This window comes from Liolophura sinensis, chromosome 10 (genome assembly GCF_032854445.1).
Source record: "Liolophura sinensis isolate JHLJ2023 chromosome 10, CUHK_Ljap_v2, whole genome shotgun sequence".
Taxonomy (NCBI): Eukaryota; Metazoa; Mollusca; class Polyplacophora; order Chitonida; family Chitonidae; genus Liolophura; species Liolophura sinensis.
In genome coordinates this window covers 10,820,983-10,952,472 of record NC_088304.1, presented here as the reverse complement: position 1 = coordinate 10,952,472, position 131,490 = coordinate 10,820,983, and the positions used below count along the sequence as shown (strand labels likewise).

Sequence of the window (131,490 nt, the reverse complement as noted above, 5' to 3'; positions counted from 1 at the left end):
TACTGCAGATGTTATACTATCTGTCAGACGTGATCTCCATGTACTTAAACATCACACTTGGTTTGATAGAGGCCCCCTGTGGCTTGGGATATTATTAGAGCACAGATGGTGTTTCGTGTGAAAAGATAATCCTTGAACTGCACACACTGTTATTGTTGTAGTTCAGTCTAATGTCATTCTAGTTCTTACTGAGAAATGACTAACCGGTTTCTCTAGTTTGCACCAGTGCCTGGGCCGCTTCAACAAATCTATTCCATTTTGCTACTTTAGTATGTATGTGTGTATGTATGCATGTATGCATGTGTGTATGTATGTATGTATGTATGTATGTATGTATGTATGTATGTATGTATGTATGTATGTATGTATGTATGTATGTATGTATGTATGTATGTATGTATGTATGTATGTATGTATGTATGGATGGATGGATGGATGGATGGATGGATGCATGTATGTATGTATGCATGTATGTATGTATGCATGTATGGATGGGAGTTTAACGTCGTCCTTAACAATTTTTCAGTCATATGACGACGAGGGTTCATTAGGGGGTGTGTACATATAAAGAGTCTTCTTGTGACAAAGCTTATGGCGCCAAAGTGCTACCGCCACTAAAGTATCATGCCGAAGACAACAAACATGACATTCCACCCAGTCCCATTATACTGAATGTAAGCGTCATGTCCGACATTCGTATACCATTCGTAGTCCGTAAAGGGCGTTCGATAATCGCAAGATCCATTTCCACAACAACGTTTAACACTAACTCCAGAAGACAAAAAGGTATGTAAGAAATTATACAAATAGGAAATAAAGCCGGTAACACACAAGACAGAAGCGGTCATCAGTTTTCCTTGATGCCGGGCAGACAGTTGATATTACCATCTATGTTGTTAAATACCATATACGAGATGGATAAATACATAAGGATAACAGCGCCGTCGATGTGGTTGATCACAATGCAGATCGCCAGAGATTCTGAACGCTCTGTCCATACCTGCCAACGAGAGTGTTATACTCATTGTAAAATTTGAGAAACTTAGAACGAAGGCGTTTGATGGAGTATCCTTGACAAACTAGTTTTGAACTTGCAACCTGTGACGCAGATTAAAGTCATCACAACTAACGCAAGATCTAACAAGTGCTATTGCTGTCCAAATAAGGATAATTCATAATATCAAAATTGAAATTATCCCTTTTGTCGTAAAGGCGGCGTGAAAGGAGACCTTGTCCGTCTTTGTACAGATATAGATCCAAATAAGATGCACCATCAGGACTATCTGTTGTCTCCTTTAAATCCAATGAAGGCAGATAGATTCCCTTCACCGCTTCAGCAATTTGGGGTTTATTTAACGGTAGTAGATCATCAGTATACCGCTTGGTAAATGAAAAGGATCGAGCTTTAAAGACATTACTTTTAAGTAATTTCTGCATATAGTCGTATTCATATGAAAACAGGTATAGGTTTGCCAAAAGAGACGCATTTGTAATTGTAGTGTAGAGAGTAGAGAAATCCCACGTGGATACGTCTTTGTACGGTATATACATATGAGCATCAAGTTCTTCTGTGATACGTCTGGAGCTGTTAAGGATCCACATGCAGTTGACACCTGAGTTTTTTGTTTTTTCACAACAGTACTTATTCCAAAATGACTTTACTTCTTGTAATGCTCTAGTAAGTAGGGTTCACTAGAGTCTGGTGGTTCAACTTCTTGAACCCGCAATAAATCGAGCCTTGTATGGGGATTTATGCATTTTAGGAAGGTATATTTAGGCGCCTTTCTTTAAGAAAGGTTTTGTGTTCAATAAATAGTTCCTCCAGGGTACATGTAGTAGCAGAATACGACGATGTTGTTGTAGATCTACATAGCTCTTGAACAAGAATTTGATAATAATTCTTGCATATAAAGATGACATTATTAGGAGTATTGTCTGCTACAGTGATGACAAATTTACTATGACGGTCAGCGAGTGTTTCTTGCATAGTGGGATACTTCAGAACCTGTTTAACTAGGTAGAGCATCAATGTTTATACGGTGTATAGCTAAACTAACCTTCTTTTTGACAATCTTAAGCCAATCGTTAAGTACCGAAGAATCCACTTTCTCTCCTATGGGACACCTGCACTGACACCTAGCCAATCAGCCCTTGCTCTATCCGCGGAATACCAAGCGAGGCAGCAGCAAGTACCATTTTTAGCATCTTTGGGATCACCCGACCCTGGGTTTGATCCCAGATCTCCCGAGTTAAAGGCGAACGCTCTAACCATGAGGCCACTGTAGCAGTGTGGAAAGATGGAGTAATAATGATTGTGGTAGTCTGAACTGCTTTCTATAATACGTAAAAAAATTGCGGCGTCTAAAATTCGATATGAACGCAAATATTTTCTGTCCTTTCCATTTTTGTGACCTTACTCACGAGCAGATGGCATAAATGGCGTGTGTATTTCTTTCCTTGTAGCATTTGCTAGATACTGTGTGGTATGTGACGATTTTACAAGTTATTACTGCAAGAACATGTGTGTTAAGATTATTCCATCAAACGCCTTCATTTTAAGTTTCTCAAATTTTATAATGAATATAATTCTCTTCTAGTAAATATGGACCCTCTTGCACTCTCTTTCATGACTGTGTTTAATTTCGCTTAACCTGAAGCTTGGGATAGTCTGTTCATCGTGTGGAAATAGATCTCCACATCGGATATATAAACATGAGCAATCAAAGGGATACTGAGATACATATTAATATTTATTATCGACATCTTATACTCTAGCATGGTACACGGGTTGAATACTGATTGCATTCAGTCCTCTAGAACATACCTTATGTCTTTCTTACTTCATTGAAATTTGTTGACTGCTTCTCTTTGTATGATTCCGTCCTATTTTCGTTTTTAATTTACTTTCTTAGTTCTTTGGTAGTTTTTGGTAAACGTCTATTTGGTAATTGGCCTGGGGATCTTTGACCTGGAACTTCCTTATTTGTTAACAGCTGTTATACGAATATCTCTTTCGACGCATAGATTCACTCATCAATGGCGTATACCAACAAAGGACGCTGTACTTTGAAACGCTCTTGGCCTCATTCTAGCATACATGAACTCCTCGACGTCATGTCGAGCCCATTCAACGCCACATAACGAATATTGCCACATAACACCAAGAAAATCTTAACGCAAACTACGTTTCTCAGGAGTCTTCGGTTTTAGGGTTTAAATGATGTTATTCATCGGAAATACTTTTGAGTCACGGTGTTTCTTAGGATTTTCTTTCTATCATTTTAATATTTCTTCCCAGTTTCCGTTTGAACAGAAATTTTCAATCCTCATAGTTCTCAAGTTCAAAAATTTAAACTTTTTAACGAGTTTATCTTCAGGTAACATTTTAGAGGTGGTCAAAATTTTTTTTAATGACTCAAATATATGCTCTGAAATCGTTCTTTAAGATTTGAATTAAGTGAGAAATGTCTTTGAAGAATCGTACCCTGGTCTCGGTGGTCTTTTACTAACCTGTGACGTGTACATCTTCCCCAGTTGAACCATCCGCACTTCGTATAGTATCTCTCCTGGACCGTGTACGACTCGATTCGGGTGTGTCTACAAACATTCTGGCTGGAAATGTAAAAGAAAAAGGACAAATAACTTAAGTTCGTAACAAAAATAAAATTATCTTTTGGTATTCTTTTCCTTTTGTCCAGTATACAAATAGACAAGACAAACAAGCAAATTTTGAAGGAAGTTGTCAGCATGAAGTACAGTACTATTATTTACCAGGTGGTCTGCTGGCGATAGGAAAAAATACACGCTCGGTCTGCCAGCAAAGCGATGGAAACATTAGAAGAACACACGTTATAGACAGTACCTCGTACAACGACAAACTAGAAAAATGACGTTCTCATGCTTTCCACACTGTCTTTAAGAATTCCACAACCCTTAGAGGTATGAAATGTACAGAGGTGATGTAGGTGAGTGTACGCCTCGTACACACCTCAACTTGAAGCATTGATAATGTGTCTATATCATCGATAATATTTGAGTGGTACCGCAGCTTAAGTACCTGTATACATCAGCTGTGTTTATACACACCTCAGCAACTTTTTGAATAAGTGATGATGTCAACCAACGAGAAAGTTATAAAATATGACATTACACATGACATTTTGCTTCAATCTAAACGGTGAAAAACAAAACAAAACAAAAACTTTAACATATCTTTGAGCGGGAAGGTAGAATATAATTAAAGACGTACACCATAGAGAGTAAGACCAGAGCAGCGACGACAATGTCATAGCTAGCAAATGGTCACATGTAACCGGTGAAATATGGTCTCTTGGAAATTTACCTCACTCAGGGTTTTATTCTAATTGCTATTCACTAGACCGTCGTTACGAAAACAAAACTGTTTTTTGAAATGCCCTAAATTTAAAATAAAACAAAACCTTTTTCTCACCATAGTGAGTTGTCTTTCATTTGGCACACACAGACGTATCACAGAAAAAAATGTACTTTTCTGCAGTAAATGTTCGTTTATAAATGCCTTTTCCCTTACAGTTTTGCATAAAAAATCTATGTTTAGTAACTAAGGAGGTGCAGATATTATAGGTAAACACGTAAATGTTCAAAATATTCATGTGGTTGATATTTTCAATAAACACAAATAGCCTGGCAAGCATGAGTTGTGTATATATTTAGTGTAAAACCCGATAAACATACAAGTGTTCACTGTTGTAAATATGTGACGCGTTTTCAAATCATGACGCGTTTCCAAATCTATAACAGATAATGTGTTAAGAAATGGAAGACTTACACTTAGTGTCTCTGATCACTCCAACATAGCTGCCCCTCCCTTCTCCCAACAACAGTGTGCATGTTACTATTTGAAAATAACCCTGTCCACTCATTTATTTAACGCTGTTTCTAGGGACATATCTATCGATGTATGTATAGGCACCTGGAGAGATCTAGATGTCTTAGAATATAATGTGTAAAGCCAGGCAGCAGGATCTGTTAAAAGTTCTATACATACGGTTTGTTTATTACCTGAAGAAATTTGCAAACACACAAAGAATAACACATCTTCAAACGACATGAATGTAGCCTACAGAAAAAAGTGTTCACTTCTGATGTATATGTAGCCAACCAGTATTAAATGTTGTGAAACTGATTTCTACGAAAATAAAACTGAAAGTAAATAACACGGAGGTATACACCTTGCCTTTGAATATGACTCAGGCATCCACTTTATGACATAGTCTCGCCAAGGTATACATCAACTGATGCGTAATTAAATTGTAACTTCAGATGACCACTTAATACTGACAGTGCCTAAAATAAACCTCAGATACATGACACAATAACATATTGTACACCTTGGACAGATTTTAAACATATCTCAACGAACACTTTATTCATAAAGGGAACTTCAACAGGTAAATAATTGTCTTTACTTGACTTGTTATCCATTCAAAAGGGATAATTCAGTCATCCAATGCATTTAAAAACAAGCAAAACAATGTATCATTTCGATTTTTTTAGCCTTTTAACACGATACATGCGTAATCCCTGCTTACTTACCCCAACCCTTAATATTATTTTCTGAACACAGTCTAGCAAGGTATTAATTTGCCTAAATGAGGGAATAACGCCTAAAGTGAAAAGAAATGGGTTGTTTTGCAACTTTAGTTTGCCTTAAGAGTAGGTAAAAAGTCGCCTCCGTGCGGTATTTCTTTGACACTTACCCGCTGGGTGACAAAGCCTTCACAGAGAGACAAGCCAAAAGACAAAATGTCAACACAAACAGTTGCATGTCTAGAGACACTGTCCACACCTGATGAAATGACTGTGCCGATTAGAAACAAGGATTGCTGCACAGAATGACATTAAAATGTTATTTCTGTTGAAAACATTTCCCAAAATTCCCCAGAACGCGTCATATGATCAGAATCCAGTCAGAAAGTTTAGTGCACAAAAGGTTGCACAGTTACCACAATGAAGAAGTGGATTGGGTACGTGAGATATAAAATTGTGAATGCTGTAAGTATATGCTGGTTTAAGCTTGGCACGCCCAGTCTGTTGACACCAAAACAAAAAAGGCTCAAAGGTCATTATGCACCAGACAGAAATGTCTGTAGGTCTATTGAATAAGTGTAAAATACAGAAAATTATGATAACAGAAAGTCTTTCTATTCATTTACACAAGAAACAGTGACCTCATTACAAACAGAAGCAGTGACCTCATTTCAACAGAAGCAGTGACCTCATTTCTAACAGAAGAAGCGATCTTGTTTCTATAGTCACATCGTAGTCGTTTAAAGTCATTCTCTTAAGTACATGGCACCTATTTCTGAACAAAACTCCCCAAGAGACCTATCCGACCTCGACAACAGGCAATTGAAAACTGGATCCGAGTGCACTGGGTGAAAAAAAGAAGAAAGAGAGAATCACAAAAGGTTTGATCTAAGGAATAGCAAGAAAACTTGTTACAGTATACTTATAATATTCCTCACGACCTTGTACAAAGGTCAAGGATCCAAGGAAACAAGTTTGAGAATGACCATGCTAGTTGGTTAAAATGTACACCGTGCAAGCATTTACAATTTTTTCTGCTCTCAAAATGGATTTGGTTAAGCCTTTATAACGCGCATCCTCGATTGAATTTTGCAAATTCAGCCAATAAGGACGTTCCCGGTCAATAATCGCAAGACCAATACCAAAAACGACATTTAACACAAAATGTCAAAGAACTAAGTACGAAAATAGGACGATTTTCAGTGATGTAGGAAAGACGCAATTTATGTTCCAGGTGACTAAGTGAAATCAGTATTCAAACCGTGAACCATGCTAGAATATAACGCGTCGATAATAAGGTGTGTATCTCAGCTTTGATTGTAGCTGTTTATATATCCAAACCGACGATCTCATCCAGCACATGTTTGAAAAAAAAATGGCTACCCCTCGTTCGGTGGTGAGGTAACTGGGTTATCAGCATGTGGAGAGACAGGTCATGCAAAGAGTTTTTCACCACAGTTTTATAGGAGGCTCGTCAAGGCTGAGAGTCAGAGTCGCGCAGTAATCATGATCATAGTCGGACCACATAGTGGCTATTGTACGGCCGATTTCAGTCGGACTAGCCCAAAAAAGCATTCCTCCGTAGAATCCTCTGTTACAATTTATTTCCTAATTAGCATTTCAAATCTTCTTTAAATAGCTACAAACTATCGTAATCAAAATACTACATATATATTTTCTAAGAATTTCAAAGTATTGTCTAATCAGATGCTAGCTAGCAGAGCCAGGGTAAGTAATCCGTACAACACAATATATTTGCTAATTAGCACTATACAGCCCTTAGCCCCGGGCTAAGCACAATTAGACACAATCACGAAGCAGAGTACCACGAATTCTGGACGCTGTGTACATATTTATTTAGAAGGGAATAGTACTCACTCTCAATCTTAAGATACTTAGAGTGTATGTGTTTGATGGAATAAACTGGGCGCTCTAGTTTTTGCATTAATAACTTGCGAGGTTATTGCAAAAACTATGACTATGAAATAAAGCTCAGCTAAGTCCATGAACATTTGCTTTCCAAAGAAAGAAACACGTTACGCATAATAGCTAGACGAACAGCATAGGGTGTCAAACCAGAGCACTGACGACAGTGTGATAGCTGATGAATGGTAACACGAAACCCATGAAGTAGGCCACTGACTGTTCATGTTTTCTTATTCTAAGGCTTCATGTCAATGCTTAAATAGTACCAAATTACGTGTCTCCGAGCAATATGGCTTAAGCATTAAGCATTAAGCAAGGCTTAAGCATAATTCGGTACAAAATACAGTGCTGTTAATTGCAATTTATTAGATTTCACTGGTCATGAATTATTCAAAAGGCTGTGTTGTTTTGACATTGATCATGTATACAGTAAACATTTAAACACATAACGTTGACGCCCGATGTGATAGCTAAGTAGCTTCAGGTGCTTGTTTTATGATGTATGACCTCCTCCCTATGGAACTCATAGCGCATGTAATAAAACATCATTGCATTTTTCTGCTTAAACCATGGTACTAGGGCGGGTGTAAATTGCTACTACTTATGCATTTACCTGAATAGTCAGAATAAAACCCGGACTGAGATCAATTGACAAGAGGCCGTTTTTCACCAGTTACCTGTGACCATTTGCCAGTTATCACTTTGTCGTCGCTGCTCTGGTTTTTCTATCCGTGCTGTACGTCTTAATTATGTTTACTATCCTGCATTGAACTAAAGCACTTTAACTCTGTGAATATTCATAAATGTGTGTGGCACACTAATAGTATCTCATTTTGTTATGTGATTGGTGTTTTACGCCATTTCACTTATACGACAGCGGTCAGCATTATGGTGGGAGGAAACCTAATGTACATCTCAGTCTTTAGTACAGAGAAAAACCAACAGAGTGTAAATTACAATCCGCCTTACACGTGTCACAACTAGCTTGCCATAGCTGACATAAAACGTACATAAAGAAAAAACATAAAAATTACGTAAAGTTCAGATGAAAGAGACTGAAAAGTTATTTGTAAATGTGGTAAAGAGACAAAGGTAAAGAACGACGTAAACCTCCAAGAATACATTAAAGAGAAAAATACATTTGAAAATAACTTTGGTGTGATGGGTTTTTGAGGTATATATTGCCTTTCTGTAATAATGTTGTAAATGAAGATGTAAGGCATGCTTAATAAATACATTTGGCCTACAATTTTGGATTTTGGATCATATTTATACCTTTAATGTATTCTTAAATATTATGATATCATATGATAAATCAGATTAAATGCATGTATTTGAATATAAACAACAAATTTACAAATAACTATGCATGCATCACATCCTTACTTAAAACCTTATGTTTAAGACAATATATACTAAGAGGTGGTTCAAAATACCCACAACACACACAAATATTTTCATACTCCTTTCTTCAGAAAGAAAAAGGCGAAAGAAAGTTCAAGAGTAATAATTCGTGGCGAAAAGCCCATAATCTATCCGCGAGCGCTGAATCGGAACACGTGACCTTATACTGACCAGGAGCTTTACGGGCGCGTAATTACCACGACAACCAGCACAGTGGGTATCACGTCGGTATGGCAGCTACATCTCATAACCGTAACATAAACTATACGTCATATGAAAGACCATTAATACTTTATACACATACATACATCAAGACAGAAACTGAATATGCGTGTTAGCATATCAAATTCTTCCAGTACGACTTCCACAGTTCGCATTGTAACGCTCTACAAAACTGAAATGTTACAGATAGCTTTAATAACGGTAAATCTAACACTTTGCCAGATGGGGAAACCTTCAGAACGTTAGGATCTATGCGTCGAAACAGAAATTTGTACACCACCTGTCAAGCAATAAGGGCGTTCCGGGTAAATAATCCCACGGCCAGTTCTCAAAACGACGTTAACACAACCTACTAAAGAACTAAGAAAGTATAGAAAGTAGAAAAATAGGACGGAATCACACAAAGAGAAGCAGTCAACAGTTGTCAATGATGTAGGAAAGACGCAAGGTATGTACTAGGGGGCCGAATGAAATCAGTATTCAAGCGATATACCATGGAAGAATATAGGTTATAGCTTTTACTAAAGTGATAGGAATTGAAGACTTAAAAAAATTGTCATATAAAAATGTTGTGATGTAACAAACTGACACTCTTAGCGCTGTGTTCCGCATTATGAAGGTCACAAATCTAGTAATGTCATTTTATGTTACAACAGTCGTCAGGCGGCATAACATTTTAAACTGTAGGAACTCGCATTTATATAATACTTCCTGACAAATCATATGCTAGTATGATCCTGTTGTTAGTCGTGGTTATATATGACATTCTTTGTAACAACACAGCTCCAAAAGGAGCGCCTCTGGACTATCTGTGAGCCAGATCTGAAGCTCCCGGTGAAGCCCTACTGTTTTCACAACGTTTCAGTGGAAAGCAATTTAGTGGAAAGCCAATGCAAGTCCGCAACCCTGACTGCACCTATATAAAGGGCAGCACCCCTGAAGCACAAGAAGCCCATCTGGAGCGCTCAGGCAACTCCTCTGAACTCACAGTGAACGCATTGGTGAGCGCATTGGTGAGAGGCTCACCGTATGTGGGAAGGTCTGATTGTTGTGGTGTACCACCAGGCTCTGTTTGGTTTCCTCCCACCATAATGCTGGCCGACGTCGCAGAAGTGAAATATTCTTGAGTACGACGTAAATTCTTCGTTTTAAAATCGGGGCCTCCATAGCTCATTCGGTTAGCGCGCTAGCGCAGCGTAATGACCAAGGAGCCTCGCACCAATGCGGTCGCTGTGAGTTCAAGTCCAGCTCATGCTGGCTTCCTCTCCGGCCGTAAGTGGGAAGGTTTGCCAGCAACCTGCGGATGGTGGTGGGTTTCCCCCGGGCTCTGCCCGTTTTCCACCCACCATAATGCTGGCCGCCATCGTATAAGGGAAATATTCTTGAGTATGGCGTAAAACACCAATCAAATAAATAAATAAATAAATAAATCGTTTTAAAATTATCAGATTTGATCTCATTTTCATGGACATCTTCCTTGTAAGCCTTGCATATCCAACAGTAATAATTACAACTACAAAAGAACTCGACCTAATTTCACCGTATTAAATGGACAAAACGACCTCTTTTGTGATTTTCAACAGCCGCAACGAAATCCGTTGTCCAAATTCTTCAGATGTTACATGGTATTATTAGTTGAATATCCACTGCCATTAAATTAAAACTCTAACAGAGCACAATAATTTGACATCTATATCTCATAGAAGATGATATTTCCATCAGGGTTTTGGGGTTTTTTAGTTCAGACTCGCAAATCCACTTACATGTATTCTTTAATGGCTATATAGTAGTCTTGTCGGTTACTCGTGAAGGTTAGCAGCTCTTGGATTACAGGACATTTTAAGTATCACTATATATGGACTGTTCCAAAGCAGTTTACACTCAAGCCTTCTGTAATGTCTCAAATATCGTTTTATTTCATGGTAATACCCCTATGCCGTGCGTTTGTGAAATAAACCAATACTTTAGAATCTAATTTCTAAAATTTAATCAACGTTTCTCTGAAATCAAGATCTTTTGTTTTGTAGCCTACATTTGAGCGCGTCATCGTACCTTGGTGACACTGTGATCGTTTGGTATTTTCTTCAGGAAACGCGATAAACTTCGCTATCAAACTCGCAGGATAACTCATAATCTCACAGTAGGCCAATGCATCTACGTACTGTACAAATGGCATAAATCATAATACTGACAAAAATTGTGTCACGGTGTAGTTAATGGTTTCCATTAAAGGAGAAGAAAACTTTAAAACATGACACTCTAGGCTGAAAAGAACACATTTTTTCTATCTGGTTGTGCCTGCTACATAATTTTGCGATTTTTCCTGGCCATACACGTAAAGTCTGAAAACGGCAAAGCTGGCATAAATCGCTGAGTCCATTGCGTCCTCCATCTAACACCCTGTAGTTTATGCTGGGGGGTGTGTTGCGTCTCAGCCAGTGAGAGTCGTTAAAAATGCCGACTTGTTCGTGTAAACTCGGAACCTACGTCCAACATTCCGGTTTCCCAATCTTCAAGCGGAAAACGAACTGTACTGTTCGCTACCTTCTGGGAAGAAGAGTTCTACCGGAAATGTACGAACTGCACTTCGACGGTTTCCGACGGTAACTCTCCTCCTAACACAGAAGACTTCAGGACTAGTTCTTGGGCAAAATGGAGTCGCCCACCGCGGATTTTGGCGCTGACTTTATTTATAATTTATCAACTTGACGTACATATTAGATTTTTTATGGCATGCGCCTGCGAGGAAATTTATACTCTTTTCAATGGTATTTGTTTGATATTTAAATTTTCTTCTCCTTTAAGGCAGGTTGTACAATTAAGCAGGGTATGGGGAACAAGACGGGTGCAAAATAAAGTTCGAGATCGTATTTACACAGCAGAATGCAAGCCATTTTTACGAGGGAAATCAGAAGTGAGATCATAAATTAACAAACCCGAGCGGACAAATTTATTACTTAATAGTTCTGTTACAGTTTTACCACACAGTGTTTAAATTGAACTTAAATGGTGCTCTTTTGAGGTAAGAATTATGTGCATAAATGGTGAGTAGAATCTTAGTTCTATCGGGTCTCCTTTTCTTAATAAAGCATGTTAGAGTTTACTGTGTTGTACTTTACTGTATTAGACTTTACTGTGTTATACTTTTCTGTGATACATTTATTCATTAGTTCAAAGATAAATATAAAAAGGTAAATACATTTCACATAATACATGTTCATAAAGATTCCTATAACATCTTTTATGATCCCTGTTTGTGTTCGCTTATCCTGTTACCACGTGTGTCTATATGTGACACACTGTAATATTAAATAAATCCATGTATACATTACCTGCTTATGCTGGCTCCCTCTCCGGCCATAAGTGGGAAGGTCTTCCAGCGACCTGCGGATGATCGTTGGTTTCCCCCGGGCTTTGCCCGGTTTCCTTCCATCATAAGGCTGGCCGCCGTCGTGTAAGTCAAATATTCTTGAGTACAGCGTAAAACCCCAATAAAAAAAAATAAATGTATACTCTATTCCATAACAGTCTACATTCAATGGGATAGATCAAGCTCTTGTGAGCTTTCTGCTCGCCAAATGTATTCCACATGCATTCTTTATGTGTTTAGTTGAAGATTTATGGTGAATTAAATTTTAAATGAAATGAAAATATTAAATTATTTTTTCGATTGGATTTTTTACGCCATACTCAAAAATATATCAGTTTTATGACGGCGGCCAGCATTGTGGTGAGAGCTCAGGAGAAACCCACAGCTATCAGCGGGTTGCTTGCAAACGTTCCCACGTACGACTGGTAAGGAATACTATGTGACGGTTTATAACGAATGAGCAGTACGATAGCGGTGCAACGTCGTCAAGGTGCAACGATCTATTAAAGTTATAAGACACGGAGAGAACTCGGGGTGTAAACGTCAGATGGAGAGTGAGTATTGGAGAGTTTTCCGAATAAAATATCCGTGTCACAATAGGCGAGTTTGGAGTCCAAACTCGTTCATCCCTCGTGGTCACAAAATCTTATTTCTCAAGGGAAATAGGTGTCATTTGTGCTTCTGAACTACGGAGTGACAAGTGATCAGTAAATGGATTCTTCATGTTGGCTAAAATTTGTGACAAGTCACATGATACAGCTGAACTGTTTATACCCAGGGCAAAAAGTGAGATCGAATGTCTGGGTGGTGAAAATCCTCGTCTTTCATTCGATAAGACTTATGCACTGGGTGTGGGTTCAAACCCAGACTGTGGTAGGGGCTCTGTGGATGTGTCAGGCTTCTTTTTACGTCAGATACCCTGAGTCCAGTTCCACAAATTAATTGCCGGCTTACTTTATTGTAGCTATACCATGTCACATGTTAAAGATGTATGTTATGCCTACCTTGGTAGGTACCGCCAACTCAACCTACGATTTCATTGTCAAAGGTCCCTGATGAGTTGTGACGGTTTTCGCTGTGTTCATTCAGGTCCACTGTTGTTTAAGTGAAAACTGTCTTAAATACGGCAAAACATCAATTAAAAACTAAATAAGCTTATATGATTCTCATTTACTTTACCTGTTTATTTTACGATAAACCATCAAAAGTATATCTGTTAATTTCTGAGTTATGGTAGAATGTGTTCTGTTATACTAGAATGTATTCTGTTATTATAGCATAATAATCCGGCCATAGTTAACATAATACCCTGTAAGTCTAATACGATCTTCATGTTTAATAGTAGAATATGTCTGTTGCAATAACACAATACATTCTGGCATCCCCCAGACGACAGACTTTCTGTTATATCTTACCAATTCTAATAGTGTACAATAGTGTTTTACTTTTGTACCTTTGTGATGACGTTGATCTTTAAATAAAAAGATAATATATTTTCAGTGGTGATTCTGAGATATATGAATCTAATTATATGATTTACCTAAATGACGTTTTACGCCGTATTGCACTTATACACGACGGCCGCCATGGTTATGGTGGAAGGAAATCAGGCAGAGACCAGGGGAAAATCACATATCTGAAGTTTTTCTCCCAACACTTGGGCGTTATCTTATCAGTGAAACTTTTTTAAGTACGGCATTGGACACCGATAAAATAAATAAAGAAAAATATTACGGGTGATTAAATCTTCAATTCAACTGAGATCGTTTATCATCTATTGTTGGTCTTTGAAGTTCTTTCAGAATCTGGGTTAAGTGTTTCTCTAAACTGGACATTTATCTACGCAGAAGGTCTTAAAAGTTGTTTATAGCCCTCTTATACAACGAGATGATGCCGGAACTTTCTTTATAGCTCGCGCGTGATAGGTTGCAAGGGTCCACCAACACACCTCCCATGAACAAATTTCGGATTAGTATGCTATCAAGTAGAAAACCGGTGCACTTGTCGCGTCCCAACAACTTAGCATTCGGAATGGTTGAAGCATTATCTGTGTGTCAAGATGACCATTCTCTGTTTAATCTGTGTTGTCTAGCTCAGGTTTATGTACAGCCAATGAACTAAACACTAACTTCTGAACTTTTTACACCGTGGTGAAATTGGGTTGATTTGTTAGGTTGGAGGTCAAAGTCATTTGCAACATAATGGCGTAGGCTTACCCGCGCAGTGGCGACAAACCTAAATCGGACTGACCATTGTTCTGTTGCAATATGAGAATATTGCGAAGTCAATTTGTCATTCGCATAGCCATATGCATCAATTATATTTTTCACATGTCACATGATATAGTTGGACAGTTTTCTCCATTTTCGACAAAAGAGTTTAAACTAGAAACTCCCCTTTTGAAAATTCTCATATTTTCTCTCATCCATAACGTACTGATATACGGCATACATGTACTTGTTTCATATTCTATTACGAAGGGCCCGGATTCACAAAAATTTTTAACTTCTTTTCCTTAAAAGTGGAGAAAACATAAAAAATACATGAAAGAGTTTGAAAATTTAGTTATAAACATGGTCTTAAATATTTGTTTTGGTTTTTCTTTCATAAGAAAAAAACATTTGCAAGTTCTTTTTGTATGGTGGGTATTGTGACCTCTTCTTGGTATATATTGTCTGCATAATAATGTTCTACATGAGGATGTAAGGCATGTTTAATAAATATGTGTGTGCTATAGAATTGGATCTTTTCAGCAAACAAGTGTTTTAACCTACATTTTAATCGTATTTGTATTTTTATATATTTAGTCTGGACTGAGTCTCCATTAAAACTGCACCCACAGACACTATATTTGGCACATTAATGACACTTAATGCGCGCTATCTCGTGATGCCAATAATTCCCGATTCTGACATCAGGGAACGCTTCTGTAAATACCAGGCTAAATAGCAGTCTGGTCAATATCCATAAATACTGCACCTGCAGACATCATGCTTGGTACATTAATGACACTTAATGCGGGCTATCATGTCATGCCTATAATTCCAGATTCTGACACCAGGGGGCGCTTATGTCGATAGCAGACTGAACTTTAATCTGATCCACATTTCCATAAACAGGACACCAATAGACATTGGTGCATTATTAACACTTATTGCCAGCTATCACATGACACCAATAATTCCCGATTCTGAAAGCAAGGGGCGCTTCTGTCAATAGCAGTTTGAATAGCAGTCTGGCCCATGTCTCCAATAATACTACACCAACAGACTTTATACTTGGTACATTAATGACACTTAATGCGGGCTATCACATCATGCCAAAAATTCCCATGTCATTAATGTACCAAGTATGATGTCTGTAAGTTCACTATTTATGGAGATGGGGACCAGTGCTATTTAGGCTGCTATTCAGAGAAGCGCCCCCTGATGTCAATATGGTTATTTATTGGCATAACGTGATAGTCGGAATCAAGCGTTAATTATGTATCAAGTATGATGTCTGTAGGTGCAGTAGTCCACAGAACCCATTAGTTTTACACAGTTAAGAAATACAATGTTAACGTTTAGCTCAGTCTTAAACATTCCGTGGCCAATAACCTTTGGTGCATACCTGGCCCAGACTGTGAGAAAGAAGTCACAAAAATCTTGACATAGGTTGACCGTCAAAATCTGGACCTTCCTATGCCCGCAGCTGGAAAGGGGTGCCTAGCAACGTCAAGGGGACGTCACTCGCAGCATCATCACCACCTGTCTTCTTGTGTTCTCTCGCCCAGAATTTCAAACTTTCATCAGTAAAACTCATACCTGCCCAAAGCTTAGACAATTTCCATCATTTTGATACCAAGCATGCACCTGTACACCAATAACGGTAGGCTGACAACAAAACAAGACTTTACACCCTGTTATTCTGCTATTCACAGAACCGCTCAAGTGTCATTAATGTACAAAGTATGATGTCTGTAGGTGCAGTAATAATGGAGAAATAGCCGAATATATAGTTGATAAAAAATAAGGACTTGTCCCCATTGAATAGCGAATCGCTAACTGCGAACCGTTAACTTCACTTACGCACATGAAACATCATTCCTGTCACACAAAACGAATGGTCTCGGTTGTCGAACTCTGGAGACTTAACTGTTTCTTTTGTATCTGTGTAAATATTTGCTGTCTGTTTCGTTGGGTTCTTGAGCTTTGTACAAGGGCGCGAGGAATATTATAAGTATATTCTTACAAGTTTTCTTTGTATTCCTTAGATCAACACTTTTGTGATTCTCTCTTTCTTTCTTTTTTCACCCAGCGCACCCGGATCCATTTTTTAATTGTCCATTGTCGAGGTCGGATAGGTCTCTGGAGAAGTTTTGTTCAAAAACTAGGGGCCATTTATTTACGAGAAGACGGATGTCGCTTTTAAGCCTACAACCTACAACGTGGAAATACATACCTATTTGCAACATAACAAACTGCTTTCATTAAAACTTAGCTCACCAGTGGTTCTGTTAGAAATGAAGTAACTGATTTTGTTTGCAATGAGGTCGCTGTTTCTGGAGTAAATGAATAGAAAGAGTTCTGTTATCATGATTTTATGTATTTTACACTTATTCAACAGGCCTGCAGACATTCCAGTCTGGTGCATAATGACTTTGGAGCTTTTTTCTTTTAGTGTCAATAAACTGAGTGTGTCAAACTTGAACTAGTATATACTTACAGCATTCACAATTTTATATCTCATGTACCCAATCCACTTCTTCCTTTTTGGTAAGTGTGGAACCTTTCATGCATTACACTTTCTGATTGGATTCTGATCATATGACGCGTTTTGGGGGAAATGTTTTCAATAGAAATTCGACATTTTAATGTCATTCTGTGCAGTAATCGTTGTTTCTAATCGGTACAGTCATTTCATCAGGTGTGTACAGTGTCTCTAGACATGCGACTGTTTGTGGTGATATTTTGTCTTTTGGCTTGCCTCTCTGTGAAGGCTTTGTCACCCAGCGGGTAAGTGTCAAAGAAATACCGTACGGAGGCGACTTTTTTACCTACTCTTAAAGCAAACGAGAGTTGCAAAACAACCCATTTCTTACAAAACAAGTTTTTTGCCCCAAAATCGTTTTCACTTAAGGCGTTATTCCTTCATTTAATTTCATTCCTTCAAATCAATGTCTTGCAAGACACTGTTCAGGATAATATGAAGGGTTGGGGTAAGTAAGCAGAGATTACATATGTATGATGTTTAAAGGCTCAAAAACTCGAAATGATACATTGTTTTGTTTGTTCTTAAACGCATTGAATGACTGAATTATTCCCTTTCAATGAATAACAAGTAAAAACAATTATTTACGATGTTTATATTCCCTTTATGAATGAAGTGCTCTTTGAGGTATGCTTAATATCCGTCTAAGGTATACAATATATTATTGTGTCGTGCATCTGAGGTTTATTTGAGGCACTGTGAGTATTAATTTTTCATCTGAAGTTAACAATTTAAGTACACATCAGTTTATGTGTACAATGGCGAGACTGTATGTCATAAAGTGGATGCCTGCGGTGTAGCGGTAGGCATAGCTGAGTCATATTCACAGACTGAGAGCAAATATGCCTTCGTGTTATTTGCTCTCAGTTTTATTTTCATGGAAATCAATTTCACATATACATGGCTACATATACATCAGAAGTGAACACTTTTTCTGTAGCCTGTATTCCTGTCGTTTGTAGATGTGTTAATCTTTGTTTGTCTAAATTTCCGCACGTAATAAACAACCCGATATGCATAAAACTTTGTGACAGTTCCTGCTGCCTGGCTTTACACATTCTGTTCTACGACATCTAGATCTTTCCAGGTGCCTATACAAACATCGATAGATATGCCCCCAGAAAGAGCGTTAAATAAATGACTGGACAGGGTTATTTTCAAATAATAATAATTCAAGAAGTATAAATCTTGAATTTTTCTAAACACGTTATCTGTTACAATTTGGAACCGCGACCTGATTTGGAAGCGCGTCACATATTTACAATAGTAAACACTCTAGTATGTTTATCCGGTTTTACACTAAATATATACATAAAGTCATGCTTGCCAGACTATTTGTGCTTATTGAAAATATCAACCACGTTAATATTTTAGAAATTTACGTCTTTATTTATAATAACTGCACCTCCTTAGTTACTAAACATAGATTTTTTGCGCAAAACTGTAACAGAAAAGGTGTTTAAAACGGAACACTTTTTTGTACACAAAAATGCATTATTTTCTGTGATATGCCAGTGTGTGCCAAATGAAAGACAATTCAATATGGTGAGAAAAAGACTTTGCTTTATTTAAAATTTAGCGCATTTCGCAAAACAGTTTTGATTTCGTAACGACAGTCTAATAAATAATAATTTGCATCGCTGGATATTCCCCCTATTTCTGCTTAAGCCAATGTGCTAGGGGGCTTTATACTTTTACAGTTAGAATAAAACACTGACTGAGGTAAATTTCCAAGAGGCCATATTTCAGCGGTTACGTGTGACCATTTGCTAGCGACCACATTGTCGTCGCTGCTCTGCTCTTACTTTCTATGGTGTACGTCTTTAATCATATTTTACCTTCGCTTTCAAAGACACGCGAAAGTGTTTGTAACCTTTCATCGTTTAGACTGAGGCAAAATGTCATATGTAATATCATATTTTGTAACTTTCTCAGTCGTTGACATCATCACTTACTCAAAAACTCTTTTTTTCAAGAAGTTTTTTTCTTATCGGTGTTTTACGCCGTACTCGAGAATATTTCACTTATACGACGGCGGTCAGCATCATGGTGGGTGGAAATCAGGCAGAGCCCGGGGGAAACCCACCACCATCCGCAGGTTGCTGTCAGACCTTCCCACGTACGGCCGGAAAGGAAGAAAGTATGAGCTGGTCTTGAACTCACAGCGACAGCATTGGTGAGAGGTTTCTGGATCACTTCGTTGCGCTAGCGCGCTAACCGACTGAGCCTTTTCAAGAAGCTGCTGAGGTGTATGTAAACATAGCTAATATATACACGTACGTAAGCTACGGTACCCTTCAAATAATATGAATAATGTGGACACATCAGTGCTTCAAGCTGAGGTGTGCACGAGGTGTATAGACCACGTATACCTCATTTACATCACCTCTGTACACCTTATACCTCTAAGAGTAGCACAGTCGGTAGAGCGTCCGCTTCGGGAGCGGTAGATCCAGGATAAATCCTGGGTCGAGTCACACCTAAGACTTTAAAAGAGGAAGTTGTAACTTCCTCGCTTGGCGTTCAGCATGAAGGGGATAGTGCAACGACTGGTTGACCCATATCAGTATAATGGCTCGGGCAGGGTGGCTTACTTGCTTTCGATAAGTCGTCTCAGTGAAGCAGCACCAGATAAAAGAGCGGTGTAAATCCGTCCTGCAACAAGGAGGTACATTACATACACCCTAAGGATTTGTTCGTCGCCATATCACTGAAAAATTGTGGAGCACGACGTTAAACCTCTACCATTCACTCATTCACTCACTCTAAGTGTTGTGAATCTCTTAAAGACAGTGTGGAAGGCATGAAAATGTCATTTTTCTTCTTTGTGGTTGTACGAAGTAAAGTCTGTAACGTGTGTTCTTCCATGAAAGGATGCAAACAATTTTTCCACCGCTTTACCATACGTGTTTTTTTCTTGTCCCCAGGACACCATCTGGTAAATAAATAGTACTGTACTTCATGCTGACAACTTCCTTCAAAATTCCATGCTTGTTTGTCTTGTGTTTTTGTATACTGGATAAAAGGAAAAGAATACCAAAAGATAATTTTATTTTTGTTACAAACTTAAGTTATTTGTGCTTTTTCTTTTACACTTCCAGCCAGAATGTTTGTAGACACACCCGAATCGAGTCGTACACGGCCCAGGAGAGATACTATACAAAGTGCGGATGGTTCAACTGGCGAAGATGTACACGTCACAGGTTAGTAAAAGACCACCGAGACCAGGGTACGATTCTTCAAAGACATTTCTCACTTAATTCAAAACTTAAAGTACGATTTCCGAGCATATATTTGAGTCATTAAAAAAAATTTGACCACCTCTAGAAATGTTACCTGAAGATATACTCGTTAAAAAGTTTAAATTTCAAAACTTGAGAACTTTGAGGATTGAAAATTTCTGTTCAAACGGAAACTGGGAAGAAATATTAAAATGATAGAAAGAAAATCCTAACAAACACCGTGAGTCAAAAGTATTTCCGATGAATAACATCATTTAAACCCTAAAACCGAAGACTCCTGAGAAACGTAGTTTGCGTTAAGATTTTCTTGGTGTTATATGGCAATATTCTTTATGTGGCGTTGAATGAGCTCGACATGACGTCGAGGAGTGCATTTATGCTAGAATGACGCTAAGAACGTTTCAAAGTACAGCGTCCTTTGTTGGTACACGCCATCGATGAGTGAATCTATGTGTCGAAACAAATTCGTATACCAGCTGTTAACAAATAAGGACGTTCCAGGTCAATGATCGCAAGGCCAAGTACCAAAATGACGTTTACCACAAACTACCCAGAAACTAAGAAAATATATTGAATAAGATGGAATCATACAACAGCATCGCGTTGATTGCAACTGTTCATATATCCAATGCGGCGACTTATTTCAACATGATTATATACTACCCCAAGCTGCAGTTTAAGAGCAATTAGACGCATTTATGAAGCAGAGTGCCACAGATTCTGGACACCTGTGTCCATATTTACTTGGAGTGAGTGAGTGAGTGAGTGCTTCGGGTTTAACGTCGTACTTTTAACGGGACAGGAAGTTCAAACCAACGACCTGAAAAGTCATTGACGAAATTTTCTACGTGTGAGTGAGTGAGTGCTTACACTGTATGTAATGTGCCTCCTTGTTGCAGAACGGATTTCCACCGCTCTTTTATCTAGTGCTGCTTCACTGAGACGACTTACCGAAGGCCAGTAAACCGGCCCGAAAGAGTCATTATACTGATAAGGGTCAACCAGTCGTCGCAATATCCCATTACACTTAACGCCAAGCGAGGAAGTTAGAACTTCCCCTTTGAAAGTCATACGTGTGACCCGAGCCAGGATTGATCGTGGATCTATCGCTCCCGAAGCGAACACTCTACCAACTTATTTACTGAGAAGAGAATTATATTCATTGTAAAACTTAAGAAACTTAAAATGAAGGCGTTTGATGGAATAACCTTGACACAATTTCTTGCAGTCATAACTAGTGCCGTTGATTGAAATCGTCATATACCACACAGTATCTAACAATAGCTACAAGGCAAGATTTGCACACGCCATTGATTCCATCTGTTCAACAGTGACGTCACAAAAATGGAACCGACAGAAAATTTTTCTGTTCATAACTTCCTCTGAAACGCTCAATATCGAATTTTCCCGCAATGTTTTACTTATTAAGGAAAGCAGATCAGACTATTTCCATCATTATTACTCCATCGTTCGATACCCCTACAGTGGCATTATGGTTAGAGCGTTCGCCTGAACTCGGGAGATCTGGGATCAAAACCAGGGTCGGGTCACACCAAAGATGTTAAAAATGATACTTGCTGCTGCCTCGCTTGGCGTTTCGCGGATAGAGCAAGGGCTGATTGGCTAGGTGTCAGTATAATGTGACTGGTTGGAATGTCATGTTTGCTGTCTTGGGCATGATACTTCAGTGACGGTAGTACTTTGGCGCCATGGGATCTGCCACAAGAAGACTCTTTATATGTACACACCCTTAATGACTCCTCGCCCTCATATGACTGAAAAATGTTATAGACGAAGTTAAACTCCCACGCACACACACATACATACATACATACATACATACAAACATACATACATACATACATACATACATACATACATACATACATACATACATAAATACATACATACAAAAGGAGCCGTTTAAGTACGGAATAGCTTTGTGGAATCGTCTCAGGCACTTGTGAAAACTAGACAGACCGGTCAGTAAGAACTAGAATGACATTAGGCTGAAGTGCAACAATGACAGTGTGTGCTGTTCAAGGCTTATCTTTTCACGCGAATCACCATCTGTGCTCTAATAATACCCCAAGCCACAGGAGGCCCCCATCAAACCAGGCGTGATGTTTAAGTACATGGACATCACCCCTGACAGATAGGCTACCATCTACAGTAATGACACAGTAAACACTTCAACGGCTGGGCGTTGAACTAGGAACAGTGTGCCGTCAACCCTTTATGACATTCTGCTAGCATAATTTTTTTTTTATTCTGGGCGAACATTATAAAACCAGGATTACTGTGTTCATAAAGTATTAATGTCGTGACTGTATTTCGTGCCAACGATACTAACATTGGTCGTTGTGGAATATTTCAGTGAATTAGGGTAGTCCGTTTATTAAAATAAAGCGTCAGCCTTAAAGGAGCGTTCACCTAATTGTTGAATATTATTGTAAGCTAAAACTCACGCGACACTTCCTAGTTTTTCTTTTTATGTTTAACATGAATTTCTTAAAGCTCCCCTCTCTCTGTTCGACGAGGAGTTTCTAAGCCCCGCTTTTCCTCTGCCAAGACGATTCTAAGTTTCTTTTTTCTGCCAACAAGATTTTTACAATTTCGTCGTTTTCTGTTTGTCAAGAAGTTTACAAAACATTTTTAACTTGCTGTTCTTCTATTTGACAAGACGTTTCCAATCTCATGTTTTTCCTGTTTGACAAGCATTTTCTAAGCTGCTTGTTTTCTGATTTGACAACAAATTCTCAGCCCCTCGTTAAGCCATAATCATTCATTCATTCATTCTTTTCCATTTGTACAGATTTTTAAGATCCTCTTTTTCTTTGTGAAGATAAGTTTGCAAACTTCTCTGTTTCCGTGTAACAACGAGTTTATGAGTGTCTCTTTTTGTTTGTTTGAGGAGAAGATTTTAAGTTACTGTGCTCCCGATTGACGAGAAGTTTTTAACCTACTACCTTCCCGTGTGTCCACAAGTTCCTAAGCTACTGTTCTTCTCTTTGACAAGACATTTCTCATCTCTTCGTTTTCTGTTTCGGAAGACGTTTCTGGGATGCTCGTTTTCTATTTGACAAGAAATTTCTGGGCTCCTATAATGTTATATGACAAGAATTTCTAAACCTAATTCTATTTTAAATTGACAATCAGGTTTTATAAGTATATCTTCTTCTGTTTGACCAGAGGACTCTACGCCCCCTTTTTCCTGTCTGACGAAACGTTTCTGAGCTTTTCTGTTTGAGTTTGCCAGGCGTTTATAAGCTCTGTTTCTTTTTTATCTGAAATTCAAATCTAGTAGCGCAGGCCAAATTAGATTTCAGTGAACACCTGTTCCTAGTTCAATTAGAAACAACTAATCTTATTTGTACTAACCTTTTCTAGCTCTACTTGAAAAGTAGTCAGGGTGGGATGGAGGCAGATTAACATTAAATCTAGTTTTCTGCAAGTCAATACAGACAGTGCCTGAGTGATTAACATAGGAGTGAATTTTGGTCACATTTCTATATCATGTATTTTCACTTGTGTCACAACACGTCTACACGTATCAAACGTGGAGCCTAGGGTCCTATTCTCGTATCTGGTGCGAAGTGTGATGTGATTTCTAAGATCATCTAGTCTTTCTTACGTTTACCTCTAATGGAACTGGATGTTACAGTTAATAAATCTGTCTTCTTTCTTGACATGCAAGTTAGAAGCTCCTGTATAATCTTATTTGACATAATGTACTGGACTTTTTATTTCGCCTCTTCAAATATAATCTCAACGTTCCTACATGCTGTTTGACGTAAACTTCCTAGGCTCCTCATTTTCCTGTTTTACATAAATCTATACGTGGAAACACACCTTTGTAAACAAGCTGTCAACCAATAAGGACGTTCCAAAATCAATAATCACAAGGTCAATTCCCCAAAACGACGTATAACACCAAAGAACTAAGAAAGTGTGTAATGTACGAAACTAGGACGGAATCATGCAAGGAGAAGGAGTAAACAGTTTTCATTGATGCTGGAAAGACGCAAGGTATGTTCTAGAGGACAGGGTGAAATCAGTATTCAAATCGTGTGTCATGCTAGAATATTAGTTTGTCGATAACAAAATATGTATCTCAGTAGCGCATTGATAGCAAATGTTCATATATCCAACGTGCGAATCTAATTCAAAACGACGAATATATTGCTCCTAGAGTCGGGTTAAGCAGAATTAGACACAAACATGAAAAGCATCATAAAGTCCTCATATATTGCCATATATTATCATATATGATTGTTAAATTCGTAGGAGAGTAGTTCGTACCAGAACAGCCGTGGACTATAGGTGCTGCTCCGGATGGAACAGTGCTGACAACATTCACTGTAAAAGAGGTAAGAGTTTATTTTTATACGCCCCCCGTCATTAGGCAGAGCGTATTATGTTGTAGTGATTTTATCCGTATTCTTGTCCGGGTTAGGACTCCAACAGTTTCCATACAGACTTGTAATTTTGAATAGATACACAAATACACAGATGACGATGTGTCGGGACTCGTATTTGTCCATTTTTGCGGTTGTCATGGAAACCAGATAACTAGTATACCGTATAAATAGATATAGTTTCGTGCTCGGAAAGCAATTTTCCTCACAGAGTTGTACTTTTTATGGATAAAACGATGACGATGTGTCACGACTCACATTTGCCCATATTCGCGGCAGTCATGGTAACCAGGTAGCCATTTTCCAAATATATACTATGAACATAGACATGATTTTGTTTGGGCTACAACCCCAGCTGTTTTCCGCATAAAATTTTCACTTTTTGTGAACGCAATTGTCCTCTTGTGCGGTTGTCAAGGTAATCACATACCTATCATCAACACCATTCAAGATTCCCCTCAGAGTTTATACTTACCACAATCCTGCTGGTATTCTATTATACGTTTTAAACAAATGGATTTATTGGGGCGCATGTTGTGTTCATCTGAACTCCTGTTTATAATGTAATTTAATTTTATTTGTAATGTAAATTTAATTAAGACCGCTGGTGGGTCGGTTATTTGATTTGTCATAGCGGAAATATTTCTTTCACTCGGGAAATCATCGTTTTTAACGAGTTTTTTCAATTGTTTTCAAATCATACACCATGGATAATTTGCGAACATCAATATCTTTAGAAAGATCATCGTGTGCTATGTTCCTTGAAGGCCTCTTGTCTTCTACGCCACATGTTTTAAAAAACGACACCGATGGCTCAGTTGGTGGAGAGTCCGCTTCGGGTTCGGTAGATCTAGGGTCAATACTGGGTCAGGTCACACCTAGCACCTTAATAGAGAAAGTCATACCTTCCTCGCTTGCTGTTCAGCGTTAACGGGAACCTGCAACGACTGGTTGACCCGTATCAGTATAATGACACGGGTGGGACGGTTCAACTGCCTTCGGTAAGTCGTCTCAGTGAAGCAGCACTAATTGAAAGAGCTTTGGAAATTCGTGCTGCAACAAGGAGGCACATTTCGTGCACTGATAAGGACTCCTTCGTCGTCACACGACTGAAAAATTGATAAATATGACGTGAAACGCTAAGCACTGACTCAATCACACACACGTAAAAAAGTTCGTCAGTGACTTGTCAGGTAGATAGTTCGAACTTCGTGTCCCATTAAAACTGACTGCCATCTTGTGTGTAAAAATTCTGGATTGTGGTGTTCAACAGCAGATATATAAATGCTGGATTATGGTGTTAAACGGCAGATATATAAATGCTGGATTATGGTGTTAAACAGCAGATATATAAAGAAGTGGTTTTGTGATATAACTGTGTACCTTAACCTTATTACGCAAAGCCATATGCAATTTTCTTTTCTCTGTTACCGTTACCAGCGATATGTACTGGATCCGCCCCAGGAACTTGTCCAAACGGTGGTGTTTGCGTCCGGCCCACAGTTTGTTCATGCAGGAGGGGATTTGGCCAACCTAACTGTGCAGGTGAAGTAACTGTAAAACATGAAAGTATAATTACAGACTTAAACAAGAAGTAAACAAACAATGTACTAGTGTATGACAGACTGTGTGCTCGGTGTCAGTAAATGGTCGATGCAATATCGAAACACCTGGAAACATCTTTGGTAGAAGATCGATATAAAATTGAAGACGACCGTATGCCCTCACCAAAAATATAAAATCAAGCACAGTCGTTTGAAACCATTCTGTTACGTCTGGAAATACCACTCGTGGGAGACTCTACTTGGAGGGGAAAACTGTTTTCATGAAAAAAGGAGCCTTTTTGTCTGAACAGATGATAATTAACCAATAGTAAATTGTCAGACCCTTTTTCCCCATTACATGTGATGAAAACATAGCATTTTGAGTATTTCTAAATAAACTGTAATTACTGCTTAGTGCTAAGATGCATTAAGCCATGTTGCTAGGGAGCGAACCCGTTGCTACTTTCTAAGGATTTGTCTGAAGATTTAGCATGATACCCTAACTGAGGTAAAATGACAACAGGCAAGATTTCACGGGTTACTCCTGACCATTCGCAAAATATCACACCATTACTGTTGTTAGTACTCTAGTTTCATCCTTCATACTGCAGTATTTTACATTATATTACGTAACCAAGGGTTTTGCGGTTTACCTAAGTATCCAGAGGGCTGGTCCCGTTTTCATGTGTTTATAACATGTAAAAACTACACGGAAATTTGAGTATTTTTAGACAGTGACATCTCACAAACTGCAATTGTCTCCACTAAACACTGTTTACCAAATTCGGCTTTGCCCATTGTTAGAGATTGTATAACTTGCTAGTTTTCAACCGGTTACCTGAACAGTTGGAATGAAATCCTACTCACAAGAGGCCATATTTCACCTGTTACGTATCACCATTTGCCAATTATCACCCTGTTCTCGCTGCTCTGGTTTCCCCATCCTGTAGTCCTTTATATTGACTGTAGATTATGTTACATCAGTTACAACTATTTTCAGAGCAGCAAAATGTGGAGAAACATCCTTTGCCTAGCAAATGTCGAGAGATCTTTAATGAGGGTGATGTTATTTAAGTGAATGGGTTAAATTAAATTTATTCTGCAGTTTCCACATTAGTTCAAAAAATTACAATCTTATCTTAAAGGTAGGTATTCAACTATCTTGTGCGATTTTCTGAGGTCACACCTATCAAGAGCTTCTTCCTAAAACGCGCGATTTAAATGGTACAGTGACCTCAACGGAGTTAATCCAGTCCGGCATTGTTCCATTAATCACTACAGATGAAAGGGACAATATTTCCCACCTGTTTCCTAACTTTTAGTATGTGCTTGACAAGGGATCGTGTTAAAAAATCATGATTCCGTGCCCCATCCGATCCACCTCAGAAATTTAATTGATTGCTCCCATAGTGCTGGACCGTTTCGTGGTCTAGTGGCTAGAGCTACCGCCGCAAAGTCGGCAGACCTTTGATAAAACCCGGGCCAGGTCATATCCTAGACTTTAAAATGATACCTGTTGTAGCCTCACTTGGTGCTCAGCACCGAGAGGTTGGAGTAATGAAATGTGACTGCTTGACCCGGTGCCGGTATAACGTATGTGTAAATAATGGGTGGGATGTCATGTCTGGAGTCTGCGGCATGATACATGTATGCTGAACAAAGAAACTTCACCTGGGTTACCGTATGTTCCAAACATACACATACAGGGCAAAGTGTGTTGCTAGTGAAAAGACGTCAAGGTGCGCTTGATGCACCCCTACAGCCAACAACAGTGTGACTGTAACAGTTTTAGGTGCGACTCCTCTGACAGCGCGTGCCTACGTACTTACACATGTAAATAAGCTTGGGTGTCAGTCGGCTCTTGATGGGAAGACTGTGTTTGTAGGGCATCAAGTACCTAAGAAAATGTGTATATCAGTTGTGCTTTAATTGCAACTGTTCATATATCCAACGTGAGGATTTAGTTCAATACAATGAATATACAGCCCCACCAACCTGAGCGGGGTTAGACATACAGCAGAGCCCCATGCGATCGTGTAAGGTGACTGCTAACTATTTATTTCAAAGCTAGAAAGTCAGGTTTATATATAAAAATTATCAAGCCAAAAGCTTGTCGACATACCTTGTCCCCTCTATTCAGCCAGAACCTTAAATGCATAGGTTATAACACCACAAGTTATACAGTTCACAAGGAGAGAAAATTTTGAAACCCAGGCGTTCAACCATGACCTTTTAGCATCAGCGTTTGCTATGTCGTCGTTTTAACATCATGGAGTTGAACTCTGGCCAGTCGAGGCCCTTCCTAGGCATTTCCTCATATACCTTCTTTTTCATGAAACTTTTGTTGGAAATCACGAGTGAATTGTAATTCGTTACTTTTGACACGAACACAAAAGCATTCATTTTCAGAGACCGGCTCTCTTGCATCTTTGCACGTATACCCAAAAGTGTACACCTGCAAGTCCTCAGTTTGGGCTAGGACAAATAAAAACAGGCAAAACCAGGTATTCGGTATCCTCAAAATAGGATACGCCCAAGAAACCCGTATTCTTTTCAGGTAATGAGGCGAAGTGTTCCGGGTCTGGTTGACCTCATTCTACTCTACCGACAGTCTTCCTGTGTATAAGTCGTACGATATTGCCTATGCAAATAATAGCCAAGAAGTTTATATATAACCAATCTTGAGACCTACTTCCCCATGCAGTCTTGTGCAACTTGATGCAAGCTCGCTGTTAGGAATTCAGCCAGCAGATAAAGAATGTAACTTAAAACGACGAGCAATCAATTTTTTTCCCAATTGTACACACTGTTAAAATTTTGTGTAAAGATTTACACATTTATGCATAACCCTTTTTGTGTAGTTGTGTATTTAGCACATTAAACGTTTCATTAATATGGTCAAATGGTGCCCACATTGACTTACCTGTAGGCCACCATTCACGCCAGTTCTTTAAAATCCGTAATAATCTTGTTTTCGAAGCTATACGTTGGAGAGTGTTCAGAACTTCATAAGCCTAGAAGTTTCTTACAGAGACAGTGCGTTTTTAACGATTTTTTGGTCCTTCTGATCCCTTTGCTATTTATGGATTTACATGGACAGTTAGAATAAAGCACTGACTAAGGTAAATAGACGAAAGGGCGTATTTCACCGGTCACGTGTGACCATTTGGCAGCTGTCGTCGCTGGTCTGGTTTTTCTCTGTGCTATACGTTTTAGTAATATTTTCAAGTTCACATATCCCGGAAATATAGGATTTAATCCTACACAGCGCCATATAGGTCAACATGTACTTCAGACTCCGATGCATGTGTCTTAAAACTTGAACTGTACATCCGGTTTGAAATGTTCTGAGTGACAAATGGTTGTAAAAGTACGTCTGTCCGTACGTGGAGCGGTCTGCCAACAACCTGCGGATGTTCGTGGGTTTCCTCCCACCATAATGCTGACCGCCGTCGTATAAGTGAAATATTCTTGAGTACGGCGTAAAACACCAATCAAATAAATAAATAAAAGTACGTCTAAATTTACCGATACATCGATCCAAAACAACACCATACCTATACCATGGAGGTTGAATTATGTAATCTACCTCCATGCGTATTCAATCAAGGTCATCTTGATAAGTTCAGGTTTAGCTAATATTGAGTATTATTTAGTATTAAGTTCACTTGAAATTGTTTAATTATTAACTAAACCAGTACCTGGTGAACTAATGGCTGATGGTGTCTACATAATGTAATTGCAGAACCTATCAAGGTACTTTTATAATCTATCTGGTGAACTCATGGCTGACGGTGTCTACATAATGTACCTGCACAAACTATGAAGGTGTTTGTACAATCTACCGGGTGAACTCCTGGCTAACGGTGTCTACATAATGTACCCGCAGGACCTATCATGGTGTCTGTATAATCTGAACTCGTGATTTACGGTACAGAATTGCTCAGACTTTGATGCCTGACCTGCCACCCTAAAATTCAAAATATTGGGCATGGAATATCTTGAATACTGTATATGAATCGAAAGCAAATGTTATAATATTGTCAAGCTCTCGCCAGCCTAGATATAAGCATTATCAATGCAAAGGCCTTCGTAAATTGGAAAGGTATACGTAGGCCTACATGTATATTGTTACGTTTCGGACAAATGACTACGGTTGTAAGAACGGAATCACTCGGTCAGCCTGAATCCTGTATTTCTGTTAAGTCGCGTAGGCGTATAAGTGAACGCACCTGTGGGTGTGGACAAACACGATTCCTGCATTTAATGTACATATACAGAAAGCAACTTACCGAAAGGTAGTGGCAGTTAATCTGGTAACTTATCATTATTAATTATCATTTCAGCAATCTGCCAGGGACTTCCAGCAGGCACATGTCGTAATGGTGGTACCTGTGTTCAGCCAGATGTGTGTGAATGTCCGGGTGGATTCTCTGCGCCTGCTTGCAACGGTAAGAAACAAGTTACAATTCTGTTTTTAAAAAGTGACTAAAGTTGCAGATTTTCGTTGAACACTCAGCTCTCATATGATAGCTAGCACAGGGAACATATTTCATTTCATTATAATGGTCTGTTTTTCACAAAATGTGGACAAAATTATTAGTGACGATCTGGCGGACGGACAGACGAAGTGTAAACATGTGTCTATAAGCCAGAACAGACATTCATATACCAGCCGTCAACCAATGAGGACGTTTGTGGTCATTAATCATAGACCACAAAGGAACTAAAGAAGTATATAAAGTACAAAAATCGTCCAGAATCATGCAAAGAGAAGCAGTCTACAGTTTTTTATGATGTTAGAAAGACACAAAGTATGTTCTTGGCAATTGAGTGAAATCAGTATTTAAATCATGCACAATGATAGAATATAAGTTGTCGATAACAAATGATTGAAAATGTTCATACACCCGCGGGGATCTAATTCGACACGATGAATATACAGCCTGTAGCCCTAGTTTAGGCGGAATTAGATATACAGCAGAGACCTATGTGATCGTGTAAGGTGACTGTTAACTAATTGTTTCAAAGCCGCAAAATTCAGTTTATATATAAGAACTGACAAGCCAAAAGCTTATCGACATACTTTGTCCCCTCTATTCAGCCAGAAGCTTAAATGCATAGTTCATAGCAGTACGAGTTATACAGTTCACAAAGAGATAAAGTTTTGAAACCTGGGCGTCCCACCATGACTTTTTACCATCGGCTTTTGTTACGTCGTCGTTTTAACATCATTGCGTTGAAATTCGGCCAGTCGAGACGCGCTCTAGGAATTTCCTCATATACCTTCTTTATCATGAAACTTTTGTTGGAAATCAGGAGTGAATTCGTTACTTTTGGCACGCACACAAAAGCATTCATCTTCAGAGCCCGGGTTTATTGCATCTTTGCACGTACCCAAAAGTGTACACCTTGAAGTTCTCAGTACAATATAAATCCGTTCTCAATTTGGGATAGAACAAATTTAAACAGGTCAAACCAGGCATTGAATACCCATACATAAGATACGCCCAAGAAACCCGTATTCTTTTCAGGTAATGAGGCGAAGTGTTCTGGGTCAGGTTGACCTCATTCTACTCTGCCGATAGTCTTCTTATGTATACGTCGCACGATGTTGTCTGTGCAAATAATGGCCAGACAGTTTATATACAACCAATCGAAAATGTTGAGACGCACTTCCCTGTGCAGTCTTGTGCAACTTGATACGGGCTCGCTTTGTTAGGAGTCCAGCCAGCAGAGAAAGAATGTAACTCAAAACGACGAGCAGTAAATTCCGGTTGTACACACTGTTGAAATTTTGTGTAAAAATTTACACATTTATGCACAACCTTTATAGATTTTTTGTAATTGTGTATTTAATATATTAAACGTTTCATTAATATGGTCAAATGAAGGTTGACTTACGTATAGGGAAACATTCACGCCATTCCTTTAAAATCTGTAATACTCTTGTTTTCGATGTTTTTAACGTTGGAGAGCGTTCAGAACTTTATAAACCTAGCAATTTCTAACAGAGATAATACGTTCTTAACGGTTTTTCGGTCCTTCTGATCCCTTTTCTATTTATGTATTTACATGAAGAGTTACAATAATACGCTGACTGAGGTAAATAGACAAAAGGGCATATTTCACTGGTCACATGTGACCATTTGGCAGCTGTCGTCGCTGCTCTGGTTTTTCTCTGTGCTCTACGTCTTAATTATTATTTCAAGTCCCGGAAATATAGGATTAAGTCCTACACAGGGCCAAATAGGTCAACATGTACTTCAGACTTAAAACTTGCACTGTATATATAAACCTGTTTGAAATGTTCGGAATGACAAATGTCTGTAAAAGTACGTCCTATTGTACATGAGAAGGTCTGCCAACAACCTTCGGATGGTCGTGGGTTTTATCCGGCCTGTGCCCCCTTTCCTCCCACCATACGACTGGCCACCGTCGTATAAGTGAAATATTCTTTAGTATGGCGTAAAACACCAATCAACTAGATAAATAAAGTACTTCCGAGTTTACTGATACATCAATTCAAAACAACACCTTACCTATACCTTGGAGGTTGAATTATGTAATCATGCCTATTCCGTTAAGATCGTTTCGATAAGCCCAAGTTGAGTTAATACTGAGTATTTTTTAGTATTAAGTTTACTTGAAATGGTTTAATTATTAACTAAACCAGTACGCATGTACTTAACCAAAAAGTAAACCTTTACTGAAGCCGGTGAAGCTACCTTTCAGTGACGGTTTACAACAAAATATTTACAGGGCACAGAAGAAAAGAGCCGTAAATTGAGGCGTCAAAACAGACATTCGTATACCAGCCGTCAACCAAAATGGCTGTTCCGAATCAATAATCGCAAGACCAGTCTCCAAAACAATGTTTAACACAGCAAAAACTAACACCGTACACAAAGTAAGAAATTATGAATTCATGCAGACAGAAGCAGTAAACAAGACGGATTTCCACCGCTCTTTTGTCTAGTTTTGCTTCACTGAGACGAAGTACCGAAGAAAAGTAAGAGCCGCACCCGAGACATTATACCGATACAGGTCAACCAGTCGTTGCACTATCCCCCTATTACTGAACACAAAGCGAGGAAGCTATAACTGCCTCTTTTAAGGTCTTAGGTGTGACCTGACGCAGGATTGATCCGGAATCGTCCGCCCTACCAACTGAGCTATTGAGGCCAGTACGGGTATATAGAACATACAAGCGAGTGAGATGTCAACAATGAAAATGTGTATCTCAGTTGCGCTTTGGTTGCAACTGTTTATATATCCAACGTGGCAGTCTAATTCAACAGGATGAATATCCCGCCCCGAGCCCTGAGTTACGCGGGATTAGATAGAGTTATGAGGCAGACTGAGAGAGAGATCATGGGCCCTCTTTGCCGTATTTGCTAACAAGAGATGTGTATTTGCTGTATAAAATTTAAGGAACTTAAAGTGAAAACGGTAGAATATCCTTGACAAACTAGCTTCTGCAGTAAAACCATCAACCACCGACGTCAAATTGTTTCAAAACCGTACTCATTTTTCACATACTTGCCTGGTCAGACGTTCCGCAAAATACATGAGGAAGAGATACAGTTTGCATGTGTAGCAAAGCCAAGGATATAGTTACTTGTGCATTATTGACTTGGAAAAAAAAACTCCGGTCTCAAAATTTACATGAGATAATCCCAACGCCCACTTTGTAAGTAACCATTACAGGGAAGGACACATTGCAAAAAAAATAATAATATAAAAATCATATATTATAATATTAGTATTATTTGTAATATTAAAAGTACATCAGAATAACTTAATTTAAGCTTTCTTAAGATTTTATTTTCACTGAATTAAATGAAATCAAGTCCTTGGATTGTAAGGTGGTCTTTATGGGCCATGTGGATATTACATGACGTCAATGCCTTCTGACCGTCTTTTCTTTATGCCTGAAATGTTTCACTTTTCGGTGCATGACCACAGATTACACGAGTAAGGTTCAGAAAACAATGACCCATGAACATAAATGTGTAGAAAATGTGGTGTGTCGATATGGTCCATTAAGCCCATCGTCCAACCCAAACATTTTACTGAATTTGTTTTCAGATACACGTTTTATGGCCTTTTTATCGATGTTTACTTCATTGTTCAGATTTCTTTCCCATCTTGACAGTTAAATTCACAAGAGTAATAGTTCTGTAATAGCGTAATACCTGGAAAAAGTAGTCCCTAGCCCTCACACGGAATTGAAAACCTCTGTGTCCTAAATGTATAGCTTAAATGTAAACTCTATGTATCTTAGTCGCGTTTCTGGGCAACGGATCTTATAACTGCTCTAAGTGAAAAATGCGATGTTAACCCAGCGACCCCCCCCCCCCCCCTCCCTCCACCACCACCTTATCTCTTTGGTTAAAGTATTCTACCCTAATAAAACAAAATCGTGCCGCAAGTACAGGACGGCTTGTTTTCAATGCAAAACGTTTTATAATCGTATGCGTGTCCATATATGAATGTACCATTTTTAAAAGCGTTCTTAGCAAATCACTCTCTCCTTCAAATTCACCATTTTTATTTCAGATACCAATGAATGTCTCTCCGGTAATGGCGGATGTGAGCACCAGTGTGAGAATACAAAGGGATCCTTTCGGTGTAGATGTTCCTCTGGATATCGGTTAGCTGAGGATGGAAAGGCGTGCGCCGGTAAATCCGCAATCGGGAAAAAAAGGGAAAAAATATTTGATCACACGATATGTCCTCATTTTTATTACATTTCGTTATGCCTCTATCAGACTGCAGTATACCGGCCGACCAGCGGGGAAGCCCTAGTTCAATCGGTATTTGGCTAATCCAGCGGAACTGGGACTTGAACAGCCGTGGTATTCCCTGGATTGGTATTTAGCATAAGAGAATGGAAAAAATTCTATAAGATATAACACTGGTGACACGATGGTCTTAATTTTGTCTCTGTCTTGCAGATATTGATGAATGCGCAGAGGGTACTTCCGGCTGCAGCAATTTTTGTGTCAACGATCCCGGAAGTTTCCACTGCAGCTGCCCTCTGGGATACCAGCTTGGAGTAGATGGGCGTCAGTGTCAAGGTATATATCAGGATGTATTGATATGATTTAATGGCAGAGGTGATCCTCAGTTATACTGGTTTTCCTTTTTGGATTTATCTCCTTTCAATCCAGAAATCTGATAATATTTTATTCTTGTGACATACTTTCTGTGCAGTTGGGATGTGTTCCAAATATCCAGGTATAAATCTCCATTTGCTGATGCATTTTTCACCCGTCACTCGCCATATTAAACTCTTGCTAACTCTCATGACAAATGTATTTTTGAGTATTCTATGGTTTGAATGACTTGTAGACTTGGACGAATGCCAGGCTAATAACGGTGGCTGTAGTCAGACGTGTTCCAACACTGAGGGTTCTTTCATGTGTTCATGTCGAGATGGTTTTGTCCTTGATGAGGACAAGAAAACATGCAGAGGTAAGAACTCGAGTGACACCAACTTAGACACCGGAAAACATGCAGAGGTAAGATTACTTGACATCCATACAGACACAGGAAAATGTGTAGTAGTAAGAACACGTGTCACATCAACTGAGTCACAGGAAAACCTGCGGCAGTAAGAACACGTTGGACACCAACCGAGATACAGGAAAACGTGCAGAGGAAAGACCACGCGTGACACCAACTCAGACACAGGAAAACGTGCATAGATAATTGACATGACTGACACCAGTAGAGAACTTGTAAAATGCTTCCATAAAACACCTTTTAAGTCTTTCCTTTTTTGCGAGAGCTGTATGATGCTGGCGAAGGAACACAAAACTCAGACACAATCCTTTATATGCCCACTAGATTAAACAGTGGGGCCTAATCTATTGCTGGCGAAATGGGTCCAAAAACATTCCGAATTCGCGGTTTCTTCTCAGTAATTGTTTTGGGTAAGGGTTTCGGTAGTGAGATTCGTTAAATCCAACGCTCATTTACGCCGCTGTGTGGATTTAGTGGAAATCTACGATCACATGAATGGAGAAGCAGCATGGCGAGCCTTCGGAGTCATTGATGGATGAAAGATTGGTCTTGCCAGTGGTAAAGCATCCAGTGGAGGGAAAAGAACGAGTAAACTTTGGAGTCTCCTTTCTGTGAAACTAGGATTTTTTTTTTGGACTCGCCTTGGCCAGAGACAGTAACAAATTTGTAGTACAGTTTCACGCTCGTTTGAATTTCTTTGGAGCCAAAGCCAGCGCAGATGTCTTCGTCACGAACAAGGGGATCGCCACGCGGAAGGAAGTTAATATCTGGCATATTTTCAGAGCCAGGCTAACGATCCGGGCCACGGTATTTGTAAATGTTGCAGATTCCTGGTGGTGGCGCTAAGCACCAAGCAAGAAACACCCTTCAGGCCAGCCTAGGAGATGCCATTCGAAATTTTGTGATCAGGTTAGCTGATGAGGCTGTGAAACGGATAAGTAAAGCCCAAGATGCAGTGAACAAAGCAAAGGACAAGCTTACAAGTGCCCAGGAATGGTCGGATGATAAAAAAAAAACCGAGGTATATAAAGCTAAGGTTGCCTTCGATAAGGCTATGGCTGGTTTAGAGCGAGCCAAGCAGAAGTTAGAGGCTGCAATGGGTCCTTTCCGCAGAGCTCTTGCTAAACTCAACGCCGCACAGAAAAGAGTCGATCGCTTATGCAAAATCAAAAAAGTTCATTTGTATTCCTGGTATAAAGTTTAAAATATGCAAATGGGGATGGTTAAGGTTACCTTGTCCGAAGTTTACAAGCTGTATGTTCAAGATTCCAAACCCTTTGTGTGTGGTCGCAAATTTCTTATGCCATGGTCTCAGGGCTATTGCTTTTGCGGCGCTAGAAGTGGCTAAACTTTTCGTGAGAGTGCCCATGGACGCTGCCAAGTTCGCACTGTCTGTCGCACAAGCTGATAAATCGCGTATTGTATTGGAAGTTGTAAGAGTTGTCTTGGACGTTGCCAAGGGTCTTCTTGAAGTGGCTAAAGGAGGACTTAGTTTAGCAAATGCTGCTCTAGAGGTGGTCAGATTTGCCGTGCGATCCATGCAATATGCTATCAACTTCATTGTGAAATATGGCTTACAAAGTATCATCGACATTGGTAATTGTGGGTTTGAGACTGAGCTATCCACAAGAGACTTGTTTGAGTTCGAAATATTTTGTGATGTTAATCCATTTAGTCTGGGCCGTCGAACCGTGCGTTTCCGTTTAAATTTCCACAATATTTTGGGTAGCATTTGGAATGCAGCAAAATCATTGGTCAATAGCTTTTTGGATTCTTAAAAGAATCTGTTTGGTCGTCGAAAGAGAGAAATCGATTACGAGGCATTTTTTTAAGACTTCACAAGGCATTCTGCTACAGACGACAGGCGGGAAATGGAACGTTAGACGAAGATTTGTTCGACAACCTTGAAGATGGCGTTTTGAATAACACCATACTCACAAACACAACACGAGAGAGTGAAATTCAATTCTGGAGAGAGCAATGCTCTCGTGTCTCCCCAGGAATAAATTTCTTGCAACAAAGCATCGCAGATTTGAATAACGTCGCAAAGGAGCTGGAAGCTTCCATGCAAGAAGTTTCCAATCGTGGTTCAGAGACAGTAGAGGTACGAAACTCCATTATTAACATAAGTGTTAATGACTCTGAAGTTGACTACACCTTAGCCGAAAAAGACTTCAGCGTGACAAGAGAACAAGTTGTTAGCGTTTGAATAGCGTAAATGTAAAGATGCAAGACAATGATTTGGTAAAGGAAAGCAAATCCGCAACATCCTATGTCATCTGAGGAAACTGAAGAGGCACTGAACAGTTTTGCGAGCGCAGAAATCTTACCTCTCTGGCGGGAAAGAATGGAAAATATTACCCTGGAACTATTGTCTACTGACGAGTGCTCTGGCTTTTATGACTGTGTGGTTTGGAGCTTTGGAGAAATATACCAACTGGTGGACTCCGTCGACCCACAGCTTCTTCCAAGAGCTCAGCAAGATTTACCCGCCTTGGAGGAGCAGTTTTACAGCCTTTTTGAGAATGATACCAAGAGCTTTACAGAACTGGTAGATATAACAACGGAAATCTTAAACGAACTGGAATTGTTGAGAGCTGATGAGATCTTCTGTGGTACCGTGCCAGAAATCACAAAGGGTCCAAGAAACGTCACTGTGTGGTCAGGAGAAAGTGTCACGATGACGTACTCGGCTTCAAGCGTCCCCGAGCCCAGTTACTACTGGTTCTTGAACGAGGAAATGTACGGCACTGGTGGGCCTCTAACACTGACGGTTGTGACGAGTGAAGATACCGGAGAGTAGGTTTGTATGGCTGAAAATCACGTGGATAACGTAACGTCCGACCCAGATATTGTTACAGTTATTTCCCCTCCTAGAATTCTGTCTCAACCTCCATCGCGCATTGAAGCTCTTGTCGGTGACAAAGTGGTCATTGTGTACTGTGTTTCCGCTTCACCGGAGGCAAACATAACGTGGTGCATGGTCTCTCATGGTGCCTTTAAAGTGGAAAATAAATCTCGTGTTTCGTTCAATCCCGGAATCAGATGCTGGAGCTCACAGATGCAAACCTGCGAACGAATACGGAAATGTGTCAACGAAATAACGCTTGAGGTCTTGGAAGCCAGACCTCTTCGTCCCACAGTGACACTGAAGTTTGGGTTCATAACAGCCGGGCCGGGCACAATGAAAGAAAACGAAACATTACTTCAAACAGATGTATACAACGTACCATTACAGACAGCCTTCCGGGAGACCGTGATGTTTGTCGCAAATGTCACAACGTTACCAGTCACAGCAGATGCCCGCATAACGACGTCACCACCAAACGTCGCCGTGTTGTCTATTATGAATAGTTGTGGAGAAGTGCCTCAGTATGTTTCCGCGACCTGCCAGCAGATTTACAGTGATGCCCTTCAGTTCCTTTAACAAACCATCACCAACCTTCAAGAAGTGATCCTCTCTTACAAACCATTGTTCATCAATCACGAAAAGGCATTTTATTTCAACCCTTCAATTGTAAACGTACCAGAGGGGCCGAACAACCGTCCAAAACGGTGTAAGGAAAATGACGCCCAGCTATTTAGAGAGTGACAGGTTCCGATTTTTTTAACGTAAATCTGACAACGTGCTTTAAGTAGTAGTTCCAAAAGTAGATTTTTTTAAACCATATTTCCTCTTGTACAAAAGTGAAACTTTTAGTTGAAACCATAATTGTTTCATTTTTTTATCTTTTAAGCAAATTTCTGCTTCTAGATTCAGATGTATATGTCGTCATATCATTGTTATATCAGAGCGTTTAAGTTACTAAACACGTTTGAAATTTTAGCTGAGGGAAGAAACTCTGTGGCGATTTTCTTTGGGGTCAAAACCAGGTGCTATTTCTTTTTGCAGTGAATTTGAATTTACGACTTTCCAGAACCATCCGTTTCGGCCCGGTGACAACTGTAATTCTGAACTGGGATTCTCCAACACAAGCTGACGGGATTGTCAGCCAGCTAGGTGAGTCAAATTTTCAATGTCAGTAGTTGCCAAATTTGGTTTCACTCTCATGTGCTTGTGGTTAAGAATTTAGTCAAATTAAAATCAAGTTTATCCTCTCTTTACATTCCGTATAAGGTGATGGACTAAGTCGTTTTGATATATTGTGATTCATTTGGGCGTCATGTGTCTTCCGGTGTCTTCAGCGTTCCAGTGATGCAGAACTACGAAACCAGGGCTAACCTATCACAAAGAAACACTGTTGTCATATGACCGAAATTGCATGCACAATGGTTCTAAATTCAGAACCAGAAAGTGCGGCCCCTGTGAGTTCAAGTTCAGCAGTGGCTGGCTTCCTCTCCGGCCATACTCGGGAAGGTATGTCAGCAACCTGTGGGTGATCGTCGATTTCTCCGGGGCTCTGTCCAGTTTCCTCCCACCACAATGCTTATATAAGTGAATTATTCTCGATTATGTCTTAAAACTCCAACAAAATAAATAAATAAATAAACAAATAAGACTGTAGCCCGTAAGACGAATATGTTTAAGAAGAATGTTTTAAATAAATATGTATGTTGGTTTTCACTTCTCTAGGGTATGTTGTGGAAATTTCCAACCTAATGTACAACCCAGCTAGTGTACAGAGGACTTTCTACCCGTCGTTTGGTAGCTTACTTCAAGAGAAGGATGGAGAAACCACTGTAAGAGTGAGGGCAGTTCAAGAGAATGGACTCAGTCAGGCAGCTGAGATTGTCGTCCCTGCTGTCGGCGAAGGTGGGTTTCTCTTTATTTAGGTAAAGTGTAATATCTGTATACATGTAGTAAGTGAAGCTCTTCAAAAGTGTGCTGCAAAATACAGTAGCCTCAGCAAACCGAATGTAGCAATCGTCAGTCTCATTTTGAATAAACACTCCAAGTATTTTTAATCTTGAGAAGATACTTTGTCCCACTCTTCCTGAGATGTATTAAATTTTATAGAATACAATTAGAGACGTATAGCATAAAGAGTAAAACCAGAGCAGTGACGACAGTGTGATAGCTGGCAAATGATCAGACGTAACCGATGAAATCTGGCCTCCTGTGATACAAGTATACATGTAATAGTTAACCTCAGTTATGATGTCATAATTGTTCATGTATAATAATGTTAATACAGTGGCAAATTACATATCCCCTGGCACCCTGGCTTAGAGAGATAAAAAATATAGTGACTGCAATTTGTTAGGCGTCACTGATCCAAAACTGCTGAAAATATTGTCTGTCATACATTTAAAGTAGAATAGCATTAATACATATACATTCCATCTGCAGCAATAACAGATTTGTGTAGTACATAAACCAATTATTCAGATGTTTTCCGCGTAATCAGTTAACAAACATTTAACGTTGACATCAAATCACATGTTTTTGTCTTTTGTTCTATGCAGAAAACACAACCGCATCAAATCCCATATTTGCACCAGCGTAGGATAACGGAACTCATACAGATGCTGCGTTACCAAAAGCTCAAAGGCTAAAAGTCTCAAAGATTTTAAACAATTTATATCAATGTATTTCTTTTTATGATTTTTCTAATTACCGCTTTGTATGCTTCAATAAAGAGCATTTTATAGAATGTTTGTGTTTTGTGTTATTCTTTCTGATATTTTTCCGTCTAATTTCGTGGTTTATATAGTTACTGTGTTAGATGTTTGGTGGTTTGTGTTAAAGGTGGTTTTGGTAATTGGTCTTATGATGATGTACCCGGAACGTCCAATTTGGCAAATTCGACGCATGCGTTACAAGATTAGCATCATATTCCGGTCAGTTGGGCGCAACATGTTATGAACACGGAGTGAATGAAATACTGCTATTGCATTGTTTTAAGAATTTTTTCAATACATAGAATAACACGATCGAAAGAGTTCTTTTTTTTCAAAAGTATATTAGCTAATAGCGGTATGATGTGACATTTACATATTCATGAATTTACAAAACCCAGCAAACTAGTACAGTTGTACAGAGAGCAAATAGAACAGCAGTAGACTTAGAACATTTTGAATGTACTTATACACAGTAATTTTTGGACCTGATACAAAACTGAAGACTTGGCCTAAAGTTTAATCGTCCAGTTCTTGCTGACTTCCTCTCCAACGTGCGTATGGTCCTGGTTTTCCCCCGGGCTCTACCCCGATTCCTCCCAACCATAATGCTGACGGCCGACGTATAAGTGAGATTCTTGAGGGTGACCGAAAACTCCGCCAAATAAATTAATAAAGTTAAATGTGGATATCATGAGGCTTTGATATAGTCCATGATCAATGCAGTTGTCATGGAACGTGCAATACTGCAAAGTTGCTAATTCTGGACGGATAAAATGGACCTACCGCAAAGCGACTGACCCCTCTGGTCACACGTGGGACTTGGCCTAGAATTATTCAAAACCATATGTTATCTTCATATTTAAAAAAAGAAGAACATTAAAGCAATATAAAAATGTGCCACATGAACAGTTTGTAATTTCCTTCAAATCGAATAAAAGCCGTTATATTTTTTCGTAGACTGCTTTACATCGGTTATTTAAAGCTATCGGACCATCAATTTACCGTCTGATGAATAAGAATTTTGATTGATTTATTCATTGATTGAATTGACGCTTAATGCCACCTTCAAGAATTTCGAACTTGATTAACAGTTGTGTGTTATTTCTTCTGTTAACCCAGCACAATGAAAGAAAAGCCTCTCACTTATTCTGTCGTTGTGAGTTCAAGTCTTGCTCGTGGTGGCTTCTTTCCCGTCCATACCTAGAGAAGTACGCCAGCAGATGGTCGTGGGTTTCCGCCTAGCTCTGTTCGATTTAAATTTCCTTACACTATAATTCTGACCGCCGTCAAAAAAGTGAAATATTCTTGATTACGGCGTAAAACACTGATGAAGGAAATAAATTTCTTTGTGTCAAGGAATACCTGTTCATTTTGTACCAGTTCAGGGGAGATAAATATGAGCGAGTTCTATCCCCATCGAATTGTATCTTGATACGCGATATCATACCAGATAAAGGTTTGCTCTGAATAAGTCCGGTACTGATGTTTTCATTGCCAACAGCATATTTTTCTTTTGCAACTTTTGCCACATTTAATTTGATCTGACGATGTATAAAGAGACTCCCAATATCAAGATTGTTTAAAACCCTGGAGAATAAGGTAGGCAAACATAATATAGCCACGTGGACAAGTTGTCTTTCCTTTTTCTTTATTAGGAGCGCATGGAGCAAACAAAACATTAGCAGGGATGGGGTCATATGAGGGGTTACTATACCAGGTTTTTTGACGCCTTTAGTAGCCTAACATGTTTGTTGGGTAACAGTGATACAACAGAACATTTTTCAACTTTAGCGAGAAAAAGTTCGAACTCGAAACTCCCCTGCTATGGTTGGCAGGCACCATACTGCGGTCAGTGAAAGTGTTGTGGCGCTGGGCTCTATACATGGTTATGGTGGCACGTTGATGGGATATGTAAGCCTCAGGCCTTTCCCACTGCGGCTGTGTAACCTGCGGACGGATAGCCTGTAGTGATGCGGTCAGCCGGTAAAATGATTTTGGAAGCACGTTGATTATATAGCATGACATGGGCTGCCTTTCCTTTACTTGTCGCCTATGTCTTGCCGTCAGTTAAGTCGTTCATGCTCAGACCAAAATTGCCTTTCATCTGAGACACGAAACACTACAAGTTCTACATTTCGACATGTTGGACGTCTGTATCATTGCAAAAAAGAGGCAGTTGCAAGAGTTTGTCTAATTCTTAATGTTAAAGGAGAAGAAAAAGACAAATGATTCCATAATCAGGAGAAAGAGCGTCCAAAACGTATTTACAAGTATATTCTAATATATTTTTCAATTTTCTTGGAGAAAAGGTATTTGAATATTTTTCTATGGTGGGTATTTGGGACCACATTTTGGTGCTTTGTACATAATATTAAATTTTCACACGGAACTAATTTTTGCGTATTTCATGGTCAACAATTTACCGTGAACCAATTTCCTTGGAAAAATCCAATATTAAATTATATGATACAGGTGGTAGTATTAATGAAGTGAAATCTCTGCCGGGCTGGCAGGACTTGGGATAAGAAAGCCCAGCGGGTGAGGGAGAGAAAGAAAAAGGCTTTGCCTAGATATATATATATACAAACTCTGGTGCTAAGGCTTGGAGGGTATAAAACAAAGTGAGAGTTCATTCGTCTTGATTGATCAATCTTCGGTATACCGATGAAGTGAAGGAAAAGATACCAAGACGTGATGACTTCTAATGAATGTCGCTCTGTTAGAGGCTATCCCTTTGGCTGTGTATATACTGTGGACCAATGAGTGAGCGTCTAACAAACTTTGAAGTGTATTCAACAACGCAATGGCCGTTTGACAACTACGGAAATGTTTGCGATTCCCGATCGGCTACAGTAGACGATTAATACCGAAGACAAAGCAACCCTAATCGTGTTGCTTGATAATGATTGAATGACTGACACCGATAATGATGAATTCATCTGTTTTGCGTTGAACTGCTGAAAAAGTGAAAGGTCACTTTGCCACTTGATTAAAAATACTCATCAAAGGTTCCAAAAAAGTGACAATTCTTTGAATACTTCTCCCGGTAGGTGCGAAAGTAATTCTCTCACATAGTGATATTATTGCGTTAATCTCTGATCCAGATTACAAGGATTAGCGAAATCTTACGAAACAAAGGCGGATTAAAGCCACCCATTATGACACCCGTTTGAGGTGCTTGAGCAATTTCGGCCATATTATAACCACGAAAAATTATAAATGCTACGATTTTTTCCAGTATTCCCTTGATCAAATACGCAATAATTAATTCCCGCCAACATATTTTTGGAGTAAATCCTCGAAAATAAATTCCAGCGAATAATAAGCACTTTACAGTATTCATCGTCACTACAGAATAATCTTCTGAACAAAGATGTGATGCATGTCTAATAAATATATTTGAATGTAAATTTGTTTTTTGTATCCAAATATATGCAGACAACATTTACTGCTAACTTTTCACACTCTTTTCTCTGAACTTTCTGCAATTATTATATTTTCTCCACTTTTAATCCCATTACTTAGTTTTCAAGACCAATACTTCCTTGTCTCGGTCGACGTCAAAAATATTGAATGCACATTGGTCCTCTATTCTCCTATCTTGCTAACATGCTCAACAAAGGTATGTTTGGCCTGGTGATTAATGTGCCAGAGCAGCATAATGGTTGAGCAGCTCTCTTTGCTATATAAGCAATGTTTATTACTTTACTTCACCTTGGTCGTCAGGTGACGACGCCTGTTAAAGACGCTACCTTATTTGTTTGCTCGACTGTATGAATTAGACGCAGATACCCAATATTTACGTTCACATCAGTTTAAGACGATGCTACCCTTTTGTTTGCCCTTGAACGACTTCCCTATCTTCTGAGCCAAAGATTGTTGAAACTCTCCTCGGCAGACATGCGCACTTTTAAAGTATGGATGTGATTACATGTAACTGCAGCCTCTCGCAAATGTTCTTAAATTTATGTCGTCTTGATCCGGATTACATGCGATTCGGTTTATGCAGGCACACGCCCCTCTCGTAAAGACAAGGGAACAGGCATCTTTCCATGTAAATTTTGAAAACCCAGGAATAAGATTGTACAGAAAAAAAATACAAAACGTACAAGATGATAAATGTAACTGTATTCACATTACGGTGATTACAAGGCGGTGGATAACTAGGGTGGCACTTACAATATGTAGACGAAGTGCGACGTTAAAACCCAAGCATACATTCAATTACAGAAGTAGATATGGCTAAACCCGACTAAATAATAACTTTTGACTACAGCGATTCAAACTATTACAACTATACGCATGGAGGCAACTTTACTTCTGATTAGGGTGACACATTTGATATCACTGACACTAATTACAATAACGCTTTAGATTACCCTGATTCTGGGTACAGGCAGACTAAGGATTATAACTGTACTTCTGTCCTCACTTTTAAAAAAATATATGGACAGGTGCAATGGCAACAGGAACAGTTTTGGCAACAATATGGATCGGGTCAACAGTAATAGGAACAGTTTAACAAACAATATAGACAGTTTAACAACAATAAGGACCGTTATAACAATGAGAACGGTTATAACAGCAACAGAGACACTTGCAACAACAATTGGGGCAGACAGAACAGCGGTAGGGACAGATTTAGCAACAATATGGACAGTTACAGTACCAACGGACATTTTAACAACAATATATACAGTTACACTAGCAATATGGACAGTTACAATAGCAAAACGGACAGTCATTCGAGAACCTGAGTGCAAACATAAACTCTGCTTAGTACTTGACTAAAGCAATGCTCTCTAAATATACAAATGATAAAAAGTGAATCAAAACGACTTTAACCACTGATGTCGGAGTGAGATTGCCGTTTGTACGCAAATATGAGCCGCAAAATACGTATAAGTTACAGTATGACAATTGACATTTAGTCACAAATAAGTGGCACATACTGTCACAAATGACTTTCAAACTATAAACTCTTAACATTATAACAACTAACTTTTGGACTCAGAAACATATAACGGCCGTGTGTTAATTAGTAGTTAGCTCTGAGACACATGTACATGCTATAGGAGAAGTACGTCCACATCACAGTGTGACGACTGAGATTCGGACACATACTCAAAAGGGTGAAATATGATCACGTGTCCTTGTGGTAACTGGCATACAATCACCCACGACTGCCGAAATACGACCAGTAGATTGTGTGACATTTGGTATATGGACACACATAACCGGTGAAATTCGACCGCTTGATAGCGTGTCGGTTGGCACAGAAACACATAAAACAACAAATACAGCCAGATCAAGTGACAAATAAATAAGACAGGCGAAATACTGGCCGGTTATCTGTGGTTGGGCGTGGCGTTTGTCTGGCGTATTAAACATGGCGTTTTAGGGAGGTGTCGGGAGTATTTCATGTCACGGCGCGCTATATAACCAAATTGCTCTTACATACTAATGCGTCCGCGGGCAACAGAACCCATTTCATTACTGTTTAATATGAACATTCTACTAAACTGTTGTTGATGTATTTTAGTTAAGGACAAACATCAAATATAACAGAGAGCAAATTGTGAGAAACATGACCCAACACAAAAAACAAAATTATGTTGAAACTCTTCAAGATGCCTTACTGACACATCGGTATGATTTTGGCATTACTGACATTACTGAAGGATGGGGTGAGGGGATGGGGATAAAATGAAAAACACGTTTCCGAGGTTGTAAGTTAAATAACGAAATAAAATGTTTCAGAAAAAAACGTAGCTATACTGCCTTGTCTGAGGGCGTTCCAGCACCTGATGAAGCCTTTTTGTTCAGAAAATCTTTTCGTCACTTTGCTCATAAGTAATCTGTTACTACTGATTCAGCAACGATATAACATCAAACATGCATACCCCATGATTTAGAGAGTTCCGAAAATGATGTGATCATATTTCTTAAGCTCCACATGTACAAGACCTTCTTAAGCATTTTATATTATCACATTTTAAAACAATCTACGCCAAGCAAACGTTATCCACTGCAACTCAGAAAAACATGATATACGAACAAAACTGACAAAATGATAATCGCTGTTTATGTTTCAGGGCGTGCCATTACTTCTAGGAGTCGATCCCAGAAAATCTCTTCGTCTGTTTGCTCATTTTCCTCACATGAGAAAAGTAATGTGTTTCCACAAATTTAGTAACGACCTTGGCATTTCCGCTACCGGGGCCTCTTCCATCATGATCACAATAATGGCGTCCTCACGACCGTCTCTCATCATGCGCATGCCCGCCATTTGAATTTCAAACTCACACCAGTCGCCTCTCAGAAAGGCTCTGTTGATCACCAGGATGACTTTCCGGCTGGTGTTCACGGCGTCTACAGTGTTCTGTTGTATGCTGACACCTACAGGAAAATCACGATCATAGAGGCAAAGTGTTAAGTGTTCTGAGTTTCAAAAACGTTTCTTAGATCACGGCAGGCCCACTGGTAATTGTGCGAATTATAGGACACAAAGGCGTCAAACTGATAATGTTCCATCCCCAGTTCGTCATATACAGGACCTCTACGACATTTTGTCCTAATCCAGTATTTTATGTTCCATCTGTAACGGTAGCCCATTATTGCCAAGATTACATAGACTTAACAAACAGGATCCAACAACAGAAAATGTCAACCAAATCTTGCTGACGCAGCTGACATCCATATCCTTTACCTGTGACTTTAAGTTCATTATATTTGTCACTATTTCATTTACCATGCTGCACGAAAGGCTTTGATGATCGAGGATAATGTTAGAATTTGCTAGAATCCAATGGACAAACGGCAGCGTGTTACAGATACAGAGGAAGGGGTTATTACTAAGAGACAAGATCACCAACTCTTTTCCTTCCAAAGAAGTTGTAGAGGTGACCCACTGCCTTTCCTCTTCGGAAAAAGATGAAAGAACATTGACTGTTTTAAATACCTTTGAGTCTTAACGTTGAACAGAGCCACGGGAATTACGGTTAACCTGTTGTTTCTGAGGATTAAGACTTCCAGGCTGTGAAGTGGTTTAAACAAATCTTTGTACAGCATTGTTATATCGTTGCTCGATAGATCAAGTGTTTTTAAGTTTTTAACAGAGCGGAAGGGAACGCCCTTCACGTTCAAAGTCTTTCCTCAGCCTACAGCTTCGTGCAACAAGGACGCGTAAGCCTGGAAAGAAGTCAAAAAATGTTGGATTTAGCAGAGAGTAGCCTATACCAGAAATCTGCATCCCTGGGGCCATCAGAAAGCACTGGTTGAGTGAATGGCAAATCGACATTTCGAAGTTTGTCCGAGTCTTTAAATGTAACATTAATTCTTAGGAACTCACTACTACCATAAAAGCTACAATTCAATCTTTGGAGTGAAGGTAGAAAGGAAATTGTTAGGTGCACTGTATCTGCAGAGCTAAGCAGGCCCTGTTACTAAATAATTTTCTCCAAAGTTCATCCTTTCGTAACATTCTGGGTACTTAATTTCAAACATGGCGTTAATATCCAAGCAGATAATATAATTGTTACTAAGATATAGGTCTTGAACACATAAGGTTGCCACGTGAGCAACTTGATAACTTCCCGAAGACAGCAAACGTTTCAGTCGGTTATCTTGCTCCCTAAAGTTCACCTGTATTGACGTAAGTTGGGACATGGTCAAAAACCCTTGTCCAAAAGGTAGCCCATTAATACCATCAATGGTAAGCAGTGTCACAGATCCAAGGCTACTGACCAGTTGATCTGGATATCCATTTGGAAGGTCTTTCCTGTCAGTGTTGGCATTGTACATTATCTTTAGTGTCTCTAACCGATGAAGTGGGCGAAAGACATTAGGACGATAGGCTTCGTAGGTTAGCTGAAGACTGTTTTAGGTTCAGATTGAGAGACAAAAGCTTTGACAAGGCCCAGGGTTGTAGCTTTTCTAGTCGGTTGTGAGACAGATCCAAGGACGTCAGAGAATTCAGGTTGATGAAGGATATATTTTTATCACTCCCTGTTAGCCCAAGTGTTGAAAAGTATTTACTCTACCAATTGCTACTTACGTCCATATATTCAGTATGCGCTTTGTATCTCAAGGAGACGGTGAATAGAACAGGAAGAATTTCGATACCTTCAAATTCAGCTCTCTAAATATTTGTACGAAGGAGCATAAACGAGAACTTGTTTTTCAAATTAAATAATTTAAACGTTTCGGTAAAGAAAGAGGGCTGTTCATCACATGGATAAGGGGGTGTGGGTGAAGCAGAGTTGCATTCTTTGTTTTCATAAGCGAAATGTCCAACTTACTTTGAACAAAGACCACTTTTATCAACAGATTAGCCTTTAAATTCATGTCAACATGTTATGAGGGGTAACCATGATATTGTAAAGAATGATACTCTACGAAGTCTGCTGCTGAGAGGTTCGAAGCCGAGCAAGATAAATATGACAAAAGATAGGCCTGATTAAAAATTTTGCAAATAAATGGTCTAAAAAGAAAGAAAACAGAACCCTCAGTCCTTGACACTTGGCTTGAGCTTGTTAAGAAAGAGGTTGTATGTGCAATCAATACTAATGCTCATTTAACAGCCAAGCAAGTTCTGAAGAACCCTACAGTGCAAAGGTTACTTAAAAACTGTAAAACCCGTTAATGTTCCTGCGGACAAAGCCCTTAACAATATTATTTTTCTCTACAAGAATGATTGGTTTCAGGTTCTTGTGGAGCAGCTTAATATCACGACATGTGCCGCAACACCAGCGTATTCAATAACGACCTTTTCTTTGAAGGACTTACATAAAAATATCTGTCCTTTCTAACGCAGAGGAGAATATTCGTACCTTCCCGTCACACCGACATACCACAACTTTAGTGGACTCCAAAAAAATGCATATATTCTCCTACAAAGCTCGCTTTACTGCGGGGTCAAAAGCTCTCTCTTAACGTAAGCACTACAAGAAGTACAATCCTTTGGGAAGAAGTGACGTTATGGCATTGCTAAAAATTCAGGTGTCAACCGTATGTGGATACCCTACGTATAGCCAGGAAAGAAGCCACCACGAGCAATATAAGCGTCATGTCCGACATTCATACACCATTCGCAGTCCGTAAAGGGCGTTCCAAGTCGATTATCGCAACACTAGCTCCCAAAGACAAAGGTATGTAAGAAATTGCGAATAGGATATAAATAAGAATAGGAAATAAAGCCGGTAACACAGCAGAGGGAAGCGGTCATCGGTTTTCATTGATGCCAGGCAGACAGTGGATATTCCAGGCATGAATTCCACATCAAAGTTCAAATTCGTAGTCCATGAATAAGTTTCAGGTCAAATAACAATTAAACAAGGTATCTCAGTCGCGCTTTGATTGCAACTGTTCATAATGGCATCATGCAGATATAATGAGCATGGCTGCCTTTACTGCCCCTAGCCCCAGGTTAAGCGGTATTACATGTAGATACAGTTCGAGCGTTACAGACCTTAACCGAACAGACTGTGATTCAAAAGTAATGGACGATTACGTCTTTCCCGTTAATATGTAACGACCTTACACATGACATGCTGGTCTGTATAAAAGCTGTCTGCAAGATAGACGGTTACGCTCGGCAACCAGCTGTTATGTTGTTAAATACCATGTACGTGAGAGATATGTACATAAGGATAACAGCGCCGTCTAGGTGCTTGATCACAATGCAGATCGCCAGAGATTCTGAACGCTCTTGAACTCACAACAAAATAAGTGAGAGGCTTTTGTTTCATTGTTCTTCCCCGGCCATAGTAGGGAAGTTGGCCAGCAATCTGCGGACCGCCGTCGTAGAAATAACACACAACTGTTAGGCTTACGACTCAACAACCCCACTTAGGACATATGTTTACCACATTAAGGAGATTTTATCATATCCGAAATAAAATATCCAAGTTTTGCCATGAAAATGTAATGGGGTGCTAACGTTTTCCAGCGTTGTTCACCTTTTGTCGTCAACAGTTTTGTGAATTCCTTAAAGGATACCTGCCGCTCGACAGTCAATTCAAGACTCAAGACCCCAAATGTCTTTGCTCACTGATTGGCTTGAATTTGTCATCACAAATGAAGAATTCGCAGAAACCATATATGAAGAGTGTATTCTTTCAGTTATTCTGATGGGTATAACTTGTGCGGTTTGTTTGGGAAATCTGTACCTATGTTTTCGAATGAATTGAACTATATGCTAAATTTACTATAGAATGATCATAATGAAGTTCGAAATTCTTGATTCAATAAATAAATCAATCAAAAATTGTTATTCATCAGACGGTATATTGATGATATGAAAGCTTTAACCGATATAACGCAATGCCAGTGAAAAGAATATAACCACTAGTCGCTTTACCGTAAGTCAGTTTTATCCGTCTAAAATTAGCAACTGTTCAGTATGTCTTCAAAAGACATTTAGCCCACCATTGTATGAATGAACGAAAAGAGTTAAAACACGGCAATGGCAGTATTTCACTCATACCCTGACCATAACATGTTGCGCCCAACTGACCGGAATATGATTCTAATCTTGTAATGCATGCGTCGAAACAGGCATCCGTATACCAGCCGTCGGCCAAATTGGACGTTCCGGGTCAATCATCACAAGACCAATTACCAAAAACCACCTTTAACACAAACCACCTTTAACACAAACCACCAAAGAACTAACACAGTAACAATATAAACTACGAAATTAGACGGAAAAATATCAGAAAGAATAACACAAAACACAAACATTCTATAAAATGCTCTTTATTGAAGCATACAAAGCGGTAATTAGTAAAGAAAAATCATAAAAAGAAATACATTGATGTAAATTGTTTAAAATCTTTGAGACTTTTAGCCGTTGAGCTTTTGGTAACGCAGCATCTGTATGAGTTCCGTTATCCTACGCTGGTGCAAATATGGGATTTGATGCGGTTGTGTTTTCTGCATAGAACAAAAGACAAAAACATGTACTTTGACGTCAACGTTAAATGTTTGTTAATTGGTTACGAGGAAAACATCTGAATAATTGGTTTATGTAATACACAAATTTGTTATTAATGCAGATGGAATAATTAATGTTAATTGCACGTTAAATGCCGTGACAGGCAATATTTTCAGCAGTTCTGAATCGGTTACGTCTGCCAGCTACCAAGCTGTCGTCGCCGTTCTGGTTTTACTCTTTATGCTATACGTCTCTAATTGTATTCTATAAAAATTGATACATCTTAGGAAGAGTCGGAACAAGTATCTCCTCAAGATTAAAAATACTTGGAGTGTTTATTCGGTTTGCTCAGGCTACTATATTGTACAGTACACAGTTATAAAGCTTCACTTACTACATGTATACAGATATTACACTTTACCTAAATAAAGAGAAACCCACCTTCGCCGACAGCAGGGATGACAATCTCAGCCGCAGGACTGAGTCGATTCTCCTGAACTGCCCTCACTCTTACAGTAGTCTCGCCATCCTTCGCTTGAAGTAAGATACCAAACGACGAGAAGAACGTCCTCTGTACACTGGCTGGGCTGTACATTAGGTTGGAAATTTCCACAACGTACCCTAGAGAAGTGAAAACCAACACACACATTTATTTAAAAAAGGCCTCTTAACCACATTCATCTTCCGGGCAACAGAGCTATTTACTTATTTATTTCATCAGAGTTTTAAGACATAATCGAGAATAATTCACTTATATAAGCATTGTGGGGGAGGAAACTGGACAGAGCCCCAGATAAATCGACGATCACCCACACCTTGCATACCTTCCCGAGAATGGCCGGAGAGGAAGCCAGCCACTGCTGAACTTGAACTCACAGGGGCCGTATTGGTGAGAAGCTCCTGTGCCATTGCGCCGCCCTGGCATGTTAAGCACTTGCACCAAGGAGGCCCCTGGTAAATAGTCTTGAGAACACGTCTGAGACGGTCGTAGTTAAGCGTCAGCTGAGTGAATCGCTGTATTCATCTCTATTCAAAACTTCTATATTCCATCAACTTGCATGGCAAAAAGAGACATAGTCGGAAGAATGGGGTCAACTATTAATTAGTCTAAGTGAGCTGCATTCCACGTCATAATGACAAGGGACGTGCTTAATGCGAAAAAGACACTTTTTTGTTTTACTTGTTTCATTTTTTGGGGTTTTTTTATGTTTTTCCTCCTCCGGAATTTAGATCCACTGTGCATGCAATTTCGATCATTTGACATCAGTTTTTCGTTGTGATAGGTTGGCCCTAGTTTTCATAGTTCTGCATCACTGGAACAAGACGCTGAAGACACTGGACATGAGGCCCCACTCAATCACAAGGTACCAAAACAACTTAGTCTATCACCATATACGGATTGTAAAGACACAGTATACTTGTTTTGAATTCCACTAATTCTTAACCACAAGCACATGAGAGTGAAACCAAATTTGGCAACAATTTACACTGTAAATTTGACTCACCTAGCTGGCTGACAATCTCGCCAGCTGGTGTTGGAGAATCCCAGTTCAGAATTAAAGTTGTCACCGGGCCGAAACGAATGGCTCTGGAAATGCGTAAGTTCTGTGGAGATCCATCATCAAATTTCACTGCAAAAAGAAATAGCACCTGGTTTTGAACCCCAAGCAAAAAAAAACTGCCATAGAGTTTTTTCCCTCAGCAAAAATTTCACACGTGTTTAGTAATTAAAATCCTCTGCCAAAACAATCATATGATGAAATGTACATCTGAATCTGAATCTGAGAGCAAAAATCTGCTTAAAAAAATGAATGTATTCTTAAGGTTTCAACCAAAAGTTTCACTTTTGCACAAGAGGAAATACGGTTTAAGAGTCAATCGCCTACTTTTGGAACATGTTTTGATATTTAAGTTCTAAATAAAAGGAATCTGTCACTCACCACAAAGCTGGGCGTCATTGTCCTTAAACCCTTTGGGACAGCTATTCGACTCTTCCGGTACGTTCACAATTGAAGGGTTGAAATAGAATGCCTTTTCGTGATTGATGAACAATGGTTTGTCAGAGAGGATCACTTCTTGAAGGTTGGTGATGGTTTGTTGAAGGAATTGATGGGCATCACTGTAAATTTGCTGGCAGATCGCGGAAACACACGTCAGAGGCACTTCTCCACAGCCGACCGTCATAGACAACAATGCGACGTTTGGTGATGACGTCGTTATGCTGACGTCTGCGGTGACTGGTAACGTCGTCACATTTGAAAGAAACATCACGGTCTCGCGGAAAGCTGTCTGTAATGGCACGTTGTTTACATCTTTTTGAAGTAATGTTTCGTTTTCTTTCACTGTGCTTGGCTCGGCTGTTATAAACCCAAACTTCAATGTCACTGTGGGACAAAGAGGTCTGGCTTCCAAGACCTCAAGAGTCATTTCGTTAGTTGAAACATTGCCGTACTCGTTTGCAGCATCGCATCTATAAGCTCCAGCATCTGACTCCTGGACGGAAAGCAACACTAGGGATTTATTTTCCACTTTAAAGGCATCATCGGAGACCAGACGCCATGTTATGTTTGCCTCCGGTGAAGCGGAAATACTGCACACAATGACCACTTTGTCGCCGACCAGAGCTTCAATTCGGGATGGGGGTTGAGACAGAACTGTAGGAGGGGAAATAACTGTGACAATGGCTGGGTCGGACGTCACGTTAGCCACGTGATTTCCAGCCACACAAACGTACTCTCCGGCATCCTCACTCGTCACAACCGTCAGTGTTAGAGACCCACCAGTGCCGTACATTTCCTCGTTCAAGAACCAGTAGTAGCTGGGCTCGGGGATGCTTGAAGCCGAGCACGTCAACGTGACACTTTCGCCTGACCTAACTGTGACGTTTCTTGGACCCTTTGTGATTTCTGGCACGGTACCACAGAAGATCTCATCAGCTCTCAACAATTCCAGTTCGTTTAAGATTTCCGTTGTTATATCTACCAGTTCTGTAAAGCTCTTTGTGTCATTCTCAAAAAGGCTGTAAAAATGTTCCTCCAAAGCGGGTAAATCTTGCTGAGCTCTTGGAAGAAGCTGTGGGTCGACGGAGTCCACCAGTTGGTATATTTCTCCAAAGCTCCAAACCACACAGTCATAAAAGCCAGAGCACTCGTCAGTAGACAATAGTTCCAGGGTAATATTTTCCATTCTTTCCCGCCAGAGAGGTAAAATTTCTGCGCTTGCAAAACTGTTCAGTGCCTCTTCGTTTCCTTGAATGACATAGTCGGTTGCAGATTTGCTTTCCTTTACCAAATCATTATCTTGCATCTTTGCATTTACGCTATTCAAAACGTTAACAACTTGTTCTCTTGTCACGTTGAAGTCTTCTTCGGCCACAGTGTAGTCAACCTCAGAGTCATTAACACTTATGTTAATAATGGAGTTTCGTACCTCTACTGTTTCTGAACCTCGATTGGAAACTTCTTGCATGGAAGCCTCCAGCTCATTTGTGACGTTATTCAACTCTACAATGCTCTGTTGCAGAAAATTTCTCACAGGGGAGTAACGAGAGCATTGCTCTCTCCAGAATTGAAGTTCACTCTCTCGTGTTGTGTTTGTAAGTATGGTGTTATTCAAGACTCCATCTTCAAGGTTGTCGAACAAATCTTCGTCTAACGTTCCATTTCCCGCCTGTCGTCTGTAGCGGAATGCCTTGTGAAGTCTTGAAAATGCCTCGTAATTAATTTCTCTCTTTCGACGACCAAACAGATTCTTTAAGGAATCCAAAAAGCTATTGACCAATGATTTTGCTGCATTCCAAATACTACCCAAAATATTGTGGAAATTTAAACGGAAACGCACGGTTCGCCAGCCCAGCCTAAATGGATTAACATCACAAAATATTTCGAACTCAAACAAGTCTCTTGTGGATAACTCAATCTCAAACCCACAATTACCAATGTCGATGATACTTTGTAAGCCATATTTTACAATGAAGTTGATGGCATATTGCACGGCTCTCACGGCAAATTTGACCCCCTCTAGAGCAACATTTGCTAAACTAAGTCCTCCTTTAGCCACTTCAAGAAGACCCTTGGCAACGTCTAAGGCGACTTTTACGACTTCCAATACAATACGCGATTTATCAACAACAACTTGTGCGACAGACAGTGCGAACTTGGCAGCGTCCAAGGCAAGCATGGGAACTCTCACGAAAAGTTTAGCCACTTCTAATGCCGCAAAGGCAATAGCCCTGAGACCATGGCATAACAAATTCGCGGCCACACACAAAGGGTTTGGAATCTTGAACATACAGCTTGTAAACTTCGGACAAGGAAACCTAAACCATCCCCATTTGCATATTTTAAACTTTATACCAGGAACACAAATCTTTGAACATGATTTGATTTTGCATAAGCGATCGACTCTTTTCTGTGCGGCGTTGAGTTTAGCAAGAGCTCTGCGGAAAGGACCCTTTGCAGCCTCTAACTTCTGCTTTGCTCGCTCTAAACCAGCTATAGCCCTATCGAAGACAACGTTAGCTTTATCCACCTCGGATTTTTTATCATCCAACCATTTCTGTGCACTTGTAAGCTTGTCCTTTGCTTTGTTCACTGCATCTTGGGCTTTACTTATCCGTTTCACAGCCTCATCAGCTAACCTGTTCACAAAATTTCGAATGGCATCTCCTAGGCTGGCCTGAACGTTGCTTCCTGCTTGGTGCTTAGGGGCACCACCAGGAATAAATTCACCGCGAATCCGCAAAGCCCAGTCTGCAACATTTACAAATACCGTGGCCCGGATCGTTAGTCTGGCTGTGAAAATATCCCAGATATTAACTTCTGCCCGCGTGGCGATCTCCTTGTTCGTGACGAAGACATCTGCGCTGGCTTTGGCTCCAAAGAAATTCAAGCGAGCGTGAAACTGTACTACAAAGTTGTTGCTGTCACTGGCCAAGGCGAGTCCAAAACCAAATCCTAGTTTCACAGAAAGGAGACTCCAAAGTTTACTCGTTATTTTCCCTCCGCTGGATGCTTTACCACTGGCAAGATCAATCTTGAATCCATCAATGACTCCGAAGGCTCGCCATGCTGCTTCTCCATTCATGTGATCGTAGATTTCCACTAAATTCCCACAGCGCCGTAAATGAGCGTCAGATTTCACGAACTCACCCTCGATACCGAAACCCTTACCCAAAACAGTTACTGAGAAGAAACCGCGAATTCCGAATGTTTTTGGGCCCTTGAAGATGCCGACAGTCTCGTTGTAGAGAGACTGTACCATAGTTAGCGTGTTGTTCTTAATCTCATCCACCTTCGTTTTCACAAATGTTATGAAGTTCTCGAGGGTTTTTTCGAACATCAGTTTGATAAGGTCCACCAGCTGTCTGACTTTCTGAACCAGATTATTGATGCTCTCTATGATATCTTTGACAAGATCGCCCACATTTGTTATCAAGGCCGTCAAGTTGAATTTGTCCAAAAACTGGTTGACCAGTTGCAAGAGCGTTTGCATGTGTTGTCGAAATTCTTGTATTGCTTCAAATATGACTGGTGCGATGACCCCGACGTATTTTTGAATTTCAGTCACGACGAAGTTTAAGAGCTCAATAACAGCCTGTTTAACATGGGTCAAAACAGACTTGATGATATCAATCGGGCGAGGAACTTTGGAAATGTCGACATCATCGAGACGGTAAAAGAAATCAGCTTCCATGTCGATGTTAAAGACAAGATCCTGAATGACAGGGATGCCACGGAGAAGTTTGGCGTCAACGAAAACTGTGGTGAAAACGCCAGGAGGGTTGGCTTGGGGTCCACAGTATGTTCTCGGTCCTGGGCCTGGAAAAGATTATATGATATCAGCTTTAACTACAACAATAGGTTATTGATTAATTACATTTGTTTGATGTCAAGATTTCAAGTCTGGCTTTGATATATATGATAAAATTCAAACCATTCACGTGTTGGTCAGTTTAAATACAGACACATTTATTCAGACACATAAAAATGGAGCTTAGTTTTGTATAGTTTTATAACATGTGTACCTATTATTTAGGCATCGCTCACATTAGGCAAACGCATAATGATATAATGTGATGAAAACCATTTCTTCCGGATATAGGTAGTGCTTGTGTTACATACACCTGACGCGTTCCCAGGTACAAATCGAAGGAAACGGGGGGGGGGGGGGGGGGGGGGGCAACTGTACGGACTTGTCAAAAAAGTGGCAGGTGGCAATTTCCTCTGCTTACCTCTTAACAATCGGTCTCACGAAAACAGTTCGCAGGGTGGACATTACAAGGACAGGCTTAAAAGCTTTGCAAGGGGTACATGTACCCATACCTCCAACAGATCCAAACGCTTGTAAAGTGTGTTGCAATAAATTGCCAAATGACAAGGAAATTGGAGCTGTCCTCTTCAATATCGTGACGTACAGAGTCACTTCCATTGGCTTCCCGCCAGTCTTCAGGTAAACTTCCCAAGGGTCAACAAACACGTGCGTGAAAATCTGCCAGGTAAAGAAAAACTAATCATCGTAATGATTGTTAATGAATATTGATGTCGTACTGTTATTGCCGTTAATTTTTTTTATCAAGAATGTTCCGTGCGTCTGTCTATCGTGATTGAAAACTTTTCGTCCTACTTTCCGTCTTGATATGCTTGATTAGTCCTTTGGGCACGTGTGGTTAACGTTTTATATGGAAATGTCTATCGTGATTGCAAACTTCTAATTGCTTCTCTATACGTGAATCCGCCCTCTTTTTCTCTTTTATATACTTTCTTACTTCTTTGGTGGTCAGTGCTGGACATTGTTCTGTGAATTGACCTTGAGACCACTGACCCCGATCGTCCATTTTGGTTGACACCGGGTATACTAATATCACTTTCCACGCCTAGATCTTATCATATCCAGAGAGAATACCGTGATATAATCGGACATGAATGTACATTTCCTTATTTGTATTTACGCTAAAGAAAAGTATGGATTTCTTTCAACCATTTTCTTTTCATTGTCCTACCTAGTAAACAATTAAAACAAATAGTACAAACTATCCATTAAGAATGTCACATAAAAGGCATGAATAACCAGGGCCTAGATTAACATTCTTTTTGTTATTCTATCAATTAGAATAAAGATAGTGTATTAATAATTAATATTACTAAAAATTAATGTGACTACATGTAATTTATGGAATTAACACACCGTCCCAATTGTTCTTTAATGCAGGTGTAAACTAATGGTCTGTAAGAGTGGGTAATGTATTGACACAGATTTCAATCAGTCAGCTCGCGTAGCCTTCCAATTTTCGACACTTACCTTTCGGATATCAGGCAGAGCTGCGTAAGTTTCCACGGGAACTGGGGCTACTGAAAAGTCAAAGACTTTGTTGGGATCTCGAACTCGACTAACGTCCAATGATACCCAAAACGAGGCCGTCTGACTAAGGCTGCAACAGGAATATTTATTTCTTCATTCATTTGATTGATATTTTACGCGGTACTCAAGAATATTTCACTTATACGACGTCGGCCAGCACTATGGTGAGAGGGAAGCGGGCACAGCCCGGGGGACCATCCTCAGGTTGCTGCCAGACCTTCCCACTTACGGCAGGAGAGTGGACTGAACTCACAGCAGCTGCATTGGTGAGAGGTGCCTGGGTCATTACGCTGCGTTAGCGCGCTAACTAATTGAGCTACGGAGGCCCCTGCAACAGGAATAAAAGAGATGTTTTGTCCAATGACGCCAAATAAATGTAGGTAAAATACAAAATCCGTGCGCAAATAAAAATGACCTTAAGACAATTAAAGACCTACTGCATAGAGAGTAAGACCAGAGCAGCGACAACATTGTGAGAGGTGGCAAATCGTTACACGTAACCGATGAAAAACCACCTCTTGCCATTTTACCACAGTTGGGGTTTTATTCTAACTGTTCATGTAAATGCACAAATAATAGCAGCAATCTACACGTCCCCTAGCACCATAGCTTACTTAGAAGTACGGAAAAAATTGCAATGATGTTTATTGCAATTTATTAGACGTCACTGGTCTAGAATTAATCAGAAGATAAAGACACGTTCTTGTTCTTACATCCTGAGGGAGATCCTGAGGGAGATCACACTCTTTTCTCAACTAGGAACAAGTTCAGATGAAAGTACAAAAACGCAGTCCTTGGAAGAGAAGACATCACTGTGTTCACAAAGTATGATCGAATCAGAGATGTGCAGAATACCTCTTATCAGGTACTCTATGGTTCTTACTCACTCACGTATTTGGAAACAGCTGTTCTGACACGGTCGTAGTCTACAGCGTGTTTCTGTTAACTGTGAGCCTGATTGCCATCGGTCTGTCCCGAGGGCTTTGAAAAACACCAACAAATATGTACAATGAAGAGATAAGCAAACGGATATACAGCAAGTGCATTGTCGAATATTGCAACCTGTAAGATTCATTCATTCCATAAAAACAACAATAGTGAATTAATCATTTGGGGGATCACTTTATCCTCATAACCATGCAGTTGCTATTACTTACGGATATTTGAATGTTTCATCCCCGTTCCACAGTTCAAGTTCAGACCCGATGGGGCGTACGTTTAGCTTTCTAAACAAAGAAAATCCAATGCCGTTGGGAAAAACCCTCACACCAGTATCTTCTTTCAGTTTTTTGAAGACTTCAACTTTCTCTAACAGAGCACCTGCTTTATCGGGAAACATCACCATGAATGTCGTGCCGGAATCTTTATACAAGTCCAGGATGATGCAGTACTGCTCACTGTGGAGTTCTGGCAAATACACATCTTGGTTGACAAGAGTCAGTACAATGGCATGAGTAAAGCGGAATACGTGATATCTGGTATCATCAAAAACTGGCGCGCCTTTGCAATAGGTTGTCTTCTTTACTGTACTTCCGGTAGCAATCGTTGCAAAAAAGAAGGGTTGCGGAGAGTTTGTGCCGACAAACATTCTCAACCAATTCGGCAACAAAGGCTCAAGCAACACAAAAAGCTGTCGTAATAAACTGTGTTCCTTGATGAAGTCGTTGATATCTTTGACTGAGAGTTCAAAAGGAGCGTGTCTCGCTCTTCTCATGACTTCCCCTGAAACAGTCGATCCTACGTCGGGGCGCCGATGGCCACTCACAGGACCTACTGTTAACTGGTTGTTTACGTTTACCTCCAGACCGTTAACAGACATGGGCACTGAGAGATTTCCAACAGAGGAGAATGTGACACCTTTGGTGAAGAAGACATTTGGGTTAGAGTTCAGTCGGTACCACTGAGACGTGGACGTGAACTTATAGTCTTCACCTTGGAGACTGAGGTCGATGAAGAAATTCCCCTCCGGAAGTCCCTCGAAGGGAATTTGGTATTTTGAGAAGACGTCATCGGACAGAATCTCGAGAGTGGTGACGTCACTAAAAGATCCAGCGTCTACTCCAGACGCTTTGAAGCTGACGAGGAATTTTCCGCTGTCAGGAGAGAGAATTTTAAAAGTGGCGCTAGTAGCTGGACTCCGGATGAACACTTGTCCAGGGAAAACCTGCACGTCATCATTCTTCATTGCACTAAGGATTAACTCCTGCTCCGGAAAAGCTGTCACCACGAAATTGTCAGACAGAACCCCGGCTCTGACTCGTACCTTGTCAGGCAATGAGATGATTCCTGTTTCACACCGGTCTCCTTGGTAACCCGTGTTGGTACAGTCACAAGTAAAAGTTGTTGCATCAGAGGAGGGTTTGGAGCACACGCCGTTATGTTGACAGGGCTTGATAAAACAAGGGTCTGTAAACGAAACATATATTATTCACTTTATAGCATTGACCGCTTTCACCAAAGTTACATACCTATCCACCAACCAAACGAAGTTGTTTACTTGCTATTTACAAGCTTGTCAAACTTTGTTTAAGCCTTATGTTTACTAATATATCAAGTTGTTGAGTTTTTTTTAGTATAAGGCGTTACACTTATTGTTATAGGTAGTACCCTTATATAAGCGACGTGCTCTGTACAGATGTACATCCTGGTTGCTTTTTCTGAGGTAACGCGTTCGGCGGTGTACTAATAGGTTTTTTTATGTTTTTATTTATTTTGTTAGGGTTTTACACCCTGCTCAAAAATATGTCACTCGTACGACGACGGCCAGCATTATGGTGGGAGAAAACCGGTACAGCCCGGGGGATATCCAAATCACCCACACGTTGTTGACCGACCCTCCAACGTCCGATGGGTGAGGAGACCAGCAGGAGCTGCTCTCGACCACACAGCGATCGCTTTAGTCATTGCCCCTCTGGCACTAACAGTGATGTATGTGTTGTCATAAATAAATAAAATGTTTTCTTCAGGAATGTTTCATGCGAAACATTTTGTTCTTTAGTGCTGAGGCACTGCTAATTTTACGAGACGTTTTCTTAATTTGATGGATTATTCTTTGAACCTCTCGATGATCAACTGCGGTAAATGCTATCAGGACGAAAGCCGACATTTTACAGTGGAACGCTGTAAATGTGTGCCTATCAGGGCGAAAGCCGACATTTTACTGTGGAACGCTGTAAATGTGTGCCTGGTGTAACCTTCAACTGTTTTTCGGGATTTAACAACAACCGTAATATTGGCTAGCCGACAATCAGAGCCTCAACATGCTATCTTAACCGACCCACTAAAGACTTCCTCGACAAAAGGGAATGGTACTTTCTTCGTTCAGATCCAGGTAGATCGCAAAAGAAAGCGTAAATCTACCAACGCCTTGTCCAACCCGACTTAGAAAAGAGTGAATTCTGTGAACGATATCTTGAGGCTCTTATTGATAAACGTATAGCATCCCGTGTCGAGTCTTGTGTAGAATACACCCTACAGTAAACTAAACAACCTGTGATGCGGTCAATCAGAAAACCAACGGCTGCGGTTCAAAAATTGGAAGTAACAGAGACACAGCCTAGTACGACTACTGAGCTATCTTCTGAAATCTATGACTTGATTTAACCATGAAATAGCTCAGACAAGAGAATGACAAACTCCATGGTCGGGTCGAACTATACAGCCGACGGAAATGTTTACGTGTTACTAGCTTAACTGTGGCCCAGGGCGAGACAACGGACGGCGTTGTGTGTAAACCGGCCCAAATCTTAGATGTGAACAATACAAAGGACAATCTATTGCGATCTTACTATTTGAGAATAGAGAAAAAAAGATAATCGTAAAAATTTGTCCCCTATAAAGCCCTAAAAATGTTCGGTGGTGTTTTTAAAAATTAAGATCTCACGAATATTGTTTTAAAATCTGAGAAATCTCAGAAAAGACGGCAGGTTTTTTCCAAGCCTGGACTAATAATGGAATATTTATTTCAGAAAAACAGAAAACTGGGAACGCCACCAGATCCAAGGGGAGTCAGGCTTGGTAAATATGTAAACATTACACCTGAAAGACACTTCTCATTTTATTGAGATAAGTCAAGTGGCAAACAGGACTTTTAGACCTGGTTTACCACATTAGTCAAACCTGTTAAAATATAATAGGACCAAATCAAAAGTCTTTTATTTACGGTGTCGTAATTCATTAACATTATCTTTAATTTGCTTGAATTCCGTTAGCATAGTGTCATTGTGCATTAAGTTTTACACTGGATAACGTAAAACGAACACATATATTAGACTGGCCCACTCCACTCTGCAAGAAGCTCGTGCTTCTTTTGTTACTAACACAGCACTCTTTTGTTCTGTCGTTTTCTGTTTATAAGAGAGCTGCGTGGATTTCACGGGATCTATTCATTTTGAGCAATGTCATTGTTACTTTGCCAGTTACTATTTCAAGCTCACGATCTTCATAAACAATGCAATACTAGCGGAGACTCAGCGACCATCTACATAGTACTTACGTATCTTTAAATTTAAAATAAAATGTGTTACATGCGGTTTGCGTAATTATACGGGTTACTAGATTTTCGTAGCTCAGCACCAGTTACTGTGCTCTTCACAGACAAAACTCATTTCTGTTTTATAAACATACCCTTGGCAATTTATATTTATATACAACACTGATTCTCATTTTGTTTTTTTCATCCTTGACAGGAAAATATGAACCATGGATATGTACACTGTATACCTGTTCAATTTCTCTTGGATGACCGAATTGTCAGAGAAATGGGATCAAACCCAGGGTTACGTCATATTAATGATTGTAAAATTGGGATTTGTTGCCTCCTCGCTTGGCGCTCAGCTGTGAGAGAGGTTAGATCAAGAAAACCGGACTGATTGGCTCAGTGTCAGTATAATTTGATTAAGCGCCGTGTCATGTCTGGTGTCTCTGTTGTGACGTGGACTCGCATTGACACAAGAAAACACTTTTTATGTCCCCAAGCACCTAGTGACTCCTCATCTTTTATATGGCTGAAAAATTGGTGAGCACGACATAAAATTACAAGCATACATACATATATGCACGCAATCTTGTTTCTAATGTTTGATGATTGCTAGTTGAAATTTGTTTACGATAAAAACGAGACATTTCTCCAAACAGTTCACAGTGAATTGCTTCATTTATATCTTAACACAAAAACACAACCTTCATGAAGAAGGAGGATGGCCGTTATGGGTGCATTTTCGTCTCGACATAATATTTAACACTGCATAGGTACTCGGTCACCTTTCCATATTGTATGTTTGTATAGACAATGTAGTGGTCTGTTGTTGAGCTTACCTACGCAGTTAATCCCATTGCTGTGAAGCACGTGTCCAGAGGGGCACTCACAGGAAGACGCTGCTTGGTTACACTGTGGCCAGCACCAGACGAACTGTTTGTTACCGCAGTCTGAAGCATCTGCGTGAAATGAAAGGTAATATCATGAGTGATATGTGATTGATTTACTCTCAGATATGGATATTTGTTATATATACACGTTCACAGAGAGAACAAGTATTCTCTTTGTCGACGTTTTAGAGAAATGATATTCATTAAAATGAAATTATATTTTCGTTAAAATGTCTTAACAGCAGCAAGTCTTTATTGAAAGCATAAACAACAATGGGGTCCGCCAGCCCTATATAAAGGGAAGCAAATCTTGTAACTGAAAAAACAGCAGTGCCCTTTACCTACTTAAAAAACAATACCACTGATTTCAACGCCAACACCAGTAATCATGAATAATAAATGCTAACATTGTTATTCAAATAGATAGAGGACACTGCTGTTTTATCAGTTACAAGATTTGCTTCCCTTTATTGAAAGCTGGCGAACCGCATTTGAATGAATTGCTCACCACCCCACCTTTTCCCAGCAATAGGTTAGGCCCCACTGTTTAATCTAGTGGGCATATAAAGGATTGTGTCTGAGTTTTGTGTTCCTTCGCCAGCATCATACAGCTCTCGTAAAAATGAAAGACTTGGTAGGTGCTTTTTGGCAGCACTCTACTAGTGTCTTTACTGGTGTCACTCATGATCTTATCTCTGCACGTTTTCTTGTGTCTCTGTTGGTGTCACGCGTGATCTATCCTCGGCACGTTTTCCCGTGTCTCGGTTGGTATTACATGTGTTTTTACTGCTGCACGTATTCCTGTGTCTCAGTTGATGTCCCACGTGTTCTTAAAACTGCACATTTTCCTGTGTTTCTATGGATGTCACGTAACATTATCTCTGCACATTTTCCTGTGTCTGTATGGATGTCAAGTAATCTTACCTCTGCATGTTTTCCGGTGTCTAAGTTGGTGTCACGCGCGTTCTTACCTCTGCGAGTTTTCCGGTGTTTGAGTTGGTGTCACAAGTGATCTTACCTCTGCATGTTTTCTTGTCCTCATCGAGGACAAAACCATCTCGACATGAACACGCGAAAGAGCCCTCAGAGTTGGAACACGTCTGACTACAGCCACCGTTATTAGCCTGGCATTCGTCCAAGTCTACAAGTCGTTGAAACCGTAGAATACTCAAAAATACATTTGTCATGAGAGTTAGCAAGAGTTTAATATGGCGAATGACGGGTGAAAAATGCATCAGCAAATGGAGATTTATACCTGGATATTTGGAACAAATTCCAAGAGTACAGAAAGTATGTCATAAGAATAAAATATTGTCAGATTTCTGGATTAAAGGGAGATAAATCCAAAAAGGAAAACCAGTATAACTGAGTATCACCTCTGCCATTAAATCATATCAATACATCCTGATATATACCTTGACACTGACGCCCATCTACTCCAAGCTGGTATCCCAGAGGGCAACTGCAGTGGAAACTACCGGGATCATTGACACAAAAATTGCTGCAGCCGGAAGTACCCTCTGCGCATTCATCAATATCTGCAAGACAGAGACAAAATTAAGACCATCGTGTCACCGGGGTTATATCTCATAGAATTTCTTCCATTCTCTCATGTTAAATGACAAACCAGGGAATCCCACGGCTGTTCAAGTCCCAGTTACGGTGGATTAGCCAACCACCGATTGAACTAGGGCTTCACCGCTGGTCGGCCATTATACTGCTGTCTGATAGAGGCATAACGAAATGTAATAAAAATGAGGACATCGTGTAATGAAACATTTTTTTCCCTTTTTTTCCCGATTCCGAGTACTCATCAGATTTACCGGTGCACGCCTTTCCATCCTCAGCTAACAGGTATCCAGAGGAACATCTACACCGGAAGGATCCCTCTGTATTCTCACACTGGTGCTCACATCCGCCATTTCGGAGAGACATTCATTGGTATCTTAAATGAAAATGGTGAATATGAAAAAAGAGAGTGATTTCCTGATAGCGCTTTTGAAAATGGTACGTTGCTATATAGACACGCAGATGATTCTAAAACGTTTTGTATTGAAAACAAGCCGTCCTGTACTTGCGGCACGATTTTGTTTTACTGGGGTATGTTACTTTAACCAAGACATGTGGTGGTAGAGGGTATGGTCGCTGAGTTATCACCACCTGTTTTACTTGGAGCAGTTGTAAGATCCGTTGTCCAGAAACGCGACTAAGATACACAGAGTTTGCATTTAAGCTATACATATAGGACACTGAGCTTTTCAATTCAGATGGTCGTGGGTTTTCCCCCTGGTTCTGCCTACAGTCCGCAGACTTAACATCTGTCTCCGACTAATCTCGTTTCTATGTTGTTCTTCTGTCAACTGGTCTTTAAAGTCAATACCCAGTCCAGTACTGGGACGAGCCTGGAGTTCTGTAGGTATATGCAAAGAGCACCCTCAACCTACTCAAGTCCTAATATCGAGCACGAAAAAGTTGCAAAAGTTTGCAAGTTTACATCTCAAACCATCACATCGACGTATCGTTGACACAGAGTCTCTCATTTCTGCGTTGTATCTTCTGTCAATACCCAGCTCCAATACTGGGACGAGCCTGGAGTTCTGTGAGTATATGCATAGAGCGCCCCCAACCTACTCAAGTGACAAGCCCTAACATCGAATACGAAAAGGTTGCAAAAGTTTGCATTCTGAACATTTCAAGCAGTCTTAAATATACAGTACAAGTCTGAAGTACATGTTGACCTATGTGTTAATCCTATATTTTCCGGGATGTGTGAACTTGAAAGTATCATAAAGACGTACAGCACATAGAAAAACCAGAGCAGCTGCCAATGGACCGGTGAAATACGCTCTTTTGTCTATTTGCCTCAGTCAGGGTTTTATTCTAACTGTTCATGTAAATACATAAATGGCAAAGGGATCAGAAGGACTAAAAAACCGTTAAGAACGTATTATCTCTGTTAGAGACTGCTAGGCCATGAGGTTTCTGAACACTCTCCAACGTATAGCTTCGAAAACAAGAGTATTACAGATTTGAAAGAACTGGCGTGAATGTTTGCCTACAGGTCAGTCAATGTTGACACCATTTGACCATATTATTGAAACGTTTACTAAATTACATAATTACACAAAATCTATAAAGATTGTGCATGAATGTGTCAATTTTAACCAAACATTTTAACATTGTGTACAATTGGAATTCATTGCTCGTCGTTTTGAGTTACATTTTTTATCTGCTGGCTGGATTCCTAGCAGAGCGAGCCTGTATCAAGTTGCACAAGACTGCATAGGGAAGTAGGTCTCAACATTTCGATGGTTATATATAAACTGCCTGGCTATTATTTGCACATGCAATGTCGTACGACCTATACATACGACGAGTAGAATCGGCAGAGTAGAATGAGGTCAACATGACCTGAAAAGAATACGGGTTTCTTGGGCGTATCCTTTTTTGAGGATACTGAATGCCTGGTTTGACCTGTTTTCATTTGTCCCGGTCCAAATTAACGGTTTATAGTGTATTAAGGACTTGCAGGTGTACACTTTTAGCACACGTGCAAAGGCGCAACAAACCTGGTCTCTGAAGATGAATGCTTTTGTGTGCGTGTCAAAAGTAACAAATTACAATTCACTCTTGATTTTTAACAAAAGTTTCATGAAAAGAAGGTATATGAGGAAATGCCTAGGAAGGGTCTCGACTGGTCGAAGTTCAACGCACTGATGGTAAAACAACGACATAACAAAAGCTGATGGTAAAAAGGTCATGGTAGTACGCCTGGGTTTCAAAACTTTATCTCTTTGTGAACTGTATAACTCGTGGTGCTATAAACTATACATTTAGGCTTCTGGTTGAATAGAGGGGGCCAATATCTCAACAAGATTTTGGCTTGACAGTTCTAATATATAAACTTGACTTCCTGACTTTGAAATAAATAGTTAGCAGTCACCTTACACGACCGCATGCTCTGCTGTATGTCTAATTCAGCTCATGTTGCTGGGATATACTCATCGTATTGATCTAGATCCTCATGTTGGATATATGAACAGTTGCAATCAAAGTATAATTACTTATTTATTTATTTATTTGATTGGTGTTTTATGCTGTACTCAAGAATATTTCACTCATACGACGTCGGCCAACATTATGGGGGTGGAAATCAGGCAGAGCCTGGGGGAAACCCACGACCCATCCCCCGTACGACCGGAGAGGAAGCCAGCATGAGCAGGACTTGCACCCACAGCGATCGCATTATCTTAATTGTGCCTTGGGGGCCTCTGTGTCTCAGTTGGTTAGCGCGATAGCGCAGCATAATGACCCAGGAGTGTCTCACCAATGCGTTCGCTGTGAGTTCAAGTCCAGCTCAAGCTGGCTTCCTTTCCAGGCGTACTTGGGAAGGTCTTCCAGCAACCTGTAGATGATTGTGGGCTTCCCCCGGACTCTGCCCGGTTTTCTCTCATCATATTGCTGGCCACCGTCGTATAACAAATATTCTTAAGTATGACGTAAAATACCAATCAAATAAAATCAATCAATAAATAAATACATAAATATTCTCTTGACAGACTTTCACCTATATAGCTATTATTCTGACTCCTTAAATGGTGCGGAAAAGCTTTCGCGCTATGTCCCCTGTGCTTGTTATCATATGAGAGCTGAGTGTTCAGCGAAAATCTGCAACTTTAGTCACTTTTTATTACAAAATTGTAACTACAGTTTCTTACCGTTGCACGCAGGCGCAGAGAATCCACCCGGACACTCACACACATCTGGCTGAACACAGGTACCACCATTGCGACATGTGCCCGCTGGAAGACCATGGCAGATTGCTGAAAGGATTATTAATAACAAGTTAACAGATTAACTGCCTTTCGGTAAATTGCTTTCTTGTATATGCACATTAAACGCAGGAGTTTCGTTTGCCCAAATCCACAGATGCGTTTACGTATACGCCTAAGCAACTTAACAGGAATAAAGGATTCAGGCTGACCGAGTGATTCCGTTCTTACAACCGTAGTCATTTGTCCAAAACGTAACAATATACATGTGGGCCTACAAATACCTTTCGGATTTCATTTGTTTTTCGTATCTTATAGAGTATTCAAGGTACTTGATGCCCAATGTTTTGATGGTTTGAGGGTTGTAGGTCAGGCATTAAAGCCTAAACATATCCGTACCGTCAATCACGAGTTCACAAGGTAGATTATGCATACATCTTCATAGGCTCTATATGTACATTATATAGACACCGTCAGTCACGACTTCACCACGTAGATTATACACAATATTCCCACATTACCTTTACAGGTGAGCATGTCCGTAGCAAGCTGGTAACCATGGCTACAGTTGCATGTGAAGGATCCCTCTGTGTTCGTACACGTGCCCGAGCATCCGCCATTGTTTTGGAGACACTCGTTTATATCTTAAACAAGGATCATCTTTGTAAGAAATGCATAATCAATCACAAATATTCCCTAATTCCTTTGTGCTTTCGTTCTCAAACTTTTATTTATTTGATTGGTGTTTTACGCCGTAAGAATATTTCACTTATAGGACGGCGGCCAGTATTATGGTGGCAGGAAACCGGTCAGAGCCTGATGAAAACCCACGACCATCTGGAGACTGGTGGTATGGCCGGAAAAAAGTCAGCATGAGCCGGAGTAGAATTCAAGGCAAGCGCATTGGTGGTAGGTTTCTGTGTCATTGCTGGCGTGCTGACCCCCTCGACCATGGAGGAGCCTCAAACATTTTGGTCGATTGTATTTACTATCAGAGGCGAAAACTGAAATACAGTGTTGTTATAATAGTAAGTGTGACTGCATACGTTACTACGGTAAAAAAGAACACGGGTAAAACAAAATAAATGAATGAAACATGGTCATTTCTCAAAGTGTCCGCGAATACTATTTCACCTAATACTCATTTGTCCTCGAAGCATAAATGACTTGAAGATAACTTTACCTACCTGAACAGGGTGAGCCGGAAAAGCCCTGAGGGCAGGAGCACCTGTCGGGGCTTAGACATCTCCCCCCATTTGGGCACGTCCCGGGGACACCGCCAAAACAGATCGCTGCAAGAGACACGTGACATGCCGGTAATAAAAACCGTTACCTGTGCATAATATACCTAAGCTAGTCACAGATAAAATGCATCCTGACAAAACTAATCAAAATAACAAATTATATTGTGGCGCGCATTGGTTATAAATTGATACTAACTTATACCATGGTAACTGACAATCAGTTCCACTTCCAATGTTCAAGTCATAATGCGGATTAGAATAAAGTTCTAAGGTAAATTGTCAAGAGGGCGATTTCACTTATTACGTGTGACCATATTATTACGTGTAATTACGTGTGACCATACTATTACGTGTGACCATATTATTACGTGTAATTACATGTGACCTTTACGACAAAAGGGATCATTTTAATTTTGATATTGTAAATTATCCTTATTTGGATAGCAATATACCAAAGGGTCCTTCATATGGCGTATACATATCTCGCCTTGTAGCATTTGTCAGATCTTGCGTTAATTGTGATAACTTTAATCTGCGTCACAAGTTGTTAGTTCAAAAACCAGGTTGTCAAGGATACTCCATCAAACGCCTTCATTCTAAATTTCTCAAATTTTACAATGAGAATAGCACTCTGGTTGGCAGGTGTGGACAGAGCGTTCCGAATCTTTGGCGATCTGCATTGTGATCAACCACATAGAGGGCGCCATGCCCATTACATCTGCATGATGCCTTATGAACAGTTGCAATCAAAGCAATGTTATGTGACCTGGAACTCATTCATGGACTACAAATTTGAAATTCGATATGGAATTCATGCCTGGAATATCCACTGTCTTCCCGCATCATTGAAAACTGATGACCGCTTTTCTCTTGTGTGTTACCAGCTTTTTTTCGTTTTTGTATCATTTCTTACATAACTTTGTCTTTGGGAGCTAGTGTTAAAGGTTGTTTTGGAAATGGATCTTGCGACTATCGACTTGGAACGCCCTTTACGGACTACGAATGGTATACGAATATCGCACATGACGCTCATATATACATGTATATATTATTTGTCGTTCGCTTCTTCTGTTTTACTTTCTATGCTGTACGTCTTAAATTATGCATTCTGAACATTTCAAAACATATAATGATAAATATTTACAAGACATATTTGGTCTTAGTCTCCTTATCGCTATGTTATGTCTGGAAGATTCTTGCAACTTGTTCAGGTAAAAGTCACGGACTGATCACAAAAAGACACACAAACATCACTTTACTCTGTGTAGGGGATACATATGATTGTTACAGACATAAATATCACCCAAAATGTTTTGATTATATAATGATACTCACGTTTACACAGACTCCCGTTCACCAAGCCGTATCCAGGCTCACAGCTGCACCGGTATGACCCGTGAGTGTTCGTACACGTCTGACCACAGCCACCGTTATTCGTGTTACACTCGTTGATATCTGAAAAAATAGTCCTCCGGGTAAATACAATCAACTGCATTACATCTACACAGGACATATTTTCATACTTGCTATTAAGGATTGTGACAGTTGAGGGAATATTTATTATATGTAGTCGTCTATAAACCAACCTGCATAACAGAAGGCTTCATTCTTACACCAAGGATCGACCCAAGGACTATCTGCACGTGTTTGCACAGTTAATCCAACGGAAGTAATCGTTCACGTGGTCTACAAAGACAGGTGACCCAAACGATGATTGGCTACTCTGGCTTGATCTAGCCGTGATTCAGCATTTTGCCAGTGGGTAGAGTTAGACAGGCCAACTGGGAGAGTTAGACAGTGACCATCAAGAGGAGCAGACCATCGCTTTGTTTACTACTGGAAGTGACATAGTCTGTAATATTTGCATTGAACTTGTGTGTTCCGGACACCACTTGGATATTCCGTTGATTACGTGGACTGTACGCTAAAGGCTGTTCACCTTGACATCTGTGGATTTATATACCAGGATTCTCATAACTGACTGTCTGGGTTAGCTGATCCATTATCTGGAGCACTTTCATTTGGAATGGACGATCGCGCCAGGACATAGGATGTCATACCAGGACTTCGCCTGTTGTTCAGGATTACTCCGGAAACGCACATAAAGGGCTTTCTTAAACCAGGACTTTAGTTATTCAGCTAAGTACTTTCTATTTGTATTGTCTGGGTCACCACAGCGTTGTGTAATTGTGAAAATGGTTAGGTGTTATATTTGTTGTAGAGATTTAGAATCATTTAAGTTTTGTCATTAATTTAAACAGGCGTCATAGTTATCTGTGTTCACAACTGCTGACTCGTATCTTCTCACTTCTGATTACGTGTGGCGATTTGTCAACCATCACATCATGTCCTCGCTGCTCTTGCTCTACTCTGTAAGTGTTTTCATTTTGAACACTTGCAATAACAGCGCCATTTACGACTTGTATTTTGAAAATCGGTAAGTTCTGTATAGGAATTATTGCCATTAGTTGTTCCTGATATGAGCCTTGGAGTTATTTTTCTCGCAAAAAGAATTTTTTTGCAAAATAAATGGAATGTGGACGTCGAAAATGACGATACCACCATGGTATCACTTCGAACAATCATGACATTGCTGCATGCAATCATGGCATGGTTTCGTACAATCCAGGCATCGGTTCTCGTCTTTGTGTCATCGCTTTCTACCATCGAGCAATCCGTTTATGCTGTCGCGCTATCCTTTCTTCCTGTTGTACAACCTTTCTGTACAATTGTGTCGCTCTGTGCCCTAATATCACTGCTTGGTGCCGTACTGCTGTCCCTTCGTGTCATCATACCGAGACACTTAGTGCTATCGTGCCATCATCCTGAGACGCCTCGTGCTATTGTGCCATCACCCTGAGACGCCTCGTGCTATCGTGCCATCATCCTGAGACGCCTCGTGGTATCGTGCAATCGTGCCATCATCCTGGGACTCGATAGCTTTCTCAGGATGATGGCACGAGGCGTCTCAGGATGATGGCACGATAACACGAGCTATCGAGTCATCATCGAGTCACCTCGTGCTATCGTGCCATCATCCTGAGACGCCTCGTGCCATCATTCTGAGACAGCTCGTGCTATCGTCTCGTCATCCGGAGACACCTCATGCTATCGTGTGATCATGTCATCATCCTAAGACGCATCGTGCTGTTGTGCCATCATGTTGAGACACATCGTGTTATCGTGCTGTCATGCTGAGACGCCTCGTGCTATCGTGTCATCATCCTGAGACCCATCGTGCTATCGTGATATCATACCATTATCCTGACACCTATTGTGCTATCGTGAAATCGGCCGGTGCCATCATTCCGTGGCAAAGAATTAAGAATTTAGACACGATCTAATATCAAAATATACAGAAAATGTTCTAAATGTATTCGTCTGTTTTCAAAGCATCAGCTGACTTACCATCACATCTGGGAGCTGCAAAACCAACTGGGCACGTGCAAACATCGGGTTTGACACACGTCCCACCATTTTGACAGGTTCCAGTCGGAGCGCCGTGACAAAGTGCTATTGAATGACAGTCAGGAAGAGAAGAACGAAAATAAATTTACATATAACGAAATAGCCTTTCTACTTTTTTGGTATTCCGACTGCAGTCTAGAACGTGTTGTTCTTATCCTTTTACAATTACTATCATATTCAAAGAAATAATATTCAAATAAATAAAGCTGTAGTGCTTCAACTAATAAATAACGTGTAAATAATTTACATCAAATATTACCCCCCAAAATAACAATCGTAGCATTTAACATACAATGCTTCTCTTCATCTTAAACCTTAAATCTTTTGACTTATCATATCAGAATAATTGTCATAAAAATGTTAACCTACGTTTACACGATTTCACATCGCTTAGCAATGCGTAGCCACTCCTACATCCGCAACGGTAAGACCCTTGGAGGTTCTGGCATGTTTGGCTGCATCCACCATTTTTTATCAGACACTCATTTACATCTGAAAAATCAATAATAACACATCCTAAGAAACAATTGCTTTTGGGGTGTCTTAAATGACGTGACGTTTGTTGGTACGGACAGTCAACAATTGTTTCAATATATAATTAAAGACGCATAGAGTAAGTCAAGAGGGGCGACAACAGTGTAATACATGTAACTGGTAAATGGTTACACGTAACCGGTGAAATACAGTCACTTGTCAGTTTAGCTCAGGGTTTTATTGTAACTGTTCATGTAATGCATCAATAGAAGCCAATCACACGCCCCCTAACACCATGGCTTAAGAAGAATTATGTAAAAAAAATGCAGTGATGTAAATTGCAATTTATTACACCTCAAGGGTTTAGAATTACTCAAAATGTTGTGTTGTCATCACATTTAACATACAATTACATTAAAACAATAGCCCTTAGTCCTATCAGATGTGGCTCTTAACTCTGTCATGTACACCGTGTTGTGTGTTTGCGCCAGTTTCGCGTATGTTCCGAATTAAACTGACTGGATAGAATGTCCTGTTCCCTGAACCTGAACTATATTGGTTGAGTCTATAATCTTTATAACTAATTAACTTGATTGGTGTTTTATGCCGTAGTTAAGAATATTTCGCTTATGTGACGGCGGTCAGCATTATGGTGGGAGGAAACCAGGCAGAGTCAGGGGAAACCCACAAAGACCTTCCCAAGCACGACCGGAGAGGAAACAAACCTGAGCTGGACTTGAACTCACAGAGATCGCATTGGTGGGAGGCTCCTGGTCATCGCGCCACGCTGGCGTGCTAACCCCCCCGGCCACGGAGGCCTCCGGTTGAGTTTATAAGGATTCATTTCAACCAACCTGGGATACCTGGGATACCTGGGCGGATGTGTACAACACTGGATACAGCCTTGGACATGCCAAAATATGACAAAATAATCACATCATAACGCTCGTTTTGTTTACATTTGAAGACAAACGTTAACCAAAGAGAAACTTTGACAGCACGTAGAAATGCACAAGTGAAACTTTCAGTCAAGACATTTTCATGGTTAACGTTGATTCTCCTCCTTACTGTACTAGGTCCTAGGAATATTTGTTGATTTCATTGGTGGTTTAGGCTGTACTCAATATTTCACCTATACGACGGCGACCAGCATTACACAGGTTGCTGGCAAACCCACCCATGCACGACCAGAAACTGGTTTATTAAAGCGAACAATTATAAATTACACTCACCGTCACATCTAGGCAGAGCGTATCCTGTCCGACATTGACAAACTCCAGGTCGCACACACGTTCCCCCGTTGGCACATATCCCCGGGGTAAGGCCGTTGCACACCGCTATGAAGAAAAACGAGATATCAGTGAAACAATTTTGAATTATTTTAAATTCAGGGCTGTAAATTTAAGTTTGCTATAAACGGTTTGCTTTATATATTCAAAAATTGTTTCAAACATGAATGCCTTTGCTCTGTGAGTTACAAAACGCCAAAAAAGTATCTAGTTTTAAGTTGTTTCAGTTTCACGTGGCTAAACCACGGCATGCAAGAGATACGGTACAAGTCTACACAATAAAATGGACCTAACTAAGCAATACGAACATAACGAATCACGGCATTCCTACTTGGCCTGCATACGATAATGGAAAATTTCTTAATATTTCCCGTTCAACAGGGTCTGGTATGACAAGGCTGGGAATCGGTTCCAGTGCATGACACTGTGTCTCTCAAGAAGCGAAACAGACTATCGATACGACTGACACCTTCACAAGGCGAATTCCTTTCTCAGTTCTATTTTATTCCACTTACCTGTTATGTGTCGTGCAAACTCCCAAACATGCACAGAGGAGAGTTTATATCCGTGCTTGCGATGTATATATGTCATAAAACCGAAACATAGCGGCCTGCTCCAATCACACTGAAATATCTTTTTTGCATTAGACACTGTCGAGTGAGGGAATTAATATTCACCACAAGTGTAGCTTTCGGAAATATTCTTCACCTCGCACAACAATCAGATAAATAAATACAGGTATATAACAACGTATAAGTTCCATCCTTTTAATTTCGCCTAATAATCAACCTTATGACTTTGGCTTAGTCATGTAATGGCTTAGTTACATATTAGCATACGCTAACAGTTATCGATTCTGTTCACGATAAGAGTTATTTAATGCAAGTTGGCCTATATCTTTACTCACACAAAAGTATGTTTTTGGACCATAGTGACTTTTTTCATTTTGGAATGTATTTATTTACCAGAGTCCAGAACATATAATGAGTACTGAATCGCTTTGGTTAGATCACTATATTTTCAAAGATGCCTTACAGATCTTGTCAAATATGCGGATTTCAAAATTGCCTTCCACCCCCACAAGTTATTATTGTTGTTTAAACTTACGCTTGCAGTTCTTCATATCAGCCAATAGTCCATAACCAGCACTACAGCTGCATCTGAAAGACCCGACGGTATTCACGCAACCCTGCTGACAGCCATCTGTGTTTAGTGAGCATTCATTGATATCTGGAATCAAAAAACATAATTTAACACTCTATGTACCGGTTATTACAGTTTTCCAACATACCAATATGCTAGGTTAGTTCTCATATATCACATCCGTACATTGCACACACAGTTAAGTTTACCTCATGATTGAGTCTAATTTCGCTTAATCCGGGGCTAGGGCCTTTATATTCATCGTGTTGAATTAGATATATGAACAGTTGGAATCAAAGCCTAACTGAGATACATATTTTGTTATCGATAACTTATATTCTAGCATGGTACAGGATTTGAATACTGATTTCAGTCAGTCGCCTAGAACATATCTTGCGTCAATGAAACATATTATTGAAAACCCTTGACTTGTTCTCTTTGTATGATTCCGTCCCATTCCGTCCCATGTACTTTCTTAGTTCTTTGGTGCTTTGGTATCCGAAGTTTTGGTAATTGGCCTTGCTATTATTCGGACCCGGAACGTCCTTATTGGTGACGGCTGGTATACGAATGTCTGATTTCGATGGATAGATTGACCTCACTATAGCTTCAGTGACCTTGACCTTTGTTGAAGGAGTAAGGTTTATAGTAGTCTGAAATCTTCCAGATAAAAAAATGAAACACGGGGCGGTTTGACCTTGAACAACACAAACAACAGACCTTAGGTTGTTTGCCTTTCGTGCGTCTTTACACAGTGCCCACAACACATTCTTCCCATTCTTCACTGACACTCAAGCTTATTTACATGTATGCACGCACCGTCAGGCAAGTCGCACCTTAAAACTGTTACCCGTATGTGGGAAGGTCGTCCAGCAACCTGCGGATGGTCGTGGGTTTCCCCCGGGCTCTGCCCGGTTTCCTCCCACCATAATGCTGGCCGCCATCGTATAAGTGAAATATTCTTGAGTACGGCGTAAAACACCAATCAGATAAATAAATAAAACAGTCATACAACCGTTGGCTGTGTAGGGTGCATCAAGCGCACCTTGACGTCTATTCACTAGCAACACACTTTGTCCTGTATGTGTATGTTTGGAACATACGGTAACCCAGGTGAAGTTTCTTTGTTCAGTTCACATTTATCATGCCGCAAACACCAGACATGACATCCCACCCATTATTTACAAGTACATTATACCTGCACCGGGTGAACCAGTCACGTTTCATTGTGCCAACCTCTCAGTGCTGAGTGCCAAGTGAGGCTACAACAGGTATCATTTTAAAGTCTTTAGCACATGACCTGTCCCGGGTTTTATCAAAGGTCTCCCGACCTTGTGGCAGTAGCTCTAGCCACTAAACTCAGATGAACCGAATGGGGCCCGGAACCATGATTTTTTAACACGATCAAGAACTTAATTATAATTAGGAAACAGTTGGGAAAGAGACAATATTGTCCGTTTCATCTGTAGTGATTAATGGAACAGGGCCGGACTGGATTAACTCTGTTGAGGTCACTGTACCATTTAAAGCGCGCGTTTTCGGACTTGACGCTTATATTCAAAAAATCGTTAGTGGCGAGTTTCGAGATGAGAGCAACACAAAAAAATTTGGATACCTACCTTTAAGACAAAATTTTTAACTGATGTAGAAACCGCAGAATAAATTTTACTTAAGCCATTCACTTAAATAACATCACCCTCATTAAAGATCTCTTGACATTTACAAGGCAGAGGCTGTTTCTCCACATTCTGCTGCTTTGAAAATAGTTGTCACTGTTGTGACAGAATCTACATTCTGCCTGACATAACCGTAGGAGAATCCTATATTTGAGATAAAAACTTTGGTAGCCGACGTGCTTCGCGTTTAGCGACAAAAACAAACAGCGACGAAAACGAGAAATGTATACCACTCATACAAGTCAAAGAGACATTACAGCTCGATAATCATAAGACCCGTATCCAAAACAACTTTCGAATGGAATATGCAAGTGAATGTAAAGGGCTACAGGATGGGGAGTGAAACCAAAGCAGCAACAACAGGGTGATAATTGGCAAATCTTGATATGTAACGGGTGAAATATGGCCACTTGTGGGTATACTTCAGGTATAATTTCGTTCCAACTGTTTAGGTGACCGGTTAGAACCTAGCAAGTTTTACAACCTTTAACAATGGGTAATGCCCAATTTTGCAAACAACGTTTAGTGGCACCAATTGCAGTTTGTGAGATGTTATTGTTTAAAAATACCCAAATTTTTTGTGTAGTTCCACATGTTATAAATACATGAAAACGGGACCAGTCCTCGGGATACTTAGGTAAACCGCAAAACTCTGGTTTACGTAATATAATATAAAATACTGCAGTATGGAGGATAAACGAGAGTACCAACAACAGTAATAGTGTGATATTTTGCAAATGGTCAGGCGTAACCCGTGAAATCTGGCCTGTTGTCATTTTACCTCAGTTAGGGTATTATGCTAAATGTTTAGACAACTCCTTAGAAAGTAGCAACGGGTACGCCCACTAGTAACATGGCTTAATTCACCTCACGACTAAGCAGTAACCGCAGTATATTCAGAAATACTCCAAAGGCTGTGTTTTCATCATATATAATAGAGAAAAGGGGTCTGGCAATTTATTATTGGTTGGTTATCAACCGTTTAGACAAAAAAACTCCTTTTTCATGGAGACAGCTTTCCCCTCCAAGTGGAGTCTCCCACCAGTGATACTTCCAGGCATAACACAAAGGTTTAAAACGACGAATCGTTGATTTTATACTTTTTGGGAGGGCATACGGTCGTCTTCAATTTTATATCGATCTACTACCAAAGGTGTTTCCTTGTAAATGTGAGGATATTATAGAAAGTGGACGAGAATAATATATGAATAACAACAGACGGATCGATATCGCTTCGACCATTTACTGACATCGAGCACACAGTCTGTCATACACTAGTACATTGTCTGCTTACTTCTTGTGTAAGCGTGTAAATATACTTTTTTGTATACTTCACCTGCACAGTTAGGTTGGTCAAATCCCTTCCTGCATGTGCAAACTGTGGGCCGGATACAAACACCACCGTTTGGACAAGTTCCTGGGGCGGATCCAGTACATATCGCTGGTAACGGTAACACAGAAAAGAAAATTGGATATGGCTTTGCGTAATAAGGTTAAGTTAAAGAGTTATAACAGAAAACCACTTTTATATATCTGCTGTTTAACGCCATAATCTAGAATTTTTGCACACACGATGGCAGTCAATTTTAATGGGACAGGAAGTTGACGAACTTTTCTACGTGTTAATGATTGAGTCAGTGCTTAGCCTTACACGTTATATTTAGCAATTTTTCAATCACATGACCACAAAGGAGTCCTTAAGACTGTACGAAATGTGCCTCCTTGTTGCAGGACGGATTTTCACCGCTCTTTCAACTAGTGCTGTTTCATTGAGACGACTTATCGAAGGCAAGTGAACTGTCCCACCAGAGTCATTATACTGATACGGGTCAACCAGTCGTTGACCTGACCTAGGCTTGACCCTAGATCTACCAAACACGAAGCGGGCGCTCTACCAACTGAGCCGGAGTCGTTTTTTTTAAACATGTGACGTAGAAGACAAGAGGCCTTCAAGAAACATAGTACACGATGATCTTTATAAAGATATCGATGTTTGCAAATTATCCATGATTTCCAAGGAAAAAAAGGATTTCCGTTACGACAAAATCAAATGACCAACCCATTAGCGGTGTTAATTAAATTACATCACAAAAAACCAAATTACATTATAAACAGGAGTTCAGGTGAACACAACATGCGTCCCAACAAGTCCATTTGTTTCAAACGTATAATAGAATACCAGCAGGATTGGGGTAAGAGTGAACTCTGAGGGGAATCTTGATGGGTGTTGATGATAGGTATGTGGTTATCATGACAACCGCGCAAGAGGACAATTGTGTTCACAAAAAATTAAACTTAATGCGGAAAACTGTTGGAGTTATAGCTTGGGCGCAAAACAATATCTATTTATACAGTATGTATCAGGAAAAAAGCTATCTGGTTTCCATGATAACCGCAAAAATGGACAAATGTGAGCCGCATCTGTGTATCTATGTATCCATTAAAAATTACAACTCTAATTGGAAACTGTTGGAGTTATAACCCAAACACGAATACGGACGGACAGACGGATAAAATCACTACAACATTATACACTCTGTCTAATGGCTGGGGCGTATAAAAATAAGCTCTTACCTCTTTTACAGTGAATGTTGTCAGCACTGTTCCATCCGGAGCAACACCTATAGTCCACGGCTGTTCTGGTACGAACTACGTTCCTACGAATTTAACAGTAATATATGATGATTTATGGCAATATATTGAATCCAACCTTATTTTATGATATGGAAAATGTGAAGTCCAATTAGTTCATTCATGAGGAATATAACTGCTCCCAGATTTTATGATGCTCTGCTGCATGATTGTGTATAATTCCGATTAACCCGCTTTTAGGGGCATTATATTCATCGTGTTAATTAGATTCCCGCGTTGGATATATGAAAAGCTGCAGTCAAAGCGGAACTGAGATACATATTTGGTTATCGACTAACTAATATTCTTGCATACTGATTTTTACTCAGTCCTCAAAAACATACCTTGCGTCTTTTCAGCATCAATTAAAAGTGTTGACTGCCTTCTTTGCATGATTCCGTCCTATTTTCGTACTTTATACACTTTCTTAGTTCTTTGGTGGTTTGTGCTATACGTCGTGTTGGGGATTTGACCTTGTGATTATTGATTTGGAACGTCCTTATTGGCTGACGGCTGGTTTACAAATGTCTGTTTCGACGCACAGATTTACGTAAAACATGAAAATGGGGAGCCTAGGAAGTTTACGTCATATGGCATGTAGGAACTTTGAGACTATATTTGAAAAAGAGAAATAAAACGTCCATTACATATATATGAATGGACATTATACAGGCGCTTCTAATTGCATGTCTAAAAGGAAGAAAGAAATATTAACTGTAACATTCAGCTGCATTAGAGGTACATGTCAGAAAGACTAGATGATCTTAGAAATCACATCCCATGTCACACCAGAAACGTGAATAGGACCCTAGGCTTCACGTTCAATATGTGTAGACGTGCTGTGACATTCCACGTCAAGTGAAAATACATGATATAGAAATGTGACAAAAATCACTCCAATGTTCAATCAAGCAGGCACATCCTACGTTACCTTGTAGAGAATTAGATTTGATGGTAATCTGCCTCCATCCCATCCTAACTACTTTTTAAGCAAAGTTAGAAAAGCTTAATACTAATGAGATCAGTTGCTTTTAATTGAGCTAGGAGTAGGTGTTCATTCAAATCTAATTCCGCCTGGGCTGCTAGATGTGAATGGCAGATAAAAACAAAACAGAGTGAACGCCCTTAGAAATGTATCTTCAGACAGGACAAAGTAGCGTAGTCTTCTGGTCAAACAGAAGAAAAAGTGCTTGTAGAAACTGATTGTCAGTTTAAAACAGAATGCGGTTTAGAAATTGTTCTCATATAGCATTATAGGAGAACAGAAATTACTTGTCAAATAGAAAAAGAGCAGCCCAGAAACGTCTTGCGAAACAGAAAACGAAGAGGTTAGAAACGTGTTGTCAAACGGAAGAAGAGGCACTTCGCAACCCCTTGACCCACAGAAAAACAGCAGCTTAAAACCTTCTCGTCAATCAGAAACACAGTAACTGATAATCTCCTCAAAAACAAACAATCAAAAAAAAAAAAACAAAAAAAAAACAGACGCGTAGAAACCCCTTGTAAAACGGAAACAGATAAAGGGTTGACGGGACACATCTCGTAGTTTAACGCCCAACCGTTGAAGTATTTACTTTGTCTGTACTGTAGATGTTATCTGATCTGTCACTGGTGATCTCCATGTACTTAAACATCACGCTTGGTTTGATAAAAGCCGCCTGTGGCTTGGGGTAATATTAGAGCACAGATAGTGTTTCGTGTGAAAAGATAATCCTTAAACTGCACACACTGTCGTTGCTGTAGTTCAGCCTGATGTCATTCCACTTATTGAGAAATGACTCACCGGTCTCTCTAGTTTGCGCAAGTGCCTGGGGCTATTCCAGACAAACAGCTCCTTTAGTATGTATGTTCGTATGTATGTATGTATGTATGTATGTTCGTTCGTATGTGTGTATGTATGTATGTATGTATGTTCGTTCGTATGTGTGTATGTATGTATGTATGTATGTTCGTACACTTGGGAGTTTAACGTCGCCCATAACATTTTTTCAGTCTTATGGCGACGAGGAGTCATTAGGGGTGTGTACATATATAAAGTCTTCGTGTAGCAGATCCCATGGCGCCAAAGTACTACCGCCGAAGACAGCAAACACGACATTCCAACCGGTCACATTATACTGACACCCAGCCAATCAGCCCTTGCTCTATCCGCGGAATGCCAAGCGAAGCAGCAACAAGTACAATTTTTAACGCCTTTGGTGTGACCCGATCCTGGTTTTGATCCCAGATCTCCCGAGTTCAAGGCGAACGCTCTAACCATGAGGCCACTGTAGGGGTATCGAAAAATGGAATAACATTGATGGGGATAGTCAGACCTGCTTTCCTTAATACATCGAAAAATTGCAATATTGAGTGTTTTGGGGGAAGATATGAACACAAATATTTTTTGTCGATTCCATTTTGTGACGTCACTCCTGAACAGATGGAATCAATGGCGTGTGCAAATCTTATTCCATCAAACGCCTTCATTTTAAGGAGTCATTAAGTTTTACAATGAATATAATTCTCTTCTAAGTCAATAAGTTGGTAGAGCGTCCGCTTCGGGAGCAGTAGATCCAGGATCAATCCTGGGTCGAGTTACACCTAAGACTTTAAAAGAGAAAGTTGTAGCTTCCTCGCTTGGCGTTCAGCGTGAAAGGGAGAGTGCAACGCCTGGTTGACCCGTACTAGTATAATGGCTCGGGGGTGCGGGTTACATCCCTTCGGTAAGTCGTCTCAGTGAAGCAACACTAGATAAAAGAGCGGTGGACATCCGTCCTGCAACAAGGAGGCACATTACATGAACCCTAAGGATATCTCCGTCGTCATATGATTGATAAATTGTTAAATATGACATGAAACGCTAAGTACTCACTCAATCACTCACACGTAGAAAAGTTCATCAGTGACTTGTCAGGTTTGGGGTTTCCTGCCCCGTTAAAAGTACGACGTTAAAACCCAAGCACTCACTCACTCACTCTAAGTAAATCTGGACACAGTGTCCAGATTCTCTGGCACTCTGCTTCATAATTGTGTCTAATTTCTCTTAACCTGGAGCTTGGGGTAGTATATCATCGTGTTGAAATAGATCGCCGCTTTGGATATATGAACAGCTGCAGTCAAAGCGATACTGATATACGTATTTTTATCGATATCTTGTACTCTAGCATGGTACACGGTTTGAATATTGATCTCACCTAGTCCTCTAGAACATACCTTACGACTTTCCTACTTTATTGAAATTTGTTGACTACTTCTGTTTGTATGATCCCATCCTATTTTCGTATTTAATATACTTTCTTAGTTTTTTTTTGTAGTTTGTGGTAAACGTCATTTTGGTAATTGGCCATGCGATCATTGATCTGGAACGTCCTTATTGGTTGACAGCTGGTATACGAATATCTCTTTCGACGCATAGATTCACTCATCAATGGCGTATACCAACAAATGACGCTGTACTTTGAAAAGCCCATTCAACGCCACGTAAGGAATATTGCCATATAACACCAAGAAAATCTTAATGCAAACTAATGTTTCTCAGGAGTCTTCGGGTTTAGGATTTAAATGATGTTACTCATTGGAAATACTTCTGAGTCATGGTGTTTCTTAAGATTGTCTTTCTATCATTTTAATATTTCTTCCCAGTTTCCGGTTGAACAGGAGTAGCACTCTGATTTGAAATTTTCAAACATCACAGTTCTCAGGTTTTGAAATCTAAATTTTTTTACGGGTTAATCTTCAGGTGACATTGTTTTTTCTCAAATACATGCTCTGAAATCGTACTTTAAGTTTTGAATTAAGTGAGAAATGTCTTTGAAGAATCGCACCCTGGTCTCAGTGGTCTTTCACTAACCTGTGACGTGTACATCTTCCCCAGTTGAACCATCCGCACTTCGTATAGTATCTCTCCTGGACCGTGTACGACTCGATTCGGGTGTGTCTACAAACATTCTGGCTGGAAGTGTAAAAGAAAAAGCACAAATAATTTAAGATAGAAAATTGTATTTTGGTTATCTTTTCCTTTTGTCCAGTATACAATAAAACAAGACAAACAAGCATGGAATTTTGAAGGAAGTTGTCAGCATGAAGTACAGTACCTTTCATTTACCAGGCGGTCTGCTGGAGACAGGAAAAAATACACGTTCCATCTGCCCGTAAGGCGGTGGAAAGTTTTTTCATCGTTTTATAGAAGAACACACATTATAGACTTTACCTCGCACAAAGACAAAGTAGAAAAATGACATTTTCATGCCTTCCACACGGCCTTTAAAGATCCACAACCCTTAGAGGTATGAGGTGTAGATGGGCGTACGCCTCGTGCACCTCCAGTTTGTGAATAAGTGATGATGTCAACCTCTGAGAAAGTTATAAAATATGACATTACATATGACATTTTGCTTCTCTCTAAACGGCGAAAGGTTGCAAAATACCCAGTTTTATTATAACTGTAAAAGCATAAAGCCCCATAGCACAATGGCTTAACCAGTTTTAGGGGGGAAAATGCAGCAATTTTAAATAAAACAAAACCTTTTTCACCATATTGAGTTGTCTTTCATCTGGCACACGCTGATATATCACAGAAAAGAATGTATTTTTGTGTACAAATAAGTGTTCCGTGTATAAAAGCCTCTCCTTTTACAGTTTTGCATAAAAAATCTATGTTTAGTAACTAAGGACGCGCAGTTATAAGTAACACGTAAGTAACTAAGGAGGTGCAGTTATTATAAATAAAGACGTAAATTTCTAAAATATTAATGTGATTGATATTTTCAATAAACACAAATTGTCTGGCAAGCATGACTTTGTGTATATATTTTGAGTAAAACCCGATAAACATACAAGAGTGTTCACTGTTGTAAATATGTGATGCATTCTCAAATTAGGACGCGTTTCCAAACTTGAAACAGATAAAGTGTTTAGAAATTCAAGACTTAAACTGAGTGTCTCTGATCACTCTAACATAGCTGCCCCTCCCTTCTCCCAATAAGAATGTGCATGTTACTATTTGAAAAAAAAATACTGTCCAGTCATTTGTTTAACGCTGTTTCTGGGGGCATGTCTATTGATGTGTGTATAGGCACCTCGAAAGATTTAGATGTCGTAGAACAGAATGTGTAAAGCCAGGCAGCAGGAACTGTTATAAAGTTCTGTACATATCAGGTTGTTTATTACCTGTGGAAATTTGCAGACGTACAAAAAATAACACATCTTTCAATTACATGAATATGGGCTACGCAAAAACTGTTCACTTCTGATGTATATGTAGCCAGTGAGTGTTAAATGTTGTGAGATTGATCTCTATAAAAATAAAACTGAAAGTAAATAAGACTGAGGTATACACCTTGCCTATGAATATGACCCAGCTATACCTACGCTGATCTTCGGCGTCCACTGCAGTCTCGCCAGTGTATACATGAACCGATGTGTACTTAATCTGTATCGTCAGATGGCCAGTTAATACTGACAGTGCTTCAAATAAACCTCAGATACACGACACAATACCATATTACACACCTTGGACAGATATTAAGCATACCTCAAAGTACACTTCATTCATAAAGGGAATTCTTACATGGTAAATAATTGAGTTTTTACTTGACTTGTTATTCATTCAAAGTGAATAATTTAGTCATTCAATGCGTTTAAGAACAAACAAAACAATGTATCATTTCGAATTTCTGCGCCTTTTAAAATGATGCAAGTGTAATCTCTGCTTACTTACCCCAACCCTAATATTATTCTGAACAGTGTCTTGCATGACATTGATTTGCCTAAATGAAGGAATAACGCCTAAAGTGAAAACGGTTTTGGACAAAAAACTTGTTTTCTAAGAAATGGGTTGTTTTGCAACTCTCGTTTTCTTTAAGAATAGGTAAAAACTCGCCTCCGTGCGGTATTTCTTTGACACTTACCCGCTGGGTGACAAAGCCTTCACAGAGAGACAAGCCAAAAGACAAAATGTCAACACAAACAGCTGCATGTCTAGAGACACTGTCCAGACCTGATGAAATGACTGTGCCAGTTAGAAACAACGATTACTGCACAGAATGACATTAAAATGTTATTTCTGTTGAAAACATTTCCCAAAATTTCCCAAAACGCGTCATGGGATCAGAATCCAATCAGAAAGTGTAATGCAGAAAATGTTGCACAGTTACCACAAGGAAGAAGTGGATTGGGTAAGTGAGATATAAATATGTGAATGCTGTAAGTATATACTGGTTCAAGTTTGGCACGCCCAGTCTATTGACACCAAAACAAAAAAAAAGACTACAAGGTCATTGTGCACCAGACTGAAATGTCCGCAGGCCTATTGAATAAGTGTAAAATACAGAAAACCATGATAACAAAAAGTCCAAAGTTCGACAACCGAGACCATTCGTCTTGTGTGGCATGAATGAGGTTTCAGTGAACTTGGGTAAAGTTAGACTGCGGTTAGTTATTCAACGGGGACAAATCCTTATTTCTATCAATTATATATTCGGCTTTTTCTCCATTATTACTGCAACCACAGATATCATACTTGGCACATTAATGACACTTGATACTGTCTATCACGTGATGCTAATGATTCCCGATTTTGACACCAGGGAGCGCTTCTGTAAATAGCAGTCTGAATAGCAGTCTGGGCCATATCTCTATTAATACTGCACTACAGAAATCATACTAGGTAAATTAATGACACTTAATGCGGGCTATCACGTGATGCTAATAATTCCCGATTTTGACACCATAGGGCGCTTCTATGAACGGCAGTCTGGACAGCACTCTGCCGATATCTCCATATATACTGCACCTACAGACATCATACTTGCTACATTAATGACACATGATGCCGGCTACTACGTCATGGCAAAAATTCCCGTTTCTGACACCAGCAGGCGTTCGGTAAAAAGCAGTCTGAATAGTTGTCTGGCCCATATCTCCATTAATACTGTACCTACGGACATCATTCTAGGTGCATTATTAACACTTGATTCTAAAACCAGGGGGCGCTTCTGTAAATAGCGGTCTGAATATCAGTCTGGCCAATGTCTTCATTAATATTGCATTACGTGTCATTAATGTACCAAGCATGATGTCTGTTGCTGCAGTATTAGTGGAGATATGGGCAAGACTGCTATTCACACTAATCGCCCTCTGGTGTCAGAATCGCAAATTATTAGAATCGCGTGATAGCCCGCATCAAGTGTTAATAATATACCAAGCATGATGTATTTAGGTGCAGTATTAATGGAGATATAGCCCAATAATTTATATAGAGTAATTAATAGAAATAATGGCTTGTCCCCGTTGAATAGCTAACCGCTAACTGCGAACCGCAATCTAAGTTATTTCACGTAAACACTTGTGCTCAAAGGAGAAGGAAACATAAAAATGATGCATATTTAAGATTAAAGGGAGTGAAAAGCTACTTGCAAATATGGTTTTTACTGTTTTTTCGATTTTGTTTTTTCAGGTATTTGATAATATTCTTGGTATGGTGGGTATTTGAAACCACGTGTTGCTATATATTGCCTTTGCATAATAATGTTATAAATAAAGATGTGAAAAATTGTCTGATAATTTTCATTCCTTTGTAAATGTATTGTTTATACACTGAATAAATCTGGATTATGACAATTTCTTGAATATATAAAAATATAAATATGATTAAAATTCGGGCATTTGTTAATGGAAAAGATCGAATTCGATAGCACACATAGGTTTATTAAACATCCCTTACATCCTCATGTAGAACATTACTATGCAGACAATATATACCAAGAGGAGGTCACAATACCCACCATACAAAAGTATTTGCAAATGTCTTTTTCTCATTAAAGAAAAACCAAGACATAAAATATTTAAGACCATGTTTATAACTAACTTTTCAGACTCTTTCATCTGAACTTTTTTTTTATGTTATCTCCGCCTTTATGGAAAAGAAATTAAAAATTTTCCTGAAACCGGGCCCTTCGTAATAGAATATAAACCTAGTACCTGTATGCCATATATCGGTACGTTATGACTGAGTGAGAATACGAGAGATTTCACTAGGGGAGTTTCTAGTTCGAACTCTTTTGTCGTAAATGGAGAAAACTGTCCAACTGTATCATGTGACATGGGGAAAATATAATTGATCCATATGACAAATGGACAGCATTCTCATACTACAACAAAACAATGGTCAATCCGGTTTAGGTCTGTCGCTACGGCGCGGGGAAATCTACGCCATTATGCTGCAAACAACCTTGACCCCCAACCTAGCAAATCACCCCCAATTTTATCACGATGCAAAAAGTTCAGAAGTTAGTGTTTAATTCATTGGCGGTAAATAAACTTGAGTTAGACAACATAAATTAAACAGAGAATGGTTATCGTGACATACAGATAATGTTGTTAAGTTGTTGGGACGCGACAAGTGTACCGGTTTTGTACTTGATAACATACTAATCCGAAATTTGTTCAGGGGAGGTGTGTTGGTGCACAGTTGTAACCTATCACGTGCGAGCTAAAAGGAAAGAAAGTTCAGGCATCGTCTGGTTTTACAAAATGGCCATAAATAACTTTTAAGACGTTCTGCGCAGATAGGTGTCCAGTTTAAAGAAACACTCAACCCAGATTCTGAAAGAACTTCAAAGACCAACAATAGATGATTAACGATCTCAGTTGAATTGAGGATGTAATCACCCGTAATATTTTTCTTTATTTATTTATCGATGTCAAACGCCGTACTTAAGAAAGTTTCATTGATAAGATAACGCCCAAGTGTTCGGAGAAAAACTTCAGATATGTCATTTTCCCCAGGGCTCTGCCTGATTTCCCTCCAGCATACCCATGGCGGCCGTCGTGTATAAGTGCAATACGGCGTAAAACGTCATTTAGGTAAATCGTATAATTAGATTCAGACATCTCAGAATCAGCACGAAAAAAATATATTATCTTTTCATGCAAAGATCAACGTCAACACAAAGGTATGAAATAACACAAAAGTAAAACACTATTATACACCATTAAAATTCATCAAATTTAACAGAAAGTATGTTGTCTCCGTGATGCCAGAATTTATTGTGTTATTGCCACAGATATATTCTATTATTTAACATAACACATTCACATAGAACACATTCTACCATAACTCAGAAATTAACAGATATGCTTTTGATGGTTTATCGTAAAATAAACAGGTAAAGTAAATGAGAATCATATAAGCGTATTTAGTTTTTAATTGATGTTTTTGCCGTATTTAAGACAGTTTTCACTTAGAACACAGTGGACCTGATTGAACACAGCGAAAACCGCCACAACTCATCAGGGACCTTTTGACATTGAAACCGTAGGCTGAGTGGGCGGTACCTACCAAGGTAGGCATAATATACATCTTTAACAGTGACGACATGGTACAGCTACAATAAACGAAGCCGACAATTAATTTGTGGAACTGGACTCAGCTGGATATCTGACGTAAAAAAAAAAGCCTGACACATCAGGAACAGAGCCTTACCTCAATCTGGGTTTGAACCCACACCTCGTGCATAAGTCCTAGCGATTGAAAGGCGAGCATTTTCAACACCCAGCCATTCGATCTCGTGTATTGCCCTAGGTAGAAACAGTTCAACTGTATCATATGACTTGTCAAAAATGTTAGGCAACCTGCTGAATCCATTTACTGATCACTTTTCACTCCGTATTTCAGAAGCACATATGACACATATTTCCCTCGGAAAATAAGACTTTTTGACCCCGAGGGATGAAAAAGTTTGAACTCCAAACTCGCCTATTGTGACGCAAGTATTTTACTCGGAAAACTCTCTAATACTCACTCTCCATCTGACGTTTACAGCCCGAGTTCTCTCCCAGTCTTATAACAATAGATCATGCCGCCTTGACGACCTTGTACCGATATCCTACTGCTCATTCGTGGTAAACCGTCACATAGTATTCCCTTACCAGTCGTAGGTGAGAACGTTTGCAAGCAACCCCCGGATGGCGGTGGGTTTCTCCTGTGCTCTCACCAGAATGCTAGCCGCCGTCGTAAAACTGATAAATTTTTGAGTACGGCGTAAAAACCCAATCAAATAAATACACTAATATTTTCACACCATTTCATATTTTATTCACCATAAACCTTAAACTGAATACATAAGGAATACATTTGGCGAGCAGAAAGCTCACAAGAGCTTGATCTCTCCCATGGAATGTAGAGTGTTTTGGAATGGAGTATACATGGATTAATGGTAATATAATACAGTGTGTCATATATAAACATACACGGTGACAGGACGAATGGACACTAACAGGGATTATAAAATATGTTGGAAACTTTATGAACACTTATTATGTGAATTTTATTTACATTTTTTATATTTTTCATTGACCTAATAAATAAATATAACAGAGTAAAGTATAATACAGTAAAGTATCACACAGTAAAGTATCACACAGTTAAGTAGAACACAGTGAAATATTACAGTAAACTCTAATATGGTTTATTAACAAAAAAGACCTGACAGAACTAAGATTGTACTCGCGATTTATGGAGGTATATTCTTATCTCAACAGGACACCATTTAAGTTCAATTTAAACACCGTGTGGTAAAACTTTCACAGAACTGTTAAGTAATAAATTTGTCCGCTCTGGTTTGTTAATTTATGACCTCACTACTGATTTTCCCCCTTAGAAATGGCCTACGTTCTGCTTTGTAATTACGATCTCGAACTTAATTTTGCACTCATCTTGTTTCACATACTCTGCTTAATTATATAACCTGTCTTAACAAAGGCGTTGTGTCTTTCTTTTAAAGCTGCGCTCATATTGTGCGCTTTTTCACTATTAGCATTTTCCCAGTCGATACGATTTTATAATTCACGTTTAGCACGATGAGATGTGTGTAATTCTACACATTGTATGAAATAGCGTTTATTCTGTTTTCGTTAAAGTAGTCCAGTTCATGCATGCATGCGTGCTGGGGTACTATGAACTGGGCTTAATATATATATATATATATATATATATATATATATATATATATATATATATATATATATATATATATATATATATATATACGACGTGAGTAAAGTTGCAGTTCGCAATTAACGCTTAGCTATTCAACAGGGATAAGTTATTATTTCTAGACATTCTGTATTAGGCTGTATCTCTATTAAAATTGCGCACACAGATATCATACACGGTACATTATTGACATTTAATGCGGGCTAGCACCTGATCGTAAAAATTCCCGATTCTGACACCAACATGAGCTTCTGTAAATAGCAGTGAAAATAGCACTCTGGTCCATATATCCATTATTACTGCACCTACAAAAATCATACTTGGTACATTATTGACACGTAATGCGGGCTATCACGTGATGCCAAAAATTCCCGCTTCTGACACGAGGGGGCGCTTCTGTGAATAGCAGTCTGGCCCATATCTCCATTAATACTCCACCTACCGACATCATACGTGGTACATTAATAACACTTAAAGTTGGCTATGACGTGATGCATAAAATTTGCCATTCTGATGGTAGGGGGCGCTTGTGTGAATAGCAGTCTGAATAAGAGTGTAGCCCATATCTTCATTAATACTGCACCTACAGATATCATACTTGGTACATTTTTGGCACGTAAAGCAGGCTATCACGTGATGCCAGTAACTCCCGATTCTGACACAAGGGGGCACTTCTGTGAAGAGCAGTCTAAATAAAAGTGCGACCCATATCTCCAATAATACTGCACCTACAGACATCACACTTGTACATTAGTGACACTTAATGCGGGCTGTCATGTGATGGCAGTAATTTCCTATTCTGACAGCAGGAGGCTCTTCTGTGAATAACAGTCCGAATAGCACTCTGTCCCATATCTCCATAAATACTGCACCTACAGACATTATACTTGGTACATTGATGACACTTAATATGGGCTATCACATGATGATAGTAATTTCTGATTATGACATTAGTGGGCCCTTTTGTAAATAGCAATCGGAATAGCATTCTGATAATTACCTCATTAATAATGCGCCTAGAGAGATCATACTTGGTAGAATAATGACACTCAAAGCGGGCTACCATGTAATTTCAACAATTCCCGATTCTGACACGAGGGGGCGCTTCTGTGAATATAAGCGTCAAGTCCGACATTCATATACCATTCGTAGTCCGTAAAGGGGTAAAGGGCAATCCAAATCGATAATCGCAAGATCCATTTCCAAAACAACGTTCAACACTAGCTCCCAAAGACAAATGTATGTAAGAAATTATACAAATAAGAAATAAAGCCGGTAACACACAAGAGAGAAGCGGTCATCAGTTTTCAATGATGTCGGGCAGACAATGAATATTCCAGGCATGAATTCCATATCAAAGTTCAAATTCGTAGTCCGTGAATGAGTTCCAGGTCAAATAACAATAAAACAAGTATCTCAGTCGCGCTTTAATTGCAACTGTTCATAAAGGCATCATGCTGATGTAATGAGCATGGCTACCTTTACCGCCCCTAGCCCCAGGTTAAGCGGTATTACATACAGTTCGAAAATGACGAGCGTTGCAAACCCTAACCGATCAGATTGTGATTCAAAAGTAACGGAGGATTAAGTCTTTCCCGTTGATATGTAAAGATCTCATGCTACAAGAGGCGCCATCTATAATGTTACACATGACATACAAGACAGACGGTTACACTGGGCAACCAGCGCCATCTATGTTGTTAAATACCATGTACGTGATGGACATGTACATAGGGATAACAGTGTCGTCTATGTGGCTGATCACAATGCAGATCGCCAGAGATTCTGTCCCTACCTGACAACGAGAGTGTTATACTCATTGTAATATTTGAGAAACTTAGAATGAAGGCGTTTGATGGAGTATCCTTGACAAACTAGTTTTTGAACTAGCAACTTGTGACGCAGATTAAAGTCATCACAATTAACGCAAGATCTGACAAATGCTACAAGGCGAGATATGTATACGCCATATGCAGGACCCTTTGGTATATTGTTATCTAAATAAGGATAATTTACAATATCAAAATTGAAATTATCCCTTTTGTCATAAAGGCGGTGTGAAACGAGACCTTGTCCGTCTTTGTACAGATATAGATCCAAATAAGATGTACCATCAGGACTATCTGTTGTCTGATTTAAATCCAATGAAGGCGGATAGATTTCCTTCACCGCTTCAGCAATATGGGGATTATTTAACGACAGGCCCATATCTACATTAATACTGCACATACAGACATCATACTTGGTACATTAATGGCACCTAATGCTAGCAATCACATGATGAAAATAATTTTCAATTGTGACACCAGGGGGCGCCTCTGTTAACAGCAACCTGGTTCACATAAAATAATAGTGTAAGCTATTCAGCGTGATGTCAACTTACCACATACTGGTAAAGGCGTAGAAACCATTTAAAGCTTAGTAAATGGTTTTATTATAACATCAGTTTGACGTCATCTGACGTCGGGGTAAAGGCCATTGATAGCATTTTGTACGACTTTTACAGTGGGTTGTAATCACCAAATAAAATCTATGTATATCTGTAATATTATTTTCAAAAAAATGTTTGTTTTTTGTAGGAAATAAATGATTCGTAGGGCTTGTGAAGTGATGGCTATGTATGAAGTCTAAGATCTGCATGTCTATTGCTTAAAGCGCCAGTGCCGGTTTACAAAGCAGTTAACAGTTGGTCTTTATGTTGAACACTATATATTAGAGATTTTTGTTTACCATAGGGAAATTACAACTAATTTTTTTTGAGCTGGTTAAGTCTTTAAAACCAGTAAATAGTTCTATTAACAGTCTGGTTGACACCGGCCGTCGCCAGGTACATGACGATCAGGTTTTTAGGTAGCGGAAGCGGAGTATCCAGAGTATAACAACGGCCGTCGCCAGGTACATGACGATCAGGTTTATAGGTAGCAGGAGCGGAGTACCCAGAGTATAACTCTGGCCTTCGCCAGGTACATGACGATCAGGTTTATAGGTAGCAGGAGCGGGGTACCCAGAGTATAACACCGGCCTTCGCCAGATACATGATGATCAGGTTTATAGGTAGCAGGAGCGGAGTACCCAGAGTGTAACAACGGCCGTCGCCAGATACATGACGATCAGGTTTGCAGATGGTGGGAGCAGAGTACCCAGAGTATAACACCGGCCGTCGCCAGATACATGACGATCAGGTTTATAGGCAGCGGAAGCGGAGTACCCAGAGTATAACAACGGCCGTCGCCAGATACATGACGATCAGGTTTGCAGATGGCGGGAGCAGAGTACCCAGAGTATAACACCGGCCGTCGCCAGATACATGACGATAAGGTTTTTAGGTAGCGGAAGCGGAGTACCCAGAGTATAATACCTGCCGTCGCCAGGTACATGACGATCAGGTTTGCAGGTGGCGGGAGCAGAGTATCCAGAGCATAACACCGCCCGTCGCCAGGTACATGACGATCAGGTTTATAGGTAGCAGAAGCAGAGTACCCAGAGTATAACAACGGCCGTCGCCAGATACATGACGATCAGGTTTTTAGGTAGCGGAAGCGGAGTACCTAGAGTATAATACCTGCCGTCGCCAGGTACATGACGATCAGGTTTGCAGGTGGCGGCAGCGGAGTACCCAGAGTATAACAACGGCCTTCGCCAGGTACATGACGATCAGGTTTATAGGTAGCGGAAGCGGAGTACACAGAATATAACTCCGGCCTTCGCCAGATACATGACGATCAGGTTTGCAGGTGGCGGCAGCGGAGTACCCAGAGTATAACACCGGCCGTCGCCAGGTACATGACGATCAGGTTTGCAGGTGACGGCAGCGGAGTACCCAGAGTATAACACCGGCCGTCGCCAGATACATGACGATCAGGTTTATAGGTAGCGGGAACGGAGTACCCAGAGTATAATACCTGCCGTCGCCAGGTACATGACGATCAGGTTTGCAGGTGGGGGGAGCAGAGTACCCAGAGTATAACACCGGCCGTCGCCAGGTACATGACGATCAGGTTTATAGGTAGAGGGAGCGGAGTACCCAGAGTATAACACCGGCCGTCGCCAGGTACATGACGATCAGGTTTGCAGGTGGCGGCAGCGGAGTACCCAGAGTATAACAACGGCCGTCGCCAGGCACATGACGATCAGGTTTATAGGTAGCTGAAGCGGAGTACACAGAGTATAACTCCGGCCATCGCCAGGTACATGACGATCAGGTTTGCAGGTGGCGGGAGCGGAGTACCCAGAGTATAACAACGGGCATCGCCAGATACATGACGATCAGGTTTGCAGGTGGCGCAGCGGAGTACCCAGAGCATAACACCGGCCGTCGCCAGATACATGACGATCAGGTTTGCAGGTGGCGGGATCGGAGCACCCAGAGTATAACACCGGCCGTCGCCAGGTACATGACGATCAGGTTTTTAGGTAGCAGGAGCGGAGTACCCAGAGTATAACACCGGCCGTCGCCAGGTACATGACGATCAGGTTTTTAGGTAGCGGCAGCGGAGTACCCAGAGTATAACACCGGCCGTCGCCAGGTACATGACGATCAGGTTTGCAGGTGGCGGGAGCAGAGTACCCAGAGTATAACAACAGCCGTCGCCAGGTGCATGACGATCAGGTTTATAGGTAGCAGGAGAGGAGTACCCAGAGTATAACTCCGGCCTTCGCCAGATACATGACGATCAGGTTTATAGGTAGCGGGAACGGAGTACCCAGAGTATAACAACGGCCGTCGCCAGGTACATGACGATCAGGTTTTTAGGTAGCGGAAGCGGAGTACCCAGAGTATAACTCCGGCCTCTGCCAGGTACATGACGATCAGGTTTGCAGGTGGCGGGAGCGGAGTACCCAGAGTATAACACCGGCCGTCGCCAGGTACATGACGATCAGGTTTTTAGGTAGCAGGAGCGGAGTACCCAGAGTATAACACCGGCCGTCGCCAGGTACATGACGATCAGGTATGCAGGTGGCGGGAGCGGAGTTCCCAGAGTATAACAACGGCCGTCGCCAGATACATGACGATCAGGTTTGCAGGTGGCGGCAGCGGAGTACCCAGAGTATAACAACGGCCGTCGCCAGATACATGACGATCAGGTTTATAGGTAGCAGGAGAGGAGTACCCAGAGTATAACTCCGGCCTTGGCCAGATACATGACGATCAGGTTTATAGGTAGCGGGAGCAGAGTACCCAGAGTATAACACCGGCCATCGCCAGGTACATGACAATCAGGTTTGCAGGTGGCGGAAGCGGAGTACCCAGAGTATAACAACGGCCGTCGCCAGATACATGACGATCAGGTTTATAGGTAGCAGGAGAGGAGAACCCAGAGTATAACTCCGGCCGTCGCCAGATACATGACGATCAGGTTTATAGGTAGCGGGAGCAGAGTACCCAGAGTATAACACCGGCCATCGCCAGATACATGACGATCAGGTTTGCAGGTGGCGCAGCGGAGTACCCAGAGCATAACACCGGCCGTCGCCAGATACATGACGATCAGGTTTGCAGGTGGCGGGATCGGAGCACCCAGAGTATAACACCGGCCGTCGCCAGGTACATGACGATCAGGTTTTTAGGTAGCAGGAGCGGAGTACCCAGAGTATAACACCGGCCGTCGCCAGGTACATGACGATCAGGTTTTTAGGTAGCGGCAGCGGAGTACCCAGAGTATAACACCGGCCGTCGCCAGGTACATGACGATCAGGTTTGCAGGTGGCGGGAGCAGAGTACCCAGAGTATAACAACAGCCGTCGCCAGGTGCATGACGATCAGGTTTATAGGTAGCAGGAGAGGAGTACCCAGAGTATAACTCCGGCCTTCGCCAGATACATGACGATCAGGTTTATAGGTAGCGGGAACGGAGTACCCAGAGTATAACAACGGCCGTCGCCAGGTACATGACGATCAGGTTTTTAGGTAGCGGAAGCGGAGTACCCAGAGTATAACTCCGGCCTTCGCCAGGTACATGACGATCAGGTTTGCAGGTGGCGGGAGCGGAGTACCCAGAGTATAACACCGGCCGTCGCCAGGTACATGACGATCAGGTTTTTAGGTAGCAGGAGCGGAGTACCCAGAGTATAACACCGGCCGTCGCCAGGTACATGACGATCAGGTATGCAGGTGGCGGGAGCGGAGTTCCCAGAGTATAACAACGGCCGTCGCCAGATACATGACGATCAGGTTTGCAGGTGGCGGCAGCGGAGTACCCAGAGTATAGCAACGGCCGTCGCCAGATACATGACGATCAGGTTTATAGGTAGCAGGAGAGGAGTACCCAGAGTATAACTCCGGCCTTGGCCAGATACATGACGATCAGGTTTATAGGTAGCGGGAGCAGAGTACCCAGAGTATAACACCGGCCATCGCCAGGTACATGACAATCAGGTTTGCAGGTGGCGGAAGCGGAGTACCCAGAGTATAACAACGGCCGTCGCCAGATACATGACGATCAGGTTTATAGGTAGCAGGAGAGGAGAACCCAGAGTATAACTCCGGCCGTCGCCAGATACATGACGATCAGGTTTGCAGGTGGCGGGAGCATAGTACCCAGAGTATAACAACGGCCGTCGCCAGGTACATGACGATTAGGTTTATAGGTAGCAGGAGAGGAGTACCCAGAGTATAACTCCGGCCGTCGCCAGATACATGACGATCAGGTTTATAGGTAGCAGAAGCAGAGTACCCAGAGTATAATACCTGCCAATGGTCGTGGGTTTCCCCTCACCATAATGCTGGCCACTGTCGTGTAAGTGAAATGTTCTTGAGTAGAGCGTAAAACACCAATAAAAAGAAATAAATCAAATACGATAAACTGCACGACCGTTCAAGTTCAGCTGTTAGCAATCTTTTATGTCATTTATGTTAAAGTGAAAGACTGCATCTGACTAATGTTTATGTCCACTGAAAGCCTACCATTCAAAGGGTCATTAACTTTCAATAAATTTTTTTCTGTTTTTTTTTTAACTCAGTGAAAGTACGTTTCAGTGGAACTTCGTCTTGACACAGCTTCAGCACGTCTCCGTTATCGAGAGCAAGGTGACGTCACCTTCACTCAAGCTGTCTAAAGTCGATGGTAGTTTGCGCATAATAGTCTAAGCAGTATATGTTAAAAGTTGTGGACTTCGGCGATGAAGGCCCAAGTAGTAAATATAGTTTTCTCGGAAATTGGACATACTGGGAAAATATTTTTTTTCCACTGCTTGAGCCATCTATACAGTCGGACTATTACATCATTTACAAGGAACTCCAGCGATCCTTTTTAAATAGCCTAGTTGCAGACGCACGGTCGGGGTATTCCTGGTTGAGGCCAGAGGCTTCGTGCTGGTGAGGTAGAGCGTCCGCTTCGGGACCGGTAGATCCAGGATCAATCCTTGATCGAGTCACACCTAAGACTTTAAAAGAGGAAGTTGTAACTTCCTCGCTTGGCGTTCAGCATGAAGAGGATAGTGCAACGACTGGTTGACCCATATCAGTATAAAGGCTCGGGCCGGGCGTCTTACTTGCCTTCGGTAAGTCGTCTCATTGAAGCAGCACTAAATAAAAGAGCGGTGGAAATCCGTCCTGCAACAAGGAGGTACATTACATGCACCCTAATGATTCCTTCGTCGTCATATGACTGAAAAATTGTTGAGTACGACGTTAAACCCCAAGCACTCACTCACTCACTCGTGCTGGTGATTTTGAACCCTATTAAATTTTTACAAAAGTACAACGGGACTGTTGTTCAACTAGATTCATGCTCAGTTCTTAAACAAATGGAAATAAATCTAATTACCACTGAGGCTGATCTAGGCGTTCGACTGTCGATGGATTTTATGCTTCAAATTTGTAGCATTGTCTTCAAAGATGGGAGCAGTGCTGACCTAGTCATCGCGGACGTCAGAGAAAGCACCTCGGCTTAAACGCGGCGTTTCAATGATTTTACTGTATTTTATAAAACAAAACAGAAAAAGAATCATCCCTTGTATGCGAGAAAGGCGAAGGAGCAAAATTTAAAATTTTCAGTTGTAGTAAATTCAGAGAAAAAATTATATCATAAGATTTAATTAATTTTAAGAATTGTCCGGTAAGATGCCGTCTTCTCATACCCATAAACCTTCGGTATCCTTAATGGATTTTGCACTGACTGAAATTTGTTGTGTAGAAACTGCTGACTAAGAGCGAAATTAAACGACAAAAATGTATTTGGGGAGATGAATGCGGTTTTGGCCGAGACGGTATGCTACTGTCTGACATGATTTGTGATACCGTCGCATTATTACACGGCTTGTTAATCAAGTCATTTTACGTCTGCGGTGGACCGTAAATGATACAGTCCTGCCCCACAACAATTTGTTAAATGGCCCTTCGGCTACACCTAACTAAATCGTTGTTAACAATCTCAAACATAATGCCTTATGCAGTAGTTCTGTGTTATTATATTTCACTGCATGGAGTGAATGGGTAAAAGCTACGTCACGGCCAAGGCCGCGTAATCTGATAGGAACGTGTTTGATTGGGTACAATTCTCAAGATGGCTGCCTCAACTCACATCAGCTATTTGTGTAGTATTTTGAATTTTTTCAACACGTTATTCGGTGATATCTTATTAAAATAATAAACTGTATACACACCGTATACAGAGCTTCCTGGGATGTTGCTTTCCAATGACCGATAGTTAACAATGATAAAAAGTAATCATCTGATTTGTCATACATTCAAAGCGAGAGGTAACCCTGGGTTTGATAAATATACAAATTCAAATATGATGTGCCATCTGCAGACTTAGTAGTGTCCTTTATTCCAGTGAACTAAAATATATTTCCAGAATGGCTTCGTATATCATATAATTAAAGACGTACATCATAGAGAGTGAAACCAGAACAGTGACGACAGCGTGATACTTGCACATTGGTCCCACGTAACCGGTGAAAATACGGCTTCTTAAATTTACCTCAGTTAAGGTTTTATGCTAACTGTTCATGTAAATGATTAAATAGCAGAAAATTATTAGGTTAAAAAAGGCGGTGGTGTCGCCATAGTCTACAGTTAATTTTTTTATTCACTAACACGTTAACGTTTGGCCACACAGCACTGTCCCTTAATCTCCGAGCTCCGAAAGTTCTGGTCGCGATAACTCTCGTCCCCTGTGACAACTCCAGTCAAATTCCTGATAGGGGTTGACGGATGAAATTTGTCACAAAAACTGAAGAACAGCTGATATGGGTCAAACCCGCTCTGGCAGAGGCCGGTGAAACAGGACTTTTCACTGTTGTCTAGTGTGAATCCGCCATCATTAGCTGAGAACACACACAGATTTATACCTAAAATGAAACCTTGAAGCCTCTGGTACAAAATAATACCACTAAACAAGGAGAAAAGAACGGAAAAGGGCAGCCAAAGGATTGCATTCGTCTCGAGCCGGAAGCATTAACTGAGAATTGCAATACATTAGAGGTCACTGGCCTAGAATTACTAAAAATGAATTCGTCTGTATGTTTGCCGTTTTTCTGAACCCTATTTTGGTGTATACTTTGGTTGCATTCTAGATTTTTCACGCAATTATAGGCCTGTAAATACTATTTATACCTAGTTGTGTATACGTTATTTTGGTGAAGTATAGATAAATTCAAAAATACCATCCCAACCATGTTTTCGGATGTAATCTTATAACCTATGCGGGAAAATGGCTCCGGGTGTCGTGTGAACATTATATGTTGTCTGTCCGGCGGTTCTTCCTAGGCCCAATGTCAGCGTTTGCTGATTTGCTCACTGGTTAGGCATAGTACGCAAATATATTATACCCAGTTAAGTGACCAAATCAACGTAACGTGACACTGGGCCTATGTACATTTACCACAGCACCCATAAATATTTTTACATCTGATTGTTTTACGCCGTACAAAAGAATAGTTCAGTTATAGCTCCGGGGAAACCCACGGCTATCCCCATGTATACTGCTAATATTTATCCTTTGAAGTACAGCCTGGTTCGAAGCCAGTTTGCCTCGTTTTTGATTGAACGGGATACAGTTATAGCTCCGGGGAAACCCACGGCTATCCCCATATATATTGCTAATATTTATCCTTTGAAGTACAGCCTGGTTCGAAGCCAGTTTGCCTCGTTTTTGATTGAACGGGATACGCCCACTGTCTGTAGCCTTTACTTTATAGTTCTCCTACCGCCGACATACATAAATTAGGGCTAACAAAATAACTAATGTATCGATTTCATGCCATGGCTCATGTGTCATATTATGACCCAAAAAAAAAAAAAACAATTAAAATTTGACAAAATCGTCCTATGTAAATACCACGGGGACATCGTGCTACACTGCATGAAACCATTGACTGCAGGGAACGGGAATCAGCTCTGCAACAATGTATTCTCTCTGTCTTTTGTCCTTGGGTATGAGCAGAAGATTTAAGCCGCGTAATTTATATGCCTTTCTTTAGTACTTGGTCAAATGTAAATGTCATCTAACAGTCGAAGGTTCAAATCCAATACATTCCTTTCGATTTTTTCGCGCTTTTCCCATTATCATGAACTTTGCAAACCCTAGGACACCAGAAGTGGTAAAAGACTAGTGGCGTGGGCCCCGGCAACGCCGTTGGATAACATCTTTATGTTTGGTTGTTATCATTCTCATGCCAGAAGACAACTGATTCCAGCTGGCTCTCTACACTCAAACATGAATCTGTTAATTTTAAGAGAAAGTCTGTTCTCTATGTGATAATAGAATGTATTCTGTTATTATCACACATTCTGTCATATTCAACATAACATCCTGTTAGCGTAATATAGTCTTTATGTTGAATTCATAGAATACCTGTTGTATATTTAATGGAACAATCTGTTGGAATAACCCAGTACATTTTAGCATCACTGAGACAACATACTTTCTGTTCAAATTAAGGAATTAATTTTTTTTAATGCAGTGTTTACATCCCTTGTTTATTCACAATAAATTCTTGAGTACAGAGTGAAACACGAATCAAATATATGAATTCTTATTCGGAAATGTATCGTTGAGGGCGACGTAAAACACAAATCGACTAAATGCCTTTAATATTTAGCGAATATATTCTTAAGTACTCTCAAAATAATAATCTGTTAAAAACGGAAGATATTTTGTCTGAGCGATGCTAGAATGTATTCTCTTATTCCAGTGGATTATTTTGTTAAATATAACGCACCTGTTCTATTATTTCAACATCAAATGATCCCATTAACCCAACAAGATTTTAGGTTGAATATGCCATTGTATAATGTGATAATAACAGAATCCATTAAAACACCACTCAGCCAACACTTTCTGTTAAAATTTACTGGGTTTTTTTAGTGCATGCAGATTTGCACAAAACCTAGAAGTGCTATTTATAGACAAATAACAGTACAAAAATGTAGCAGACTACTAATAAAATCGAACTCGATGGTTGGATAATTTACACTTGAAATGTTTGACTTCTTATTTGATCAGTACTTTCCTCATTAATTAAAGCTAAAGTTGTAACCCTATCTCCATTAAAACACTAATCACATACTACCTTCAAATGCCATACCCTTTTCTTGCTCTCTTTGGTTTAGAAACTCTGTTGTGATCGGCACCGCCTTTAGTTGTGGAACCCTTTTTCTCGGTCTCTTTGGTTTAGAATCTGTCTTGTGATCCGTACTCAACAAAAATACAGAACCAGGCGACTAATAACGTTCTCGATCTCTGGATAACTCTTCGATCAATATATTTCACTTCTATAATCCGACAGATTAACCGTATCAGTTTTGGGAGAGAAAATAACGACCTGTCTTCAAAGCATGTTCTCTTTTGTCTCATTCGCTTTGGTTTAGAATCTTTATCTCTTGTGATCAGCCATCATTTCAGCAAAAGTCAATATCTCAATTAACATAAAGGCGACGCTTATTGAAACAAACGGTTCTTTGCTATATAAAAAAAAAACACATGACATAGATCTTCACTTGTTGGCTTTTCCTGCAGAGAGAGGCACAGAGAGAGTGCGCTGCAGTCAAGATCACTTCGACAATTCTAGTCCAGGTAAGGAGGAATCTCCTAAAATCTGAATATTTTGGTAATTTTTTGTTCGTTAGACCACATTTAGTGTTATGACGTCAGTTGCATGGTCAGCTTGGTACGCCATGCAGACAAAATGTTAGGTTAGAGATTCTTAAACGAACAACAACGTTTTCTTCACAGGTGAGTAAAGAAGTGGTATGTTATCTAACAATTTGAGTTCATTTTGTTATAAAGTCTATACCGGAGGTTCCATCCGCAGGTTGCAGGTAAACCTTCTCACGTACAGTCGGAGAGGAAGCCAGCATGGAGAAGTGATTGAAAAAAAATTGTACATAACACTGGGTTAGAAGAAAACATTTATCAATTTACTTTCCAAAATAAAAATAACCTGTTAAATTTTACAAAAGTCTATAGTCTGAGTAATCTAAGAATGAACAGCAGTTTGTGACAGCTGTCGAAATCTCAAACTGAGTAAATGGTGTACAAAAACTTTGGTGTATTTTATTTATTTATTTGATTGGTGTTTTATTTTATAATTGCTCTTTGGCCATTATACGCTACTCTAGCGCACTAAGAAACTGAGTCCTAACACCCCCCCCCCCTCCTTCTTCCTGTGTGTCACTGCTGATCAAATATGTAACATTGCTCTCCCATGAGAGATTTTATTTATTTATTTATTTGATTGCTATTTTACTCCGTACTCAGGAATATTTCACTTACACAACGGCGGCCAGCATTATGTTGGGAGGAAGCCCGGGGGAAACCCACGATCATCCGCAGGTTGATGACAGGCCTTTCCACCTACCCAATGAGAGTATGGTTTAATTATGTGAACATTTACCTCCAATGTAAGTAGTGTTCATTTATGTGGACAATGCTCCTCATTGCCAGCGACTTTTGCAAGCCACGGAAACAACGGTAATACATGATGCCATTGTCATAACTGAGTCATGCTACGTGGATGCCAGATCTCAGAAAGTGGGCAGTGGGAACTTAATTTCCTTTTCAAAAATAACAAATCCAATCCAGTGGAAGTACAACGTTACTTATAACTATTCATGAACTATTCAAGGGCTGATCCCACAGTCACCGTTATTATCTAGGTAAAACTGAAAATGACATTTTCAGAACTTCAGAAAACCCATTTGACGTTATCTAGATTGGGCAATTGAAGAGCCTCAAAAACTCAGACCACCGTCAAGTTAAATTTTTTTATTTCATTCTTCCTTTCATTGTTCATCTGTTTCATTCTTTGCTAAAATTTGAACCCTCAAAAATATTTCACTTATTCGGAGGTGGTAAGTTTCACGGGTAGAAGAAACACAATAGGTGGGACTTAGCCAGCGGCTGTTTATTTCTTTTTTTTTATTTCTTTTTATTAAATCTGTTTATTTATTTCTTTTTTATTTGATTGCTACTTCACGGCGTACGCAAGAACATTTCAGCTATACGATGGCAGCTAGCATTATGGTGGAGGCAAACTCACGACCATCCGCAGTTTACCCTCCACCTAGACTACCGAATATCGGCAAGTTTCTGACCAACTGGCGTACAGATAGGATACGCTGATTTGCATGGCGCCTCTTTCAGTTTCACTACCTTTCTCCTATATGCATTGAACAGGTAGGATTTTGATTTTTTCTTTCTATCCCCTATGTGTCACAGTTCTGATGACTGCTTCGATTTCCCCATCCAACATCACCATGGGTCTGATGATTGCATCGACATCCCCATTCAACATCACCACGGGTCTGATGACTGCATCGATATCCCCATTCAACATCACCACGAGTCTGGTGACTGCATCGATATCCCCATCCAACATCACCACGGATCTGATGACTTCGGCGATGTCCCCTTCCAACATCACCGCCAAGCCAGTGACTCGGCCAGACTCCCCGTGGAATGAGATGTTTGAAAATGCTACTAGGAACTATGAGAATGTGGAGGAGACGACTACCCCAGATGACAACATAGAGACGGTTATCAAGGCTATACAGAACGTGGTATATAAGTATTACACCACTGTAGCTATTCTCTGTAGCAGTGTAGGCTGTATATTGACAATATTTGTGCTCCTGAAAAATAAGCTGAAATCCAGCGCCGATGTGTATATTATGAGTATTGCTTTGATAAATTTAGTATTTGTCACGAATTACCTGATCTGGACCTGTAATCGGTATGACGTATTTAAAGCAAACCGCCATTGGCAAATATTTTTCAGCTATTATCGGGCATTTTTGAATCCTTTTAACTATATCGTTATGTCTTCGAACAACTGGACTATTATGGCTTTTGCTGCCGAACGTCTGTTGGCTATTCGATATCCGTTTAAAGCTCGAATTATCTATCGTAAATCTCGCGCGATGAAGATTTCTTTCTGTATTTTGATCGTTGCGTTCCTTACAAATCTAACCCGTTTTTTGTCCAGGCGTGTAGAGGTTGAAATCGATCCGCTTACGAATGAAACGATTCACAGATTTATACAATTTGAATTAGACGAAAAAGGGATCATAACAAAAGTGGAGTATTATTTTTACACTATAGCCGCGGTTATTGTGCCGATAATAGTATTGGGTCTTTCAAATATCGCCATTTTGATCAGCCTTCGCAGAGTGCGTAAAAAACGACTAAGTCTGAAAGAGGGGGCCTCCAACTCAAAGCACAGCAAAGATGTCCAAATCGAGCGCGTTCTTATTGCTTACTTGTCCGCCTTTTTTGTCTGCAATATTATGGCGGCAACTACCTTAGGAACTGTCGCCATTTACGGACGCAGTGTTTTTGACACGTTCAATGTCGTGCTTCAGATTTGGATAGTAATATCGACACTTGTTTATACTCTCAACCCAGCAATTAATGCTATTGCTTTCGTGTGTTGTGATAACACCGCTCGCGAGACCGTGAAGGACAGCCTCTGTAGCCTGATATGTTGTAGTAAATCGTCCCACGCGAAATCCCCATCAGCCAAATAGTCCGAAACAAGTGTGCATAGCGTGTAAAAATGAAGTATCACAAACAAACGAAAGAATTGCAATTAACGACGTAAAGGAGTTTGACAGAATCTCTCCGCTTTACTGTGCAAATTAAGTGACGCTAGAACAGATTGTGTTACTGAGCGGCAGTTTGAGCTAAACGTTGTCTTACTTTCCGTAACATTTATATCGCTACTCATTTTACAACCTTACCCTGTTTCCTATCTGAATTCGATCTGCATAATGATATTATTTTATGGGTCTTGTCAACATGTTTTGATGTGGGTAATTACATTGTTGTAAATTGTTGTACCAAATAAACTAAGACGAGCCATACTCAATCGTGAACGGATGTGTGATGTCATCATTACAGAATCTAGGCGTCGAAACAGATTCTCGTATACCAACCATCAATCATCAAAAGGACGTTCCGAGTTAATAATTGCTTTGGAGTAGTTCTAGAATGGTCCAAACAAGTGCCTTTCACCACCACACCATCCTCGTCTGTGCACTGTTAACTGTTCAAAATTGTATTAATCGGAAGTTGCATTATAACTTTTTCAAACTTTACAATAATTTTAACGCTATAAATAGTACATGCACGAGTCTGGTATTTATTGAAAGGCAATAATTTGAGCTATTCTTGGTATATACAGAAATTTTTTTGATTAACGAATATGGATTATTGTAAAATCAACATCTTTATGGCATAGTGTTAGGGAGGATTTAAGTTGCTATTATTTTTACCATTTAATTGGTTACGTTTGACCAATTGCCAGCTGCCTTGGTTTACTCTACATGGAGTAGTTTTGTTTTAGTTTTGCATTCAACATCAGAGAAAGAAGTTCAGCCATCTGCTTTGAAAACTATCGTGGATGTTGTTGACAAGGTAGGCGAAACTGTAAATAGCTTCAAGACTTTAAGATGGCGGCTTGCTAGAGAGACGTGTGTAATTTTTCGCTCTCGAGTCAGTTGTTCTAATATCATCATCCAGAACTGCCATACACAGCTATACTGTTGTTTTGAAAGGAAAATTCAGTACAGGCCAAAAACTCCATTTCGTATATTTGATGATATTTTTGATGAGCTCCTCCATGCAAAAATGTATGATGGACTCTTACTCCTATCAAATTGCAGCCTTGGAAGGATTCTGCCATCGCTTCACAAAAACATGTTTGTAAGGAAATTTACTACATGAAAATAGTTTCCTACGTGAAATGAGAAGTAAAGGCACTTCTCTGGAATGCGGAGTAGTTCGAATTTTCTGACTAGAGCTTGCAGCAGATATTCTGATACGCCTGATGGCATGCTGCAGTTCTTGTCGCTCCATTTAAAAGAATTAAGTTTTACCGTGTATTTAGCAATGTGTGACGTAAACGGCGTGTGATGTAAGCAGACCATGTAGTGTAAGCAGACCGTGTGACGTAAACGGCATGTGATGTAAGCAGACCGTGTAATTAAAGCAGACCGTGTGAGGTAAACAGACAGTGTAATATAAGCAGACCGTGTGATGTAAACAGACAGTGGGATGAAAGCAGTCCGTGTGATGTAAATAAACCGTGTGATGTAAGCAGACTGTGTGATGTAAACAGACCATGTGGTGTGAGCAGACCGTGGATGTAAGCAGTCCGTGTGATGTAAGCAGACCGTCTAATGTAAGCAGACCGTGTGATATAAACAGACCGTGTGCACTTAACAAGTGAAATCTTGAACGGAGAAGAGGTGTAGAAAACTGAGTTCACTAAAATATTGTTCAAAATATAATATATAACTAAGTGGAGACACAAAGAGAGAATGAATGGGAATTTTAAAGCTGAGGTTTCTGTGAGGTCGCTGTAACGTTTTACAGTGGCGCCAATTCAATGAAGCTTTATACAATGAATATCTAAGGGCCCACTCACTAACAAACAGCTCAACCTTGTTTTTACAGCTGTCAAATGACTGTGAATGGTAGGACGTTGATGAAACAATATAATTAGGACGTAGAGGATAGAGAGAAAACCCAGCGCAGGGACGAGAGTGTGATAGCTGGCAAATGGTTCCACATAACCGGTGAAAGACAGCCTCTTGTCAGTTGACCTCAGTATACTGTTCATGTATATGCATAAATAGTGGCAAATTACATGCCCCAAGCAACATGGCTTAAGAAAAATTAGGAAAAATCAATACAGTAGTGTTAATTGCAATTTACTAGACGTCGATGATCTAGATTTACTCAAAGTACTGTGTTGTCTTCGCATTTAACATACAATCACACAAAAACAGCGCCAAGGGGTCGGGAATGCTTAGTTTGTCAGCAGAATCCTGGTTTACGCAGGAAAATACAATATAATTAGTATGTACAGCATAGAAAGAAAAACCAGAGTCGCGACGACAGTGTGATAGCTGGCAAATGGTCACATGTAACCGATGAAATACAGCCTCTCACCAGTTTACCTAAATTAGGGTTTTATTCTAACTGTTCATGTAAATGCACAAATAGAAGCAAATTACACGACCCCAAGCACCATGGGTAGGTAATTAGGGCTAATTAGGTAAAATAATGCAGTGAGGTTAATTGCAATTCACTAGACGTCACTGGTCTGGAATCACCCATTAAAACAATGCAAAGGGACCAGGCCTCGGGGATACCTAGTCCACCAGTAGGGACCAGGCCTCGGGGATACTTAGTCCACCAGCAGGGGCCAGGCCTCGGGGATACTTATTCCACCAGCAGAATCCTGGAATAAGATGGGTAACTTATCGTTGGTAACGTTGTTTGGAAGCCGTGCATCGACTTCCTAATGGGTATGAGTTTTGGAGTTGGAAGTTTTGGGAATCCTACAATCTGCCAGATGTTAATTGCAATTTATTTGACTTCACTGGTCTAGAATTACTCAGATGTCACACTTAACATACATTCATTTATTTGATTGCTGTTTTACGTCGTACTCAAGAATATTTCACTTATACGACGGCGGCCAGCATTATGGTGGGAGGCAGAGCCCGCGGGAAATCCACGATCATCCGCACGTTGCTGGCAGACCTTCCCACAGAAAGGAACCCACATGAGGTGGATTTGAACTTACAGCGACCGCATTGGTGAGAGGCTTCTGGGTCATTACGCTGCCCTAGCGCACTAATCAACTGAGCCACGGAGGCTCCCAGTCACATCAAAACAATGCGCTAAATGCAGCTTGCTGCTTGCTTACAACACGCATTTATCCAAAATAACCCAAACTGGGCAAACTATTATTGTATTGAGTCTGTGCTCATTGAATTACAAAATGATATCTTTTTAACTGGTGGTTTAAGCCGTATTCAAGAATATCTCACGACCATCCGCAGGTTGCTGCAAGACCTTCCCACTTACGGCCAGAGAGGAAACCAGCAAGAGCTGGACTTGAACTCACAGCGACTGCATTGGTGGTAGGCTCCTGGGTCTTTACGCTGCGGTAGCGCTCTAACCGACTAAGACACGGAGGCCCCGACAAACTAATACAAATACAAGATATGTAACCAGCACTATATATGTAACAGGTCTAGCGTATGATTAATTCCCCCTTGGTAAGTTTTCTGTAAAAGGAGGTAGGAATTGTATACCCAGCAATCCCTGCACCGTCATCGGCATGACGATTCACTGACCAGCAGGTAAATTGAACTTTCTTTGTAATGTATATTATTTTAGAAGCTTAGTAAACTTGTATGACCGTTTTAGTTATGCAAGGATGTTTTAACGATGTTTCGAGTGCAATCGCTCGACTGTAACTGTGAACGTGCGAGTTGTAAATGCCAAAAGTTTATACGTAGCCGAGTGTCGCTATGTAACGGTAATTGAGCACTCAGTAACACAACGCCTTGGTTCTTACGGCGCAACATATTTTGTCTAGTTAGTATTTGTGAAAAACAGAAACGCCTAAGCGAGTATTTGCTTTTACTGTTAGTTATTAGTAGAGAGTTATGAGAGATTAAATAGCATTTCAGAAATGTGTTTGAATATTTTTTTGTATTCTTAGATGCATACGGATGTTTTAGACAAATGCATGTTACGAGCCCTACATTCAGTAAATATGGGTATTATATGTAGATCCAAAATGAAAGGTCCGACGAAGTTAAATGTTTCACTCTTGGTAATTAATGGAGTGGTGATTACACAACTAGTCATTCGCTACTAGCTTTATTCTGTGTCTGTACACTGAAAATATTTTGTTCACTGTAAAAAAATATAAGATGCCTATCAGTTTGTTTGAGTTGGAACCGTTCTATAATTAAGTGGCAATACAGGAACAATGTATAGCACTGACAGGTTTAAATACTCGTGCTGTAATTGTTACACGTCTATATATGTCCATGGCCATAGCATATACAGTCATTATCAAGTTACCCGTGTGGTTGCGGTCATAATAACCCTTCACCATGGTACATGACTATTAAGTTAGTGTTGATATATGGTATAAGTGTATTCTAGGACAGTATATAGGTACAGGATATTTGGGTGTAAGCCTATGTTATGTATGGTAAATACATGGAAGGTTTATAGTATGTATTGTTATTGTCGTTTCAGGTCAGGGTGACCTCCCCTGGTTTTTTCCTCTCACCGGTGTTTCTCAGAACCGAATAAACTGTTACAACTGTGTGGCGGAATTTGGCGTTTTGGTTGAAATTCTTTCTGCAACAAACATGGCCGACCTCACATATATAGGCCACATATATAGGAATATAAAACGACAAACTAGCAAAAAATGTATCATTTATCATGTCAAATTTTTCTAAACATACTTAAAACCAATTACTTTTTTCCAAAAACCATTTATATCTACAGCAAGCCTAAATTCTATATGACAGAAGAACAAACTCTTTCGTCAACACACTGATAATAATGATCCAGTAGTATCTGACCAATTCCGAAAATATGGAAATAAGTCGAACCATACCATAAGGCTAGCAAAAAAGAAAATACTATGATTAAACATAAAATTTAACCTATTCAAAAATAACATTAAATGTACTAGGTGTACTAAACGAATAACTGAATAAAAATAAGTCAGCAGCCTGTAAGTTTAAAGTCATTGATATTGCTAATCCTTTTAATAGACATTTTTCCGGCGAAAATGGAATCCAAAACATCAGCTACAAAATCAATTTAATAGTTTTTTTAACCCAATTATCTATCAAAACTTAGCAGTGATTTATCCTCGAGGAAGGACCCACGGGGCTCGGTTAGCGCGCAGGGCCCAGGAGCATCTCACCAATGCGGTCGCTGTGAGTTCAAGTGCAGCTCTTGCTGGCTCCCGGATGGGATATGCACGGGGCTCGGTTAGCGCGCAGGGCCCAGGAGCATCTCACCAATGCGGTCGCTGTGAGTTCAAGTGCAGCTCTTGCTGGCTCCCCCTGGATATGCCCGGTTTCCTGGAAACCTGTGGGCTTGTTTGGCATTAACCTCACCGCCGATGTCCTCGTGGGAACCACTAATTAGTGTTCATGACCATAATAGCTTTAGGTGTCCTTTTGGAAGCATGCTCAGAGTACTTCACATAAAGAGAATGTATATTATGAATAAATATCACCGTGACCACATTGATCTTTCAAGATGTCGCTGAAAGGAGTATAGGACTGGTGAGGTAGTGATCCGTTGTCAGTATATATGGTAATTGTAGGAGAGAAACCTTATTTATGTATTGTACTTAACCTTCTACAATGGAGCGCCTTATGCATACCCTTGGCCTTCTAAAGACAGCTAATATGCGACACATGGTAGGCCAATCTTAGGTTAGAAGAGACATATAAAACCCGGCAAACAGACAAGCAATTGGGAACTCTTTGCGCCGAAAGTAATTCGGGGGCAAAGTATGTAATCTTTCGCACATTTCTGCTTTGGCGATGACGCTGTGTGGGAAAACTGGCAAAGAATTACGCATTCATTGCAAGTGTGACAGAGTAACTCCGAGCATGTCCTTTTGACATTTGAAGGTTTATTCATTAACTTAAACCGCAAAATTTTTGAATAGAAAACAAACACCCCGGAAATTGTCCCGGGTCTGGATCCCTTCAGTGCCTGCCCTAAGCACAATTTTGTGACAGCACAATAACTGCTAGAAAGGAATGGAAACCAGTCACACCATAATGCTTGCAATGGCATGAGCTTCCTCATCGTCAAAAGTGTTAAGATTGCATCCACAGATCCGGGAGTTCCCAAAACTATCCACGAGATCTTAATAGGGTGTTTACTTGAATAACGACATAAAATAAATCTCTGCTACTGATTGAGAAACCAGGTTTTATTAGCATCATTTTGCCGTGTAAAAGATATTACACCAAAGCTGATATAAAGCTGTATATACCATTCGTTCAACTGCGAAACAAGAGTTCTACGAAACAATGCCATTCTCCTTACAAACTCCTCACAGAACACCGTCTAGGTTCAGTCTCCTTGCAGTGACACCTTTTCAACCCGTCACTCATCTGTTCCAAGACACTGGTCCGCAGTGGACTATCTAACCACCAACAACTCTGAGTACTTTATCCTCACTGATCTACCGAAAACTGGGACTGTGCAAGATTTGCTAATAACACCTGTGAATAGATGCCATGTAAATGTAAGCGTCATGTCCGACATTCATATACCATTCGTAGTCCGTAAAAGGCGTTCCAAGTCAAAAATCGTAAGATCCATTTCCAAAACAACGTTTAACACTAGCTCCCAAAGACAAAGGTATGTAAGAAATTATACAAATAAGAAATAAAGCCGGTAACACACAAGAGAGAAGCGATCATCAGTTTTCAATGATGCCAGGCAGACAGTGGATATTCCAGGCATGAATTCCATATCAATGTTCAAATTCGTAGTCCGTGAATGAGTTCCAGGTCAAATAACAATAAAACAAGTATCTCAGTCGCGCTTTGATTGCAACTGTTCATAAAAGCATCATGCTGATGTAATGAGCATGGCTACCTTTACGGCCCCTAGCTCCAGATTAAGCGGTATTAGATACTGTTCGAAAATGCCGAGCTTTACTGACCCCAACCGATCGGATTGTGATTCAAAAGTAACAGACGATTACCATCTTTAATATGTAAAGATATGTTAATATGTAAGTCTCTTTGAAAGGGATCCGTTGAACTCCAGCAGTAACACGTGTTCGCACTACCCTAGCATGGTTGTCATGTTCCACTGTCTCTTCTGGTGTATCCTGTTCCGTATTGTCTCTGATGTAGCACAAGACGATTCCTCAAGCTGTTCCCCTGCTTGGCTCTGGTTAGGCCTGGTTCGGTCTCCTGTTTGAATCTGACTACACCATGCATGTTCTTGTGCACCCAACACGCATCTATTCAAATGTGATGGGATAAGGCATATAGCTATCAAAACCACGACCAGCTTTGGCTGCCACATTGTATTGTTATTGTATATCAAATATGATGGCAATAGAATTTTGAGTAATTCCAGACCAGTGACGTCAGATAAATTGCACTTAACATCACTCCTTTTTTCACTTACTTCTGCTTAAGCCATGATGTTAGGGGCCATGCAATTTGCTTCTGTTACTGATGCATTTACTCGAACAGTTAGAATAAATAATAGAATAAAACAGTTAGGTAAATTGATACGAAGCCGTATTTCATCGGCTAGATATGACCATTTGCCAACTATCACTGCCACATGTGCTGCGTCACTTCCGCGCGGTACCTCTACGCTACAATATATGCTGCCCTACCATTACATTATCTGAGTGCGTCACTAGGAACGAATCGTCAGCAACAACAGACTCACCTTCCGTAATAACATGTGACAACCATCTACTCTGTTAACCGTTTTACTGTCACCGTGACCATGAATGCGTTTTGCGAAATACACCTTTCCATCAGTGAAAGTATTTATTTATTTATTTGATTGGTGTTTTACGCCGTACTCAGGAATATTTCACTTATACGACGGCGGCCAGCATTATGGTGGGTGGAAACCGGGCAGGGCCCGGGGGAAACCCACGACCATCCGCAGATTGCTGGAGGCCTTACACGTACGGCCGGAGAGGAAGCCAGCATGAACTGGACTTGAACTCACAGCGACCGCATTGGTGGGAGGCTCCTGGGTCATTACGCTGCGCTGGCGAGCTAACCAACTGCGCCACGGAGGCCACCATCAGTGAAAGAACGGTCTGTAACCACATAGGGCAGAGATTTCTTTTCCGCATTCTGATTGCTCGATCTGTTCTGCCTTGTAGCTTCCTTTTATCTGCTGAGTACTCAAATACATCCTCAATTTGACGATAGTGATCTTCTACCCACTGATCTACATCGTCGATGTTTGGGGTATCATCATCCAGACCAAGGAATTGATCGAGAAGCAATGTTGGCTCTCTTAAAAAAAAAACAGAGAATGAGTATATGAATGGAATGATGAATGGAAGATACTGTTGTAGGTGTATATTATTTCCAGAAGATTCTGAGACCATTTATTCTTCTTCTCCTGTGGAAGAATGCGTAATTGATCCTGCGGAGTGCGGTTAAACGCCTCGCACTGACCATATCCGACCGGATGGTAGGCTGCAGTGCAAATCTTCTTGATACCATAGATTTGGCACAGCTCGGTTATGCGAACACCATAGCGAACAAACAACTCCTTCACTAAACATTGGTAACTGATCTCAGCATGCCACTGCTTGATTAAACTTACTGAGGACATATTTCAATATCAAGACATTCTTTTCACTGCAGGCAGGTTCCAATAGAGTAACATCAACTGCCAGAATCTGTATGGGTTTCTTGGCTATGAAATTCCCATCGTTGGGTGCAACTGGCGTCCAGTCGTGGCTAAGATGCACCTTTGACACTGCTTGCAATAAGGGTCACTGTCATATTAGGCCAATAACAGCGCTTGCTTGCTAACGCCATCGTTTTATCTGATGATGGGTGTCCGGTCTTACTGTGAACGGCTTCCAAGAATCTTTGTCCCATAACCATAACAGTAAGAGCTGTCCAACAAGACCTCCGTCCGGCTAAATAGACCTGTATAAGATATCATCCTTTTCTTCGATCTGGCTCCACTTACGAAGAAACTTCCCGACAAGTTTCGCCTCTGAGTAACTGGTCTGTTGCTCGTCTCATACGTTTCTCTCAGAATTTCCCTAACTTACCAGTACAATAAAAAAATTGTTTTTACATCAGTCTAAGATCCGCTCTCTGTAAGTAAAGTATGAGAGTACATGGACTGGTGGAAGGTCTGGTAGATCCGAGATGATTTCATTGATAGCTGTCCTCAAATTATCATGCACAATAGTCCCCGAACGCGGAACAGCGTTCTCTCACAACGCGTCCTCCAATGTTATTCTACAAATTTCCCGACTGCGCCTAAGAGAAATACCTGTTTCACTGGTTTCAGAAAACTTCTTCAAAGGGAATTGTTGGCTTCATGTTGCTCCTTTCTGCTGAGCGCACCAGCGTAACGATTTCTTCGGTCGGACCGATATTTATAAAATCAAAGAGACTGAGTTGCGCGATCCATCGCGTTTCTGTTGCTCCTGCTTTTACTTTATTCAGGATGTAACTAGATTATTATCAGAATAAACCTCAAACTGCGCTCTAATCAATATGTCACAGAATTTCCTGGCGATCGCCCAATGAAGGGCTAGCCCTTCCAGTTTCACTGAACTGTAGTTGGTCATGTTCAGTTCGTGTCCATAAAACTTCCCCTGTTCCTGTGACAAGGCAGCACCACGTCCCTTAAGAGAAACATCGGTCTCAAGCGTGAAAGGTTTCGTCAAGTCTCGGTATCCAAGGACAGGTGTGCTTATCAGTTTTTTTAAAGAGCACAAAACGCTATCTGGCAGTCCATGGCGCATCGCTTAGTAAATTCCTCCTCTGGCTTTGACTTCGAAACGAACTTAGGCTTTTCCTCCGTTCTGTCTCCTATTAGGGCGTGCAGTGGGCTGGCTATCTGAAACGTGAGGCGCACAACAGCTATAGTAACCTGCCAAACCTTCAGACTTCGGAGTTTCCCAACCGCTGTCCTCTTCTCGGGGTCTGTTGCTATTCCCTGCGTTGACACCACATGGTCCAGAAACTGAATCTGTCGTTTCATCCTACCTAGAACCATATCAATTCGCTCAACCATCTGCTCGAAAGATGGCGCGGGGATCAAGATATATCAGGAGATATATCAGAAAATTTTCGTCTCCAAAATATTATCCATCGTGCCCATGAATGTTGCTGGTCCGTTGCAGACTCCAAAAGGCATATTTGTGAACCCATGAATGCCACCGTATCCGTCAAAGGCCGTTTTGGGGATGTCTTTTTCTGCCATAGGAATGTCGTAGTAGCCATGCGCCAGATCTGAACTAGAGAAGTAGGCTGCTCCACGTATGGCTTCCTCAATACGGGGTTAGAGATTAGAACATATGCGTCCTTGTGTGTCTTGGAATTTCACGTGCGTTAATCAACACACAGCCTTAAATCGCCAGTGTTCTTCCTTAGACAACAGACAATCGTATACCAGCCGTCAACCAATAAACGCGTTCCAGATCTATAATCGCAAAAATAGGACGGAATCATGCAAAGAGAAGAAGTCATCAGCTTTAATGATGTTGGAAAGACGCAAGGTATGTTCTAGGTGACCAGAGAAATCAGTATTCAAATCGTGTACTATGCTAGAATATAAGTTGTCGATAACAAGCGGGCCCAATTTGTACCCATCGAAATACCAAATACTGTTCATATATGGTATCTCGAATTTGATAGACCGTATCGATGAGAAATTCAAGCAATTCTATGAACTACGAGACATCCCATAACTGGTAACCCTTTCATGTACTGTAACTCAAGAAGACTTTGTTGCCTTTGGCGTTAATATAGCTGTAATCAGTTTTATTAAACACCTATACAATTAGTGATAAAAATCTATCAATTAAATCTTCGAGGAACAGTAGAATAGACAGTACAGACATCTCAAGCAAAGATCTCCTTATATTGTACGTGTATTTATTTATTTGATTGGTGTTTTATGCGATACTCAAGAGTATTTCACTGACAGCCAGCATTATGGTGAGAAGGAACATCAAGGTCTTCAGGGAGACGTTTGGATTTTTAAAAATCCACGTACAATTGATGCCAGAATTGTTGCCATTGCACAATAGTACTTTTTCAAAAATTGCTGTTATTCTTATAGTGCCTTCGTTACGAGAGGGATCGTAACGATCGGAAGCTCCAGTTATACTCCTCTGTTTGTGAAAGGACTAATGTTTTTAAGTAGTTCCTCCAGAGTAACTGGTTGTTCGAGAATACGTTGATATTGTGGCACTTGTAGTGATATGAAGCTGTTTTACAAGAAGCAGCACCCAGTTTCATTTATGTATCGTACATTTGCCGTACGATATTTTGTACGTTACTGTTAAAGTACCGTTGTCCTATACATGCGATATGGTATAACATCTTTACGACATCTTTGTGAAAGTGGCCCCTGATACTAATAATTGTTGCAAACAAATATTATGTTATTAGGACCTTTGACCGCTATTAAATACTGTTACCAGTGCCTGTTACCTTTCAAAAGCAATTCTGTGTATTTTGTCTAAACTTTGAGAGGGTATAAGTTTTACTGATAAAATTTTGAAATTGTTAGCGAGAGGATACGGGATGTCTGATAGTGATGAAGGTGCAGGTGACGTCCGCTTGAAGCTGCTAGGGCCCCCTGCCAGCTGAAGGCATAGGCAGGTCCAGATTTTGACTGTCAAGATTTTCTTGGCTGCTTTCCCAAGTCATAAGGTAAGTAGTAATGTGTATTGGCCAAGGAATGTTTGGGGCTGAGCTATAGCGCCAAACGTTAATATTGCCGCTTTGGGAAAATGAATACTGCAGTCTGTATCTTTTGACGTCTGCACACGGGCCGGTTCTACCGGTACGACTGCAGTTCTCAACATGTTCCTTAGAAAAGGTACTTTCTCATTTAAAACTGAAAAATACTTCTCTGGAGCTTTCCAACTTACTGTTGAGGACCCTCGAGGTTACATCTGGCAATGAACAGGTATTATCACACAGAGTTGTCGATGGTCCTGCTCTAAGTTGATTTAGGTTTTCCAACCCCCGTATTTCTGTCGCTCTTGGCGATAGCTTTGTGAAACAGTGTCATAAAGCCAACATACTTCGATCTTTCTGGTACGCCTTTCATCAAACTGGTGTCCATTTCCGAGGCTCCTCTTGCCGGATAGTTCCAGTTTCTCTCTAGCGAATTTCGTATGCTGCTTTTCATTTTGTTATTGTCACAAGTGAGATGCATGTTTGTCGTTTTGCATAACTGTTTGATTGCAAAAGGTCTCGTGTTACGTGGGTGGATATATACTTAGTGCTACATCTTCTGTTGCATCAATATGTTAAACTGAAAAAATAATTCAACATTTCACCCATACAAAAAGCAAAATGGGTTATGCTCCTTGGGCAACCCAGTTCCGACACCTATGTTAGCTTACTACCTTCCACATTAGCACCTTTACAAGGACTGTTCACTGTTTTTGCTTCACTAACTTTGACAAAATATCGTCGTAATTACGAGTTTTTTTGTTGTAGATACGAGAACTATTATCGTGATGACTTGGAGAAAAAGTCGACTTATTCTCCCGAATTTTCTTTCAGCATGACACTATGGGCTTTTACTCTTCCCTTTCTGTTATACAGAACTGATTTTAAATGACTACAATCGTGATGAATTGACAATATGTATGGATAAACAAGTAGATTAGGAACATATGGTAATCACTACTAAGAGAAAGTTAATGAAGCGGTGAGCCTTAAAATAGATTGTGATGGTGCATGTAGGGGCGGAAAAAATGTAACATCGAAAATCGTCAAGGCTTTCATTTTGGCAAATCTATATTTCGATTTTGATCTAATATTGACTGGTGTTTTACGCCCCACTCGCGAATATTTCACTCACACAGCGGACGAAATATCAAAATAATTCAGGATGTCTAGGGTAAAGTGTTTGGACATGTGACCTATTGTATACACTTGTTTACAAATTTAAAATATTAATTATAAATTATTATTAATATCATTATCCATAATTTAAATAATGTTATTCAAATCCACCTTGGGTACGCTGCTATCTAGACCAGTGGCGTTCAATAAATTGCATTCAACAACAGTTTTTCATGAAATTCTGTTTAAGTGATGGTGCTAGGGGGGGGGGGGGGGGGCGTGTAATTTGCTACACACTGAAATATTTACATGAACAGTAAGAATAAAGCTTTGGGTTGCTAGACGACTGGAAATGTCCTAAAATCGTTTTGCGGGTTTTGTACAAGTATTCTTCACGTAGATCCATTGTATCCTTATTTGTCTAATAGTCGACACTGCATATGTGTGCGTATAAGCCTTCATTTTGTTGATTGCCATTAAATTTGTTTCACTCTAATTTTGATTTGTTTTATTTACTTATTTATTAAGTAAATTTACGTATTCTCTCAACGCGATTACTCACATAGACGTAAAGACACCGAGTTTCGTCTTGAATATATCCAAGGACCACTTCAACGTCTGTGTGGAGACCATTGTCTCCAGGGGAATGTCACGCTGCTCCGATACTACCTTAGCTATCTCAACGACGAACACTGCACCACACAACTCCAATCGTGGTGTTACTTGTCTTTTCCGAGGTGCCCGAATATATCTGAAGCTCCCTGTACGTCGAATCAGGTTGGAGTATGGAGAAATCTTCAAGTCTCCCAAGTTGTGTAGGGAGTCTTTCCATTCTTGAACATCTGCTTGGTGGGAGAGGTTCGCCCCAGCCTGTTGCATCGGACATCAAGTCTCGTAGCAGAAGCTTCCCTTGAATAATGATGGTTGCAACAAATCCGCTGGGGTCGAAGATTCCCTTTACAGTTGACAGAATTCCTCTCCGAGAGTAAGTTTTTTCTGATGATTTCACTTGAAATGTTAAGCAGCTCAATTACAAATTCCAAGTGAGACCTAGGCTGCGTTGCGTTCTGTTGTCTCTGTTGTCAGGTCCAAGTTCAGTACATTTTTTGCTCGGTCCTTGGATGGGAATGTCTGTATCACTCGTTTTTAAACGGAATTTTGTGCAAGCGAAGGTTACCTCCCTCTTTCAGTGCTTGTTGCGTACGATTAACCAAATCAATGGCTGTGGAAGGTCTAACAAGGGAAGAAAATCCGTCCTCCACATAGAAAGTCCTTTCTACAAAGTGTGCTACATTTTTTTTCCGTACGTGACTTGCTGTGACGTAGCGATCCTTCTCAAACTGTACAGTGCGATGGCTGGGAGGTCGTTGTTCCTGTACCCAAGGAACCTCAGGGAGTTTCAATGGTCCTCTCTCACCTTGAAACCACAGAACCCCCGGTCTATGTCTGTCCTAACCGCCATAGGTGATATACGGAAAGGGAGTGGTATCCCGAGGCAGGTCCGGTCCTCTGAGAAGAGCGCTGTTCAGGGATAGTTCTTCATGTTGAGCGGAGCAGTTGAAAACGCCTCGAATTTGGATCGGCTTTTTGGGATGGTAAACTCCGAAAATGGGAAAATACCAGCATTCTTCTTGATCTGCCTGTAGTGGAGATTTCGGCGTGACCATCAGAGAAATGTCCTCGACGAAATGTTGCCGTTTGGTTAGGTTCTTCATCAAACTGTAATGGAGGGACTGTGCTCGTTGTTCTGTTTGTGTCCGATTGTTAGGTAGCTTTAGGCCTCTCGGTTTGAACGGTAGTGGGGCAAACAAATTTCCATCTGGATCCTTACATACCTCTTTCTCCACTACATCGAAAAAAGATCCTATCTTCTACGAAGAGTCCAGGTTTGTTATCATCTTCTCTTGTCTCACAAATGGTTGGATGTTGCATGATGTCGGAGCTAGCAGATAATCACGTTGTTCAACTGCCGGAACTTTGACTTTTGATTTTTGCATCATTCGAGTAAGGCGTGAACAACGATTAGCTGTCCATTTCCCCACAGGTAAGTTTTGTTCACGTTGCCAAAGTAGTGGACTTTGCCAAAACAGGACTTTCCCACAATTGCCCGACCCAAGGGCAGTTTTTGAGGACACGGTGAATAGCTAGGCCTAGTTTGCTGATCTTTAGGGAAGCCTCTGTCGATTAACAATACAGGCTCATTACTGTCTAAAGGAGGGATGTACCTGCGATTTGGCTCAAGTGTCGTTGGTAAAGAGCCACTTCGGGAGTGGGAATTTCTTCCCGGTATTTGATGACACTCCATTATTATTGGCAGGTCAAGGGTGTTGGGTGCCGTCAACGGGTTGAATCACAAACCCACTGGCTGTCCTGGCCGATGTGTTATGTTGGCATTGCGGAGCCAAGAGAGCAATGTGTATGGAGTTTCATTTCCTCAGACACTGAACAATTGAAGAAAAAAAATCCGTTCGAGTCAATGTCATGCTGCTCTGATCGTCAAGAATTGCATAGATACACTTTGTCATCTCCGGGCGTCCATGTGGGAATACATTAACCAGCACACTCCCACTAAATGAGTTTCCATATATTTGCATACACTTTGAAGTGACGTCCGGTATTGTTCCTGTCTCAGTCGATTTCTCCCCGCCGACGTTTACCTGAGGTGCAGACATGGTGTTTTTACCTCCGGTCTGGACATGTACAGCCGCAGGATGGTATGTGCTGTTGCCTTTGCCACACAATATCCTCCTTACAATCACGAGACATGTTTCTTGGTCGAAAGAAAGCGAAAGCATATGCCGTACTCTGTCAAAAGTGCTATTCGTTCCTCGAAGGGTTTGGCCCCGACACCTCTACACTGATTCTGAAGAAGTGGGTTCCGATGAAATGTCTGTCTTCATAGTAAGCACCATTTTTCTGTGATCCTGCTTTTTCGCGGTTGGCTTGTCTTGTTGTCCATTTTTCGTGTCGTACATAAAATTTTTCACTTTGCTAACCTTCCTGATGAATTCAACAAAGTGGGAGAATGGCGGATATGGAAAGCCATGTTATTTTCTTATGTTTCACGGCTTGGCCTGCTCACCTTTCCTGAATGTTGTATTGGAGCTTGCTGACAACAGGTATTGAGTCAAAATAAGACAGCAGGATTCTGTATTATTCATTTTCTTTGTGGCTTCAATTTCAGACAGAATATCTGCCAGATCATTGAGATTTTTCGGGTCTCTGTTTATCAGTTTTGGAAATTTATTCAGTTTGGCTTTCAAAGGTGCTTTTAACTGTTCTGGGCTTCCGAAAGGGTTATTTTCCACCCGCGAGCTGATCCTTTCTGGGAGTCAGTGGCGCAAGTACTTCGAGCGTATTGCGAAGATTCATTTCTCAAGAATGTGAGTAACTTCTTCTACGGGAGTTACTTCCATGTCTCTCAGGCGTTGCCATGGCTACTGCGATCCGTTGTCTGGCTCACATTTGCTACCAAATCAGTACTTTCTTTGGCACGGGGAATCGAGTTCAGAGCTGGCTGTTTCTTGCTAAAGATAGGCTCTGCCATAATGTAGTGTAGCTGGCCTCCCTTGTTACGCGCTTACAACTGTTCTGTGTGGTGTCCGTAACAGAGTGGGCCTGGACATAGCGGCGCGTACGATCATGTGTTATCTTCAGGGACAAAAACGTCTGGTGTGTGATCGCTCGAATAGCCCATGTAATCGCTTATGGCTTGGGGTTCCTGAACTACTATGGAATAAATTGGCGTCCAGATCGGCTTTATCGCGTTCAATTTGTGCATCTAATACACGGTGTTTCTCGACTAACGAACCGTTTTGTCTGAGGATATTCGTCTCCTTCCTCATATACTGTAGGCCTACCCCCACTTGAGCCGCTTCGGCATGTGCCTTCTTTTTAGCCAGGACCGAGGGTATGGAATATTTTGAAGACTGAGCTTTTCCCTTGCTTTTCCGTGGGGGGGCAGAAGCGTTCACTCCAATACTTCTAGCATACTTTTCTTGATGACACTGAGTGCAGTCCATATTAAAAATCCATGTTATAACGACTGCTTGGTGTGTGTCTAAATCACACAAACTATCCTGGGTGTTCGTACTCTGCAAAAACTGAAAGTAACTGCCCAACAGCTTGATATAGGCGTCTGTACTAAACTGGAGTTTACGCTCTGCCTTTCGTAGAGATTGCATGCCATTGGAACAAAATAAGACATCATTGACGCTTTTCGAAACATTTCTTTAAGCTAGATCTAAATGTCAGTGATGTTCTTGTCTAGATTTAGTAAACAGTTCTGTGCCCTTTGAGGTGAACAGTCTAACCCGTGATATAGAGATAGTGTTACACTGAATAGAATGGACCAAACATCCCCCAGGGCTGGTTCCTTTGCGTTGTTTTAATTTGATTGTGTGTTAAATGTGATGGCAACATTGAGTAATTCTAGACCAGTGACATTTAGCAAAGTCCGTTAATTTCATATGCAATGTTTATTGTTTGCAGGATTTATAAGAAATACTTGTCCCAACAGATGCATTGTGTCGTCTGGACGTTAGACATTGTCGTCCCTGTAGTTCGGAGCCGACGCCAATTAAATGTCGATTCCGTATCCCCGCTTCTGTGATGATGTCAAAACCTTGTTCCGATTGTGCCCCCTTCCTTCGGAGAGGGATGTACAGAAAGATAACAAGGAAGAACTGGCTCATTTCGTTCAACCATCACTTTATTGGAATGAAGGTTCCAATATGTGATTTACCCTTACTCCGGCTTTAAAAAGTAACCTCTCATAAGCAACACAACTAAAAAGAGGTAGTAAGATCGACATATGCTCAAATAACTACAGGTGTTGGTAAAACGTCTCTGAATACACAAACTGAAACAGCACACAAACTGCTCACAGTTCGGTAAGTGTTCAATCTTGAAAACATGAATAATCTTTTCATCAGCCAGTCAGTGGTGTCTATAAACAGTTCGCCCCCAACACTTAGGTTATAATTTCAATCAGAGTCAGGAAAATTCGTACTCACACTGTGGTATGAAGACGAATGACGAAGACATCGATGCGATCGAACTTGGGTGACACGGTTGCATGTGGTAAAATAACCTCTAACACAGAAGAGTTCCTTAACTTAATTGAACATAATGCATGACTACTTTAACGTGTTACGACACAAGTGCCCTCATGATGTTGGTAAACGGGAAAACCCAGTGAATTTACAGAATATTTCCAAAGTGATAGTCTGACCGAAAACTGTAATATTACTCTTCTAGGGCAGTCGTCGGTAAATGAAATACTTGTGACGGAATCATTGGGTCAGCAGCTATTGATACTGCTTGCACTCGCATCATGTGTGGTTCCAGATGGCTTCACAACTTTTCGCCGTCACTATATGAAGTGAATAGGTCAAGTGTGAGGGCACAAAGACGTGAAAGACTTGTTACGTTTGGTGACAGTGTTAAAATTAAGTCGTTGCAAAATGTCATCATTCCTGTAACTATAGGTGTCACCAGGTGTTCAGTGGTCGATGCAGATATTTCCCTTTTGTTAAGCAGAACATCACTCAAGCCGCTGCACAGCTGGAGTTCACATGAAGTAAACACAACCTGCTGATGGTCGTGGGTTTTCCCCGGGCTGTGCCCGGTTTCCACCCACCTTAATGCTAGCTGCCGTCGTATAAGTGACATTTTCTTGAGTACGGCGCAAAACACCAATCAAATAAATAAATAAATAAATAAATCAAGTGAACACTACTGTGTGAATATAACTTGTAGAAACTCTTTGATGTTGTCAGATGTTGGTATTGGAAGGTGATTTAACAGAAACTGAAACATGGTATTGTATAAACTCCATTGTCAGTTTGGGCACATATCTTCTGGAAAATTGCGGAACTTGTTAGAAAGTGCAGGACAGCGTAATAAAAACTTATTCAGACAGTTGGAGGAGAGTGTAAAAAGTTGTGATACTGCTACTGATTTCTATGAAACTATTGCTGGTGACCTTCACCAGCTGGGTCCAAATCAGTGGTATTTACACATAATCGATTTTCAGTGCCTGCGCTGTAATGACCAGCAAGAAACCATCTGCATTTGTTCAGAAATTCTTTTAGGGGTGGACAGGAATATATGCAACACCACAGCAAATATTCAGTTGCAATGGAGGTGAGTCTCAAAATGAAGACGACATCTGTGAAAATTTCAACACTGACTTAAAGTCAACTGCTGGCTGTAGTTCATGAAGTAATGGGCTGCTTGAAAGACATAATCAGACTCTTACCTCAGTTTTGCTAAACTTAATCTATGCGTCGAAACAGACATTCGTACACCAGCCGTCAACCAATAAAGACGTTCCGGGTCAATAATCGCAAGGCCAATTCCCAAAGAAATAAGAAAGTGTGTAAAGTACAAAAAAGTACGAAATCATACAAAGAGAAACGGTCAACAGTTTCCAGTGATATAGGAAAGACGCAAGGTGTGTTCTAGGCGACTGAGTGAAATCATTATTCAAACAGTGTACCCTGCTAGAATATTAGTTGTCCAAAACAAAATATGTATCTCAGTTGCGCTTTGATGGCAACTGTTCATGTATCTAATTCAACACGATGAATATACGGCCTCTGGCCACGGGTTAAGCAGAATTAGACAATCATAAAGGAAAGCGACACAGATTCTAAACGCTCTGTCCATATTTATTTACAAGAGAATTGTACTCGTTGTAAAACTTAAAAACTTTGAGTGAAGACGTATGATGGAGTAACCTTGACACACTAGTTTTGTGAATGAAATCTTCACACAACACATAGGATCTAACAAATGCTACATGGCGAAATATGTACACGCCACATGTAAAACCCTTCGGTATACTGCTGTCCAAGTCAAAATAATTTACAATGTCAACATTGAAACTATTCCTCTTGTCGCAAAGCCTGTGAGAAAGGAAACCGCTTTTTTGGTCATTGAGAAAGGAAATCAAGCGAAGGTGGGTAAATGGATTGTTTAAAGCCAGCAGATCATCAACACAGTAAATGAGAGAGATCATATCTTGTGAGGATTACTACTCAATAGTTTCCGCATGAGAACAGGTGTAGGTCGGCCAAACTGGGGCACAATTTGTACTCATCGCAAGACCTATACACTCTGGATATGGTGTTTCCCCGAATTTCACATAGATGTTATTCATGAGATATTCAAGCAACTCAATGAACATGGAAACATCCCTTGAATGGTAACTCTTGTATGTAGATGAACTGAAGAAGGCTTTGTTGCTTTTGACGTTAACGTAACCGTGACCAGTTTTATCGAACACCGATACATTTAGTGATGACATTCTATCAATTAATTCTGTGTGAGAAATTGTAGTAATTGAGGCGTTTTGAGTTTTTAAGGATCCACATAATTAACGCCTGATTTTTTTCCAGTTGCACAACAGTTCTTCTTGTAGTGCTTTCGTTAAGAGAGTAGACACAAGTTGGGTGTTTCTCGATCCCGCAGTATAGTGAGCTTTATATGGAGATTTATACAGTTTTGGAGTCCATTAAAGTTGTTGTATATCGTTGTGACGGGGAGGTGCGGATACACTCCTCTGTTTGAAGGGACTGATGATTTTTAAATAGCTCCTCCAGGGTATTGGTCGTTCTAGAATACGTTGATGTTGTGGGAGTTGCTGTGATATTAAGCTGTTCTACAAGCAACTGGTACAGTAGTAATAAATCTTGCCGGTCAGTACTATATTTTAGGACCTTTGTCCGCAGGAACAATAACATATTTTTCTGGAGGTCATCAAGTACCTTTCGCACGGTACGATCCTAACTTATTTGGTTGCCGCGTGAGCATTAGTTCTAATATCGTGCATTGCATACACAACCTTTTTCTTTACTAGCTCAAATCAAGTGTCATGGACTGAGGCTTCTACCTACCCCTTTAACACCATTTTTTGCAAGGCTTTCAAGCGCCGAAAGGACAATTTTCTTATTAGCTCTCATATATATAGATTTCTAAGATCATCATTATTTACAATATTAAGGTTGCCAGTCATGACGTGTTTACATGAACGGTAAGTAAAATCACACGATTCACAGTCACAACTGTATCTACCAGAAGTATAATCGGAATGAAAAATCTTTCACTGCTTTCGAGTAATTAATCTTGGAAGCGATTGGTTTAGTCTATTGGTATGATAGCATGGGGGCTCTTGTATGTTGAAGTAACTCTGCACAGCATTGCTAACCTCTGGATTATTTAAAGTTTGCGGAATGTTAATCTAAAAGCTGACAGAAACTGCAATCAGCAGGGCAGTTATGGTTAAAAGATAGCTTGCATAATTGTCGTGACTACAGGTCATACCAGCTGGCTTCTGGAAGGAATCCTCAGGACCTGAAATGATAAGGTGGAAAATCGGCCCCAGTGCATAAATATGTACACCTCAAGAAACGAAACTGACAGCTGCTGACACACTCGCAAGGCTACTTATGTTTTCAATTCTATTTTACTCTTCCTTTTCTGTTAAATGACAAGCATACAAATTGTAAAGCTCCAAATGTACACTAAGGCGGTGTATAGCCCTTAAAACTGAGAAATCGCAGACTGCTGCAGACACACAGAAATATCTATTTTTTGCTTTAGAAACTGTAGAGTTGGGGGGAAAATCACTGCACCAGAAATGTAACTTTCTGAAAAATTCTTGGGCACGCAGTTATGCACCAATCAATCAAATACAAATATAAATTACAATTAAATATAAATAACAAATGTTCAGCCCTATACCCACTCTACCCCATAAATGTTAATGTTAATGGTAGCTGGAGGGCCATATGTTCTCTCAACCAGGAATCACGGTCAACCGGACGATGAGGCTGGTGGGTAGGATGCCCATTGGAAGGATAAAAGAAAACGAAATGGTATAAAATCGGGATTAGGTTAAATGTTGAATTAACGTTTAAAAAAGAGATCCCTCAGATCAAATCTTTTCCTTCACGTATTTGAACGAATAATTGGCGTTTTGATCGAAAATGTATTTTTGGCCAGTTATTACTTATCAACCATTTCTTGTATGGCCATATAACTTTTATTTGATGACTGGACCAATTTTTAATTTTCTGTTTTGGAACTGCCCTGGGATTTTCAAATTTGCATTTTCTTATCGTGCCCCACCGGTCCCATTTGCACAGCGGGTAGAGCGTCCGCTTCGGGAGCGGTAGATTCAGGGTCAATCCTGGGTCAAGTCATACCTAAGACTTCAAAAGAGGGAGTTGCGGCTACCTCACTTGGCGTTCACTATGAAGGGGATAGTGCAACTACTGATTGACCCGTATCGGGCGGCTAACTTCACTTCGGTAAGGCGTCTCCGTGAAGCAGCACTAAATAAGAGCGGTGGAAATCCGTCCTGCAACAAGGAGGCACATTACATGCATTCTTAGTATTCCTTCCTCGTCATAAGACTGAAAAATATTTAAGTACGACGTTAAACCCCAAGCACTCACTCTTATCGTACCTCGAGGGGTGCCGATTAACTGCCTTACTGTACTAGGTCCTTTAACTTCGGTACTCATCAATATCTTCCCTGCTTTAGAAGGCACAACTGTAAGGTCCATTGTTGGAAAAACATATTTCAGCAATATATAGTGCCAGGCGTGCTTTCGTGGAAGTTAAAAGTTTGGAGAAAAATACACGACCTTTGAGAAAACAGACACATCCACGTGAAGACTTTTGTCAGCCTGGTGACGTGACCAGGTATATTTTAAACGTCCCGATAGTAGCGATTAGAAAGGTCCAGCCACAGTGATTGGACAAGACAGTGTTATGGTTTTTGATCAGCATGGTGGAAGACTTGTTATTGTACACCAAAGCAGACTGCGGAAGACGGAAATGGTATCTGATGTGTTTGATCAGCAGGTGAACAGTAATTCGGGAAGTTGTAACAGTGAAAACGATAACAATGGTATGAGTAACAGTCTAAATGGTGAAGACGGATTTAGTTACCGATTTTGGACGATAGTGGCTCACTTTGAGAAGGTCATGATAAATGTAATGTGCATGATGGCACTGAGGGTAATAAATGTAATGTATTTATTGATGTTTTATGCCGTACTCAAGAATATTTCAATTATACGACGCCTGCCGGCATTATGGTGGGAGGAAAACGCGCACAGCCTGGGGGAAACCATCGACAATCCGCGGGTTGTTGGCAGACCTTCCCACTTACGGCCGGAGAGGGAGCCAGCATGAGCTAGACTTGAACTCACAGCGACCGCATTGGTGAGAGACTCCTGGGTGAAATGTAATGTAAAAGATCCATTTAACATGCATTCCGAAAATATGAATGATCCATATGTGTATTCTGAAAATGATGTCTCTGATGGGAAGAAATGTAATGCAAACGCTCCAATATGTATTCTAAAAATGAAAAAAATGTCACACAGGCCTAATAACTGAGGTATAAATTTGTTAAAAGTCAAGTCAGGCCAGGGCATAATATAACCTATGAAAATATAGAAAATGGTGATACTGGCTGCAAGAATAATTAGTGGCCAGGGTAAAATAACTGGCATGTCGAGTACACCTCGCCAGAATTGTTGCAGGTGTAAAACAGTCAGTAGATTTAACTGACATTGTAAACCTTACAAAGTACAACCTGAGAGTATTCATCGTGTAAAAGCAGATAATACGGATGTTGTGATGATTGTAAAGGATTGCGTCTGGTTGGATGCAAAAACAGCAGAATTAAAAAGCTGGGAAAATAATGCTATTTATACAGCTGTCTGATGTGTATGTCCGCTA

General features: G+C 40.3%; 4 protein-coding genes and 1 long non-coding RNA gene across 6 annotated transcripts; 2 read left to right on the top strand and 3 right to left on the bottom strand.

Annotated features, from left to right (window-relative positions):
- Nucleotides 1-17,346: 17,346 nt before the first annotated feature.
- On the top strand, nucleotides 17,347-35,361 carry LOC135476737 (epidermal growth factor-like protein 7). The gene is made up of 5 exons (XM_064756860.1): nucleotides 17,347-17,487; nucleotides 20,344-20,445; nucleotides 24,772-24,854; nucleotides 26,343-26,447; nucleotides 35,009-35,361. The coding sequence occupies exons 1-5, from the start codon at nucleotides 17,420-17,422 to the stop codon at nucleotides 35,275-35,277; spliced, it is 627 nt and encodes a 208-aa protein (XP_064612930.1). The 5' UTR covers nucleotides 17,347-17,419; the 3' UTR covers nucleotides 35,278-35,361.
- A 422-nt stretch (nucleotides 35,362-35,783) lies between these two features.
- On the top strand, nucleotides 35,784-41,523 carry LOC135476738 (uncharacterized). The gene is made up of 4 exons (XM_064756861.1): nucleotides 35,784-35,926; nucleotides 39,870-39,977; nucleotides 40,551-40,730; nucleotides 41,384-41,523. The coding sequence occupies exons 1-4, from the start codon at nucleotides 35,872-35,874 to the stop codon at nucleotides 41,422-41,424; spliced, it is 384 nt and encodes a 127-aa protein (XP_064612931.1). The 5' UTR covers nucleotides 35,784-35,871; the 3' UTR covers nucleotides 41,425-41,523.
- Nucleotides 41,524-52,297: 10,774 nt separating this feature from the next.
- Nucleotides 52,298-70,528, bottom strand: LOC135476735 (uncharacterized). Of its 2 annotated transcripts, XM_064756854.1 has the most exons (13): nucleotides 70,495-70,528; nucleotides 69,920-70,024; nucleotides 67,025-67,146; nucleotides 66,617-66,739; nucleotides 66,220-66,342; nucleotides 65,151-65,270; nucleotides 60,992-62,240; nucleotides 59,775-59,904; nucleotides 58,799-58,964; nucleotides 54,416-58,294; nucleotides 53,981-54,106; nucleotides 52,917-53,096; nucleotides 52,298-52,474 (listed from the first exon to the last, which is right to left on the bottom strand). In XM_064756854.1, exons 3-13 carry the CDS (start codon nucleotides 67,134-67,136, stop codon nucleotides 52,434-52,436), a joined length of 6,249 nt encoding a protein of 2,082 aa, XP_064612924.1. In that variant the 5' UTR covers nucleotides 67,137-67,146; nucleotides 69,920-70,024; nucleotides 70,495-70,528; the 3' UTR covers nucleotides 52,298-52,433. The 2 variants fall into 2 exon arrangements, with proteins under 2 accessions (XP_064612924.1, XP_064612925.1); XM_064756855.1 differs by lacking the exon at nucleotides 66,617-66,739.
- Nucleotides 70,529-70,558: 30 nt separating this feature from the next.
- Nucleotides 70,559-72,569, bottom strand: LOC135476741 (uncharacterized). Its single transcript, XR_010445128.1, has 3 exons — nucleotides 72,553-72,569; nucleotides 71,161-71,265; nucleotides 70,559-70,633 (listed from the first exon to the last, which is right to left on the bottom strand). It is a non-coding gene; the product is annotated as an uncharacterized LOC135476741 (long non-coding RNA).
- A 2,602-nt stretch (nucleotides 72,570-75,171) lies between these two features.
- Nucleotides 75,172-87,987, bottom strand: LOC135476875 (epidermal growth factor-like protein 7). The gene is made up of 6 exons (XM_064757019.1): nucleotides 87,790-87,987; nucleotides 85,731-85,832; nucleotides 81,842-81,924; nucleotides 80,599-80,708; nucleotides 76,392-76,496; nucleotides 75,172-75,177 (listed from the first exon to the last, which is right to left on the bottom strand). The coding sequence occupies exons 1-6, from the start codon at nucleotides 87,855-87,857 to the stop codon at nucleotides 75,172-75,174; spliced, it is 474 nt and encodes a 157-aa protein (XP_064613089.1). The 5' UTR covers nucleotides 87,858-87,987.
- Nucleotides 87,988-131,490: the final 43,503 nt, after the last annotated feature.

Excerpts from the sequence above, each read along its gene's own strand:
- LOC135476737 (XM_064756860.1), top strand. The coding sequence starts at position 17,420 with ATGCGACTGTTTGTGGTGATATTTTGTCTTTTGGCTTGCCTCTCTGTG. Across the intron at positions 17,488-20,343 it reads AAGGCTTTGTCACCCAGCGG|CCAGAATGTTTGTAGACACA; the intron begins GTAAGTGTCAAA and ends TTACACTTCCAG. Across the intron at positions 24,855-26,342 it reads CAACATTCACTGTAAAAGAG|CGATATGTACTGGATCCGCC; the intron begins GTAAGAGTTTAT and ends TACCGTTACCAG.
- LOC135476738 (XM_064756861.1), top strand. The coding sequence starts at position 35,872 with ATGTGTTCATGTCGAGATGGTTTTGTCCTTGATGAGGACAAGAAAACA. Across the intron at positions 35,927-39,869 it reads GGACAAGAAAACATGCAGAG|TGAATTTGAATTTACGACTT; the intron begins GTAAGAACTCGA and ends TTCTTTTTGCAG. Across the intron at positions 39,978-40,550 it reads CGGGATTGTCAGCCAGCTAG|GGTATGTTGTGGAAATTTCC; the intron begins GTGAGTCAAATT and ends TCACTTCTCTAG.
- LOC135476735 (XM_064756854.1), bottom strand. The coding sequence starts at position 67,136 with ATGTCTCTCCGAAATGGCGGATGTGAGCACCAGTGTGAGAATACAGAG. Across the intron at positions 66,740-67,024 it reads GGATGGAAAGGCGTGCACCG|ATATTGATGAATGCGCAGAG; the intron begins GTAAATCTGATG and ends TCTGTCTTGCAG. Across the intron at positions 59,905-60,991 it reads GATGAAACATTCAAATATCC|CCTTAGTCAGACGGCCTCGT; the intron begins GTAAGTAATAGC and ends TTCCTGTTGCAG.
- LOC135476875 (XM_064757019.1), bottom strand. The coding sequence starts at position 87,857 with ATGCAGCTGTTTGTGTTGACATTTTGTCTTTTGGCTTGTCTCTCTGTG. Across the intron at positions 85,833-87,789 it reads AAGGCTTTGTCACCCAGCGG|CCAGAATGTTTGTAGACACA; the intron begins GTAAGTGTCAAA and ends TTACACTTCCAG. Across the intron at positions 81,925-85,730 it reads GGAAGATGTACACGTCACAG|GAACGTAGTTCGTACCAGAA; the intron begins GTTAGTGAAAGA and ends TTAAATTCGTAG.